At 41.7% G+C, this 143830-nt stretch overlaps 4 protein-coding genes and 1 long non-coding RNA gene across 24 annotated transcripts; 3 read left to right on the forward strand and 2 right to left on the reverse strand.

Annotated features, from left to right (window-relative positions):
* Positions 1-4228: 4228 nt before the first annotated feature.
* IPMK (inositol polyphosphate multikinase) lies at positions 4229-42860 on the reverse strand. 2 transcript variants are annotated; one of them, XM_014893204.2, is made up of 6 exons: positions 42635-42860; positions 39111-39196; positions 25281-25377; positions 19377-19549; positions 10797-10878; positions 4229-9851 (listed from the first exon to the last, which is right to left on the reverse strand). In XM_014893204.2, exons 1-6 carry the CDS (start codon positions 42858-42860, stop codon positions 9217-9219), a joined length of 1299 nt encoding a protein of 432 aa, XP_014748690.2. In that variant the 3' UTR covers positions 4229-9216. The 2 variants fall into 2 exon arrangements, with proteins under 2 accessions (XP_014748690.2, XP_088024885.1); XM_088168759.1 differs by lacking the exon at positions 25281-25377 and having other exon boundaries at positions 42655-42860.
* On the forward strand, positions 42199-54547 carry LOC148222962 (uncharacterized). Of its 6 annotated transcripts, none has more exons than XR_015805074.1 (3): positions 43191-43353; positions 43434-43468; positions 49020-54547. It is a non-coding gene; the product is annotated as an uncharacterized LOC148222962 (long non-coding RNA). The 6 variants fall into 6 exon arrangements; XR_015805077.1 differs by having other exon boundaries at positions 43199-43353; positions 44949-54547; XR_015805076.1 differs by having other exon boundaries at positions 43199-43353; positions 43437-43468; positions 44949-54547.
* Positions 53554-72429, reverse strand: CISD1 (CDGSH iron sulfur domain 1). Of its 5 annotated transcripts, none has more exons than XM_088168771.1 (3): positions 71957-72081; positions 59654-59859; positions 53554-55710 (listed from the first exon to the last, which is right to left on the reverse strand). In XM_088168771.1, exons 1-3 carry the CDS (start codon positions 72000-72002, stop codon positions 55621-55623), a joined length of 342 nt encoding a protein of 113 aa, XP_088024897.1. In that variant the 5' UTR covers positions 72003-72081; the 3' UTR covers positions 53554-55620. The 5 variants fall into 5 exon arrangements, with proteins under 5 accessions (XP_088024897.1, XP_014748701.1, XP_088024898.1 ...); XM_014893215.2 differs by lacking the exon at positions 71957-72081 and adding an exon at positions 65437-65481; XM_088168772.1 differs by lacking the exon at positions 71957-72081 and adding an exon at positions 65276-65481.
* On the forward strand, positions 72228-88567 carry UBE2D1 (ubiquitin conjugating enzyme E2 D1). 8 transcript variants are annotated; one of them, XM_088168765.1, is made up of 9 exons: positions 72236-72358; positions 76401-76512; positions 80140-80203; positions 80289-80320; positions 82142-82237; positions 83322-83399; positions 83630-83735; positions 85945-86038; positions 87696-88567. In XM_088168765.1, the coding sequence occupies exons 2-9, from the start codon at positions 76498-76500 to the stop codon at positions 87739-87741; spliced, it is 531 nt and encodes a 176-aa protein (XP_088024891.1). In that variant the 5' UTR covers positions 72236-72358; positions 76401-76497; the 3' UTR covers positions 87742-88567. The 8 variants fall into 8 exon arrangements, with proteins under 8 accessions (XP_014748694.1, XP_014748697.1, XP_088024891.1 ...); XM_088168763.1 differs by having other exon boundaries at positions 72289-72358; positions 76477-76512; XM_088168766.1 differs by lacking the exon at positions 72236-72358 and adding an exon at positions 72735-72959.
* A 2134-nt stretch (positions 88568-90701) lies between these two features.
* TFAM (transcription factor A, mitochondrial) lies at positions 90702-99915 on the forward strand. Of its 3 annotated transcripts, XM_014893205.2 has the most exons (6): positions 90702-91185; positions 93666-93736; positions 95525-95674; positions 97033-97128; positions 97957-98013; positions 99004-99915. In XM_014893205.2, exons 1-6 carry the CDS (start codon positions 90906-90908, stop codon positions 99214-99216), a joined length of 867 nt encoding a protein of 288 aa, XP_014748691.1. In that variant the 5' UTR covers positions 90702-90905; the 3' UTR covers positions 99217-99915. The 3 variants fall into 3 exon arrangements, with proteins under 3 accessions (XP_014748691.1, XP_088024887.1, XP_088024888.1); XM_088168761.1 differs by lacking the exon at positions 97957-98013 and having other exon boundaries at positions 90851-91185; XM_088168762.1 differs by lacking the exon at positions 97033-97128 and having other exon boundaries at positions 90851-91185.
* Positions 99916-143830: the final 43915 nt, after the last annotated feature.

Consider the following 143830-nt stretch of genomic DNA (forward strand, 5'->3'; position numbering starts at 1 on the left):
CCAATTGGTCCCATCAACTCACAGTGCAAGTTCTCATAGAGAAAAACCTCTCTGAGTCTGCTCAGCCAGGTGTAACCAGCACACCTGCTGACTGCTCTAACACATAGCACAGCTGCTTTTGCACTGGTACCAGGCGAGGTGGAAGCCTTTAAAGTGAAAAAAGACTCAATAAAGAAGTGCAAATCAAGAGCGTACTCAGGACTTGTGTCTTTGCTATTTTCCTAGAGGCACACCAGCCTTTGAAAATCAAACAATTCATAATTTTACTTCTCCAGGCAGGTTTTAATAGTGTTAACACACTGGTGCTTCTGGTCATGCCCCAAGCAAGTGGACGTGAAAGCTGAGCTGTGACAAAGCCTGGCTGGTTATCAGCCTCCGGCAAGACATCACCATTCCAGGGGAGACTTGTAGCCTCCTTGCTCCAAATGTTGGGGTACCAATATTAAAAATGGACCCAAAAAGCTTTCAGGCAGGGTAAGAAGAAGCTGTGAGTTCCAGCTGATTAAATGCCAATGTGTGGTTCCAGTCAGTGGGCTGAATCCTGTAGGAGTCCTGAGTAAGGGGGGGGAGTGCTGCACTGGAGACTTGCCGTCTTCCTTCTCTGCATTAATCTGAAAAGGCCACTGAACAAAGATCTGTCTCCTTGAAAGGAGTGCATTTTACAAAACCTGAGAGCATCTCTCCTTCATGAGCAAGTGAATGCTAAGCTAGGGTCAAACTTAGAAACTGTCATTAGCATTAACATCATGTATGGCAGCTCCAAGATTTCAGAGATAGCTCGAGCTGAGCTGCTTGAAAACCTTCAGGTTGTTTCAGAAGAGTCTCACAGAGTGTGTGTGCTGTTGGGTTTTAATTAGACTGAAAAATCCAGCTATATGAGTTTTGATTAACTTTAAGGATAACTGTAATTTAATCAAAAGTTATGTGTGGGCCATCGGTTTGGTTTAATTTGTTAAACACTGCAGTGGAAAGAAAAGCTTGTCTGAACTGCCCAGCTTTCCTATGATAATTACAAGCACATTGTGTTAGGTTACAATGCAAGATATAACCAAAAGTATATATTCTATCACCATCTTCATAAGGTGTTAAAAACAGGTGAGGTAGCGTACTTTATCTCTTCCATGACACATCCCTGATAACTCCCTTGGAGAAGGATATCATCTGCTAATGGGCCATCTAGTCTCACTGCATGACTCATAAAATTACATCATCCCATTGTGAAATGCTCTGCCCAGGGGGAGGAACCAAACATTCCTTGCTGGATATAATCTAAGGTTTGGAACACCACAGGCAGCCTTACCTACTGGATTCCCAGAGGACAAGCTCACCACTGGACCTCCACAGGAAGACCAAGTCCTTCTACAGGATCACCACTTCAACAGAACCACATTTATCACTTCAACAGGATTGCAGCCACCATTTAATGGGATTGCTACCACCACCCTGACCAACAGGGTGTCAGGTTGTATCCTGACTCTGTCAGTTTAAGCCAGTGTTTTCTGCCTGTATTTTAATTTTCCTATTAAATTGTAATTCTGGCTTGGAATCTCCCACTGGTTTGCTTTCAAACTACTACACTCATAAAAATACATTGCTTTGATGCCTGGATTGATCTTTTTCCACTTCACTGCTGCCATCTTCCACATACAGATCACAAAACATTCTAACTGATAAAAGCAATTATGATATGTCTCTTAGATAATTTTTAAACAATGGTTTTAATACTGAAGTTCAGTAAAAGTCAGGTTTAAAAGAAATAAAAACAGCCAGCCTGAGGCCATCCTGTCTATTTACAAAAACAGGTATTGAGGAAGCCCAAGAGCATATCTTAGATGAGACACCAGCATTTGAGTATCAGAGTATTTGAAAACAAAAGGTTCATGTTGCCCAAACCCAAGTTGTCAGCATTTTATTTGTAGTTATTCCTGGTTTGTTTCGTTCTTTTGAGAAGTAATTTTGTAAAATCAGTACAAGGGCATGGTACCTATTTGACAGCTTCCCATCTGCTGGCCCAATTTATATCCACTGAAACTGCTAAAAATCAAGTTTTTATTGCCAGCCACATTGCAGTTTATATAGCTATGGAAAAATGGGCTGAATTCAGTTCCTCCTTATGCTTTATCAACCAAAAACTGTGTGCTGACACCAATCCTTTACTGCCATCTGGGGCAACAGGTGACTGGCTGCCCTTCAGATACACTGCACAACACACAGGTGGATTTATTTGCTCCGTTCAAGGTCAAAGGAAGTGTAAAGATGGCCAGAGGAAAATGTGTATATGGCAGGTATTTCACAGTTCTTATTCTAGATATTTATCCTCAAATCTTGTGCTGCTCTAAACCACAAACTACAGTTACATTCAGAGGAAGTCTACATTTGAGGATGGCAAGAAGGATGAAAAGTGTAAGCAAAAACAGCAGAGCAGCAACAGGAGATAAGAGAAATGTCTGATATTAAAGGTGAGACTTTTAAATTGCTCTCTAGACACTCCATTGTTCCATTCCATAAAGAAACTTCCCTGTCTGAGCATCCAGGGCCACTCTGACAGTCACTCTTCCAGCACCTGAACTTGATCAAGTCACAGCTGCACCCCACACTCACAGACTGAGTTCCCTTATGGGCTCGGACCCAGGTTTCCCATGGCAGAGTCTCAGACATTCAAATTCTTAAAATGATGTAATCTTGGTGCAATGACCAAATAACTAAATAACTCCAGCTGGTTCCTTCGAGGAGGGACCCCAAAAAAGGAACCCCTTGGCTTTTATCCCCTCATAGTCTGGCACAAAAGTCTGAGGTTCTCCACTCCTGTTGTGTCTCTGAGTGTCTGGTCCCCTGCCAAGGCCACAGGCTCCTGGGCCATTCATTATACAAAGGGTCAGCATGTCACAGGCTCTGGCCCCGGGCTCCCCCAGAGTTCAACCTGCAGCTCCACTGCAGCTGCCCTGACCTACCTGCAATGAATACATTCTTTCACACCCATTCCCCTCCCACAGCCCGTCTTTCCTCCACACAGAAGAGGCACTACTCTCCCTAAAAATGAGACAAATTGAGGAAGCCAAGAGAGCAGAAAATTAGTAATTTATGTGTCAGAAAGGTGGGACTGTAACATTTGGCATCTGCCAGGCATCAGTCACACTGTGCACAGAGGCAGTGGAACGCATACCCAAGAGCTATGCTAGCAGAGACTCAGGAATAGTGCTTTGCACTAAGAGAATAGTAGGTTTGGTTGTCACACAGGGCCATATCCCGATAGCCTGAACTCCGTGTCCATCTTGGATGGGATGTCCCTGTATGGGGGCTCTGTGCAGTTCCCCAGCTCCTTTCCACACCTCCCCACATGGCATTTTCTTAGTCTGAGGCAGTTCTCAGCTGCATCAGCTTCCTGACATATTTCACTGTGCAGTTGTTCAAACAAGCACGTGTGTGAAAGGAAGAACAGAGACAGTAACCCCCAGCCAGGCAATACCCCTGACAAGTGATTTAAGTAGGCAATGAAGGAGTGTGATTCCTTCTTCACTTTAAAACAACAAAGAAATGGGGATCTCTTTAGAAGACTCTTCAGTGCCTAACCACTATTAATTTTTTAAATTCAAAACACAAAAACAACTAGATCCTCACAATACTGTAGTTTTGCCAGTTACAGCCTCACTCCGTCATTTCTTCCAATTCTAGAGCATGGGAAGGAAGGCTGCACAGAGCCATGGGTACTTCAATACTTAATACTACTGAACACATTTAGAAAGCTTGTGGTAGACAAGCAAGACAACACATTATAAAAAAAAATTCCCAACAAAATCCCCCCCCTCCAAACCAAACCAACTTGAAAGTAAGGCACTAAGGCTGTTCTTGCATGCTTTCAGAATTTGGGATCTGATGTTGAATGCAAAAGGACTTGTAATCAACAACATATACAGTCTCCTGTGGTCCTGTTAAGGGTTTTCCAGGATGAGTTTAAAGGATTGTGGAATTTCTTTTTTTATGTTATATGTTATAGAGATGATTCTTGGATACTAAGCAGGTATTCCCAACAATGGCAATGGATGCTGTGACAAGAATATGATGGTAAAGCAAACCTGGAAAATCCAAGGGAAACCCATTATAGAGAGCACAGAAAAAAAGGAGAAATAAAGAAGGAAAGAAAGAAGGATTGATCAGCGCAAGTAATAGTCAAGTAAACTTTTTCTCAATAATCTTCTTGTATTTAAAAGAAACAAATTATACTTGCAAGTCACTTGCAGAAACTTTTAATAATTTGCCAAATATACAGCTATTAGAATGACCCTAAATATCACTAATAATTAAGTTACAAAAGTTGGTTGATAGCACAGTATAACGTTCTATAAAATAAACATGGGTAATATTAAATATATTTCCTGTGGCCCAAGAATATCAGAAAATAGCAAATGAAATTACAAACACATACTGATCAGAGGAGATTGAAGGGCAGCTTCAGACATCTGGATCAAAGAAACTGAGACTAGACTAGACACATTCATTCATCAACCATAATGAATGTAGAACTTTAAATCTCCAAAACGATTAACAACACAGCATCAGGTGCAATTTCACATGGTTTCATCTACGTTCCAGTACAGTTCCCAGGGGATTAAAGTGCCTTTGTGCACTGTAGATTCATTTAGTCAGGTGCAACACACATTGTATTTGCAAGTTACTTTCTCTTTTAAAAAGTGACCTATGAAATAAAATAACTACTTGAACCAATGTACATCATTCAAACTAAGGTGTTTTGAAGTACCTTTGTTCTTTGCTACTCAATGTCATGTAACAAATGAAGCTCCAAATCCACAAGGCCCATCTCCAGTAAATAAGACCAGAGTAAAAGATATTTATTGAAACATGTTTTCTGCGGTACAACCCTTAGTTTGCTTATTTTCCCCTTTCAAACATACTTGCCCATTGATGACAATTTTCTACTAGAGCTTGCATATACAGATTGCTATGAACATGAAAAACAGACATGATTTGGCCTGTGACTATGTGATGAATGCACTTCCCCAGATAACATCCTGTTTTAACCCAATGAATAAGCACAACACATTCTCTCACCTGAAGATCTGCAGCCTTTGGATCTTACCCATAGCCATTCTTACCCATAGCCATACTTCATGCTACAGAACGGACCCACTGTCCTCCTCAGGGTTCCTTAGAAACTCTCAATGCTCTCTGCTGTACTACCTCCTTAAACCCAAACTTCCACCTGACCTGCAGTAAGGGAAGGAAAACTCAACACAGTTCAGCTGTCATTCACCTTGCCCCCAAAACATCCTCTTCAACTCACGAGTAAAGAACTCAGACAAAGCCTACCATCAAATCATGCTGTCCACCAGCAGCCACTCCTGCTCTTTCAGGAGAGAGCGTACTTCCACAGTATTTGCGGCATCTTACGGTGTTTTTCAATAGCAGCACTTCAAGAGGAGTTATGGGGCATAAGCTTTTTAAGAAATACAAATTTCCATCATGATGGCACCTGTGGCCAGGGCACTCAGGAGGATACTACATGGAGGGAAAAAAAAAACCCTAAAGAAATTAGGAGGATAAACAACTAATCCTAACTTTAAACAGCAAGTGTGGATGTGAGTCTCCGCTCTTGCAGTGTCTTTGTACATTTGATTGTGCTACACATCATGAAGTGAGCAAGTCACTCCAATGATTTTAGGTTCATAATGTAAACATGACAGCACACCTGACATGGCCAGTGCAGGTGATGCCACTCCTTCACCACTGGTGCTGTTACACCTGACAAAGCCCATTTTAAACTGCACAATCCAGACCCAGAGCTCCTGACCTGCAGGTGAGGAAGTTTTACTGCGGTTCTAGATTTGTAGCATGTTAACATTACTTACAATATTACATGCACTGAAATATTTTAAGAATATACACACTCTGCTAAATTAATGAAAAATAGTGATTTCCTAATGTACTAAGTATTTTTTTAAAAAGTTCTCCATGAAACTGTGAGATTATGGAAAAGAACATTCTGGTTATGCATTACAGTAGAAAAAAAACAAAACAGTTTCATCAGAATCACAACTACATGTAAAGTCTCCAGTTCATAAAACAAATTAATTAAATTAAGTATCTCATAGTGGTATAGTACCTTCCAATGCAATTTATGTAACAAATTTCACCCATGTTAAAAAATACATTTATAAATGCTTTTCATAAAACTTTATACAACTCAAGTTCTCCTTAGGTAAGCCTAAGCACAGTTCTCACATCACCTAGGCAGAAAGGCTTCAGAAGCTTATATTCTCAGAGTCCATGAGTGACAATGCTGCATGAGTTCTTCCTTTTTGAGAGTCAGCTCTGCTAAATCCAACTCTTATTGCTTAAAATCATCAGTTTCCTCAGCAGGCCTAGCACCCCAGCTACACCACAGTAGCCTGGGGCATCGACCCTCTATTTTATAGGACATAAACACCTAAAAACCTTGTAACCATTCCTGTAGAGATTTCCATGTAATGGTTACCTGTCCTGTATACTTTGTCCAGAGAACAAAAGGCGCATTGCTGAGAGGGAGATCAATCATCGAGAGTACATCAGTTCAGTGACCCACTATCTCCCTCTTCATCTTCTGATTAATTACATATTCTGTTTAATGATTTCTGTGAATACATTTCCAACTGTAACTGAAAACAATTGGCTCAGACACAAGACACCAGAGACACTAAGTCTAAAATCTGCAAGAACAGTGTGAATATATGGCCTCTGCAGGCTAAAACTCACAGTTGGTACTATGCCCAAACATCTCCACAGCAAGCCTCATTTACACAATTTCCAATGAAAAATACTATTATTACTCAAGCTACATTTGAAATTATCAGAAATACATTCATAATAACTACTGGTACAAAAACCATGATCATTTTTTTTTATTTAAAATATTCTGACAGGTTGACAATATTCCAGGCATGTTATAAGTACTGTCATAGCCAACGAAACAATCAATACTTAAAGAGCATTCAAACACCAAGGACATGTATCTTAAAGCAGAGACAGGAGAGTGCATGGTACTAAGTGCATATTAATAATTTTCCAATATCTGACTTGAAGAAAATGCCTCATTTCTCTGGTACAAAATGGATTAAAATCAAGAAGAGATGAATTACAGAGGACAAAAATGAAGACATTTAAATGTTTTTGCCCATATTTTCCTATGAAATCTTGTAACTTTATCATACAAGGCCACTACCAGTCTGGACTACTCTAGCATTGACTATTTATGGGATGGAACAACAAAGCCATAACAGAGAAACCAGTGACAAAGCAAACAAAACCACGAACTCTTTCTAGAATATGGCTTAAATTAATTCACAGAGAGTTAGCAATATATTAACTATAAGGTGTGAGAGAAATACTAGGTAGGAAAAAAAGTTCCTCTCTTCCTGGTACTTTCCCCCTCAGACTTCACTGTATTTCACATAAAATTTTCAACACACTGGTCTCATCCTTCCTGCAAGCCCCTTTTTCCATACTTCCAAAACATCATGTTACTAAAAGGTTGGTTTCAGTCTTCAATGCATTGGCCAATATGAGCTCTAAAGTTTAAACCATGTAATTCTACATGCAGTAATACCCTGTTTCTCCCAATTAACCCAAGTTCTGAAATACAGCTAAAAATTAAGCTTAATTTAAAACAGCATATTTGCTTGAAAAACTATTAATCTCTTTGTCATGTAGAAAACAGATATCCAATGAAGAACTTGTCAAGATGTGTACACAGCTGAGTGCATAGTGCAGAACATCAGACAGAGAGAGCAGCAAGGCCACAGGGTCACTAAGTCCACATGAAAAAGATGTATGTTTCCAATGACCAAACATTTGCGTCCTGGAAATGCTTTAAACATTAAAATCTTGCTCTAGGGATGGCAATACTTCTCCATTCCCACTTTTCATATAGCTCACTGTAGTATGCATGGCAGCACAGCCACCTACACAACATACAGAAGAGAAGACACCAAAGTTGCTTTGGATACACCATCCTGATCTCAAGCATTCCATACAAAAGTTGCATTTTTCTTCTGAAAAGGAAGGAAATGGGACAGCTTTCAAATTACACAGCTTGCCTGTGTGTCATTAAAGAAACCTGCAGTGTCAGCAGCCCAGGACGGGAGAGCCACAGCTCCACTGGCACAAGCGGTGGCACAGCTAGTGGTTCCAAGGCTGAACAATCTCGCAGAAGGCTCTTCCACCTGTCTTGCTTGTGGTTCCAGTCAGTGCTCCCCAGCAGCTGAAGCATCAAATGCTTACTGCAAAAATGCAAGTGGCTTACAGCCAGCAGAGCTCTGTACACTTGCCCAAAACACTTGTTTCCCCATTCTACTAGTTAGCTTTTTAAAACAATGTCATTGGAGAAGGGCCATGAGAACAACAGTGAGACATTTTCCTTAATCATAGCATCAGACACTCCATTAACAGACTGACATAATCTCCTAAACCAAATTAGTTTTCCTGGAACATCTTGCATTTGCCTTCTTTCAGTCATTCTTCAGAACAAACAGTTTCTCTAGAAGTTGTGCAGTTTAAGCCCGTTATTATGGTATTGTACTCCAGCATTTTCTTAGCACCTCAACACAAATTACATGGTAGCTCATCTGTGGTGAACATTGGCTACAGACATTCACAAAGGGAGAAGGGCTCAACAGAACAACAGTATTGTCTCGTGACGTGAAAAAGCACTTTGGGATGCACTGGCTTCAGGTGAGACTGTTCACTCAGAATGGGATTTCAATCCAAGCAGAGTTACTCCAGTTATTCAAATACAGTAAACACAAAGGCAGTACTGAGGCCATCAATCCTCCACCTTACAAGTTTCAGTCTATTTTATAAACTTCTCTTAATGGAGATGTGGCTCAGTGTCAAGGCTAAATGGGCAAAAATGTCGTCTATGCTAAAGTCATTAGAGGAATTAAGATAATCCTTGCTTCTGGTTGGCTTAAGCCAACAACATACATTTCATTCTATTATTTATCTGTCCTGCTTTATCTCAAGTATCTTCATCTTTTCACACTTCCTAATTAACTATCAATATTTTTCCTGAGTGAAATTATAAAAAGTTAAACCCTTCTACCAAAAGTACAAAGACAAATAAAATATAGAACAATACAAACCCAGTTATACAGCATTACAAGTGCAGAAATTCTTCATGTTGTTGCTCTTTATCATTGGCCCCCAATAAAAAACATAGCAAAAAAATTAGTTATCCAAAATATTTTGCAGTACTGTGATTAGATTCTTCAGACCATAAATATAGCCCTCATCCTTTGTGTTGCTAGGAAACACATGAGCAAAATCGATCATTCGAACTTCAACGTTTGCACTTTCCTTGGTCTCTGCTGGCATGTGATAGAAAACTTTCTCCAGTTGGGGTAGAACATTTCCATTCAGGTGCTCCTGTGTAATGCATGTGCTGGTTTTCCATGCATTGTCTTTCTCTATGTTTTCAACTTTTAGTGAGAGCTGACTGTGGTGCCTCTTCGAGCATGCCTTTTTGTGAAGTGCATAAAATTTAGACAAGTCTTTACTTACAGAGGCTTCAATTTTTCCGTTCTCTGTAGATTTTAATACATGAATATTATTATTATATTCCAATACATCTCCACCTGATAACAGGCCTTTGGGTACTCTTCTCTTCTCTGCCAAGGTGACATCACTCAACCGCATGGTTGTCACTTGATGTGAACCTTCATAGACAAAGAGCAAGGAGCTTGCATAGAAGTTGAGTTGCGTCTGGCCCTCAAACCACTCCAGAATCTTTTCAACCTTCTGAATACTGGCAGCTACCACATCTTTTCTCAAGCAGTACCCACTGTGGAAAAACTTTGAGATGCCTGCAAGAAATACAGACATACTGGGATTATTTTCAAATTTGAACAGAAAACTAACAATTTTGTTTTTCTTTTGGGATGAGAAGAGTTCTTATTTGAAGGAACAGACACCATTCAAGTAGTTTCTGTTCAGGCAATTATAACTAAACCCAAAGTGAACCGAAGAACTCTGAGACCTTCAGTCACGTCACCTGCTGTGTAATACTACAGCTTGGGCTGTATGTAAAAGTAAATGTATCAAGCACACAGTAAATGAACATGATTCCTGCTCCCAGGTCAGCTGTGTCTGTGTCAAGTGTCTAGACAGTTTTGGGCAGCAACCCATTAAATTCTCTATGCACAAAGAGGCTCAAGCAGCTTGTTATTATGAGTGTGTTTATGTGTGTACCTTCTCTTGCTGGGAGACATATGAGCAGGTATCAACTAATAACTAGCTTGCAATAATTATCACCAAACAGCCCCATGATGTCAGCATTTTTATTACATATGGATTGACTTCAACTGATAAAGTCCTTTGAACTGAAAGGTGCTTTTGTAGTAGCTTTCTAATAGAAAATAGATATTCACAGGGGACAACTAGAGAAAAGAAAATGTATTTATAATAAAAACATGTCATACTTTTAGAATACTTTTCTATTTCATTATAGTTTCAAAGCTGCAAAGAAGTTGAATTCTAGAATTATCTCCACCTTATTAGTAGTAAAAGAGATGTGAGGAGGAAATTCCTATAGTCTGCACTGCTGTTACAGCCAACTGCACACTTAATTTCAGATTGACAGGCAGCTCAAATACTACAGGGAACAGCCAAAGACCCATCTGACATGAGGTCAAAAAACAACTTTTAAAACAGGAATACCCAGACTACTTTTTCCATACGATTGTATAATAAGTATTTAAATGAAAAAATCCAAGCACACCAAGTTCTGACACCCCAATTCCCTTACTTACCGTCCTTCACTGTTTCCTTGGTCAAGCTCCTTCCATAGTGCTGGTTTTGCGTCTCATAGCTGTCCGAAGACACGTGGTACACCTGAAAGAGGTAAGGAGGGGGCTCCCTACGTATTTTGAACCACCAGTACTTCTGCAGAGCAAGAGACACCTCACCGACAGGCCTCAAAACATTTAGCCCTCACAGTTTTTAAGTTTCTTGCAGTGCCCAGCAGTGCACTGTAGTGCTCTCCATAACTCTCCCTTCAGCCCTTGGGCTCCAAGCTACAGCTTTCCTGTGCTAGGGAAATCCTGGTGGTGACAAAAAGCAATGTACTCATTACAGGGGACTCTTATAAGGCTTTGCAAATCACAACTGAGACCTGAAACTATCAGACTCCTATCTGTTACTGCAGCTGTTAAATCAGTAAGACAACAAAGCAAAAATTTCCATGCAATTATTTTGAGTTCTTAGAACTATAAAACTGTTAAGCATAAGAGCAAAACAGTACTGTATGTGACCACCAAGGCTCAGCTCTGTAAGACATATCTGCAACTGTCAGCACAAATGAGGCTGCACTAAATAAATGGCAGCAGCCAAGCAAAAGCTGGTTCCAGCATCAACAGCAGTCCTTCAGCTCTCATCTGAAAGGAAGGCAACTCACATGAGTACAGTTTTTTCCATATCAGGAATTGTACAAGCTTAAGAACTTAATTCAAAACTGCTTCACACATAGAGATATTTTCTCTCACACTAAAATATTTCCATAGTAGAAAGGTGAAAGGCAGCAAGGGCCAAGTGTAATTTGTAAGAGTGTAGACAATTTTTATTTGCAGAAATTATGGTGTTACCAAGCAGGCAGTTGTCTCTGGCAGGAACTTGGTGCTTGGCACTTGTTCAGACCACCCATCCCTGTGGCATCCACCCCCATCCACTGCCCTGCTCTCCCTTCACTGCTATAAACAGAGAAGATCCCACTGAAAGAGTCAGGGCACACTGCTGAGGTGCCCGCTCTTCATCCCTCCTCTGGGGCCTTATTCTTGCTGAAGCCAACCAATAAATTCCACAACAGTGAAACAGCAGCAATAAAAAGGAATGGTACAGGAACATTAAATAAAGAAAAGAGAATTCCCTGTTTTCATTACGGCCCATCACCCCAAATGTCTCTCCCCCATCCAAACAACAATAAATGCAGTATGATTACACAGATCCTCACCTCCTATTTTGCAAAGCAACTGGGAAGAACAGTCTCAAATAGCTCTTATTTTGACAAAAAGATAGAAGTAATTAACTCATTGCTCGAGGAACTTAAATCACAGTGTGTAGAAACTGATTAAGTTATGAACTGAAGGCTCAGTAAACAGTTCTCATTATTCTAAAAAAATAAAGAGCTATAAGTCTAAACGTTTGAACTCAGTAGCAGACACACTTCACACTGCTATGATACTTGGAGAAACTGAAGCCTATGAAATACGTCTATGAAATGAAGAAGACCATAGCAGAGATAAGTTATACTAAAACTGCATCTGACAACTGTGATTTTGGTTTCATAAGAACAGTTATTTTTCTCCACTTAGTTTTTGCTGGGTTTTTTTCCAAAGCACAGCATGAAGTACAGCATATGACACAGAAACCCAAAGATTACTTACGTAAACACTTGAGGTACCAAAGTAACCTTCAAAAACATACCAGAAGTTTCAAAACTTTTTAAAGAGCTACAAGTCAAAGGCAATTAAAGAAAGAATAATATTGCTTAGAAAGAGAACCAAGAGTCTAATGACTACATATAAGTTGTCACTAGCTGTGCCTTCATTTTAAGGATATTAAGCATTCTCCTGTAGTTGGACAAGGGGCAGCTTTCTGCAGACATCAGCACTGCAGCAGTACCTGACCAAATCATCTTGTTTACCAAAACCTTATCTCTTCCCATAAGAGCTACGTTTTTTTGTGACGTGGGCACTAGCTCAAACATGCTGATTAAGATCTGCAAGCTCATTTTGTTTTCCAAAGAAATTCTGAAGCAGAACATCAGACCCTGCGTTTCTAAACTAGGTTTCCCAATAAGCCACTCCACCTCTTCTCATAATTTGAACAAAACCATTCCCCAAATATTTTTCTATATAGCTTACAAACTGAGACAGATATGCATGCTACATTAACAGCACATTTTTAACTATACAAAACAGTCAGTGACAAAGCACCAAGTCCCAGACACACAGCATGAGTGTAATGTATATGTATAACAGCCTTGTGCAGTCAGAAGACCCCCTGTCAGCAAGAAGCTTGGCTGCAGCCAGTGGCATTAAAGGACAGCAGATCTGCATTATCACAAAAACCGTCTCTTACCACCACCTTGAGACTCTGCACAACTGCAGGAAGAGACTGGTTGAACACTCCTGGAAAACCCCACTCAAATACAGATACGTTACACCCTATTCTGAAAACAAGGGAGCTGAAAGCCAAGCTCAAACAGAAACAATCTTGGACCAGCCCTTGCTCCACCCTCACCCACGAATACACAGGGGTGGCTCTGCTGGAGGAGCAGGAGGCTAAAATCAACTTCCTATTTGACAAACTTCTTGCTCTGCCATGCTTTTGTTCACATGGTCACCACCAATCATCTGCTAGTAATCCTTCCCAAAATAATGTTTTGCCTTTGAACCAAGCTTTTTCTGTATCCCTGTTGTTGCAGCTGTCTGTACTAGCCCATTTCTGTGAGAACAACGACAGGTCAGATCTGTAACCTTAACGGCAGCCAAGAAACTATCAGACAGTAAATCTCATTTCTTATCCACCTGCCACAGCTTGTTATGTGGTTGCTCTGTATCCAATGGCAGGTTTCCTGTAGACTGCAAGACAAAGACAACTCTTTCTATGAGCTGCAAAACACTGCCTTCAAGAAACCTCCTGCTTCATAAGCCATTTTTATATAGTCTCACTATGCAAGATCAGAGCTGTTCTGGCTCTGCAAACCGAGGTGCAAAGGCTTCTTCCTTGTGCCTTCACATAGCTCCCACTTATTACATTAGTAGGTCGTGGTTGTAGACAGAGAAGACAGTATTCTCTGAGATCCATTTGACAAAAGCTCCTTTATTGTTCCCAGACCCGTCTAACATAGAGGGTTTGAATCTCCCGGATGTACACATGTGATTCGTTGGGGTCTTAACACACCCCTGATACATCTGCAATGAGGTAGCCAATGATACATCTGCACTTCGGGTTCAATGAATTGGCTGGGATCCTTTGTATGTGTTCAAATCCATCCTAAGTGATGCCCACTCAGTTAGCTTCCTGCACAAAGGGCTCTGGAATCCAGCAAGCTAACAGGTACAGCTTACAATTAGCTGTAGTAGTGACTCTGTATGGTCAGCACATAAAAAAATCCAGACTGTTGAGGGAAATTATCTTTACATGTTATAAGCCTGCACTTGGCTTTTGTCTCCCTGTGAGGTGTTCGGTCAGTGCTGCTCACACACCAAAACAGCTTTTTTTACATTTTTTCAATTACAGTTCCTTCTTTTTTGTACCCTTTTTTCCAGTTACAGTTCCTTCATCTGATGTTTCTGGACTGATGGAAACCTTAAATTAAAATAAGAAGTTGGTCCAGCACAATCTTTAAAAAAATCACAACTCTTGGAAGGTCTCAGCAAAGATACAGAGTTTGGAAATCTTACCTCTTCAGCTTTAGGACATTAAACTGAAGGCAAACAGGTATCAAATGTTATGTAATGTTAATTATGGTAATTCAGTACCAACATCCATGATAAGGCAGAAAAATGTACACACTCTGTTCAAATACTTACTGTGGCAACTCCCTGAATTCCAGAAAGTACAATTTAAATACATGTTAAGAACTATTTGAGGGAGATACTGCTGGGACAAATTAAAATCCCTATTCAGTAACTTGCAGAGCTCTTTCACATCTGCAATAAAATATCTGTTAATCCACATCACTGAAACTGGGAAAAACAATCCCAACCTATTTTGAGCAGGTCGTAGAACACTACAGAGCACCTGGAGAGAGAGGATTGACTTGGCAACATGCACGATACGGATCTGTGTGGCACTGACATTCCCATGGTACCTGGGAAGCAGCTTCCTGTGCAGCTCCCAATGCCCATCCCTGCTCCTTTGTTTGCCCCACGCAAGGGAAGTTTGGGATCTGCTGTCTTAAGCAAGGACATGGAGATTTGAGATACATGTTCTGATGCTGAGGCACTCAGACTTCACAGGGCCAAGGGCTGAGCTTCCTACCCCTCAGATTTTTTCTATAAATACACCTAACAGTCACATACAGGTAGGGGTGAGCAAGTGTTTAGACATTACACAGAAGTTTCTTTTTAGAACAAGGCACCTCTGCACTCCTGAGAGCATTTGAAGGTCAGTACCCAGCTACTACCAAAGCAGGAGCCACAAGCTGAAAGTGGGGGTAAGCAGGTAAGCAGGATAAGTTGGTAAACCCCAACTCATCTGGGCACATCCAACACCAGCATCTATCCCTCAGCTCTGCAGAGACCTTCCTGGTGTCAGGCCAAGACCTACACCCATGCCTGGGCACCTTCTGCCCGTACCCCACGACTGTCCCAGTATAAATACATGTTTCCTTCATGCTCAAGTAACCCAGGTGTCTCTGCAGGCCCTTCATCCTGCCATGGTGCAAGACTTTAAGAGTTTCAAGAAGCCTTATCTTTTCTTTTTCAAAAAGAAAGTAAAGCAAGGATTTGAAGAAAAAAATAATAAAGGGAGAATTTTGGTAAAAAACGCTCTGTTATTTGATAACTCTGCTTTATAGTAATGCTCTCTCATTACCAGTACTGCTGAAAGCATGCCCAGTTATTCAAATCCATTTATTAAAACATCTCATTTTCAAATTTTTACCTTGCTTTAACTTAAATTATTGTTGCTTGACTACAGGTGATAAAAATACACACATCCTTGCTTGCTGCTGCCTTGAAAATTCAGCACAGGAAGGATGCTTCCCTGCTCCCTTATTACCAAGACTGCCCATTTTGCTTCTTTTTTCCTCTCTTCTACTTTGATTGAGTGCTTCATATGACTAAGTGCACCCCCAAATGCTCTGACAGTACAGTTTTAGTCAAGTCCTTACATAAATAAGCTGTAGAATGAAATTATGTTGACATTTACTCAGTGAAAAAGCAAGCTATTAATCTCCTAAATAAAAGAAATGACAATGCTACAATTAAATCATGAATCATCTTAAAAATAGCTTAATACAGTAATTTTGGACTACCAGAACTTCCACAAAGCATCTCATTAGAATAAATTTCTTTTATGTAATAAAAGACCACCTGCTCCAGCTTGGAAGATTGGTTTTTTCAGGGCTTTAGGTTGGTTTCTTTGGGTTAGGATTTTATTTATTTACTTATCGTTTCATGGATTTTTTGGTTCATTTTCTTTTGGGTTTTGCTTTGCTTTGTCTTCTTGTTTTCTTAAACATCAAAGCTTGAATTAGACTTATAAATGCAAAAACCCCAGTTCTGGTAATTTTTTAGTGTAGAAGAATCTGAACACTAGATGCAAGATTTAATACTTTTATGACTTCCCTCCTAAATCTTGTTAGATCTTCCCTCCTAAATCTAATTTTCATAACTGAAAATTACCATAATACTAGAAGGAGTTCATAAAAACCTCATAAAATAGTCAGCTACAGTAAATCTGGAAATACCCTGCAGAATCACGTGCTGTAGATTAGAAAATGCTCTTGTAAAACCAGCTTTGGTTATTATACATTACTGCCTACATGTTCATAGGCACAAACAATAGAAGTGAATTATGGATTATACTGGTAAAATTACATAATGACCAGTTTGTGCTTTTAAAAAGTGTTTCAGAAATATTTTGGAGTAAGTGAGATTGCAATTGATGTCCTGGAAACAAAAGAAAATCTCCAGAATCTGGGAACTGTGGATTCCAAAAGGACTGTGAATCTGAAATGAGAGCACAGCCCACAGACTGTGCTTGTACTCAACAGCAATGCAGAATGCCCTGTATTTAACATTGCCCATGCTGCGAAGAGATTTCTTACCTGTTAATACATCTGCTACCGAAACCATATTACAATTTGTATTTTTACTATTGCAATAGTACCTGAGACTTCCAGCTTCTATATAAAGTTTAACTACTTTCATAACAAATCATGTCCACTCTGACACAATCCCAGAATGATCTGGTTTCAAAGTTTCAATCCCCTGCCATTGGCACATGTTTCACTAAAGTAGGTTGCTCCATCTCCTGTCCAACCTGGCCTTGAACACTTCCAGGGGCACCTGTTAGAGAAAGGAACTTCTCCACCAAGTACAGAATTGTGTTTTTAAACAATGTTATTAAAAAAATTGTGCTTTCTAAATGTGCTTCCATGCATTTATTCTGTCTATTCAGTGTGTTAAGCTAAACACAGGTCAAATGCCAGAATTGTGTACATAAATTGATGCTTAGCTAGACCAGAGATTCCTATTTTTAAGGACACACCATCCATATTTTATATATGAACTTCTATATATTATAAATTTTATATTTATTTATATTTATGTATTTTTAATATATATTTATATATTTTATATTATATATTATGAAGATGACTGCTTGTTTACCAATGCATAAGAAAAAGTTGTTTCGATAGCCTTTTGGGAAAAAATACCCTGTAAATAGATTTTGAGGTAAAAACCCCACTTATAACACTTTTTTGCTCGTATCTCTTCATGACAACTTATACTATGGGTGCTTTAGAAAAAGCGAAGCTACGTTTTCTATTTTTCCTGGCCCTCTCCTTCTTGGTCTTGTAAAAATTTACCATGCAAGCCCACCTCTCTGGTAAAAAAACATTCAATGGAGAGATTAAAACCAAACCCCTGTACTTCCTTGTTACATCATGTTTTGTCCAGTAAGCAGGAACAAGTTTCATCCACCATGTGAGCTGTTCTGGGCAGTACATATCCATGTAGTTAGTATGGCCAGAATGTTGCAAAAATAAAGCAAGCAGACAAGCCATAATCAAGAGGCAGAGAATATGCCTTGTGAATTCAGACTTTGCCAAGTGCTGTGTGAGGGCAGAAGGAACCTTCTCAATTCTCTTTGGAAAACAACTTCCAACACACAATTGGGTGCCAAAGGCAAAAATCCAAATCTCATCTAGTTACACTGAATGGAAAACTGCACTACTTGGGAGAATCATCATTATACATGCAGTCTGAATTAGGGAATTGAAAAAAAATCTGCAACCAGACAAAGACACAAATAAGTGAGAATGTTGGAAACAATAGTCACAAGCATACCAGAGAAGCAATCAATCACTGCTTTTGCACTGTCATGAAACAAAGGACATGAAGCATTGTTTCATAAATGAGATAAGAAAGGTTACATAATAACATCAGCCAAATCCAAAGCTATAATCTCTAACCTTCCTTTTCCATCCAAACTGTTTGGCTGTTTTTTGACTTAACTCCCACATTCTTGCTCATAGGCTTACGTAATTACTACCCATGACCACTACAATTTATATAGCGGCTTATCTCTAGGCAGAGTTAAGGGCTGGGAGGCTGGGCAGTTCTGCACAAAACATTACAGAGATATTAGAATTATCTTGAACAATAATGCATTGCAATCTGGCTGCTGTTGCTATTGAACAGCGAAGGGGAAGCTTATCAAAGTCTCCAGCCATTTAATGCACGTTGATGCAGAACTTGAGGAGCTCTGGCTTTTTGTGTGAGAAGAAAAACATAAACCTCACATCAAAAAGAAAACTATTCCTGTACCTGTCATTGCAGAAAAAACTACTTTTGAATTCCACCAGGAGCTCAGGAACACGTTTCTCTTACTGAGACACAGATGTTCCATACAGCTTTTCTTTACATTGAAGTTTTAAAGTAGCCAATACACGCATATTCACTCTTAGTATTTCTAAGAGCACTGAGCGTTAATAGAGATGTCTGCATGCCCAACTAACCTTCCCCTGACAGCTGCTCCTTGAGTGTGTAAATATCAAAAGACGTTTCCTTTTGATGGAAAGCTTTTTAAAACACAAAATATAAGCAGCTGTTCACAGCTATATGCATCACCTCTGAGAGCTTACTTACTCTTCCCTAAGAGAAAGAAAAATTATGTAAAATTGTTTTTATTTAAAAATAGAGTATCAAGATAAAAAATGAGGATTACAGCTCATTATTAAATTATTAGAGAGACTGGTTCAGTATGTAAATCTCTGATATCAGCCTGAAAGAAAACAAACACACAAAAAACCTCCTAATAATTTTAACTATCTGTTCTGGTGGTGAAGAATTAATTGGAACTATATTTAGTTTCAAATACCCAGGCCCTTTCTTGTATACATACAGAGTAGCCAGGTTGCAAATAGCTTGCTCTAATGGACACAGCCAAGTTAAATAATTGTTTTGAATCAGAGCAGTGCTTTGGAATAGATTTCACACAACACTTGATACTAGCACTACCAAGACATTCAGGTAACACAGTATTTATGTGAAACTCAAGACGATTGTTGTTTGCTAAGAAAACCAATTGCTGTACCTGGTGTGGTACAAGAGGCCTGAGCATAAACTGAAAATGAAGACAAAACAAGTTCTTACCCTCATTCCAAGAACCAAAAAGCCAATCTCTTCCATCAATGGATACTTGCTGACCTGCTGCTGTATCTTCTCTGCTGAAGCATAAGGATCGTAACTTTTCTGACCTATTTTTACATCCATTATGCAGGGCTTATTAAACTTACGGGTCACATCTTCCAGTTTTAGGTATGTATCTGTCAAAAAAATCAAAACTTTTGTTAACAGTGGTCAAAGCAAAATCATTACATAGCTTCTGATGAGCACCTGAGGAGGAATGTGAACAGTTTAAGGCTTAACATCACATTAATTCTTTCAGAGTCAAATTTGTCTCTGAAGGCAGACTAAATCATGGTCACTGACACCCACAAATTCTATTGCTATGAAAATCTAAATGCTTTCTTGTTTAAAAAATTGTATACAATTAACATGAGTTAACCTAGTATTCAAATTCAAAATATTGCCCAGATAAAATCCATTAATAGCTCTTATTAAGTCATTAACGTATCACAAAGAACATTTCTAACCACATACAAATGGAGGGTTTTGCAGCTGTGTGGCTGGTTTTGCAATTCAGATGGTCTCTTGTGTCATTTTAAAAATGAAGCAAACATTTCAGTCCTAGCCTTCAGGGGCTGAAGTGCAGCTCATTTTGCTTCTTTTTATCCCACTCCCATCTGCACTCATTTCTCACTGCACACTTTTTGGAGAAAAGGCTCTTGAAAGCCTAAGCTGCTTTCATCCATTTCTAACAGTTCTTTTGGGAGGGTGGCTGGACCAAGAAACCCCAAAAGTACTTTGGAGTGCCTCAAGATTTAAAGGAGTACCTAAAACCTGACTAAAATGATCATTACCAGCATGACCCCCACACTCTCTATCAGAACACAACAAGGATATGGACTTCAGTACCCGCCCAAGTCCCAGACAACTCTGCTTGAGAGACACCCGTATCCAACTCCAGTCCTTGCCAGGACATGGCATAATCAAGGCAACACACAGCCTCAACACCAGTCTCATTCTTTATATGTTCTTTGTAAATCCACCTGTCACCAGGCACAAACTTCAAATCTGGTTTTCTTTCCAGTACAGCTTATTCCTTAGATGGATTTCTTTGGCTTTATTGCAGTCCAAATACAAAAAAAATGTGTATTATACCCCATTCCTGCAGCATGATCTAAAATGGGATTGTGAGAGAAAGCAAAACTAGTTCAAGTTTAAAAAGAGAAACAAAGTGCCTTGTTTGAAATCTTTATAGACAGATAACAAACCAGTCTGAATCAAGATAAAATGAACAAGCAACATTTTATTTACACTTAGATATAAACACTTTCTTACAGAAAAGAAATGAAAGGGACTTTTACTACTTCAAGTCCTACTGAGAGCTTCAGTTTTCACACTATCATGATCAAATGTCCTAATTTCTCACAAAGTATGAATGTATTAACTTAAACAGGTTTGATTTAATCCTATTTAGACGCCCGCTTTCTGTATGAATGAAACTAGGCATCTTGTAAATGTAGCCATTTTCAGGAAAACATGCCAAACCAATACACTAATCAAAAAAAACCAAAAAAACAAAACTACTCTTCCACTAACTCACTTCACCAGCTTTCAATGTCTTTTGGGCTACAGGATCAATCTAGCTACAGCAAAAAGAGTTTTGTTATAGGCTAGCTCACCCACTAACTACAACTGCAGGAATAAACCCAAGTTAAAATAATTCACAGTTAACTTTGAGAAGCCCTAGGCAGCCAACATACTTGATATTTGCTCACTGAATATCCCCAAAGGAGAAGCAGGACAAATACTTTCCCTACCAGGGAGCATACTCTGTATCAACTCAACTACAGGTGCTACTTTTAGTTGTCAAAGTTGTTATACAGAGGTCTAATACAGTCAGATATTAGCACAGCTTTTGTAGGACATCGAGAAACCACTACCAATACCTGGGGAAGTCCATAAAATCTGTTAACTATCTCTTATTAAGCCAAAAATTGTAAAAGTCAAAGTGTCATCCTTCTGACTCTTTTTGCATGTTACAGAAATCACTGCAAATCAACAGATCTGTGTCATCACTCTAAAACAATGCAGAAAATAACTAAATAAAGTTCAAGGTTTTCAGTACATAGCTCTCAAAAGCAAAGAGCCACAAGTTTACATGGGAAGTGAGGAAAGACAGTAAATGCAAAAAAATCTCAGAAAAGAACTGCAGTCCTTCACCACCAATTTCCAACATGCTTTGGAGCATGCTGTGAGCACTCCAGAATCAAACTGTTATAAATAAAAAAGTAATACAAATTGTTTAGATGCAATGTTTTAATCAGATCTAAAATAAGTAGTATAAAACATCTATTTCCATAGGTACCCATGGGTCTCTGTTGTCTCTATTGCACCTGTCTAATTCCAGCTTTTTAACCATACAGCACCAATATTCAGCTCCTCCCAAATTCTTAAAAGTCCTAAATATCTGTCACTTCGTTGTTCCCTGTCCTGCTTGAGATTTCTTAAACTAGACTATCTTACCAACCTCCTAAAAATGTAACAATAACTATTTTTTTTAATTAAGCATTACATTACCTTTGTAGATAACGCCAATCCTGGGAAACACTAATTATTTGGCAAAGCCTATAAATTATCCAGAAATTTTTCATCTTTCTCACATTTCTTGGAATTAAATCTTTCTTGTTAGCTAATCACTAGCTCAGAATCAGGCCTGTTATTAATACACCTCTCTCTTCTCACAAAGCTGTCTGGAGTTGTTGGGAGAGCAATGCCACACAGATAAAGCACCATTCCAAGTTACTTTTTCTCATTATTGCTTCAAACAAATTGATCAATAGTTTACACTCAATTTTTATTGGCACTGTTTGATGCTTATTTGCACTGTATTCAATAGTTTAATGAAACAGCTACTAAACCCACAATATTGGTACATACATAATAACCTTCACTTCCAGCAGTTACCCCTGTGATACCTCCAAGCACTGAGACTAAGACAAACAAAGTTAAGCCTCAGATAGGAATCAACTGTTCTCCATTTTCAAGTCTGTTACTGCAAGTCTCTGAAGCTTTGACCATAAGTGTCCTTCTCAAGGGCATTAGTGAGTCTGCACCTCAGCCCAGGTAACTGGTGCACTCTTCCCTTGGTTAAACAGAAACCTGCAGGTTTTTCAAGCAATTCAGACTTTTAAAATTATTATGTAGTGCCCTGCTAATCCAGTGTGATTCAGGAAATTATGCATTTGCCATCTAAAACTAGATTAAATTAGCAACTCCCATGGAGAGAGTAATTAATAAAGACTTTTATATTAAAATTTGCATTGCTAGATAGTCTTGATCATACATTTCAAGAATTTAAATAAATCATTCATCAGAGACTTGCCCTGCCCTTTTCTATTTACAGGATGGCAGGGAGGTGTGGCTTGACATATTATTTACATATTTTTTACAGTCCCAAAGGAGAAAAACCAAAAGTCCACCTAAATTCAGGAAGTATCCATGGCATGAACCACTGCAGACTTCAGCACAGACATGCCAGTGCATACAGTCCTCACTGAAGACAGAAGAGAAAATCACTTGAGGCATCTGATTCCTCTTCATAACTTAGGAGACATCTCTCAAAACATAGGAATAAGCACAGAAGAGCCTCAACTGCCCACAGCAACAAAGGAAGAAAAGAAAGGTTTGAAGCTTATATAGGTTAGGTGTATCTATCCTGTTCTCAGGTTAGGCAACAAAATTAGATAACAGTATGAAATGAGCAACAGTGAGGTTACTTTAAAAAGTACAGGCAACAACTAGGCAGCCACACTCAGAAAACTCAGCAGCAGATGGCCTCTACATCTTTTTAACAACTTTTCCACCGCTTTGTGAATAAACTCCAAATACCCACAATGCCAGTGAATTTAAATTTCAAATCCAACCCACTTTAGATGAGCTTAGGAAAACAGCATCCCACCTCTACGTCCATTTCCTTTGCAGTAGTACTGGGTATGTGATTTCAGTGGAACGGAAGTTATTTTACAAACTGTATTGATACTGGGAGTCCATCTTTTCTGTCACATTTCCTATATTCTCATTTACACTTCACACATTTCACCCCTGTCAGCTAGCAATTTCGTCTACTCACCTATTTTTTTAGTATAGAATGCTGATGCTTCTCCCTAAATATTTTTCTAAGGAAATAAATTATGTTCTTCACCTTACAAACTGCAGTTTCTGCTTACCTGTCACATGGAAATTCATGGAGATGGTCACAAATCAAGTTGAGAGTGGACTAAGTTTTGTTTTTTGTAGAAGTCACCTATCACCAATTAAGTAGTGATAGGAAATTACTGGATTCACTACTACTGGGTTATACGGAGCTGTGATCCCAGAGCCTGCAGAGCAGTGATTGCCAAGGGAAAGGTCAGGCTTCCAATGTCAAGACTGCAACAAACCTACAAATATATCTTCAATCTACATTTAAGAACAAGATACACATACACTCTGTTAAGCTCGATCATCTCCAGCATCTTTGATGCCTATCAAGACTATACAAAGCTCATTAATACTACAGATAATGGAGTTGGCAGTGCAGTGTTTTGGCTGAACTGTTGCCACAGCTTTGTATGAAGAGGACCCATGATAGAGCACAGCCTTTTCAAGAAGCAAAACAAACAAAATTAAAAGTTTCTCCTCCTTTAAACAGTTATTCCTACTGTCTATGTCTGAATGACTGGCAGCAACCTTCCAAAATCCAGCCCCATGGTGCACAGTGTTTTTGAATCCCCAAAGCAAATGAGTAATGTGTCGAATGTGTAATGTGTCGAATGTGTAATGTGTCTCTTGGTTAGACCACATATTTTCACATCTTAAGATCATACTGCAAACAGAAAAAATTATTTGCAATTGAGAGGGAACATTAAGTGAACTCTGTGACACATTAAATTGTGAGGGACGGAAAAAGGTAACTCTTGTAGAGCTATTTGAGTTAGTGCCAAACAGGAAAGCATGAAGGTAAATCTGAGCTAAGAAACTGCTGGTACTACCAAAATCTTCCTTTCATTTTTTTCCTGTAGATATTACACCATATCTTTGGATACTGTCTTACTACTTCTTTGGAAAACAAGTCTATCAAGTGACAGCATAAGCAGAAGAAGACAAAGTTATTTTAAAGGAGCATGACATCTCGTTTGGTGCCCACGTATTCAAAAAGACTCCACAGCATCCCTTTGTTTCTGTGTGTTCCAGAAGCTCCATTTCCCCAGTGTAAATTAGGAAAGTCCCCAGAAGAAAAAATAGTTTCTAATACAACAATATCTATTTTCTCTTGAAGCGACAATCTTCCAATTGTTATACCAAAATACCCTTTTCTTCCTGACTCTTAATGTTATACAAACAGAAATTTTAAGACGCTAGATCTTTATTCAAACAAGTAACAGAGGATGGCAAGTGGAACTCCCCACCATGGTACCTGATGAAATAAGTGCTTTGGGTGGTTAGGTACAGTGATGGGATCCAATCTCTGGAGAAACAGCAGCAGATTCTAGTTTGAATGCTCCCTCAGCCCCAGAGTATGCATCTTTCCTTTCTTCCACACCCACAAGGCTTCTTGCCTTGATTGCCTGGCTGGATATAACCATTCAACCAGCTCACTCCTTGACCACGACCCCACCCAGAGTAGAAGCTCTGGGGCAAGGTGCATCAGGCACAGCTACTCAGGAAACCTTTGCTGCACAAACAGCCACACCCCATCTTTCCTGAGAGGAAGACTCTAAAGACCTAATCCAGCCACAAGACTGAAAACTGGAACAAATTATTAGATGGAATGTCAGTGGGTTCCAAAACAAGTCCAATAAAACCCTAAGGAGCTCACAACTGCCAAAAACTAGTTTTCAGGAAATGTTTCCAGGAGGTTTGGATTAAGAGATAAAATTAGAACAGTACCATTTGGTGCAGTAGGTGGTGACCAGACACCAAAGTATTTTGGCAGATATTCCCGCAGCTCCAGAAGAATGCTGTCACAACAGTCAGAGTCATAGACCTGAAATAAAATAGGGAGGGTTGGAGAGACCATTATTTTAAACATCCATTTTTACTGGTGAGGGAGTGAACAAGTAACTGCGTGGTATTTGGTAGCCGGCTGGGGCTTCCAAACTTCCAACTTCCAATTGTCCTGTAATTGTACTTTCTTACAGACGTTTTTTCCTTAAGTCTAATATACTTACCTTATATTTTAAAAATATACAGAATGAAGATGATAATTATCACAGTCCAACATAAATGAGTAGCATCCTTTCTTTCAAATTTTAAAGTGGCAAGAATGCATCAACCCTAAGCACAACTTATGGCTTAACATGAATAAAAATCTAAACTGTAATGGTTAACTTCAAAGCCTAGCTATTGAAAAATGTGATCTCACATTTGCATTCCAGACTGTATAGGATTACTGCATCATATTATATATACAAATCTTTTATATCCGGTAAAGTACAGAAGCTCAGACTAGACAGCATTTTCTCATCTTCTCCAAGACAATTCATGCTTGTAGCTACATCCCACAGACTATGTGCAATTCAAATGTATTTCTTTTCATTTGCTTTAACACTTTCAACACTTTTTTCAACTTCTGTAGCAAAAACAGTGTTTGGAAATAGCAGCAGGCTTATATTCCTGAAGGAACAACTCTTTGCTTTGGATACTATCTGTTACGGAATTGCATAACTGTTACCAGTTTGCAGCATTGCTAAGAGGGTTTCAAAACCATTCCCTTGCCCAGATTCCCCTCATCCCACCAAAGATGTAGTTCCAGACATAGGGGATTGCCTACACCACGCTTCCACACACTTTGTAGACCGAATGATCTATATCCACACCAGTCAGGTTACAATGATTGTTATTACATTTAGGAACCATCTCATCCCACTCCCCATAGAGATCTCCCAGTTGTGCTGCCATTAGAGTGGTGTCCTTCCCCTCAGCCATACCATGGCCACACAGCAATACCCATGGATGCTGCACAGTGACTGAGGCAAGCTCGGTTCTGCTGTCACTGCAGTACAGCCAAAGCCCACTGCAAAGCTGGCAGCAAGGTAAAAAAAATGTCAGGTGTTAACAGCTCTGCAGACATGGCTCAGCTGATTGTGCCAGACCACATTTAACTACAGTGGGGGATACCTGGCAATAGCAACTACAAAGGGAAGGTAATGCAAAATATATGCCTGTAGTGTTGTTATGTTAATACAGCTAGGGAGAAAAAAAGAAATAGATCTGAAGTGTAGATGCGATTTTAGAGCATCGAGGCAAGCCTTGGCTATTCTCACCAGTGTCAGTAACTCCAGACAGTGCCTCACGCAGCAGCAGTGTTAAAATTAGTAAATGTGAGTTTGTCCTAAATTTAGGCCTCACTGCAAAAATCTCAAACTAAGTAAACTTAAATCACCAGCATGCTTCTAACAGAAGGAATCCTCCACAGCTAATGCAGGGCTTGCACCAGCCACAGTTCTGACACCCTCACTCTTAGTGGGCAGTTATCAAGAGCATGATACACCCATGCTGACTGTATGCTAAGGTATTGAATTTGACACATTCCTTTAACCAACTGATGGTATAGGCCCCATTTAAAAGATCCTAAGAGAAGGGACAGAATCCTGAAAGCTCAAACCACACAGCTGTGCGCGGTGTATTGCAAAACTCTAGGGTACACCCAACACCACACCCTCTGCCACTACTTTTGATATCTTAAGTATAGTGAAATTGCTGGGTGTGTATCTTTTAAGTCACAGTGTCACATCACAGGGCACTGATCTCTCTTCACATGTCATGGTTTGACAAGCTGGCCTGACCAATGAGGATGACACATAATTGTATGTCTAATTACCACTTTGACAGAAAAGTAATCTATAGAGAGCCTTCTAAAATACATTCAAGAGTAAATTTAAAAGAACATGTATTTTAAAGCTATTTGACTAGGAAACTTTAAATGTCAGTCTGAAGCATCACCTTTCTTTGTTGCCAGCTATCATAAACTGTCTCTAAAGGCAGCAGCACTACAGCCTTCAGTCTCAGGGTACACAGCCAGCTGCCAACATTAGGCAGGGAATTCACTACTGTGCGATTTGAGACCTTTTTTTAGCACTTAATACAGCTAAGTCATGCACTTAAATTAGCAAATGCAAGATTTAAAGATGCTAGGGCAACCTTAACTCCCTCTTCCATTGGGTATGTATGATATCACAGACTTTAATTACCTGAGCACACACTGCATTCCCCTCCGGACTCTTACATCAGCCAGTTACACCAGGCAAGTGCAAGGGTCAAAACACTGAGGTTGAAACAGCAGCTGTGATTTTAACAATTCATACCTGCTTGGTTCTACAATTCATACAGCCCTGGCTTTTTTTTTTTTTTTAAGTGGTACCATCATGGTTTGAGTTGTGTCCACAGAACCTGTTTCCACAAAAATGATTGGCATTGAGCCAGCTCTGCTTATATTCAAAATTTCATACCACAATAACTTCAGAAGTTAAATATTTGTGAGTATTGTTCCACTAAACGCTGTTATACCAAATTCCTTAATTTACCATCTAATATACAGCCACATTAAAGAGATTGCAATCATTTTCACTGAAATACATACATACAGAGTGTTTAAAACAAATAAGGATCTATTCCCACAATCTGATCACATAAATGGATTTTCAAGTAAAGATGGTACACACTTTTGACAAAGCCAAAAAAGTCAGGAAAAAAAACCAAATACATAGTAAGGAGTTGATCATCTTACCTTCCAAAAAATGAAGGCTGTGAAAATAAGCCTCAAAAATCTCACAAAGAGACACTTATTTGCTCATGTGTATCAACAAGTGAAACTCTAATAATGCCAAAAAACCAGCAGGTCTTATTTCATCCACTTTCACATTTTACATAGTCCAATTTAGGCTTGACCCTAGCAAGATTTGAAACTCCAGGCGTGGAAACATTTTTAGAAGAGACAAAGCAAACACTAACCCATTTTGAGGGTGTAGTAGAACTTCAAATCGTCAGCAGCCAAGAGAACTACCCAAAAGGCTGTGGTCAGGCACAACCACCAGCAGCAACACTAAACAAATACTATAGCTCTAAACAAATACTAGTACATAAGCAGCATATGCAGTAAGTTACTCCAAAACCGTTAAAAATAAGTTAGGTATAGATAGATCCTCCAGTCCTTCTTTCTTTCCAATAACAACTTACTACAGAGGCAAGGCAGTAAAGGATTTTGAGAAACATAAGCAGGCATTTGGCCATACCCCACCCCAAGTAAAAAAGGGTTCATAGGACAGCAAACTCCCATCTAATCTTTTGTTCCACAAGATTCCTGGGCAACTAAAGATTAACAACAAACCAAGTTTAAGTTGCTTACTCTACTCACACTTCCCTATAATTTCTGCAAGTCACCTTGCTGAGCATGGAGGAGGGTAGTGGACATATAAGAGTCTTCTTTGTTGTAAAATCAGAGATCATGTTTCATCACCAATCTCTTTCCTTAGAACTGAGCTTTCTCTTGCCCTTCAGCCTCTCCCATGTTCACAACTCACTAGCACAGTCAGGTATTATGTTCGGCTTCAACTGCATAAGAGCTGGAGTCTTCAAGGAACTTGAGAGCACTCTGAAGTCAAATACAATTCTTAGAAATACTCAGGAGAATGTAGGGGTTGTTACCCTCACAAATACCTATTAAGCAGCCTCTTAAATACATTATGAGACTTGAATGGTCAAAAAATACACGGCAAATTGCAAATCAAGGTCTCTACTCCATAATTTAATCAGAATTCAGTTCAGTTATGTCAACATGCATGTACAGCAAATTAGAGCAGAATTCACATTAGGTACTCTCCACTAGAGGCCAAAATAAAGAAAACAAACTAAAAAAATGGTTTAAGACATACTACTATTGGTCATCTGGTAAAGAACTTTCAATTTTAACACACTAAACATTTCTCACATTCTTATTTTTCCCTTCTTTGACAACACACTCAACAAAGCTGCAGAGATGCTGATCTGAAGTTGCCCATTGCAAAACTCAAGCTACCAGCAGGCACAGGGAAATACAGTGAATTTCAAGGCAGAAGGTCAAATACTACTCCCTAGCAAAAGTACAGTACAACCAGTTTTCTCATCTATCTTCATAACTACTGTATCAAAAGGCCGCTCTGTTACTGCAATTACTATGTGCTGCAACATGAAATATTGCTTGGGATTTTGAGGGAAGACACAGAGCTGGTCAGAAATCATCACCACATCCAAGCTCGCAGACCCAAAAGCGAGTTAGGCAAAGCCAGCAGCCAGAGTGTTTTAATACAAACTCTCTGCTCCAAGAATAATTTTTTTAAGCAGCTCCAACTATTCAAGCTTAAATTATCACTGAAATTACTGAAAGTGGAATGGTAGAACAATACAACAAAAGGGAAAAGTGGCTAGTATGACTATCCACTTTCTGAGAACATTTAGCCTTACCCTTTTTTCTTTCTCAGAAAGCAATCAGATCCCAGCTGGATATTTACACAGAGGAGTGGGAGAGAACAAGAGCTACACTTCAATAAGCAAAATTTAATTTTACATTTCAAAGAGACAGAAATGGGATCCAAATCCTGACAGACATATGGCTTCTTCCTAAGACTGCAAGAGGCAGTTGTTATTTGGAGCCATGACATGGCAACACTACTAGAACCAGTTATGACAATTCTGATGTACAGCAAATAGGAGGGGAAAAAAAGTATCCACTGGAAGCTGTCCATGCTGCGGGAGCCCACAGAAGGAATGTACTACAGCAACTATCATGATGGGGCAGACTGATGGTAGGTTCAGTCACTCAGAGACAGCACTACCACAGTCCTACACACATTTCCATGCCCTCCTCAGCAGCAGTGACAGCATACACCTGGTCCCACAGCATCCTGAGCACCTTAAACTGGCTCACAGTCCATGTGCCAGGCCAAGGCATTCCATTTTAGCTGCCCTTTACAGAATTGCAGAATCAAAGGATGTTAAGAGTTGGAAAGAACTCAAAGATGATGCAGTCCCAAACCCCCTGCCATAGGCAGGGACACCTTCCTCCAGATCAGGATGCTCAAGGCATTGTCCAACCTGTCCTTGAACACTGTCAGGTGTGGGAAAGCCACAACCTCCCTGGGCAACCTGTTCTTGATGCAGAGTGTGTCTCCAGTTACCTTGAGGCCTCTTGAGATACTGGAAGGTGCTGTGAGATCTCCACACAACCTTATCGTCTACAATCTGAACAGCCCCAGCTCTCTCAACCTGTCTTCACACGGAAGGTGTTCCAGTCCCCTGAGCAACTTCATAGCCTTCTCTGGACCTGATCCAACAGTTCCATGTCCTTCTTATGTTGGGGACACCAGAATTGTGTGCAGCACTCCAGGTAAGGAGAGAGCAGAGTAGAGGGGGAGAATTCCCTCCCTCAACCTGCTGGCCACTCTCCCTTGGATGCAATCTAGGATTCCATTGGCTTTCTGACCTGGGAGCACTCACTGCTAGTTCATGGCGAGTTTTTCAACAACCATCATCCCCAAGTCCTTCTTCCAGGGCTGCTCTCAATCCCTTTTCCATCCAAGTTGTCAGTGCCTGGGATTACCCTGACCCAGGGGCAGAACCCTGTACTTCTCTTTGTTGAGCTCCATGAGGTTTCTATTGGCCTACTTCTCAAGCCTGTCAAGGTCCCCAGGATGGTATCCCTTCCCTCAAGTATGGCATCAGCAACAATATTCTCATATTACAAGGCTGTTTGAGTTTTCTTAATCTGGAAACTAGAATTCTTTTTGGAGACTGAATTTATTTTGTTTTTCTTTCAAGTAGGCAACCTACACTTTCCTCAATCTCATTCTGTCAGCTCACCAACCATATCTTATTTTTAAATGAACTTACAATGAACAAAGTATTTTCTGTATAACACCAACACAAATTAATAAGTTGATCCATATTCTGAAGCATTCATACCTGAAATCTAAACAGTATTTAGATTTATTTAGTTTGCACAACCCTCCAGAACAGGAGCACTTTGCTAGGTCTTAATTCAATTTAACATACTGTGCACTTTATAACTATGCATTTTCACTTGATTTTCAATCAGATCTACTCTTGGTAAGGAATCTTCCTCAAAATCAGGCTGCTGAGAGAACCGGGGTTTTTTTTCCTGCTTATTTGCATAGAATATCGACTACTCAGTCTGTTCTTAACTCCACCCAGTAGTCCCACAATTGCATTAAATTGCAATAACGGCCTTTTACTGTCTCCCTTTTAAAAGGGTTTCTTAGATATATTAAAACGGCCTGTAGTTTATTCTGTGATACACAATCCTCAAAGAGCATGGGAAACACTCACCAGACCCTTTAGGTTAACTTTCTAGTGTGTGGTGTGTTTCTTCCAAACTTGTTTTTGCTGCAGAGTGCAAGAACCACAAAAATCTGCCATATTTTCCAAGTCCTACTGTCCAGTAATTTAATAGTGAAGTACAAAGAAGGAATTTATAGAACCGTAGCAGGAACTCAGCAGATTCTTCATGTCTCTTAGACAACTCCTCATGTGAAAAAAAGATCTGAATACCAGCAGTGTCAATATTTCACAACTTTGTCAAAAAGACATTTTCTTCTCATTAGTTAAGAATTACTATGTGCCCTTCTTTACATATACCCAGGCTCATGGTTTAGAGACAACTTCACATGCTGGTTTGCTCATTTCCCCAGCAAAACAGGATCCCTTCTAGACAATTCCTCAGCAGAGGAATAATGCCGAGGGCAGGAATGAACTGCATCAGAACATGCTCACTATGTTTGTCAAGAGGTAATTTGTACACTTCAGTACCAGTATCTCTGCTGTCAATGCGGCAGATCCAGACGTACCAGAATGAGGTACAGCCAAAGATCCTTTTGAGCTACAGCTCCAAGTACAGTAGTAATGAAAGGCAAGGGCAAGGCATTGCATCTCCAAAATAAGATGTTAAGAAAACCAGGCATCCTGTACTTTTGTCCATACAAGACTGAAAATCAAAATCTCAGCCAGAGACGTGATCACAGGATAAGGATATTTTAGTACAAAACAGCAGCACAATGGCCATCATCCACTCCTTTTTCAGCCAAGGATAATCATCTAAATCAAGAGTACAAAAGCACTTAACTGAGCTTACAAAATATGATAACTTATCCTGAAACAAGACATACTTTGCCTCCCCAGTCCCCTACCTTTCCTGTCAGTAGCAGAGAACAGTTTATGGAACACAGGCTGCCTTATCATGATTTATGCTATATAGGCTTAAAGGGAGCTGAACCTTATGAGTCAGTTCTTGCAAATGTGTGCAAATTCAGGCCAAAACCCATCTTTCAGACTGTTGGCTTCATTTTATGCCACGAAAAGGGGGAGAAATCACCACAAGTCTTCTGCACTGCCTGAAGCTGCTAGAATACTAATTAAAATTAGTAAGGAAAAAAGCAAGCATCAAGCAGGAATGAAAAGACATAGCCCAGGAGCTGCAGCAGGTTATTGAGAACAAAAAAAAATAAAAAGAGTAAGGAGAAGATTACTGTTAATGGTCCAAATGGGCACAATTCCTGAACATTTCTTCTCTGGAAGCACAAAGAACTGTGGCTTCAGAAATATTAACCTAACTGTGTTTCACTAACACATTATCCTCTGGTTACAAACTCAAAGACAGACTGTTAAAAAAGAGACAGCAAAAGTTGCACAAACAATATCCATTCTGCCTTATATCAAGCTGTAAAATAAGATAGTGAGTTCTTGAGGGAAAGCAAAACAAACACAGGTCATTGCCCTATGGAAGCTGCATTTCAATGCATCCAAGGAAGCTTCAGAACAATTGTGTAGGCAACCACAAAACCATTCCTTCCTAGGTTTCAAGTGCCTAACTCTCACCTAACCATTGTACATCTCTTTTACGTGTCACAACTATTTGTGTCTCTTATATCCTGGCTTTGTTTTCAGGATGCATAAGAAGAGTGAAAAACATTTTCTTCTATCTCCACTGGTAATAACTTCCTTGCATTCAGATTCCATGTCAGCAGGACTCAAACCCTGAACTTGGACTACTGTTACAGCAGTTAACAGAGCCATCACTAACTGGGCACGGGTAGAACATTTGTTAACCAGAAGAGTCAAGTGATTAGCTGAATTACCTTTTCACAATGCTGTGTGCGGGTTATCATCTCCCTTGGTTCACAAGCATTGGCCAGAAGTAGGAGGTTACTGGAGCTGAGCTGGGACTGGAAGAACCTTGCCCACCTCTTCAACCCAACTCCCCAAAAATCACCCTTGCACCTGGGACAGAACTGAGGATTTGAGTACGACTTCCATTACAATAGCCTTGGAAACCTTATACCATTGCAGCTATATTATTTGGAGTCATGACATGGCAACACCACTAGAACCAGCTATGACAATTCTAATATACAGCAAACAAAGAAAAAGAAAAAGGTATCCACTGGAAGTTGCTCATGCTGCAGGAGCTTTCTCAGGTCAGTTTTCAGCAGGCAGCAGGAGGAGGGAAAGTGTACTAGACAAGTGTTATACAGTCCCCCAAGTGTTATACAGTCACCACAGGAAAACTGAAGGGCAATACAAATAAAAGTCTACAGGAACATTTATTGATCTGTTAAGCATAAAATCCCAGTTTATCAGCTGCTCCAGCAGCAAACTTTAAACTTCAGTAGGCCGCGCTCAGAAAAGTTACACACAGTAACCAAGATGTTTATAACCGCCCTGAGTGAAAGCCAAGATCAGAAGTGAAAAGCGTAGCCATTTCAGAACATTTCATCAACCTTCTCGTGTTCTACTGAACATTAAGAAACACTCCATCTCTTCATGCTTAACACACAACTTGCAGGAAACCTATCTTTGTGCACAGTCACAAAGACAACAACTATAAATTTTCTCTTCCTCAGTTTTCATAGAGTCATAGAACGGTTTGGGTTGGAAGGGACCTTAAAGACCATCTTGCTCCATTCTCCTCATGGGCAGGGAGACCTTCCACTATCCCAGTTGCTCCAAGTCCTGTCCAACCTGGCCTTGAATACTTCCAAGGATGGGGCAGCCCCAGCTTCTCTGGACAATCTGTGCTAGGGTCTCACAACTCCCACAGGGAAGAATTTCCTCCCAATAGCTCATCTAACCGTACCCTCTGGCAGTGGGGAGCCGTTCCCCCTTGTCCTGTCCCTCAAGGCCCTTGTCCAAAGTCCCTCTCCAGACTCTCTTGAAGCCCTTTTAGGAACTGGAAGGGCTCTAAGCTCTCTCCAGAGCCTTTTCTCCTTCAGGCTGAAAAATCCCAATTCTCCCAGCCTTTCCTCATAGCAGAGGTGTTCCAGCCCTCTCATCACCTCACCAGAGGAGGCTTCCTCTAGACTCACTCAAAGAGGTCCATGTCCTTCCAGTGCAGGGATCCCAGAGCTGTAGGTAGCTCTGCAGATGAGGTTTCACCTGAGACGGACAGTGTCCCCTCCTTGCAGCCCAATCTCTCTTTTAGTGCCCGCAAAAGCAGCTGCCCTATTTAAGGCTTGACATTCCAGCATCCTCCCTCTCCTATAGGACAACAGTTTCTGCAATGCTACATTCTTGACATGACAAAGGAAATCCCTGTGCTGGAGAGCTCTGAAATGCAAAGACAGAGTTATGCTAGCATATGCTCTGGAGGACAGCCTGGCATGGCTGAGACAGGAGCTCCACACCCAGCTAACCAGCAGGTTACCTCATACAGTGGCTGTACTAACTTTTTCAAAGGATGCCATACTCACATTTTTCAACTCACCTAGTGCAACAGATCACCAGTAGGAGTGCTGATAGGTTTCCTCATTCTATCAACACTGCTGAACTAAATCAGAGCATTTCAGCATGGATAAATGAGCCCTGGCATAAATCAGGCTGAAGCCAAATCTCAAAACACACTGAGGATCAGGCCACTTCTGTGGATTTCTTAGCATGCTGGCATAGGCAGCCTATCATAAGCTCACACTGCCTTTTACCAATTTAGTCGCTCTAATTGAAAAGTCTGCATTTTCAAACAACACTATTTTCCTGTTCCCACATCACTGTATATTGCTCCCTCCTGAAACTTAAACGTAGTCCTTTGGAGTACCTCCACCTACACTTTCTCACAGAGCATCGCCATTACACAGAAACAACTGATCAGCAGCATAGATAGCCCTTAAATAAACACCACTCTTACACTTCAATTAGTTTAATTCTCTTGTTGCTCATACCTATTGAAAACAAAGTATTTTGTAGCTATTCAAGGTTAAAAACCTCTTATTTTTTTCACACAGATAAGGTTACCTGAATACCAAGTAAAACACTCCATGGTTATGCAGGCAATATTTGTAATGAGTTCATGCCCTCAGGTACAGAAAGGGAATTTGCAGAAACAAAATTTAAATGTTATTATTTTTATTAGATAATTACTCAGATTTACAGAACTCAATTAGCAAGTGGATATTACAGCTAGAATGTCACACTCCAACAAGAAGTTAAGCAGTGCAGAGTAAGCTATTAATAAACTAGCACAAACAGCTCATGTTTTATCATAGAAGGTATTCATTATAATCTTGTCATGGTCTGTTTTTCCCCTCCCTCATAACACATAGCAAGCCCCTTCCCTAGCAGTAGAGAATGAGACCTAGTGCTACAGTAGATAAGTTTGGTTTACTTGTTGAAATCATCTCTTACAAAAAATTACTGCTAATGGGAGTCAAACATATTATGAAGAAAACAGAAAGGTAACCTGACAGCAGCCTGAGTAGGAATTACTTCAGCAGTTTTCCAGATTTGACAGAGACCTGTGAAATTCTTCCAAATTTCAACTGCCACCTGCTTCTGAGCAAGTTTTGGATCACTTATTAGTATTTTGCAGTACATGTCTTGCTCGAGTTTCCATTCCAAAATGGAAGCCCATTTTGTTTGGGCTCTACTGGTAAGTATTTAGCATCATGCTCAGCAGAAAATAAGCCATCAATAACAAGGGAAAAAACTTCTGATTCACTGACACAGATTTTTACCTCTGTCATGTTCACACATCGAGATGCAAGCAAATCCAGCCAGTTTCAGAAGAGATTTTCTTGGTCCAAACAGAAGATAATATCTATCCGGGTATAACATTAAATATATCAGCGTTCTAGTCAAACTTGTCTCTTAATGCCTCATTATCATCTATCACGACACATTCCCTGCAGCCTTCAGCTCGCAAGCACTAGACTGCACACTGAAATTCCACTTCCCGGTTCTTGGAAGACACTTCTGCTTCAGATCTGTGATAGCTGCTCTCCAGCTGACTCATGCAGCTGAAACTGAGACATGCTGATCTTCCTGCTATCATAAACTACAGAGCTTCTCAGTTACTTCACATGGGGAGGCATGCTGCTCCAGAAGGAAAAATATCTCCCTTGCTTTTGACCCAGGTACTGGGGCATTAATTTTCATTCATGGTAATATAAAGTGGGATGCAAAGGGAGCAATAACTCACCTACCTACCGGCAAAACAGTTCTAAGCACATATGAAAAAACAGGAGCAGATTTTTTTTTTTAAAGTCACAATTAATCCACATATACTAATGGACAACCACCTGCTTTAATCTTACCAATCGACCAGCTGTTTTGCCCTGACAAAGTGAGAGCTTGGGACTCATCAGTCTTATTTCACTTGTTTCATTTCTGCACTGTTTCTCACCATCTCCTGTACATGGCCACCTTTCAAACAACTCCCTGTCTCAAGAAACAGTAAAATTATCCTTCCCTCAATCTCTGGAGGCTCATCAGCCTTCTCCAAGGTGACAATGTCTCTTTGATTATAGCCCACAAGATGGGCTGAACTCAGTCACCAAAGCAGGGCAGCCTTACTGTTGTTCCCATTGCTTGTCAGCTTAGTCATCTAAACTGCCAGAAGACTACCAAGATAAGGAAGTTTTGCCATCTTTTAAAGAGGTCAAATCAGTTCATAAATGTCCAAAAAAGCACCATCATGGTGCAAGGTAAATGGCAGGAATGGGAAGAAAGGTATTTCCCTTTTGGTAACAATGAGCTATCAGATCAGCTCAAGCTGCATAAGAAGCTGTACCCTGAACCTCCCAACCCAGAGCAATTATCATCCTATAACAACAATATGTAGTGCTTAGATGTCTATAGCCCACATCACACAGTTCTTGCCTGAGAGTAAACATGATAGCAGTTAATAATTGAAAAGCAACAAATCCCCAAGACCTTTCGCCTGTACTTTTACCAACACAACACACATGTATGTGGTCTCTCCTTCCCTTCTCCCACACACAACTAATCATGTCTACATCTTTCCCTTCCTCTGTTATTTTTCAAGAATTGCCCAATCCCTTTCCAAGACGACTTATAACCAAAAAAATTCAGTGTTGAAAGCAACCCAGCAAGGTCTTAGAAGACAGAATAGAAGCTTACTTCACATGTTACTAGCATTGAGATCTGACTTCTTCACAGCACAGTAACAAGCACACTAACATAGTAATCCCCTTCTCAAAGGCTTTGCCCAGGGTCTTGATCACAGTTTGTCACACAAGTCTAAGCTTAAACAGGCAAAATTACAAAGTCTATGATGTAAAGAGTTCATGTCCAAGCAACGCCTGAACTTACCCCTCTTACCTGCTGGCTTTAGGCAGGGACAGCATGGTACTGTCTTTGCCCAAGGATTTCACAGCACAGTAAGTAGCCTGGTGCTCAAAGGAGTCTATTCAAGCTTTCTCCTTCTACTCAAGTTACCACTCAGGCTGGACAGAGTATTTCTTAACCTTCTCTCAATAAGAGTCACAGAGAAACTCAGAAAAATATTTACATTTAACTGGCTCCTAGTAACTCAAGAGCTGCTGTTCTCTCCCATCATGAGAATTATCAAATAATGCTAGTATGCAAACACACTGTTCACTTAAAGCACCTTGCATTGTTTACATGAGACATTTTCATGAAATCTGCAAGGTCTTTTGGTAACTTAAATTAATACTCTTTTAGGGAAAAATAAACCAAACAACCAAAATCCAAGCCAAATACCAGAACAAGTAGAGGGTCTCAAGACTCCTCTTACACCAAGCGTGAAGATTTTGATAGTTCTTTGTACCTAATAAGCCATGGAAAGGCATGGCGCATCAATGTGACATATGAAAACCACATGACAGACTATCACTGGCAGGTAGGACACTGCAGGTTCTAGAAACTGTTCACAGGAAAGCAACAGCTTTCCTGGTCTGCACTTGTTAAAGTTACTGATAAAGCAAACTGAAGATGAGCAATAGGAAAATAGAACAATTCAAGTTAAAACAACTTGAGAGTTTTGATTTTTATTGACTTTTTAAAGGAGCTGAGTTTTAATGCAGTGAACAGAGCAATTAGCAGTAAACCAGGCTAGGAAGAAGCATAAAACATGCTAAATTTAGACGTAAGCAATTTTGAGAGACTTAGCTACGTGAGAAAGTTGGGATCAAACACAATCCTTTAAACATAGACAGGAGATTAACGCTTCTCAATAAAATCTTAGATTCTGTGGAAGTCTGATATCCTATGAACAAATAAGCAAGCTTAAATCCTGTGCATGAAGGCATGAGGACTGACACGCAAGGAGCAGAAAGTTCTAGAGAGCACATAGATACCATGGCAGGGTATTTAAGCTGCACTTTCCCAGCTGCAATGATAAGGATGTACTTCTACAGGAAGCACACCCCTCATTTCACCTGGAGCAAGTCAGCCTCTTCCACACTGAGGGATCCTCACCTTTTTGTAGAACTCTTGCTCCCTGGGACCACGAGGCGGTGGCTGCAACTGCTTCAGGACAGTTCCATCTGGATGCTGTAGTATGCCTAGAAGAGAAGCATTTCCTTCAGGGCTTAGTTTTAAGAGGTACAACTTTCTTTTTACCTTTTTTTTTTTTGTTGTTTTCCAGAAATAGTGATTTCACCATCAAGGATAGCCTATTGAAAAGCTGTACTGCTTCTTCCACTGCACACACAGTAGAGACAAAATTGTCAGGTCTTACATATAACCTTTAGCAAAGGTTTGCTTGCATTTCTCTTATTTCTACCCACTGAATAACTTCCTGGGTGTAGTTCTGCACAAGGCCTACATAGTACTAGGATTTGACATTAAAACTTCCAGCCCCCCAAACCTCCATCATTAACTAACAAAGATTACATAGACACTCCCTTTTTAAATAATTCATAAACTGTTTTCCAACAACGCCTAGATGTTAAAGGAATACCACATTTAATGCATTTCTCACTATTAGAACAGAAATAAATGTCCTGTGGATGTACATCTATACTAGTGGCACAGAAAGTGCCACTAGAAAGGGTCTTTACTACAAGAAGTAGCACCCCTACAGCACTCCAAGCTATCAGATGCTACTATTTGTATCACCCATAATTACAGTACAGAATTTCATCTCAGCCAGGCAACACCTTCATCAAGTCTGCACAAAAATCCCCTCCAAAATACCCTCATGAAACAGCCTTATGACTCTCCAGTCACCAGTATTTCTGAATACCTGCAGAAGAAATGCAACTGAGTATCTGAGGATGCTCAAGATATGGATGTAGGTAAGAATGGAGTGTGTTGCATCATGAGGTGCAAGGGAAAACAAAAAACCCACTTCTGGAAAAGAAATTTTCTGCTAGGATTAATTTCTAGCTTTTCATACAGCAATTTATTTTGCTTAGAACAATAGCAAAAATGTCAACTATATCCAAACAAGGTTCTGTTTTTAACTACCAAGCGAGAAAACAGAAAAATAAGCCAGGAGCTTTGCATCCCAAGGAGAGTTTGCAGTTATAAGAGCAATTGTGTTTTTCACCTCTTAAAAAACATTATCTATGAATGGGGTCTGGTGTGCAGTCTTGGAAACTAAAAAAATCTTTAGAGACCAAGATATTTACTTTAAAACAACCACCAGATTTAGAACAGTTGTTTCAATAGTTTGCTATGCCAAAGATTTGCTTTAAAAATTTGCATAAAACAGCTCTCACGTCATGTTTCTTGCTTGTTTCTGCCACACATGAAGACTACCACATTTTCCAGACACAGCAGCTTGTGTTCCTCCTCCCTGTACCCTTTTGCATGTGATGGAAACCACTCTGCAAAGTGCACCAACTACTTCAATGGCATGTGTTCTATACATGAATTGTTAAAAATCACATTAAAATAAAATAGTTTAAACATTAAAATGGGTTTTATAACACATGCTCCTCAAAAATCTGCATTTTGGCTTTGATAAGTAGACAATCTACAAGGTAAAAGAAAGACCAGGCAAAGATTCCTGGAAGGAGAATCCATACACTATTGGGTTGATACATATTACTTGAAGAGTTTATATTAAACTGATATCTAAAGTTCCCTCATTCTCTGCATTCTTGACAGACTAGAGCACTTACTGCACTACTCTGTCACTGTGACAGGGGCAGGCCTGAAAACTAGGGCCGTGTTTCAACATTCACCACGAAGATGTAAACTCCATAACCTTCTCTCTGATCTACAACAAAAAGCAGAGGTACCTCTACCTGCAGATCATACAATCATTTGGATGTTGGTCATGGGTTTGTTGTAGGCTTCCTGGGATTTTTCAGCACAGATAGGGAATAGGACGGTTTTAACATATGAAAAAGCAAATTAACATTTCTGAGGAATCAACAGAACTATGTTGAAAATAAAATCCTGAAATATCTCACAAACGTTTCTCTCTGGCTGTGGATGCAAAGCTTGTTACCATTCTGAAATGAGCAAGCAAGTCACTCTGAAGGAGAATGGCCCCTTCAACTACAGGATCCCACTCCAGCATTTTGCAGGTACAGGCACCAAACCATAGCCAGGTGCAGGAGGCTCTATAAGGTGACATATCCCACCAGCTTCTGTCTCTCTCCACCCACCTACGGAATTAAGCCACAACCCAAAGTCATTACTTGCTACACATGATTTATCTCGGGGAAGCACTACTGCATATAGCATTCAACAAAAGGGCAGTTACAATGCACAGAAACCTAATGTCTACACATGCATGCAGAGAGGCTGTGAGAGGCCTTTTTTGCAAGGCAGTAACAGTCACAGGAAACAAAGGGAAAAAGGAAGATTATTCAGGAGAAATTTTACAATGTACTTTTACTAAAAAAAAAAAAGTTAAAAATACTTTGGATACCTTCAAGTCCTCTGTCTGTTTGTATGTGGGAATAGAAGGGAAAATCAAGTTACAAAAATGAGAGTTGAGAGTACCAGAGCAGCTTTGGTCTTCAACATAAAACAATTTCCAAGATGAGATCATCAACCATAGTGATACCTCTGCAGAAAAGTCTTGGTCTTGCCCATGAGATGTAGTGGGGCTACCTTTACCTAATCCATTGTTGAGTGGCACCCAAAATATAGATGATCACCTGTGCTATTTGATCTAAGTAAAACTGATATGCCAAAGGTGAAGCTCTCCCTGAAGTGAGCCCTTTTTTGCATGATCCCACCTCATTCCGATGTATGAACACAGAACACATACACCTTCCAGGATCCAATGCACCTCCATCTACATTTTATTTCACCTCTGCAGCTGGGGCAAGGGACAAGAATTACTTTTCTGTGGAGATTATCAGCAGCAAGCCACAGCATGAAAACAGGCTGTAGATAAGACAAATTCACAGTGCCCTTAGTGCTGTAACTCCAGTCACTGACGATCAAAAAGGTTCTGAAGTTCAGCCCTTGTCAGGGGCAAAGAGAAGAATGACTTTTTTGTTGAGATTATCTGCAGCAAGGCAGACCATGGATGCAGGCTGTAGATAAGACAAACTCACAGTGTCATTAGTGATGTAATTTCATTCACTGACAGTTGACAGGGTTCTGTAATTCAGCCGTCGGCCTATTCAGCAGGGGCAGTTCCTACCATCAGGGTTCAAAGGAAATAGCTCCGGTCCCTTGGCACTGCTCAGGCCCCAGCACCAACTTTCCGCGCTGCTGCGGCACCTCTGGCGGTGTTGCGGTGGCCGGCGGACAGGTGCGGGCGGAGCCTGGCGGCGGGAGCTCGGGACACGGCAGCGGCGAGTCCTGCACTCGCCCCCCGACGCCGCTCCCGCCTGCACCGACCCTTGCCCCGCCAGCCACGGAGCTGCCCCTTCGCCGCCGGGGCATGAGGAAATCGAAGCCAAACCCAACCCGTCAAAGCTGGTCTGGGAGAATTCAGATAAACGGAAGGTAGGGTGGAGTGGGAAGAACCCCCTCACTAGTGACCCGACCAGGCCTGCCGCCCCCTCCCCGCGCCCGTCGCCGCTCACCGCCTTTATCCTTGCCGTACATGTGCCCAGCCACCTGGTGCGACAGCGGCACGCATCCGTTCAGCGCCCGCCGCCGGCCGCCCCCCGCCTCCGCGGGGCCAAGGGAGGCGCCTAGCACCGGCTGGGCCGCGGCCTCGGCCTCCTCCGTCTCGCCGCGCCCGCTGCCCGCGCAGCACCCGCGCCCGCCCTCGGAGCGCGCCGCTGGCCGCGGGGGCTCCGTGGCCATGTCCCGGGGATGGGGGGGGTTAAAGGCGGTGGGCAGGGGGGTGGCCGCGCTCTGGTAGCGGCTGTGGCCGGGCCTCAGCGGGCCCTGCAAAACAGGGCGAGGGCAGCAAGGGCCCACAACTCCATCACCCCACTCCGTGCCGTCCGCCCACCCCGCGGTGGGGCAAGCGACCGCCACCGCCCCGCCCCAGGCGTGGCTCCGCCTCCGCCGCCCGGCCCGCCCCGACTCGCAGCGGGACCGCCGCTGTGGTGACGGTGACGGTGGCCTTGGTGGCGCCCCGTGGGGCCCGGCCCCAGGAGAAGGCCTAGACGGGGAACGCCGATTCAGCGGATGCTCGAGAAGGTAGCAGGGCCCGGCGCAACCGCCGAACCGGCCCCGAGCCGCATAACGGCCGGAGACCCCAACTCCGCGGGCACCCAGCCCTTGCTCCCTCGCGAGAGCCGGCAGAACCGTGCGGTGGCGGGCAAGAGTCGTTCCCCTCTACTGTTTCTCGGTAACCTGAAATACCCCCGAATCCTCTTCGTTTTTAAATAAATCTACCGTTACGCCGAGGTTTGTTAATTTTCTCTCCAGTAGATCGGAGTGACTGCAAGCGAGACCCAGCCGAGGTATGCGAACAGTATGAACCTTTACAGTTTACAGAGACCCTTTAAAAAGCAGCCTGAACCAGAACCTTTCCACACTCTGTACGTGCGGGTCTTGCATTAGAGATGAGTGCACCTGGCCTAGCACCAGATTAAACTGCATAACGGATTAATCTCTAAATTGAATTTTACCTCCCCATGGACAGAGGAAGGTGTGCATGACCCTGCATTCACTCTCAGGACCCCAAAGCTTGCCTAGGAGACTTCATTAACCCTTCACTAGGGCTCATATCAGCTCTATTTAGCAGGCTGTAATTATTGCCTTTTCTTTCTGCTGTTTCTTTTCCTTATAAAATGAGCAGATCTCTGTGAGTATTAAATCTGCACTTTTGCTATGATACCTGCCGGTATCAAGTTCTGTTTTGCATTAGTAGGACACACAAACAGAAAAAAAAGAGGCTAGAGACAGGAAAATTTATTTTAGCAGATAGAGGTTGTTTTCCCAGGTTTTATAAAACGGCCTGATGCATATTCAAGCATTGGCAATGACGTCAGAGAGAAACCTCGATATGGTGAGCTTGGCTATTTACCACCTTTTCCCCATCCCATAGCTGGAAGACGTGGAGACGTGGCAGGTGGTTGGGAGAAGTGATGGCAATTTAGGGGATTTTCTGGGGAAATTAACCATATCAAAGGAGCAGGAAGGTCACAGGGAAAATTAAAACTTGAAGAGTGAGAGAAAGGAGCAAAACATAAATCTATTGAAACTAAGTTTCTTAGTTCATTGTTCATGGAAGAGTTTGTTTTACATACTTAATTGGATAATGTGGCACAAACAGGGGTTACAACTTCCTGAAGTAACAAGGCTTTGCAGAAAACATTTCTCTCTCCTTAAGATCCCCTTCTCATTAGTCATTACTGTCCAGCCCTAAAGATTAGAAGCTAGATGGGTGCAAAAGTAAGCTCCTATCTTCAGATACTCAATGATGAATTTTCCCAGGGGGGTGCTGGTACAGGAGAGAAATACCAAAGATTGGCCAACTCTTGCACGAGAATTAGTGAGGCATACAGTGAAAAAAAAAGCACAAGTGTGTGCGTCTGGCAGAGAGAAGGCTCCCAGTCTTAACAGCAATAGGTGCTGCAAGCTTTGGATGCCAACCTGAGCCTTGCAGAAAGATACTTCCCTCTGCAAAGATGTAAGGCACTTCAGCTAATCTGGGTCTAAATACAGAGAGAAAAACAGTGATGGCATTTCAAATTTGTCTAAGTGCCCATCTAACACTGCAATCTGCCTGACCTGAAAATCTCAAAGAAAGAATGGAATTAGAATACAAAAACCCTGGAATATAAAGATTATTCAAGCCCCTAGTCCTCAACAGATAGCTGCTAGATATTCTTGCAGCTAACAGAAGTGTGCCTGGAGGGTATTAAAATAAATATGAGAGCATGAGTAATTGGAATAAGCAAACACTGATTCTTTCCTTTCCCCTGACATTTGTTTTAGTCAGATTTATGCATATAGAAACCAAGTGACGTGAGACTATCCTCCATTCACTCAGTCCACCCTCACACTTCAGCACATGGAGTTCACTTGTCTTTCTGGGAACTTCTCCTAAAATGAAACAAGTGAAACAGAGAATAGCAGAAATGGCAAGTAATTCCTTTCTCTACTGTGTGATACTGTGAGAGATTGCACTGAAAACTGAACCTATCAGCAATATTCCCAAGGAAACTTCTCATCTCCAGACTGTGCAACTGCACTCCAAGAGAAAAGAGAAGAGGCTGTGAACAGCTCCTAAAGGAGGGGCATTTGTTTGAGAATCTCCTCCAACTCCCCCAACAAAATGCTTTTGGCAAAATTATACTTAATTCTGAATTACTCTTCCTCACTGTCACTGAAAATCAGTCTTACCTCATTCAGTCTGATGACAATGTCCAGACTAACAATGCCTAGAAAACACCAGGACTGTGTTTGTGCTGTGAGAGGATGTGTCATGGGCAGATTGCACAGTGGCGCCAAACTGGGCGACGATTACAAAAGAATCGCTTTCTGCTGAAATAAAGGCTTTTTTCAAACATGAAAGCTAGTTAATAACTAACCACAACATGCATAGTAGTTTAGTACAGGAAATAAGCTCTTATTTAAGTGGAAGTGCAGGAGGACGTTAGGTAAACAGTGGGGCTGGGTCTTTGCCAAAATATTGGTAATCTAGAAGTATGCCAACAGCAAACTCTGCTGGATTTTTCACTATACCTTCACATGGTTCACAACCACCTCTTCCACTTCTTCACCTTACCAAAAATACTGCTGTTTTGCCAGAGCAGTGCTTTCTGCACAAGGTCTGTGTGAGAGATGTGGATCCTGCTGCCCTCAGAGCCACTTCCTGCATCAGGCTGCCACATCTGCATAGCTCCTGCCAGCCCAACAGATTGCAACAGAGCCAGCCAGGACCATACATGTGGGCCTGAGAACAAATGTCCATCACCCAAACCAGTTATTTGCTGGACAGACAGAAGCATCTGCAGTGAGGCTTCTGCAGGCAGGGAGGCCTGTCCCACTCACACAATGCAAGGCAGACACTATCACAGCAGCAAGGAACTTCTAGCTGCATTGTAGCTTTTTTTTTTCTTGCCATTTCAAAGCAGAAGTGTTGCTGTATTGTCACCTCTTAAAATCACACAGGTCATTTAATTGTTAAATTCACAGAAGTTCTGTCCTGTTTTGTTCTTGTTAAGTGAAGGAAAATCTAAACTTACCCTTATCTGCTGCAACTGTAAAATTCAAGGGGGCCATCCTGCTTTCTTTCCCACCTATGGCCTTGTCACTAAGGCGTCATGTCCCACAATGATTAATATTTTACCTGACAAATAAATGCAAACTCTTTGACATTACTCTTGTCCCTGGCAACTGGTTCATTTGGATTTTCTAGAATGAAAACAAAGGGATGCTGTCAAAAGCCAACCTATACTCTCTGTGATAATGTGGTACATTTAAAAAATTACTGCAAGGTTAACTCATGGCAGTAGTGGATCTTCTGGATCTTCTGGATCTGATCTTCTACAATCAGAAACGCCACTGTAAATTTGGGGAGGTCTGTTCTGTATTAGAAAGATACAAGGACTATAAAAGTGAGAAACTCATTTCAACAGTTCTTCTTCAGAATCCTTGGATTTTGTTTTCTTCTTGGTGATCAATAAACAAACTAAGCCAAGTATTTGAAGGAAAAGTTCATTTTTAAACTGAGAGTAGGTTAAGGGCTGGGAGGCAAATGAAAGGGTTTTGATGGTGGAGAGGAGGCAGCAGTGAGTGTTTGCTGAGACAGGTTTTATTCAACATCTTCATTCACAACCTGAAGAAGGGAAAGCACACAAAATCACCAAGTCTACGGATATTCCTGACCTCCCTAGGCAGTCAAATGCCATGCCAATGACAACATCCTGTGGGATCTTGCAAAATTGAACAAAATGCATACTGTTGGCATTGGAGTTTCAGTATAGAAAAACAGAGGGTAACGCACATAGAGGAAAATAATCCAAACCAAAGCTCTTTGATGCTGATGATTGAACTGGACTTCATGGCCCAGGAAACAGGCCTGAAGTCGCTGAAGTCACTGTTAACAGTTGCCTGAGACCATCAGCCCAGTGTGCATCTACAGCCAAAAAAAGCCAACAAAACTTTTGGGAAGCAGCAGGAAGAGTGTTGAGGGAAAAACAAAAGTGTAATTTTGTTGCTCCGTGTACCTTCATCATGACATATACTGAGTTCAACTTCCATGCCTGGTCTTTCACAGAGAATAGGAACATACCATTAACTACCAATATGAAAGATGAAACCATGATTTGCAGAGAGCCTAAATAGCTGAAGCATGCTTTAGCTGCCTTCAGTCCTAGAAGACAGCAATGACAGATGTGTGTGATTTGACATCCTTAAGAAAGAAGCTGAGCTTCTATCTGAAACAGAAACTTTAGATCAAAGTCTTTGGTACCATCTCTTGATCTCATGGCTTACAGGCAGATACAGATCCTCTCTTTGTCCTTCTAAACAGGGATTTTTTCCAAGTACAGAGTTGTATCACTATCAGTGGTTGCTCAGTGTTTACAAATGCATGATGGCATTTGGATTTTGCCAGTCACATCCTAATGCTTTAGGATAAGCCCAGAACTCGATTTAAGGTGATTAGCATGCCAAGAGGTTTATTTAAAATGCCATTTGTATTTCCCTAGACGTGACTCAGATTGCCTTCACCTGCAGTAAAATTAAACACTTATTTATTGATTAAATCCACTGGCTTTAAAAAAGTCTGTTCTATTACATGGTATTCTATTGCCAAAATGTATTTGCAAAACAACAGTCACAACCCTTAAAAAGTAATTTAGCCTGCATAGCTGTTAGAGCCACAAATGAGATTGAAAGTACATACTGTTTGAAAAGAGCATCAAATTCAAGAATTACTCCAGTGGAAGTCTGGGCTGGCCATTTTTTGGTACCCAAATCTTGCGCAAGAGCCCTGGCAGTGAACAGACAGTGCATCTTGAACATGTCTTACCCATGTATGGTGATATCTTCCAGCTGTAGAAAAGTATTTGAGAAAAGTTATGCAGTGTGATCTTATAATTCATTTTGCTGCCTGTTGCCAGCTAACCTGACTGAACAGAGCAAACATTGCAGTTACTGAGCAGACCCTTGGATTACACGGATTTTTGAATGCTTTACACATTAAAGATGTAATCTCTGAGATACTCAGGAAGGTTTTTTTGCACAGGCTGCTCCTAGAGAGGAGAAGGCACCTTTTTTTGGTGTAAGTCTGCCACACATACAAAAACAGCCAAAGAAAATCGTAGTCTGCATGACAAAAAAGGATGCAGAGCAAAGTGGATTAAGGGCAGTGCAATGTCAAATAGGAAAGACGGATGATTGAGCCTTCAGCAGGGAAAAACATAACAGACATGATCTATCTGTGCTTATGTGAGACCTATGCCACTTCCTTCCTTTTCTGAAGGAAACTGAAGTTGCTTGAGAAGCCAGGTAAATCCCTTCTTACCACTCCAAACTGCATATGGGAAAGGTGGACTGTATCCTGCTTTGCTAGTCCTGTAAACCTGTTGATTTTACTGACTTCTGGGGGCATACCAGTAAATACTCCTTCTATTTATTACAACTGCACATCTAATTAAACAACTTACAAAGTGGAGTGTGAAGGAACAGGAAACTGCTAATGGGAACCACCGCACCAGTGCGTGTTCCTTTCTGTCCAGTACTGCAGGATTTCACAAACAATTGAGGAAGAAAAACCCCAGTAAGAGATGTCTGCTCAAACACATAACCCCTTCAACTCTGAGAAGCACAGCTTTGGCTAATAGAACCACCGCTTTATACTCTTTATGCTTAGGGTATATAATGAAATGCAACATACCATTGTGTTGTTTGATTTATCCCTTTTTGCTACCATGTAGTACTGTTACATGATAGTAAAGCTTCGCTAGCTTATGCTCTCCTCTCATCCACTACATTTTTTTTCTCCCTTTTCTTCTTCTTCTTTCTCTTCACAAATTTGTTTGTTTATTTTTATGTTAGTTTTTATTCAGCTGCTTTCTGCATTAGCCTCAGCATTACGCAGCTTGGAAATCATCCTGCCAAGAAATGCACTACACACCCCAACTCCTACAGAAAACAAGCATCAGAGAGCTTCAAGCAGCAGGCCCAGGTACCCGTTCCAAATTAATCATGGCTCTAGGAAAACAATTATGACAGTGCAAAACAAAGAAGCCATTCATCAATGCAGGAAAACCACAATAGAACAAGCCTGGATACAGAAGGCAATTGGGGGAACAGATATCTGACACTGCTGGACTGTTGGATCCCAGAAATCTGGAGGTTTTGAGCTTTCTGTGCTTTCAGGCAGACCCCCTGGAAAACACTGCTTTTAACCTGAGGCCTTGGAGACAGCTTCTAAATATAAGTGGTGAAGCAGAAATCACGAGTGTGTAGTGAATTAGAAGTGTGTGCTTTCACAGGGTGATGAGTTTTAAATTTGAGGTTTTTATAATATAGTAATAGGTATATGTTGGGGGTTGAATTGTTCCCTTTTCTTCCTGTGGAATTTTTCCCATTGTTATGCTAAGTATTTGTGGCTACACCTTAGTAGCAATAGTTTTCTCTCGCAGGGGGGTGGGGGATAGGGGGACACCGGAAAAGGAAAGGTGGGACAGGGGCCTGGGTTCTCTGGCTCTCGCTTCGCTCGTGGAGTGAAAGGAGGATGGCCCGTGCTCCGATCTAGCATCTTCCCCACCATCCCAGTGCCGAGAGCCACGTTCCCTGCCGTCGAACACCGCTCTGCTGCTCCCACTTCATCCTACTACCTCCGGACACACTGCCAAGCACCACGACCGACACCGTGAGGGGGGAGTCGCTCCTCCATCCCTCTCACCCCTGGGCCGCTGCTGCCATCACTCAGCCCTCTTCGACTGCGCGGGACCTGCCCTGCCCCCAGCACCAGTAACTGAGCACAGGGAAAGAGGGCCTTGGCCAAAAAAGGGAGTGGAACTGAGCTGTACTGTTCTGTTTTGTTGTCAATTTTTATAGCTGTTGTTGTTTCTGCTGTTTTGCCTTGTTAGATATCAGTAAAGAACTGTTATTCCTATCCCCATATCTTCTGCCTGAAAGCCTCTGATTTGAAACTATAATAATTAGAAGGGAGGGGGTTGCACTCTGCATCTCAGGAAAGGGGTTCTCGCCTTTCCTTGGCAAAATACCTGTCTTTCAAACCGAAACAGTATAGGACAGGATAGAGATTTTTGGGCATTGCCTCCTTCTTTGTTCATCTTTCTTCTTCCTTCTTCTTCATGGATTTCAGGTAGTAGTTTCTGGTTGGTCAGTTAGTGTCACTCTAAGGGTCATGGGAATGTAGTTATTGGGTCAAACATATAAATAATATAGGTGTTAATACTCTATTGGACTGTTTAGCCTTAAAAGACCTTGTAGCAGTTACCTCTGTAGCCATTTTCCTTGCTTCTAGCAAGGAGCTGGAAGTGCTGTTGAATTCTCTGTACTTTCTGATAAGATACAATAAGCAACCAAGCCCAAACATGAGAAAAACTGTTTCAACCGTGTTTCTGTTAATCCTGGCTCTAAGAAGAAGACAGACGAGACTGATAGACAAACCACTAATTAGGTGGTGCAAAGCCCCTGCACCACTGCCCACACTGGACTGAATATGTGTCAGCGCAGATCTACGTGAAATGTACTGTCTGAGCGGAAATAGCAATGGTAAACAATAAACTCAGCTTCCTGGCAGTGGTGTTGGGCATCCTCTCTGCCAACAGGCAAGGAGGAGGTTGTGCTTGTCCACCACTTCCATGGCCAGAGTGGCTAAGGAGAAGCCAGAATGTTCCTTTGCAAAACCAATGTTTAGTTTCATGCCTACATTCATATCCTTCCTCTTATTATAAAATGTTGACCTGTTTCTTGGAAGTGAGCAACTGTGATACAATAGTGACTCATGTTTCCATGTCTTTAGTTGCATTATATGGAAAGGAAAATCCAAGTCTAATTGCTACACAATTGCACGAGGTAAGTTTCACAGACCCCAACAGCTCCAGAACAAGGCCCAAGCAGCAACAATATGGTAATTTTAGCAGGCTCACTGTCAGGGAATTGGCAGTACAACTTCTGGACTCAATGTGCATGAGGATCTGGGCATGAAATGCTGCTGAGTCACTAACATATTTATGCAGCACTTCCAGTGTGCCTGGGCTCAGCCAGCCAACACTGCTGCTGCAACCCCCTAAAACTACAGCTGTGGAGAAAGCCCCCTAGACCAGTGCTCATGGACTGGTTTTCTGGCAGCAAGGGAGGGCCACAGAAAGTGGTTTCTTTGAGAAGCTACTAGAAGCATCCACCATGTCCGACAGAGCCAATCTCTGATGGCTCTGAAGATGGAAATGCTGCTGACCCAGAGAGGGTTGGTAATGCCTCTATGATGACCTATTTAAGAAGAAAATCAAAACAGTGCACGCACAGTTTGGTTTTTTTTCAGAGGTCGTGAGGCACCACCAACGGGGCCATCTCAGCGCAGTGCGCAACGTGCGGCTTCCACCGCCATCTCGGCGCAGCCTGCAGTGAGCCTTTCCTGCCTGGCCACCCCTAGCCAGCCATGCCGCCGACAGAAGGGCAGAGGCGGCAGCTTCCCCTTCCCAGTGCCCCACCTAAAGAATGGCGTTAAATAGCACCAGTGCTGCGGCAGCCGCCACTGCCTGGAAGGTGGCGGGAGGGCCGCACAGACAACGGCAAAAACATGGTGAATGACTCTCCGGCACAGAACCTAGACAAGATCAACCTCTCAGCGCAAACCTGCACCAATCTTTGAATTAGTGGAACATGTTGGCAATAGTACAGGCAACAGTTTTTCTTCTGAGGAGGAAGTGAGGACATGTAAGGGAGAAAAACATGGCGACACCAAGGTCAGTGGAAAAAGGGGGAGGAGATGCTCCAGGCACTAGAGCCAAGATTGCGCTGCAGGCGTGGTGAGGACTATGGTAAAGCAGGCTGTCCCCTTGCAGCCCATGAAGTCCATGGGGGATGCAGAGATCCACTCACAGCCTCTGGGAGAAGTGCTCACGCTGGAATGGGTGAACGCCAGAGAAAGATGTGATCCAGTGGGAGACCCGAATGGAGAGAGAGTACCCCTGCTTCCAGAGATAGAAAGAGGGCCCTTGCTTTCCAACTAGAGCAGCCTATTCTTAAGAAGACTGCACCCCATGGACAAGTGACCCACATCACAGCAGTTTTGGGAAAATTGTTTACCCGTGGGAGGGACTCATGTTGCAGCAGTTTTGGCAAGACTAATCTCATGAGCAGCAGAGACACACTAGAGAAATTCACAGAGAACTGGCTCCCGTGGGAGGTGCCCCACAGTGTAGCAGAGGAGATACTCCTTTCCATGAGTGAACAGATGTTCTCGAGTGAGGAACTGACCAAAACTCCCACGCCCTGTCTCCCTGCGCTGTCGATGGAAGGAGGGAGGGCCCGCGGGGAAAAAAGTGTTTTAAAGGCTTATTTTACTTCTCATTATCCTTCTCTCTGTTAATAATAAATTTACTTTATACCTTTACATTTGAACCTATTTTGCCCTTAAGAGTTGTTTTCTCCCAGTCTTCATCTCAACTCATGAGCCCTTCATTAATTTTTGAATTTTTCTTGCTAAGATCAAGAGAAGGTGAGTGATCGTCTTTCATGGACACCTGGCGTTTGCCCAGTGTCAAACCACGACACACGGCCGCTGTTTCCATCTGGTAGAGCAGCGTAGCTGCAGTGCTGGCCGCTGGCCTCCACTGTCTCCACAGCCTGCAGACTAAGAGTGCTTCAACGAAACCTGCAGGCAATACCTGTAACTTACAGCCTCACCTATTCAAGGATCCTGACTGTAGAAGCACTCAAATACCTGACATTCACACTATTTAGATGAATCACACTCAGTTACTCAAGAATCAGTACTTTAATTTCTTGACCTTCCCAAGAAACACTTGGCATGCTGAAAATAGCAATGAGGAGCAGAAATAGTTTTACTCTGTGGCAGGGATTTCTCTCCGCTTTAATTTTTGAAGGATTTGTATTAGGGTTTCAATCTGAGGTCAAAATTGCACATTTGCATCATTTCTTTATGGTTAAAACTGGTAGAAATGCAACCAATGCACTTCATACTCTGGAGATTATTTGAGGAAAGCACTGAAGAAAGACACTTAGGAAAATACTGCAACAGTCAAGCACTCCACCCATTAGAACGTTGTGACCTATTATGATACCAAGAGAAAAAAACGAAGTGTTCTCTGTGATGCTCACTGAGACTACTTGGTTAAGTTTGTTTCCTCAAATCCAAGACTCTCTTAACACATTTGAACAGCTTGCTTAAATAAGGTACAGTACAGGAATTGCATGTGCCTCTAATTAAGATTTGAACACTCAAATCAACATTCAGAAATGCAACACTTCTCCAAAACAAGTCACCAGGATGTAAATAAATCAACACAGACTCTACTTCTGCAACTCTGCTTCCCAGGAATAAAAACTTCCCACGGGGCCCATTTCCCTGACACCAAAACTCACAGAAATATTTTACTGGTGAACTCCACAAAATAGTTTTAATCAGGAGATTAATATGAAACCTCAGGACTACATTTCTCCGACCATTAACACTGAATTTCTATTCCTTCAGGAACGGCCAGGCTTTAATGTTGACAGGAAAAGGAATCTCAGAAGGAAAATCCACTCCAGACACAGGTTCATGACTACAACAGCACTGTACAGCACTACTGAAAGAGCATACTCATGAGAACACAGACTTTACAGCCTTGAGATTAAGATTACCTCAAATGTGTATTTGACAAAAATAAAGAAATATTCAGTGTCATATTCTAATAATACAGAAGTTATTTTGCTTTGGATAAAATGTATTTGATAATTTACTGTTAAAACAACTTTCCATATGCATTAGTACTCAGCAAAGTAAAAAAAAATCAAGTGTCTTTACACTCAAGACAGACAGAAAAGACAAACTGACACATTTGACAGCAACTTCTTTCAAGTAGAGGTCTCTTGGACCACAGTGCCCTTACTCCAACACTCCACCTTTCTCTACCTGTGCCTCCTTCTTTACATTTTATGCCTTCTGCCCAAATCCAGACCAGTTGGCCAAGACCTCAGCCTCTGAAAGCCGCACAGAGACTATGCAAAAAACATGTTTTAACCAGTTGTACCAACCACCCTTTAAAAAATAAAACAAATAGAACTTTTCCTGCTCTGATCATCTGAAGAATCCTTAACAATCCAGGCTAAAATGTGAGCTTCTTAACAAGGCCTTTCATGTAGTCCCGAGGTAGTTTCTGTCCCAGGACATTCAGAGCTCAATCTTATTAGGCCACAGTTACACTAATGGACTGGGTTTAGTACAAAATTGCCCCCTGCTGCCCCACTCTTTGGGTTTTGCTTTGTATTTACATGCGTGCTAATAAATCCAAGCTATTAAAGGAAACCAACATGACAGCCATTAATGCAACCATGCCAAACAAGAAGACAAGTGCCATGGGTAAGGAGGGTAAGATCTCTCTTTGTCTCATCCTTCCCTCCCTTCTTGTTTCTATTTGTTTTCAAAGCCTTTCTTCTTCCATGCCAGGGTTTTTTGGTAAAATCAGCTAAACCATATTAGCAGCTCAGGGAGGCAGGAGTTAAGACACACAGAGCCTAAGGCCACATAGTAAGAAAGGTATGCCTCCTCCCTTCTCAGCGGGAATAGTTTTCCAGAACCAGACGGTGCAATGATGAAGCAGATGGTGATGATGAGTGGGGTTTTAGTTTTTATTTTATCTTCTAGAATTAATCAGCATAGCCACCCCACAGAAGCATCCTGTGGTCTGAGAAGTTGGCTTCGCCCAACAGCAAAAACAACCCTGCCACCCCTTGCCCATTGCTCTTGGAGCATTTTGTGTCATTCCACTCGTCTATTAAGAAATCTTTCAGAAATAATTTCCCTAGTCCTACTCTAAAAACAGATCCACAGTTTGGATAGTATTTTCTTGATACCAAATGGAAATGGGGTCAAGTTTAAATGCTACTGTAAAATCGAAGGTAAAATTGCCCTCTAACCCCATTTTACTTTCAGCCTTTTCTGTTGTCTGTTCATAGCCAGCAATTTTAAATTTGTCCTTTTACAGACGCCATACAGCACAGTAGTCTAAAAGGACAAATGTGACACCTGCAGAAAATGCAGCATAATAGCAGATTAAGATGGCACTGTGATTTCTTCACTGCCACTGCCTTTTACATGGACATCTATCCAGCTCTGTGACTTTAGAACTCTCCAGGATTTTAGTATCTAACTTGAAATAATTTAATACCTATTTCTTGAGGAAATACATTCTATGCCTCATTTTAGTTTCACATTCAGTGAGAGGGTATACATGCTTTACAGGACAAAAAATTCAAACCATGACTACTTAGTAAATTATGCATTGTAGTGATTGAAAGACAACAAGCACCAGAGAAAATACATGCTGAAGCCTGATGTATATACTACATTGGGAAGTCTTCAGGCATATGACAAAGAATTTGTGAGTTTTTTCCCCCAATTACAAGAGAACAGAGGATTTGTCAGACATTGATTCTGTAACTTCTACTATCCACTCTACGCCTCCTTCCTCTTGATGATCAGAGGCCCAACATTGTCACCAGTTTCCTCGTTGTGCTTTGTGTGAGAGCCGTCACACAGTGGGAACTGAAAAAGAAAGAATAAACACATGTAAAGTACATCCAGAGTCAGAACTAAGAACCTAGGCTGAAAGTTTATTAGGCATCTTCTCATTAAATCCACTGAAACCACAGACCACAACTTTTATGCAGCATCTCAGGTCTCCCTGAGTTTTGGTTGAACACAAACATTATCCTCATTAGTGCAGAGCAGGCAAGAGGCTTGTTCTAAAAAAGCAGCCACCAAACTCCACTCTCTTTGGTACTCCTGCCTCAGGTGACTGGAACAAAACTACAGCCTGAGCAGACCTTCAGCTGTAACCTACCTGGAGTATCTTACTCTCGACCTTGCCCCACGCTTCCTCAGTGCTGCCCTTAAGAGCAACATCAGTTAAAAGTAATTTGAAGAAATATCTGTTCTATTAAAAAACCCCACCCCAGAACAGGCTGGTCAGAGCAAGAATTACAGGGACTCCTTTAGCCAGCTCTAATTTTGTTTGTTTAGAAGTAATGGGACTCAAAACTGGACATTGCTCAGCTTTTGCCTTTGCAACAGTACTGTTCTCTTGCAGTACCGTCACAGTCAGTATTCAACATTCTACTGATCTCAATGTTCCTACTTCGGTCACAGCCTTTGAAGAACATTAGTACCCTACCACCCATGCTTAGTTAGAATAAAAGATTTCAAAGTAGTGCACAAAACCAATATAATGAAACAATACACAGACCTTTAAAAATAATGCCACCTTGTCTGTAGGGTAGTATTGAGAGGGGAAGGAGAGAGATGAGGTTTCTTCTGGCTTTTCACAGTAATGAAATGTCAAAACCTAAGCTAAAAATGGCATGTAATATTTCTGAATGAAGAAACCTTGAATTCCGAGAATGCTCATGTAAGCTGATTCATTGAGAAATTTTCTCATGCCATCAGTCACTTATGACTCAAAGAACAAGTAGTTACAGATGCTTGGACAAAATCTGAGCAAACAGGAATGTATGTTTCTGGGACACTGATCAGCTTTCAACAGCAGATGTTCCTGGGCCGGTTATTTTTTCATGCAACACCACAGTTCACTGGTCTTCACGGACACAATGACACAGCTTCCATCAGACATTAAAATCTCACGAGCTCCAAGGAGACAACCCAAAGTCCAGCTACAGCAACATCATCACTTCAAGTTTTCAGGCAATAAAAATGGTGGGATTCCTAGGTTCAGATAGCATCCAAACATCTTTAACAGCTACCAACGGTGACTGCTCTGCATTCATCCCACTGGTCAGCTGGTCTGAAAACACTGACTCCCAGAGGCTGGTACACTAGACTCGAGCTTCTCAGGGAAAAACTCCAAACCAAACACCACTTTCCCAAAGCACCCACTTGGTCACCTTGAAGACCAGATACTGCATAGAAGGATATTGGGGCCTGACACAATGTGTTAATCCCTGATTAAAAATAAAGCAGGCTAGCAGCAATAGTGGCCAAAACCCCAGGGGAATTGTACAGTGATCTGGACAGCTCAGCTGATTTCCCTTGCCACTGAACAAATTTGGACTCTCTATCACTATTTCTGCTGATAGTATTCCTCAACCCACAACCTGGGGACTAATACTTCTCTGGAAGACAGAGAGGCTGCGGATCATTATAAAAAGACAGCAAATTTATTTCCCACTCTTCTGACTCACACCTAAAAATGAAGACAAGAAAACAAGTGTTCTAACTTTAACTACAGTTTAAAGACAAAACTCTTGCCTCTACAATGCTAAGTTTGAGCACTGGGTTTTTTCTCTAAACTGGACATTTACAAAGTGCCTGCAGAGCACAACACTGAATAGAAAAGGATCATTTAAGAACCACCCATTTACTGTTAACAGATAATTACATGCCAAGACAAACTTATTTCAAGATACCTCGTGTATTTTTTTAAAACACATACATTCCACAAAGACTTTGGCCAGCACAAAAGCTTTTTAAGTATACTATTTCAGGAAAAAAAAAAACAACCAAACAAAATCAACTTCTCTTTTCTCAAAAGTTACTGTAAAATACTCTGGTATAGTCCAACTGTTTTGTTATTCCGTGTTGAGGAGGAACACCACATGGGGTCAGCTGTAAGTGCATGCACACCATTACTGCAACAGAAACATCCTGTGGTTCCTAATGGTACTGGTTCTACCAACAGCCTCATGCCTCAGGTGAGCCTGAATCTCAAGAGAAGTGCACAGAGTGACACAAAAAGACATTTCTTCTAGCCTTTATATGCACCTATTTAACAAAAACATGGCAGGTGCTTAACGCATTTGAAGTAACTGTAATTTCCTGCATTGAAAGCATGCACATTCTCCATTTTGACACCATATAATTTACAAATTTAAACAGTTTGAGAAATGTAAGAGCCAGATAATGCTAGCATGTAGGAATTAAGTATTTTATTACTGTTTGGCTCTCAAGGCAAGTGGAAAGCAACAAAACTGGAAACTACAATCTTTGAAGTGGAACACATTGACTAAAATACTTATCATTAAGCAGCAGTAAAAGGAAACAAATACCTTCCAAACTTTCCATTTACCTCCTAAATGCCTTTACAAAACTTTTCAGATCAGAATTCTAAGAATGCACTCATTATAGCCTCATCTGCTTTCTAACACAATAGGGCAATATGCTCCTAAACTAACAATATCCCTTAAACATATGCCAAAACATACTTCTTAAGGTTTTTATTTCACATGAAAGAAAGGGTAATAACAAACAACAGCAAACAATTGGCAGAAGCTGCAATGCAACCAGCAGAATCAGATGCTATCTTCCATTTCTATTTAGAAGACTGAATAGGAAGCACAAAGCACAAACACCAGGGTTCAAGTATGGTTTTTTCAATTCAGACTCCGGACAGAATAAAGAAGACAAGGCCACTTCCACAGGACTATTTCAGCATCAAATCATAATGCTGTTTAATCCTTAGCAGTGTTACACTGTAAAACTGAATTCAAGTACAAATGTGTAAGCTCCTGAGTTACCTGCAGGATAATGAAGTCAGATCTGGCAACAGTAAGAAGCCAAAGTTACAGCATCTGGAAATTGCTGAGTTTGGCCTGAGACCAATGTCTAACACTTGAGAACTTGAGTATTCACCTTCCAGGAGAGAGAGCTAAATTTCAAAGTAGTTATCTGGCTCCGAAGGTCTGTATTATTTTAGTCTCCACACACTGGCACCTCCTAAAAAAGCTTTTAAACGTGCACCAGTGGTAAATGGATATGATTAATCATGCAATCTGCTTTCTCTCATTACAAATCCCAGAACTACCATTATAGATGACGTATATATATCTCAGCTACATTAGATGTCACACATCTCCAAGATCAGATTTAAATCTGAGGTACTGTTATTGAAAGGCTCGGTTATCACTAATTTAAGACAATTGAAGCAACCCAACTTCAAATGCAAGCAAGCTGGACCAATATTTAGGCCAGATTTTTAATTGCACGAAAATAGAAGCTTAAAGTATGCCACTGTGATTGCACTGGCATACACTATGTACTACTAGTAAGGTACTTTCTAAGCTTCCAACTTTCTCCAAAAAGAGGTGTTTCAGATCCTCACAGACGGTGTTTCCTGAGCTCCTACTGCCAACAAGTCAACAGTTTTGGATAAGCCTCAGTATTAGCACAGGTAGCACAAAAAATGGTATCTGTCATTCATGATCATGCTCCAGACAGTTGCTCTCTTCAAGAGATCTACTTCAGAGCTACAGAAACATTTTGTCCACTATTAGCACTGATCTGCAGACTTCACTCTGAGCATCAGCACAAATTAGCGTAGTTCTACAGATTAGAATATTGCTACATCTCAGTGCAGAACAGTTTAGGTGAAAAGAGGTTAGTTTGCTCTAAATAAAGGAGTATTAAAATAGTTTTTCTGAAAGATGCATGTACATCAACAACAGAACAGCACTGGATCCATTCATCCTTCTCTTACCTTCTTAGATCTCCAACAACGACAGTACACAGCCTTGTCTCCCAGATCTTCCATATCAAAGGCATGGACTACTTTGGGGTTATCCTTCTGGATATGGGGATTCACCATTGCTTTACAGCATTTGTCCTTAGAGAGAAATTTTTTGTAAGCTAGATATCCAACAGCAGCTGCTCCAGCAGCTAAGGAGACTGCAGCAATCCATTCAGCTAGAATAAAAGAAGAAAAAACAAGAGACTGTTATGGTTTGACCACAACATTTTATTAAAACTACTCAGCAGTAAATGTTTTCATGCTTGCAGCAACACCTCCTTACTTTCCAACACATCTTTTTGTTCTGTAGTAGTAACTCTCTACTTTAGAAAAGTATTTTCCTTTGACAGTCCCCTAGTTAATACGCTCTTTTCTATTGATCAGAGTTCTACTTCACCAAAGTCCTTTCTAGACTTGGCAGAGTTTTCATGGTTGTGTTTTGTTTTTACACTTCTATTTAGCAAACTCCGATATTAACATCAGTAGTCCATTGTTTCAAAGTTCAGCATATTAAACCAGGTGTAAGTACATCCTGTAGCAGCAAAACAACTGTGTTGTTTGTTTCAGTTGCAAGAAAGTCACTAAAGAACAGTCAGCATCAACAACCCAAAAAAAGGTTTCTCTCCCCAAAGGTATGTGCACTGAGTAGCTTTTAATAAAATCCATCTTGTAACTAAAAAACCTAAAAGCAGTTGTTTGGCAACGGGAAAATTATTAAATATACTACCACCATTAACAAAAGTCATCTTAGATTAAATCCCTACTATGGTATAGAAGAAAGAACAAGGATCCAAAAAGATTATATTCAAGAATAATAGCACACATTTATTTTAACTACATTACGTCCTGAATCTCTGCAAGACAACATTCATTAAAAAAAATCCTCCTGCCACCACTTCTCATTCTCACTTTTCCTCCCTTTATTTACCGATACAATTTTTGCAGTCTTTCTTAGTACAATGTCCATTCCTGCAAGAAGTTTTCTATTTTTTTGTGGCTCTACTGTTTTCTCTCTGCTTCATGTAAATATGCTGGACTTTGGCTCAAAGGTTCAGGTTGCAGCACCAGGTCCGGTTGTTTCCTCTCAGAGTAACAAATGGCTGCTCTTTCTTTGCTTTTATCCACCACTTCTACATACGCATGTACTGCAAGTTCTGTTTACAGACAAATAAACAGGAATTTAAGTTTTAGCACATTTACAGAACTTAATAAAATTACAACAGTCTCCAGTTGGGAATTTCTATACTGTCCTATATTTTAACTGGATTTGTAAGATGCCAAGCCAGATGATATCTGTGGAGCAAGAGGCATCACTACGTCCAAGTCTAGGAAGAAACAAAAACCTTTGTTAGCTCTTGCTACTTTCCACGACCAACTGACTTACTGTATTTCCACTATGAGCTTGGACCAAAAGTATCAAGGTTTTCTGTCCCTGTCTCACAAACTTTCCTATAATCTGTATCAGGCCCTTTTCTCAGCGAAAACACTGTGCTAGCTCATAGGCACCACACTGATCCACTGTGTCTGGCTGTAGCAATTTGTGGAATTAGTTGTCTGTACAGTGTCTGTAAGATCAGGGAAGGCAGGCATTCTTTTAGAGTCTTACTAAAGGAGTAAAAGATGCAGAAATCCCTTAGAATTCATTTTCTTAATAAATGACACAGAAGAGACCAACATACACTGAGACCCACCCCCCGCTAATGAGTGACAAACCCTTCCTGTAATAGTAAGGTGATATTAAGATACAGAAAATCATCTTTAACAGGGAAGAATTTAGGGCAGGCATGTTTCCCTGCTCTCCAGTTCCTTAAAACAATAAAAGCATCAGAGACCATGTTTTGAATGCTGTGTTTTATACCCATCCAGTGAGTTCTCACCCTTTATTCCCCAGAGTAATGCATTAATTTTAATAAAGAAGGAAATTAAATTTTAAAAAGGGTTCTATGAAAATCTGCTTTAATTTAGCACAACAGCCCAAACTAATCAAAAGAATAGCTACAGTTTAAATCCAAGACAGCAGCTCTCCCAAGAAAAGCCACTGCAGTACCCCTGCCCTGTCTCACTCGAGCAGGCCTGGGAACACCTCCAGGGAGGAGGTGCTCAGCAAGCTCAGAGACCTGCTGAGTCTGACAACTTTGAAGTGACCTCTGACGAAATGCAGCTACAACCGCAAAACCAAGCGACAGCTCATTCTGTGGCTTTTGGGGAAGCAGCAATTGCAAGGATTGCCCAAGCTGCTACCAATGCACTATCAATGGTCCAAATCTTCACCTACATTTTAAGTGATAAGGGGACAGGGGGACCATATCCATTCCCTTATAAAATCTGAGAAAAACTGACTTTAATGAAGACCACAGATGGTTCCTGTAACTAAAGTAACCTTTAAGATACTGCACCTTAAGGAAGCTGATCTTTACTTGCATCTATCCAAAAGTTCAATACAACTTGGCAAACAAGAAGAGGAAAAAAATTGGTAATGTTTCTGTGACTCACTACGTGCAATGAAGTCTGTACTAAAATCCAGCAGCACATTCAGAAGAGTTGTTTTGCACATCTGCATCCAGCCCAGATCCCTCTGACATCCCTTGGGCCAACTCCTATAACTGTGCACATCAGATCCAGCTCAGCAGGCAGAGATCATGAATTAAATAGTCATCTCATCTTGCAGCGATCCTTTACCTCTTCTCCCAAGGGCCAGAGTCATCCTTCACACACACAGGCAAGTTGTATATATAACAACAGCTTCAGGTATTTTTTTCTTATAATAGAGGAATATCTTTTCTGTATTACCTTTTTTTATCACTTCCCTGGAGTGACTTTGCTTTTCCCCTTTCAGGATGGAAAATTGTATCAACCAATAATGCAATAAATCCAAACATTTAACACAGTCTTATACTTTACATTCTAGAATTGCCTTAATAAATACAATGAAAATTCAGAAGAAATATTTGCACTTTTTCAATACACTCCCTGTTAAATCATCCTACAGGGTTTCAGAGGTATTAGGTTTTGTCTTGTTTCACACATAGATCTGGAAAAGCTGAAACACCCATTTAATCTTTCTAAGTTAACCAAAAAATGCACCTGGAAGAACGCTTTTATTTTTAAATAATCTGAACTGTTTCAAAAGACCTCTGGTGCCAATTCAACAGTTTGCTGCCAAACTCTTAAGGTCATACATGAGGCATCTGTTAACAGAGTGACACTGATGTGGAGTGTCAAGGGGGTTTTATTCTTAAAATAAAAAGCAGCAGGAGGAACTTTTAAGTTATTATTAAAGAACTCCAAATTCTGCTATAAAACCAAATCAAAGTGTTACAAGACAAGACAAAACAGGCCTATGTAACACGGCAGAAAAAAATGGTTTTCTGTTGTTAGCACTAAGCAATGGAAAAAAGTTTGGCTAAAACTCCAGAAAAATTAACACACAAAGGAGAGAAGAGATGACAAGAGAGACAAAAAGAAGGAAACAAATTCAAAGAATGAAGTCCCAGGAGAGCAGGCAGAGCACAGAAGTAAACAAAAAAAATCAGAGATGAGAATGGCAATGAGACACTGATAGGGATATATTCTCCTCTGTAGTCTTTGGACATATCCTAATGAAAGATTTAGATCAAAATTTCTCCTCTCTTCTTTCTCTAAACATCTAGACCATTGCTCTGGATGTTTCCAAATCTACACTACAGAGGGAGTTTTTGGATCTGCTACAGCTTCGAGAGACTTTATCCACAGCAAAACACACATTTAACATCTGCACTGAAAAGTGGACTAAGAAAGTGAAGTGGTCTTGCCTACACCAAGATTCTTTTAAGTACCCAGATCAATTTACATTCTAGCAACTATCAACATTATGAGGGAGAGCTACACCCTGACAAAATTAGTCCAAGATCATCCTAAGAGGCTATATTCAAGTTACCTCTGCTGCTTAGAAAATGTTTAAATTTTAAAACTTATGTTATTCAAAAGCTACAGAGTAATAACGCCAGACATGAAAAACTGTATTTTATGTCTCCAGAAGTGCTTGTAACTTTCGAGCATTTTTCTCCTCATTTTATTGCCAATGAAGAGACTATTACTGTGCAAGATTGTTTATGACAGTCCAGTAGTGTCACTGCCCACAACAAAAAGAATGCTGGAGAAATACATGTCACTCACTTGAGATGACTCAGTGAAGAATCATCCAGGATAACTGGATGCACAAAAAGCCTAACAGGAAAAGCCAAGCAGTGCAGCCGACAAAATCACTTCTACCACTCCACACCATCCACAAAAAATGAGATTATGACTGGCAGGTTTAATTTAACTGAAGACATATAGTAAAGAGGTCATTTGAGGTAAAAAGATCTTTGGATTTCACCAATAAGCAGTAAAAGACAAGTCACCGTGATCAGATCTGTGGTTGGTCACAGCTCTCAAGACAAAAACCATTAGCTGTGTTACTGCCTTCCGAAGGGCACACATGCACAGAAGCAATTAACTCCACCACTGCTACCACGAATTAAATCTCACAAAAATATGCTAAGTTTCTGGCATCTAGTTTTCAGTAGAGAATAAATGATTTTCAAAATTCATCAGCATGAGACACATGCCAGCTGGAGGGAGAACTGTAACCTGCCAATCACAAGGCACTGATCAAGTTTAATCTCTTCAGAAATCACAAAAACCGCATGCTATCTCCTAAAAGGAGCACCCTCCAGACTGGTCCCATCAGTTGCTCCTATGCTTTCCTTAGATAATGAGGATATTTTCGGTTTGTTTAGGATAATATTCTTCTCCCATCGCCACTAAGTTTTTCTGCTTAATTCCTACTGTCTAGGAACTGTTCTAATTCTTGCAAGATGATAAACGACAGCAAGCTGCCGTTGGGAACACAATCTGGATGCAAGTTATTACCAAGTCATCCTCAGGGCTCTGATTATTTTAATAAGCATAGTCTTCCATTACTGTAGCCCATTTTAGACTCATGTCTTTGTCACCATCCTCTGTACCAGCGGCCTCCAGCCTCCTCCACCCCTAAAAAAACCAAACCATCTGCCTGCTAACTTAAGGACAAACCATGAGTAGCTTTGCAAGTGGAAACCAGTCCTGCACGTGAAGCTCATTTTTTAGAGAAAATTAGGTAATTCAGCTCTCTATTCTATCCTCCACCCAGCCCAACTCTTTCATCCTGTCCGGTTGTGCAACAGCATTCAAAACACACAACGCTATCTCAGGCACGATTCAAGTCAATCATTACACAGCACAAATGTCACCGTAACCTCCGCTGTACAGAATCGAGCATTGAGAGCCAGACAAAACCTCTGAAATTTACAGGTTTTCACGCAATTTTCACTCAAACGGGTGGAAAGACAAAAATAAAACAGCTGTGTCCGAAACGGGCTATCCCCACTACAGGCAAAAGCCGGCGGGCGGCCGAAGCACCTGCAAGGCCCCGGCGGGGAGCTCGGCGGCCTCGAGCCCTCGCACAGCAGTGGGGCGGGACGGGGGAAAGGGGAACCCCTCAGGCCGAGCCACCACACCGCGTTCCCCGCTTGCTGACCGCAGTAGAGGTTTTATTGATGAGCGGATCCCACCGGTCGCTTCCAGACCCACCGCATCCCGCGGGGACGGTGAGGGGGGACGCCGCCATCTTGTCCTAGGGGTCCGGCGGGGCACGAGGGACGCCCCCTATCCTGCCCGCGCGCGGTCCCATACCCCTAACCCTGCCTTGCCCCTACGATCAGCTCTCAAGTCGAACTCCCCGCCAGCCATACCCCTCACGGCGCTGTTCTGTCCCAGCCCCATCGCTCCCGCTCCCACTCCGCACCGCGCACGCGCCACGGCCCAAGATGGCCGCGGGGCCGCCCCTTAAAGGCCTCTCTCCAAGACAAAGAGTTAAGGGTAGACGTGGAGGTTACGGGATATTCCAGATGGTACTGCGGAGGGGCGTCACTGAACCGACACGCGGCACAGAGCTCTCAGGGAAGCCTCTGCAGCTGTAAAATGGTTGTTAGCCACCGCTGTGCAGACACTAGCTTGGCGCGGCCCCGCCGTTCTCTTCTCCTTGCGGTGCTGTCAGTCCCCAACAACTCTGCAAAACGCTTAGGACAGATCGCTGTATGAGCCTTCTCCTGTGTAGTTGTGGAAAGATGAAGCTGAAAAGTGATATCCTCCAAGTGACAGTCACCTCGATCCTCATAAGCTTGGGTATTGATGTGAGAATTACCATTCTTTACCTTAAAAAAGTATTATGGAAATTCTATACCTGATTAAGGACTCGCTACTCTGAGACCTCGTTTATGGCTGGACTTGATAGGAAAGATGTGTGCTTATGACTTTACGAATATGGGTGAGGGTATGGATGTTAGTATCTTTGAAATACGTCTTAATGTCTCTACCAACTCTAAGCCGCAGGTTTGTTACAGAGCCCACACAGTTTGACTCCTGAAACAGACAAATGGGTCAGCACAAGCCTGAGTTTCTGAGCTTTGGGGGAAAAATTACCTATTCCAGGGAGGAATATGTGGTAGGCGGTTCGGGAAGGCTGCGCCTTCCTAGTACCTCAGCCGATGGGTGTGATAATTGATAAAAGATTCGTGTTAATCACAAAAGCATTGGGGTTTGTATAAACCAAAATACTAAGCTCTGAAGTGAAGCATGGACACTAGATAAAGGAAATTATATGATAAAATCATTCTGTTTAAAATCACCTTGTTATGTTATATTGTGTTGTATTATGTTACATTATGTTATATTATGTTATGTTTTCCAAATAAGTTGTATCGGCTACCAGCTTGCAAAAGCAGACTTCCCAATAGCCCCTCCTGCCTTTGTCTGATCAATCCTGCTTATCTCAAGGACCAGACTCCCAGAACTTCTCTGGTGGTTATCTACAGGGACCAGATGGCTATCTGTGACTGATTATCGCCCGGAGGCTTTGTGAATTTGTGTAAGGGTGTTTATTCAACCACCACTGCTTATGACAACAAAAACCCCAAAATTATTGATTATAACAAGAAACCACAGTATAAGAAGAGGCTGCAAACCAAGGTTCGGTGGGGAGTGGAGTGGGCGGTGAGTCCTCATGTTCCCCAGTGTGCTGCTTGCTCTTTCTATATCAAATAAAACAATCTAAATTTTGCTGAATATCGAGACTTTTGTCTCTCATTTATAACAACAGGGAAAGGCAGACGGCAACATACAGCCAGGAGTTCAGGATAAAAGGAGGCTGAGGCCTCCAAAACCTTGAGAGAGAAAACCCTGTGTGTATGTGCCCCCGTGGACTCTTCCTTTATTCGAATAAAGTCGCAGGATTTCTCTGTCTCCTTTACGGACCCTGGCTTTTCATAGCATCGTTTTTCCGCACAAGATGGGCACTTCTCTGGATCTTTCCACCATCTGGGAATGGCACACTACAAGGGGAGCTGGAGGTGCACCTCACTTAGTTTCAGTGATTAGCTCACTTCAACACTGGCAGACACTAGCCAATTTATTGGGTTCCCGAGACTGTCCGGGAGACAGATGAGTGACGGACAGAGAAATTCCATGAAGAGTCCACAGGAAAGGACCACTGAAAATCTCACCGGTGAGTTCAGTGGGATTTTCAGGGAGTGGAACGTGGCAGAACGCCCAGAGGGGGCAGTAAAAGGAAGTCAAGAAAAGGTCTCAATCACAGGGATGACGATCTCGAAATATCTCTGAAGGCTCCTTTGGGAGAATGTTGAGATGGTTTGCACATTTTCCCAGAGGTAGTAAACGACGTGGACGCCCAGAGAGAGCAGTAAGGGAAAGTCGAGAAGCCGTCTCAGCAACAGGGGACTGATGGTGTTGGTTTGGGAAAGGATTGGTTAAAGGAGAGTGTGGAGGAATATGTTTAAGGCAAATAGTAATGGGAGACAATGTGATAAGGAAAGAAAAGAGAAACAGTGAGGATATTCGCCACTGTTACAAGTACATATTATATTATTGGCTTTTCGCAAATACTGCGAAAAAAAATGAATGCTATATGTATAATATGGGGAAACTCTGCTGAATGAATATAGTTTCTTTTAGTTCTGCTATTAACAAAACTGAGAAATAGTAGTGTGATAAATACATTTTTTGGACTATAACATGGTGATGTAAAAAGCTTTTGTTCATGAAACTAACTCAGAGAATGGTAAAAAGATAATCAGGAAATTCTTCCCATTCTTGGATTATCCTATCTGGATGATGACAGAGGTGATGAACACCAAAACTCCGGTAAAAGGATTAATTGATCTCCATTATCAGGGAAGGCACTGGCAATAAGGAGCCACAAGGAAAAAAAAAAAAAAAAGTAAAAATGTTGATTTACTGTTTGGGGGGGTAATTTTGATTTATGCATTAAGGCCTATGAATATGCAACAGGTTGATGCATTTAACGAAGTGCTCTCTGAGTTAAGGTGTGCTCTTGACGGAATACCAAGCACCGGCCGTTTTGCTTTATTGCCTCTTGTATTTTTTTTTTTTTTTTTTTTTAATCTACCAGGAAACTGAACCCCGTTTTTCACAGCCGTCTTATCTGCAAAATCTGCAACCTAATACAGGGCCGGCTGCAGGTCCTTTGTATTCCGGGCTTTCACGATAAGGAAAACAGGGAGGTATTGTTCCTACACGCCCCACCCTTCCTCGGGTCATTATGAAGCCAGGATGGAGGATCTGGGTTTGTCCACTTACTATTCAGGATTTAGGGGGATTTCTCTATGGTGGGTGGCGAGAGCACGTGTGAAAGCGCAGGACTGGCGGCACGGGCTGGGGCTATGGGATAGCCGTGGTCTCAGCGCCGGGCGGTGTCTGATGACGTCACCCCGCGGGCAGGGGCTGCAGTGGCTCCCCGCCCCTATGAAGATGCGGGATGTCTTGTCGGTCTTTCCGTCCCTCTTATACTGCCGGCTATACCTGCCCGCCGAGCTGCGCCAGCTCCTGGTGTTTTAAAGAGTTTGTGGTGCTGGGAGACCGGCCCGGGGACCTGGACAGGTCTGCTGCTGGGTGCATCTGGACAATGCGGCAGGACAGGGACGGGCTTTGGTGTACGGTGTAAACACAATCTGTCACCAAAGCCTGGCCTGATATTAGAGCGGATTTTGTTTGGGTCAGTGGAGACACGAGTGATTTTGCAGAAAGTTCGCCTAGATAGATAGAAGAAGGGATGAGGAAAAGGTAAAGGTAGCATTAGAAATGGATTGTTAAGGGTATTAGTCTCCTGTTCCACTAGGGGCTCACCCCACTGGAGCTCTTGATAACGTGCAGAGTGGGTCTGAACTGAGAAGTGTGTTTCCTGGTAGACACGGGTGCCTCAGCCTGCTTGGAATTTTATGCCAAAGTGGAGACAATGGTCCAAATGTTCTTTTGGTTATTCAGGAAGTAAGTGGGAAAGATGAACACGTGCATTTTATTCAACCACTATTGGTGAATATGGGGGATGGGTTTGAAATGCATAAGTTTGTTTGTTCCTAGTTATGTCTGTGGCTTGCTAGTGAAAGGAATAAGATGAATGTGTCTTTACAAACAGACCGTGGGAATCTGCTTGCAAATAGGACTAGGAACTCACAAATAAGGAAGTAACTAAAGAAACTATTACTTCTAGAAAATGTTACTAATCAACACAGACTGTTGCTCAGACAAGCCTGTGTTAAATTCCTGAACCTAGAGAAAAAGAACAAAGACTTCATAGAATTACGAATAGGTTTCTTTCTTTCTTTCTTTCATATAATAAAAGAGGGAGCGCATGTTAAAGTCGGGCATAGAGTAGGTGATTCGGGAAGTCTGTACCTTCCAAATACCTCAGCCAATGGGGAAAAGGAAGAGGCTGATGCGGCCAGGAACTTAGAATAAAAAGGAGGCTGCGTCCCCCAACAACTTGAGAGTTGTTAGGAAATGCCCATAGGCTCTCCCTTTTTTATAAAGTTACAGGACTCCTCTGTCTGCTCTTTGACATAAACCTCTGACATTCTGGATGACTTTTCCTGACACTAGGAAGGATTTGATGACTGAGTTGGGTTAGTGTTGTGAGGGGTGATGGGGAGGTTAGCGCTTTTGTGACACTGTGTAAATTATCTGATAAAGCTTATGCTAAAGTGAACCCAGAAATGTGGGCACTCCCAGGGAAATATGGAAAACTGAATATAGAGCCTCTCCAAGTGACTGAAGGAACCAGGACAAGTGGTGTCTAAAAAGCAACACACTATTTTAAGGGAGGGATGGAAGGGATTGCAGACTTGCTGAGTAGCTATTAATGGCAGGTCTTTTGGAGCCATGTATGTTTCCCCATAACACTCCTATCCTGCCAGTTATGAAATCAGATGGAACCTATAGAGTATGTCAGGAAAATTAATCCACAAACACCAGAGGTTTATGTCCAAAAAGGAGACAGAGGAGTCCTTTTTGCTTTATTCGAATAAAGGGAGAGGCCATGAGACATTCCCCTGGGATCTCTCAAACTTTCAGAGGACGAAACCTCCTTTTATCCTGTTTTCCCAGCCGCATTTCCCTCTCTCTTTCCCCATTGGCTGAGGTACTTGAGAGGCACAGACTTCCCGGAACGCCTGATACCTGAAATTCCCCTCTAATGTATAACCCTCTCTTTTAATTTTTAATTCTTATAGAATTCATAGTTTTCCCCCGTTGCTTCTTTCATTTTTCGATATCCAATTTCATTTATCAGCATTTTGTTTGTAAAGGCAAATAACTTTTTCCATTCATCAATCAGTGGAATCCATCCCATTGTTTCTTTTATCTCTCAGTGCTAGTCTTATCTACAAGCAGATCCACAGCTCGTTTGTAAAGAGAAATTCGACATTCCTCTCAAGTAGGTGCCGGACCTGAGAATAACAAATGAGATTATTAAACCCAGGCACTCCATGGTCCCAGATCCTTATACCATCTTGAACCAGGTTCCCTCCTCACACTACTACTATTCAGTATTTCATTTAAAAGATGCTTTCTGGGCATGCCCACTTACAGAGCACAGTAAACAGTATTTTGCCTTTGAGTCGGAACAAGAGGAAGAAGGGAAAATAGTGAAGACCTGGATGGTCCTTCCATGGGGATACACGGAAGCACTGGTCTTATTTGGGCAAGATATTAGAAGAATTTACTCCATCCCCAGGAATTAGATTATTGCACCATGTGAATGACTTCCTCCTGTTTCTGGGAGAAAGGGAAGAAGTGGTAGGGGAAGCCACGGTGAAATTGTTTTTTTGGCTAGAGTGGGACTTGGAGTATCTGAAGGCAGGGCACAGGTGATGAGAGAAAGGTTGAATGTTTGGGGCATATTTTGACTGAAGATTTGTGGTGTGTTGGCCCAGAGGGGGGTCCAGAGAATCTTGGAGGTGCTGTTGCCCAGAACTGAAGGGGAGCTATGACAATTTTTAGGATTAATAGGGTATTGCAGGACCTGGATTAAGGATTTTTTATTCTATGACTTTTTAAACTAAGATAGCCCTAATGTTGTGGTACGACCCCAGCAAGATAGCAAAACTGTAGCTAGTCTCCAAAGAGAAATCGGAATTGCATGTGGATGTTAAACAAGGCTGTTCCAAAGGAATTCTAGTGCTAAAATTTTTCACCCGTTAGCGAGGAATGGCCCCTTTGTTTGCTCTAATGGTAACTGAGGCTCTGTTGTCTGCAGAATTGTGCAACCGCAGCTTTCATGGTAACCAGTGGCAAGATTTTAAAGACTGGCTTCAAGTTCTAAATAGATGATGAGCACCAGATTGTTAAATATTGAGCCAAAAGCATGTTATGAAAAGCCAGGTTCTGTAAAGGAGACAGAGAAGTCCTGCGACTTTATTCTCTCTCAAGGTTTTGGAGGCCACAGCCTCCTTTTATCCTGAACTCCTGGCTGCATGTTGCCTTCTACCTTTCCCCATCGGCTGACGTACTAGGAAGATGCAGCCTTCCCGAACCGCCTACCACGTATTCCCCCCTTGAATAGGTAATTTTCCCCCAAAGCTCAGAAACTCAGGCTTGTGCTGACCCATTTGTCTGTTTCAGGAGTCAAACTGTGTGGGTTCTGTAAAAAACCTGCGGCTTGAAGTTGGTAGAGACATTAAGAATTAAGTATTTCAAAGATACTAACATCCATACCCTCACACATGGACACTGTTTTTTCATAACGTAATTTTTCCGCACAGACTCGATCTTAGCGTTCTCTTTCAACTTTAATGATTCTATGGCATATTCGACAGACTTTTCAACCACATCATGAATATGACACACTTTTTCCTTGTATGCAGTTTTGAAGCTCCACACGGTTACTTTCCTTTTCCTTACCTCTCCACGTGCCAGCGGAGGCCTTGACTTTCATCCCCTTGTTCATTAGACACAGACACTCCCAGTTTGTCACTCAGCCCCGCGGATCCTGAAGGGCGGGACAGGACCGGCCCGGCCGAGACTTCCGCATCCACGCACTGCTGCCCGATAGGAGGCGCGCGCCGCCCCGCCCGCGGACTGCGCTTCCCGGCGAGCCCCGCACGCGGCCGCAGCTCCGCAGACGCAGTAGGACACAGGGCACGGCGATTGCGTACCCGCCCCTCCCGCTTCCCCAGCGCGCGCGCCGGCCCGGCCCGGCCCGGCCCGGCCCGGCCCGCCCCAAGCGCGCTCTCACTCCGCGCTCCAGCTGCCGACTTCGCACTTCCGCCTCGTGTTCCCATGGCGCTGAAGCGGATACAAAAAGTGAGTGGGCCCGAGCCGTGGGAGGGAGCAGAAAGGGATAGTCGCTGGAGCTACCCCTCTGTTGCCGGGGTTTGAGGCGGCGGCCGGACCGGGCTCAGCATGAGGTGTCGCGGCAGCCGGTGCCGTTCGCTTTCTTTGCCAGGATTCGTCCTTCCCTCGCCGGCAGCCGGCCAAGAAGAGTGGATGTGACTTGAAGGGGGCACTCTTGTGGGCCGCCTCACGGTTTCGGGACTCTTGAAGGCCCCGCACTCGGAGTCGGTGCTTTAACGTGGTGTTTGTGGACTAGCCGCAATGCTCCGAGCGGCGTGCGGGTCGGGGAAAGCTGAGGTGCAGGGACAATATCAGTCGCCCAAACGTTTGCGCTGCCGTTGTGCATACCTGGTCTGCACTGTGCTCAGGCTGTTGCCTGGGTGAAGAAGTGCTGTCAGCATAGTTCTTGGTGTGAACTTCGAACGTATCCCGGTTGTAGTGTTTTGGGCTGATACTTGTAAATGGCCTGGTTCAAGCTGTGAATTCCTAGTTTCCTTTTGTTTGGCAAGGCTTAGCTGATTGTTGTGCAGTACAGACAGGGTATCGCTGCCAGCACGGGAGAGGAGTTAAGGTAAATGCTTTGGCCGTGGAACAGAATCCGTGGTGTTTGGTTGCTGTTGATGTGTCATGTTTAGGCGGCATTAGTGCCATCCTGATTATGTGGCGGTGCTATTATTTCTTGTGTAAGATTCCCTTTTGCTGTCAGAAGCCATTGGTATTGCAGAAGTTGGATTCTATAGTGACTGACTAATCCCAGATAGATTTGGTATACCCTACGGTAGGTACCAACTTATTTGGGTGGATTTCTACCAGTAGCTGGTAGTCTTGTCTCATGCTGCAAAGCTTATGCCTTTACACGTAATGCAATTACAGGACAATATTGTTCCTTCATATCACACATTTGTTGTGAATGTTACATTCGACCATTATATCAAATATTAACAACTACAGTGGGTTTTTTTAGCAATAACTTTGTCGTGCTTCTACGTATTGTAAGAATGGTTTGCCTTTTGTGCCATTTTAATTTCCCACTTCTTCTTGAACATCTCTTTATCCTCATGTTTCAAGAAAAGGATTGTTCTGAATACTGTCTCTTTCCAATTCTTGTTCAGCTTTTTTCTGCTAAGGTAAACAGACAGAGGGGAAAGTCTGGTAATCTAGTATTTTTGAGATGGAGTGGTGGTTTGTGGCTTTCCAAATGAGGCCCTGCTAGAATAGGATTATTTTCATACTTTTATCATGTGCCCCGCGTGGCTTTTCTTTCTGCTTTAGAGACGTTTGTACATATTGAAAAGCCACAATTTTCTTTAATGTGGTGTTTAAGAACTTTGATAGACATGGAATTGTGGTTAGACTTTTTATGTACTATCTTTCATTCTGTTAGCCTTATTAAATTCTGTTTCTACTCTTTCAAAACAAAGCAATGCTTTCCAATCTGCTGTGAGGTGCTATGAGATTTCCTCATTATACTATAACTTCTACCTGAAACATGAAGAGATACTGCGTAAAGGCCTCCAAGAAGAGTTGAGATTAAATTTGGAACTAGTTACCATTTGCTTCTAGTTTTCTGCAGAAATGACTACTGCAGGTTTTCTTTTTTTTTTTAACAACTACCCTCATCACTCTCTTCTGCCCTTGCAGGAGAAAAAAAAATTCTACCAGAGGTATTTGGTTAGCAGCCTATCTCTCGAGAAGTAGAAGAGGAAAGGGAATGGCAAGGACATAGGTTTGTTTCAAATAGAAAGTTAAAATGGAGAAATTTGAGAAGACAAACTATTTTAATGTCACTGTAATACATAACATTTTTCCTGAAAATCATGGAACTGGAAGTTTAATGGTAGATGAAATGTAGTTCTATGTTGGTGTGTTTATCTCATCTACTTTCCTGGTGTTTCAGATGGGTTGTAAAGGTTGATAGTTATGTTGTATCCCAAGGACAGAAAGGGATAAGATCTGGAGTAGAGGAAATGCTGTGGTTTCACAGAGTGCCTAGGAGAATTCTTCGGAGAGCAAAACTCTGTTAGCAAACACAGTGGTATTGCTTGGGAGCTCATCGTCTAGACATACTGTCTGAAGTTAAGCTTGGGTGGGTTTAGGAGAGTTCAGAATTGTGCTTAAACAAAGCTAAGGGATTTTGGTGGCAAGTTTCAGTGTTTGTTCGCAGTAATTTTGACAATTTGTTCAGTGTGACAACACCTATGAAGGAAGCAAAGCTATAGTAATTCAACCTGTTTGTAAGCATATTTTTTGTCATACTGGTTGTGACTCTGATTTCTAAATAATATTGCCATTGAGATCTGTGTCATTGCATCCTTCCTTCCGTTGAGGGACTCTGCAAAGGAGGATAGCATGTGGACTTCTAAAACTGTACCCTAGTCACAGAAAGACCTATTGTGCTTGGGAGCTTTCTTAAAAAATGGTCAACTGAGTAACCAGTGAAGAAGGTGATCACTGCACATGGAGGTAGGTTGATTTTAGTCCTGTAGAAGAACAGTGAGGACATGAAGCCCTACTCTGCAGGCAGAGCTGTCAGCAGTGCTTCCATGACAAACTCATCTCAGAGTTCCTCAGAGAGTTTAGGTCAGGGGATTCTTAGTCATCATAAGCTGAGGATCCTGTGTTCATTGTTTTGCCATTGTATGAGAGAGGCACTGAATTTCTACACTGTCAAAAAAGTTCGGTTAGACGAACTTCTGTGTGTGATGTTCCTTGCAACAGTGACAGAACAACACATTTTTGTGGGCATTGTAAATTCCAGATGTTGCAAATGATGAAAGCAAAACAAATAGTGTACGTTTTAGTTGAGAAGGAATATTGTGCAAAGAAGCCTTTATTCTTGCAACCTCTGGAAAGTGAGATACCATGACTTTTGTGAAAGGTGGAAAATAATTCAGGTTGTCATGTTCTGAAAAATAGGTGTAGGTCTCAGTTCTGCCCATCTGTCTTATGCAGAACCATTTTTCTGGAGTTCCTATACCAAATTCTTTGTTCGTCTATCTAATTTGCAGAGTTTGCCATCATGTTAGTTCTGTATCACAGCTGGGATTGTTTTCATCGTAAGTTCTGTACCTGGGTGCTCCTCCAGTGTTAGTGTGAAGTGGATGTACTTGTTAATGCTCAGACTGTCTTGTATATACTTTTGTTACAGGCTTTAAAAAATAGGACTTAAAGAGATTTTAGAAGACGTATTGAAACCAGAAAGGAGGAGATAGATTTGAGCACTGCTTTAAGAATAGCTATGGTTTTTATCTTATTGATACATAGTGCTTCATTGTTTTTCTCCTACAACTCAGTAAGAATAGAAGCATTCAAACATTTAGTTGTTTCAATGAACTATGTCTCTGTGGTTCAGTATGTGTTTCATATATGCGAAGGCTAACAGGATATACTAACTTGAAAAGTTATGTTGAAAATAACTTTTGTAATTGTAAATTGACTCAAATAAAAATCATTGATATTTGTGGTTTAGATTTTGACTTTAAACCTGCAGTCTTTAGATGGTAATCGACATAACAAGTAAAGTTCTTTGACTCTAATATATAATGTTTGAATTTGCTTTCAAAACCTTAGCTGTGATACTACATATTTTAGCATCATTTTTTTGCATTAAAACAATGCATGGAAATAGAATATTTATTACTGATTAACCATTATAGCAATAAATCTTATTATAAATATGTGCTTTATATTTACCAAATTTGTGAAGAACCAGAGAATTCTTTAACTAGTCTTAAGTATTTTCACTGTGGGGTTTTATGCACCATTTATAAATGGTTCCAAGGAGCAGGTATGCATGGAATTGGTAGGAAATTAGTCTGTGGTCTACAATGCATTTTGTGCAAGAAATTAAGAACACAATTGACAAATATAAATCTCTATTTTAAATAATGGTGTGGAGAAAGGTTGTGGTTTTGTGTTGTTTGGAGAATGAAAATAGGTTTTAGTGATGCTGTCTGCAGTTTATTTTGGTCTTCAGATAATCTGCAATCTTTTTTTCTGAATTTTTTTTTAGACTGAAAAAAGACATGTTTAGAACTTCTATGCTGAGAACATTTATTACCTTGTCCTTTACAATGTTGTTCCTATAGCTTCTTGGGACAGAAGCCTGGATGCTAATCAAGCATGTAAGTGTTAAATTGGCCTTGCAGCCTTCATACTTTTATGAAATACATTCTGTGTTATTCTTTGACCGTGGGTATTAGTCTGCACATTCAGAAATACCTCAGTTTATAGCTTACCACAACCTCTTTTTTACAATTGTTAAACTTGAATTTTTGCTTCATGCAGTCTACAGGGCTGTTCAGGAGTGTGTGTGCAAGGGAAGTTGATAATTTGGGGGTTTTGCCCATTTCCAGTAGTATGTTAACCATTAGTATTGTGTTCTACCCTGAGATGTTTTGTATGAGAGGAATAGAAGATTTATTTCTACCACTGTCTCCAGCTTAGGTATTTTTCTCCATACATGTTTATCTTGGCTGTGCTGGAATAGTGTGGCATGTGTTGGAGTTCTTAAGAGATGCTTTTATACTGTCACGTTCACCAGTGTTTGAAATAACTCATACTTCTGATGCATCTGTTGCAGACAGAATTTTGAGTTTTTGTATTCTCATTAAAGATGTTGCACCAGTGTACACTGTAATTTATAGTGATGACTCTCTTTTGAAAATGAAACTGCACTGCTTTGAACTATAGATCCTGTTTGCCAGCTTATGTACGTCTTACACCAGCATTTTCTATACCAGTGACTAAAAGTATTCATGCAGACCCCTGAAGTGACCAGACCTGCGTTATGCAGCTACATGGTAATAATCCACAAAGCTTGGACAAAGCTGCTGTAACCAATTGACTTAAAATTACAGGGGAATCTCTAGTGTTGACTGTGTAGTACCTCTCGTGCCGTTATCTTACACTTCTCGACGAGGTTTCAGCACATTAAGTTTTATGTATCTTCAGCCTTGTCCCTTAACAAAGCAAAGTTTTGGCCTTCTTCTAAAGAGCATCTATGCTTTATATAAAGAATTCTTGTATTCAACATCTCATTCTTTCGTGAATATGTAAAGTCATGAAGATTTTCTACATGTATTTAGAGGATCCTCACTTCTGTTCTTCAGTGTTCAATTCTGGGCACTGTCAGGTCAATCTGGTTCAGGGACATACGAGTATCTCCTTGCCCCATTTCAAAAGGTGTAGGAAAGCTGGAAACCTAAATCTTACAGCTCTTCAGATATTTTTGCTTTGAACCTAAAGCTTAAACAGCATATTCAACAATATAAATCTGAATAGTTCTTCATTTTTATTACAGTTTGATCTGAATTTCTGTATGTAAAGATTCAAACTGTTCATACTGTTGTATCATGTTACCATTTGTATTTTTAAACCACGTTAGCTTCACATATGGATGCAAAATGCGGCTTGAATTTGCTCTACTGATTTTGAACTTTGATCTGGTTTTATGTTTCATAGCTGCAGAAGCTCTCTGAATGTATTTGTGAACGTTGCTCTCATTTGGTGAAGTTGATTGAAGAGGACCTTTTCTTTGTTGTTAGGAAATATTAATAACAGGAGTTTTTAGTTATGGATCTTACCAATGTATGATTTAAAATATTTGCTGGGTTTTTAAAATAATGAACAGATGTCAGTGCCTTTTAGCCCGAACAAATTGAAATGTATACACGAGGAGCATTCCCCAGTTCTGTTAATTCTTAAGTACATGTGTACATGTGAAAGAAAACAAATATGCGTGGTTTTGGGGTATGTCAAGATCTTGATGAATACATCTAGCAACGAAAGCACTGTTACAGATTTGTGACTCTAAGTGGGTGCCTGGTAGTTCCTATATGCATATGGAATGTTTGCATATACTTTAGAGCCTTTCTGAAAAGTTTAAGCTACATATTTTTCCAGTTATTACCTTGAATTTAGTAGTCAATAATGACTTATAAAATGCATGATTGTTAGTTTGAGTTCTCTGTTTCGGCACTGTAGTGTAGCTGTTTGGTTTTGGTTGGGTTGTTTTAGTGCGTGTACAAGACTTAATCTTCTCTTGTTAGGTTAGATCTTGAGTTGCAAATTAGAGAAGACAGTGCCTGTAACAGCTCTGCTGCTGGTCATGTTTGTCTGTAGTGACAGCTAGAAACTTGAGATTTGTTGAATCCCTGTGTTTACAGGCAGTGGTTTGGCTTTGCGTAAATAGCTGGTTCTCTAAATCGCTCCTTAATGAAATTTGAATCCTCCGATTAAAATGGAAACTGCACTTCTAAAGTGCCTTTATTAGTTAAAGTCTAAGAGTGTTGTTTCTGGATCAGCATACTGTGTCACTAACAGAATAAAATTAAAGTGGAGAGAAGTAATGCCAGTTGAAAACCTGAGCTATTTCAGTATAGGAAAAGGTGTCTCTTGTTTTAAATCACAAGGATTGTGAGAAGTGACTTCAGAGCAGTAGTAAGATACACTGCAGTGCTTTTCTTTGATTTCAGGGCCAAGAGTCGACCTATAAGTCTGGCTGAATTTACGTGTCAGGTCCATGGTAAATTGAGTTGAAATATTTACTGGACGTTGTAAATGGAAAAACATATCATAGCAGTTGAGAAGTGCAGATTTTTAACCCTTCAAATTATGTGTAAGGCTTAATCACACTAAGTACACCAATTCTACACTTGAGTTAAGCTTAGCTCCAATTTAAATATTGATTTTTTTTTTTTTTTTTTAAAGTAGTTGCCTTGACTAATGTATTTTAAGCAGAAATGTTTCCAGTGTTACTCCTTAAGGTAAACTCACAGATCTGCTTATGTCTATTGTCAAAATGTGCATGTTTCGAATAAGGAATTGAGTTACTTACAGACTGTGATTTAACACACATCTTTTAACGTACGAAGTACTTGCATGTAGTCATTAAAGTTCCTACAGCACAGTTTCTATCAGCCTAGAATTGGAAAAAGTTGTTTGTCCTTAGTACAGTAAAAGTTCAGACATCAAAAGGAGTATATTGAATTAAATGAGGAAAATGAACTAACGTTACTGCCTGTCTTGTTTTCTGTTTGAAATCGTGATGATAAATCAGATGAAAAACTGAGCTGGTTCTGTAAAAATCACATAATAATTTTAAATCATTTGGGACTGTGTGGACTCCTGCAAGAGAAATCAGTTGACCAACAAAAGCTCTTCTGAGTGCTTAAGTTTCAACTTGGGAGGTTTTTAGTAGTCATGAAAAACAAAAGTATGCAGGGAATTGAATCAGGGTACAATAAATAAGGTGTAGAGCTAATATTTTTCCTTTCGTTTCCAGTTTAGTTAGGACCCTTTATATTATGTTCATACATCATCTCCAGGCAGTCTCTAAAGATTTTATGAGCCAGTTAGCTCAGCTGATGTCCATAGACTAGGACAATATGGAAACTTTTGTAAAATTGAAAGCTAAGGGAACATCGGATTAGCACCTAACTAAATTAAACTGTGAGTTTACAGACTAATCAATAAACCTTTTTATTTTTTTTCTCTTTCAAGTATATTGAACTTACTGTGAACTCGGTTGCAACTCTTATATTCTTTCAGGTATTAATTTCTAGCACAGTGTTAGCTGCAGATTTTCTGGCAAAAAACTCAGTTTCAATTTCAATTGTTGATTGTTTTATAGAAGACCATAATAAATGCCCACGGGTTTAATAAAATTGCTTTGTGTTCCTGCTTTTGAAGGGATGATGCCAAGTGGTATGGATTTTCATGTCTTTCAAATATTTCTGTATTTCTTGCAGGAACTAAGTGATCTGCAGCGAGATCCACCAGCCCACTGTTCTGCTGGACCTGTTGGAGATGACTGTAAGCTCTTCCTAGTGCATTCAGTACATTTCAGTTCTAAAAAGGCTTAGAAAATATCTAATTGTTGTATCTTTTTGCCTTTCAGTGTTTCATTGGCAAGCAACTATTATGGGACCTGTAAGTATAAGAATCATGCCCCTTAAAATGTAAGACCTTGCTTCTCTTTTTGTTACAGAAGGACTCATTTGGGTTTCTGTAAACACAACAGCCACATGCAGCTGTGCAGTGTATAGCTTAAAACTTTCGGGTTTTATTGTCGTTCTTAGTAGTCTGTACTAGTTGCTTTCTGTAATTCCTCAAAAATCTCTCTTCTTCATGAAGTTAGAGGTGCTTAATTAGCCAGCTGTGGTGTCTGAGTTGGTGATGTGGGCTACAAAGCAAAGAGCTTGCTTTTTGTAGATGGTCAGATCAATTCTGGAAGATTCATCCATCTGAAAGGAGGAAGAGCAGGTGAAATCTAATATTTAAGTTTGTAACTGTAAACAAGAGTGGAGTTGCAGGGAGCTTTCAGATGGAGCTTATTTGATAGCTGTGATGTGACTCTGGCAAAAGCATATGGCTTTTGCAAACTGCAGGGCAGCAGTGGGGTGCTTTTGTTGGTTTTTGTGCAAGGAAGGAGCTTTCCTTGAGTTGAAGAAATTATGACTCTTGTGAAGGTAATGACATAAGAAATAACAAAAAAGCTTAAAACCAGAAGGTTTTGAAGGAAAACTGAGAAGAATTTTAGCAAGAAAAATAATAAAGAACAACATGAACTGAGGGAAGGTGTGCTTGTTAATATCCTGGTAAAAAGTTGTATTTCTAGTGTTTTCCTTTTGGATTTAATAATTTGAAAAGAAGAGTCTCTAGTTTGGAGAGTGAGCAGAGTCACTGTATGAGATGAAATTTTGAGATAATACTTAACCCATTAAGATGCAGCATTAAATCGTAGAGAAGTAGAAATGAATCTCAAATTCTCAAATTTAAGAGTAATTTTCAGCACAGTTATTCTGAAGCAGCAGTCTCTAATTTACTGGTGGTGTGCTGGAGTCTGTTGTCCAACATGTCCATGGCAACTGTTTTCTGTAGTACACTAATGTTTTTGCCCTTTTGCTTGAACAACAAGCATGTTAGTATGTTCTTCCACATACCAAGGCCTTCTGACTCTTGCCCTCTTGCACTACCAAAGGGTGAATGGCAAAGTGGTGATGAAGAGTTAACAAAAGTGCTGGTTATGTAGTGATTGCCACCAATAATGTGTCTGTCCTGAATGACTCTGATGACATGAGTAAAGGAAATATTACAACATAAATTTTGGCTTAAATTCCATTTTCTTCTCCAGCTTGCAGTTCAACTTTCATATTCTATAGTGGAATATATTATTTTCTTTGCTTTAAGTTCCTCAAATGTCTCTAGTTAAGGATAAGAATGAGATCTCTTGCCAACCTTTTTTAGCCATATCTGAAGAGATATAGGAACAGAACACTTCAGATATTAATCCTTTGTCTTGATAACAAAAGAATTCAGGGATTAAATTTCTGTGTGTTTCCTGATGGCCCGAGGGAAGCATAGGACTAAAACCTACTTTCAGAATTCACTTTCTACGTGTGGAAGTAGGGTAACCTCTTCTGTCTATGGATATCATCAATTTGTTTTATATACCTTGCTTATAAAACATAGTGACTTCACTTTGCCTTCTTTTTGACACAGAACTTGCCTCATCTTCAGCTTATTTTAATTTTGAAAAATCCATTTAGTATGAAAGCAAGAGGTCCTTTCAAACCTAATTGGAAGTACAGTGGCAATCTGAGGTCCCCTAGTGCTGACTTAGCATGACAGTATATAGCCTGCCTTACCCTGCTGCCATCTCTGCACTTTGAGCATGTAAGGCAGCATAGCTTGATGCCTTAAGTTTTAAGTTTTTCTGTTCTGCTTGGGTGTGCTTTTCTGATGTTCTAGGGTGATGGAGACAAAACAGTCCTATTCCAGTTAAGAACTCAAGGACAATTTCTTCAAACTTCAGGCCCTAAGCATAAGCAATGTGGAAAGAGGAGGGTGAGTTCATGCAAATGAACCAAAACCTATAAAAATGTGAGATTTTGTGACCAAGCTCTCCTTTGCTTCCATCTTGGAGCCATCCAGGCAGGGGCCACGACTGTGGCACTGATACTACTAGGGTGTGGCCTTTTGTAGGCCTCTCAGTAAATACGCATTTTTTTCCCCTTAACTCTGTGTATAACCTGTCTTCCAGCTCCTCTAGGCATCAGCTTAGTAGACCATTTGTGGCGTTGCCTCTTACAGTCATACAGTCATCTACAAAATGGTTTATTTCCAAGGTAAAGGATTTACTTAAAAACAGTCTGCCTTTCCCTTCATAAGAAAACCCAAAAACTTGATCTTCAGCTTTGCTGCGACTGAGTTCCTACATGGTTGTTGTAAACTTACCATGTAATGAGAGTAGTTTTCTTCTTTCTCTTAACCAGAAATGGCAGAACTGCTCTCAATCACTTAGCATCAAGACTTTCCAGCTCACCTTTTTAGTTAATAAAAAATGAAAGTTCTTTAACAGATGACCTCAACAAAATAATTTCTGTCTATTAACTGTATGCAGCTTGTGCACATGTTGTCTAACAAAATGCATGTTCACAGATTGATACAGGTCATATAGATGTTTTGTGTTTTTAAACTCCCTGATATCATCATGATGAACTGAATTATGGTGGAAAATCCTCCTTTTTGCATCTGCAAAGAGAAACTACTTCTTAGGGTAAGTATTTATGTAGTTTAAGAATGGAGGGAGATCAGAGCAGCTGTGGTCTTGCATGGAGACAGGATTTGGAGGACCTGCTCTGGTTTTTGTATTCCCTTCATGCAGTGAAACTATTGATCTCCCTCTCTTTTTCTCTCCAGAAGGACGGTTCTTTTGATAACTGTGTTGTGCTGCTGCAGTAGTAGCCACAGTTGGCTCTGCTGTAACTCTTCATGCCAGTGGGAGGGTTCAGTTCCCTCTGTGCTTTCCCACTTTATGTCCCATAGTCGGCTATGTACTGAGGAAAACATGGATTTTATCAAGGAGAAGGGAAGCTTCAAAGCAGCTGAAATATATTAATGTGTTTTATTTGTTTTATTTTTTTCTCAGCCTGATAGTGCATATCAAGGGGGAGTATTTTTTCTCACAGTACACTTTCCAACAGACTATCCTTTCAAACCACCAAAGGTAAGTCCTTTCTTTTAAGGAATGAAAGGTTTTTGGTCAAAGTTTATTCTTTGAGGCTTAATTTTGGAAGTTAAACCAGAAAGGTGAGCAAGGTGTTCATCATGGATGAAGCTAAGACTGTGAAAAAATTGTGTTGGCAGATCTGATACAACTGGAAAGAAAGGGATGATGTTAAGGATTCTAAATGTAATAACCCTAATCTGATGTTATTTGTGGTTTTTTTATTACAGATTGCTTTTACAACAAAAATATATCACCCAAACATAAACAGTAATGGGAGTATTTGTCTTGATATCTTGAGATCACAATGGTCACCAGCTCTGACTGTTTCTAAAGGTAAACTCACTGATTTGATAATGCATTTATGAAGCTGCATACAGTGCCATGGCACATTTTGTGTATTATTGCACTGTCTTAAAGGTTGCAGTGGGAACTCATTTATTCTGCATGTTTCAGAAGAGGCAAATTCCATTGGAATTCGTGTTATGATCCAAGGTCTTATGCAGTTTATTGGGAGTGTCATATTACAAAAAAAATTGTGCACAGCAAAGAAATGTTCTAAACCAAGATGGGTAAGATAATAATGTACAATCAGCCTGAAATGTGATAGAAGACTGAGCGTGCTGAATGGAGGACAAACTGATGAACAGGGCTTCAAAATCACAACATGGAAGTAAATGTAAAACCCTGATACTGACATTGTGTGAGCTTACATGATTGCCTGTTGATGATTCTTTGGGTTGCCTGAGCATCCTTGTGTGGACTAAGGTCTTAATTACACTTTATTTTAAAATAAGATCATTTATTCTGGTTTGCATTCCTTTGTAAGATGAATATTTTAAAATGTAGCTCCTTTCACAGTCATCAGTAAAAGATTTATTAAAATATTCTCATCCAGTAGTTAAACTTTCTCAAAATTTGAGTGCTGTAGAAATTTTGGAATATTGACTTAACAGTTAAGCAGTTCTTTTGTTGCAGGCATTTTGTTTCACTTCAAAAGCTGCTTAAAATGTGGTTGCTGTTGTTTCTCCTCACCCACCTTCAAAATGCTAAGGGACATAGTCATATTACAGAAATTTCTCATGTTACTCAAAAGGGCAAGCCGTATCACATCTTATGTACTTAGGAGCTCTCCAAGCTATGTGCATTGGGTGTACAAGCAAAGAAAAAACTGTGGGTCTTTGTCCAGTGGAAATTGCTCTGTGCAAGTCCAGTTGCTGTACCTCCTTGGTAAAACAACTCATGCTTACAGCCCTGTGCAGTAATCTCACAAGCCATATAAAATCTAAGTCTAATTCTGCTTTCTGAAGTCATTGCTAAGGACTTCAATTACTCTTATGTGTAATTGGTATAATTTTTCCACATTAATTAGTTGTTTTATAGCTATCCAAAATTTCTCTTGTTTCTAGTTATTAAGCACTTAAGTTTTATATTTGGCATCTACAACTGAATACTGATAAAATTTTTAGATCTTCAGCATTTTTCTATCTTTTTACTTGTTGAGCACTTATTTTGTTATAAAGTGGAGTGGTCTGCTGATCTCATGTTCAGATATTATGTGCTTTTAATCTGCTTACATATTATTTATTTCATAAACTAGAAAGTAGCTCAGTGACTCATGGAAGTTTCTCCTTTCTCGTCTTCATTTGACTGAATCAGAAGTTTACAGCATATTATAGTACCTCTGACCATGTGTGTGACCATGTATTCTAACCTGATTTTCTAATATTACTGGCACTTATAACAAAATAAGTCAGTATTGAAGTGGCTGAACTTTCTACTCCTGAAAATAGGTATGGACTCTTGAGTTGTTACTCAAGATAAAGCAGGGGGAAGAAAGATATTCTGCAGTTGATTCTTATGGTAGCATGAAGTTCCCTTTCACAACATATTTAGAATTATTTAACTGTGTACTCTTGTATGCATATTAGTTCTGGCCATAAAAATAGAAATTGCCTGAAAAGTATGGCCTGAAAATGATAGGGAAAAAAATTATATCTCCTTGGTTCAATACCAGGAAATTAATATGAAATTCTAAGTGAATACCTGTATTTAATGTTGATCAAGTATTTCCCAAAATGGAAGTCACACTTAAGTAAAATGTTCTCATGATTGAGATAATAACTGTCAGCACTGAAGTGGAAAAGGATATGCGAAAATAGAGTACAGCATGACAATGTAATATTAATATTAGTTACCTTAACTGCAGATGGAAAGCTTAGTTTGAGCAAATATCTATGTGTAATTGTGTAGTCTGTAGTTTGGCTAATGTTCCTAAGCTAGGATGTGGGAGAGAGAATCATTACAAAAGATACGGGTTCATGGTTGCAAATTCCCTAGGCTTGTATCAGGTGTTTACTTAGGCCCTAGGAAAATGATACTGTATAAACATTTCTAGACAGAACTGTTAAATGATAGCTTAATACTAATATGTGTTCTTTTTCCAGTACCCTACTACAACACTCCCTCAGTGTACTGGAATATATTAAAGGATTATAGAAATAAAGCAAACTAACTTGTTTAATCTAGTGTCTCTTTTATTTAGTTTTATTGTCCATATGCTCCTTACTTTGTGATCCTAATCCAGATGATCCTTTAGTACCAGATATTGCACAGATCTACAAGTCAGACAAGGAAAAGTGAGTATAACATACATAATTGTGTGTGTGGTACTTGCAGATGGCTATCTGCTATGCACCTTAAATATTAATTTTAGCAATTCTCTCTTCCTAGATTTCTATGGGATTAGCTCTTTAAATATTGAGAATAGCTATAGCAAGTAAAAAACTGTAGGCATGCACAACTGCTGGTAACTAATTTTTTTGTACTTAGTTTGTGTAACATCTTAGATTTACTGCATGACAAATTATTTTCCCAAATATGAGTTATTTGTCGCTACTTCAATCCTCTGGTTGTAAAACCTGTACCAGAAGAATTTTTGAATAACAGACTGAGTTGTTTGGTACCCATTTTTTAGTGTTGAGGCGTTGAAGACTTTTCAGTGTATACAGTCGCCTGTGGCTCATCACATGTCACAGATTCAGGAAGATTTGAGTATTGCTTTTATCTTGAGCAGTAGACAGCAAAGGAGTGATGTAGAAGTTACATGGACATCTGTGGTCCAGTATTTCTCTGCCTAGACTAAGAATTATTATAATGGCATTTTTCTCACAGGTCAATGCCTGGTATTGCAAATCATGTAACTTCTAAAGTGCTTGAATGCTGTAGCTCATTTTGCAAAGTAGATAGTGTTCGAGTTGAGGATGTGCAGCAGCTTCTCCCCATTTGTGGCTCAACTTTTTTCCACCCACCTACTTATTAGTGATTTCAGCTGTTGTGCCGCCTGTTTGTGAAGGAAGTAAATGAGGGATGGTTTTCTATCTCCAAATCTCAAAATTTAATAATTACTAGGGAAAGTGACAAAATATGTAGCCTTGACTACAGCTTTATCTTCTTATGATGATCACCTATTAATTTTTTTTTGTTTTATCTTGGATGTAGGAAATGAAAGATATGGCTGGTTCCTCCTGAGCATTTATCTATGAGTATTTTATTATAAGTTAAGATCCAAAGACTTGTATGGTAGCATATCCTTAAGAAGAAAACCAATTAGTATATAAGTTGCTATACTGATCTTAAGAAAAAGAGGTAAAAATTTGTCAACCTTTTTTCTCTGGATGACTCAAGAAAGTGAATCCAGTCTGAAGAGTAGAATGTAGCAAATGTAAAGACCAGAGCGGGAGCTATCAACTCTCTAAAGACATTTACCCTTAAGAGTATGGAATTATAAGATAATCAGATTCATACCAGAAGGAAAAGACCCAAGACTTAAAATCTTGTAAAAGATGCTTTTCAGAAAGTTTTCTTTTTGAGTTCTGAAATGCAGCTGACAGTGCAGAATGGAGAATAAAATCCCAGTTAATTATACTGAATTTTATGGCACTAAAATGTGTAAACTTTGTTAGACTCTTAAAAGCATATGCCTTTGGGAGTAATTGACAACAAATTCCTGTTAAGGTGCAAATAAAGGAACCAGTTGTGAAACACAAATGAACGATGCTATGCAATTTAATGCAAATCTGTGAAGTTTGGTTTGAGTCTGAATAGCTCTGATATGTGATCTTAGAAACTGAATGTGTAGTAGGTATATAATTCTTGGCTTTTAGACTGTTTTAGTGTTCTTTGACTCTGCTCAGAGGTGAAAAGCTCAATAACACCTATATTAAGTAAATATGTGGCCATTGCAATGTATCACTAACAGCTCTTCACTGTAATGCCTTCTTTCTGCACGTACAGATACAACAGACATGCGAGAGAATGGACTCAGAAATATGCAATGTAAATTTTTGAAGACATTTTCATATACCACAGAGTACTGTAAATTCTAGGTTTTTTCAAAATTAGAAGGAAATGGAGAACAGTTTATGGCTTCATTGTGACACCCCTTGAATTTTTTTTCACCCATGTAAGTGTGTTTCTGGAACAAGAGAGAACAAACTTCCAAAAATAAGCTTATGACTTTGATAAGAATATTTATCTTCTTTGTATGCTTTGCAGAAGACATTTATTATAGTTTCTGAGAGTTGGACACCTGCATCTTCAGACTACGAGATCTGTAATTCAGTTGTAAATCAATGAAATTGTTTTTGATGGAAAAAGTAGCTGTTTTCACGTGATGAATACTGTATGTGTGTCATTGAAGTATATTGTCTGTTTCATAAGTATGTTCAAGTTTCTTTTTGTTAGTTCTATTATATAATTTGTATTTTTTACTGTATAGACTATTTTATTTACCATGTAAGTCATTTCATTTTAGACTTGCTTGTGCACAGTATTGACAAGATACAACTGCTAATAGTGAAAATCATTGGACTATCTCATGCATTAGAATATTCTGAAGACTACAGACTTCTTAAAACATAAAATGGTCCTTGCACTGTAAATCTTTGTATGCTGGCTATGGAGAAACACTTGGTTTTGATTCTGTTGCATACCTGACTTAATTTTATCGCAATGTGAACTGATTGCACTGGTATGTAGAAAGATACATAACTTTTGTTGCTATTCACAATTGATTTTTGACGTGTGGGCAACATAATGCTCTCACAGACCTTTTACAAATCCAGATGTAGCCTTTTCCATATAAATAAAATACATTTTCTACTTTCTTTGTCTATTTTTGTATCTTAACTCATGCATATCTTTAAAGTACTTGTTCTAACATTCTAACAGAGAATTGCCAGTAGCACGTGTATGTTGTGGTAGACAGAATGTCCAACAAAGCCATGCATCATGTACTACTTAGAACTGGATTGCAGTCAATTTGTGCACTTGCTCTAGCCTAGTGGATTTAACGTACTATGCTGTTGTAGCCTGGATGGCTGCTAACATGGTCAATGGTAAAGAGGCAGGAAGGGCCTTTGTATGGGTTCAACAGAGATGTTTATTTCAGCCACACACGTGGATAGTCCGGGGTCAGAGGCAAAGGGAAACCTCGTGGTGAGGGTCCAGGTTCAAGTACATGGGTGTTTGGGGCGGGGGGAGGATCAGAGACCAATTACCATGGGACATGAGGGTGGCAAAAAGGTGGGGTTAGGGCATGGGAGCCAACAGGGAAACAGGGTGGGAGTGACCAAAAGACTGAGGGATAAGGACCAGGCACAGGACTGACCTAGGGAACAAACCAGGGATACATTGGCATTTGCTATGAGAGAAGCCTCTTCTGTCTCCCTAACTAGGGAATGCCTCTTTGGGTGTCCACACTATGCCCATTGTTGGATATAGGATTTCAAAATTGTTAATGCCATGCTACACCAATATTCATCTATGGAGGAGATAATCACAGGAGTCTGTTACGGTGGTGTATTTGCAATATCAAAATGTTACAGTCAACTCACACTTGAAAGTAATTTTTCTCCTCACACTTGAAAGTAACTTTTCCATTAATATGCACTTCAGTTGTTTCAGACTATGTATGTGGAAAACCAGTAGTGCTGGAGAGGGGCAATCTGTTCTTAAAACATAAAAAGTAGAAAAACTCTTGATTTTTCTGCCATTCATTCTTCTTGCTTATTTGAAAATTTAAAAAAAAAGATGACAAAATGTTTGTATCTTGCACATGAAAGTAAAATTACTTTCAGTTGGGAAATTTGTCATCATAAAATGCATTTTTAAGATGGCAGATATATTTGATTTGGGTTTTGTTTGTTTGTTGTTGTTTTTTATTCAAATATGCATCAAACTGGAATGTGGACTATGGGGGGTAAGCATGCACAGTAGGAACTTTTATTCCTACCAGTGGAATATAAACTTCATGTTTACTGATTTACTGACCTTAAACTGGTCACATGGGAAAATGTAATTTCTGTGCTAGTTTTATCTGTGATGTAATGGTGACATTTGGAACAGCAGCTTGTAATAATCTTAAAATAGCCCTGTTCACTACATTTTGCAAGATGAATAAAAGGATTTTTTTTTTTTTTACTGAATGCTTCATTATACTTGAACTAGGGCAATGTAGCTAGGAAGGCAAAGACGTCATTTATACTTCTTGCTCAAATGATTGTAGAAAACTGACCATTGGAATGTGTTCACAGTTGGTTTTTTCCTAGGTAAAAATAGTGTTCTGTTTGTACTTAAATTTTTGGAATATCTGCAGTGAACTGTGAAATCGGAAATTTGACTTGGTTTCTTTTAGTTTATCCATTTGTGTTAGGGATGGTTTGAAAACTTTTATACTTTAATGTTTCTGCTTTGTGCCATGCATGGAATGACTTTCCACCACAGTGTGAAACCAGCAGGAGGATTGAAAACCAACAGCGAACACCCGTACGTAACACGTGTTAATCATATGTAAATATTAAAAAAGGAAATTGTTTTATGATCATGCTGGTTTAGAGGTGTGAAGTTAAGTCTTTGATTTTTGTGATAATCCTAGCAGTTCAGCCTTTCTGCTTTTGAAATTATCATAATGAAATGATAAATACATTATTTAAAACTTCAGTCAAGCTATGACGTGGCTGTGTTTAATCTGTGGAAACACCTCCATTACTGCACCTTCAGAGCTCCTCCGTTAATGCTTTTTATACAAATTCTGTTTCCAGGGCTGAAAAGTTTACTGTATTCTGTGCTCTTTACTACGATGGGGGGGGGACAGTACATCTTCCTTTTTCCCCGAGAACTGGTCGGAGTTGTGGCGTCTGCTATTTCAGACACAGCTGCGCCCAAAAGCTTGACATTGCGAAGGAAACAGCGAAGCCGCGGGGTTAGTTTTTGGCCATACCTCATCACCAGATAGTTACTTAGTCCCCAGTTGGTTTCTGATCTCTGTTACAGTTTCTGCCTGCGGGCGCACACACTAAACCCGCCCGCCAGCGGTTCGGAACCTCGTGTGCCCGGGGGGCCGGGGCCGTAGGGGTCACCTTGTCGCGGTTGCCCTGGAACCGCCCCTCTCGCCGCTCTCCCAGGGTGCTACGCGCCTTTCGCGCGCAGGCGCGGCGCATCAGGATGGCGGTAGCTGCGGCCTTGCTGGGCCGGGCCGCGGGCTTGGGCCTGGTCACGGCCACGGGCGGGCGGCGGCTCCTCCTCCGGTGTGGGACGGGAGCGGGGCTGCGCGAGCGGGGAACGGGGACCCTCCTCGACGGTACTGTTGTGTGTAGGGCCGGAGGTGCGGCGGAACAGTGCCTGTCTCGGGGGATTAGTTCGGATCAGCGCCCGAAGCGGCCCCTCACTGCCTATCTTCGTTTTGTGATAGACAACCGTCCGGCTTTTAGGGAGAAGAATCCAGGTACGAGGTTTGAGGGGAGGTGGGCCCACGGTTGGCACTGTTGGGCGCCGGGGCTCCGATACCTTCGCCCCCCAGAGCCGGGCCACGGCCTGCGCCCCCCAGAGTGGAGTGAGCCAGGAAGCCTAAACAACCCGTGCCTTTGTAAAACCGAACTTCAGGAACGATCTAAAAGACGTGATCTCAGAGACCCAACCCGTATGTGTATCCGTACCATTTCCCAAGTTAATCCAGCATGGCCATACTCATTGCCTGCACGTGCCTGCTTGGTCTTCCGTGCTTCATAAGTCAAAAAAATGAACGCGTATGTAACTTTAAAAATGCTTGATGAAATACCTCACCTAGGTAATACATGATAACAATGATTTACGATTCTCAATTATTTTTGGACTCTATTATTTGAAGTCAGTTTTGCTGATATTATGAGCCGTGTACGATTTTATTTTAAGGCTTAGTAATTAAAAAATTTCAGGTACTGGATTGCATCATTGTATATGAGAGAAAAAGTAAGTGTATTTAGAGGAAAATGGTTTTCTGTGAATGTTTGATTTACTGTTAGAAACTTCACTTACAGGCAATGCAGTGACTCTTGCCGGAGAGCTGCAGACTAGAAAGATATGCTCGTTTTGAAAGACTATTGAAGGTGTTATAAATGAGAGACAAAAGTCTCGATATTCAGCAAAATTTAGATTGTTTTATTTGATATAGAAAGAGCAAGCAGCACGCTGGGGAACATGAGGACTCACCGCCCACTCCACTCCCCACCGAACCTTGGTTTGCAGCCTCTTCTTATACTGTGGTTTCTTGTTATAATCAATAATTTTGGGGTTTTTGTTGTCATAAGCAGTGGTGGTTGAATAAACATCCTTACACAAATTCACAAAGCCTCCGGGCGATAATCAGTCACAGATAGCCATCTGGTCCTTGTAGATAACCACCAGAGAAGTTCTGGGAGTCTGGTCCTTGAGATAAGCAGGATTGATCAGACAAAGGCAGGAGGGGCTATTGGGAAGTCTGCTTTTGCAAGCTGGTAGCCGATACAACTTATTTGGAAAACATAACATAATATAACATAATGTAACATAATACAACACAATATAACATAACAAGGTGATTTTAAACAGAATGATTTTATCATATAATTTCCTTTATCTAGTGTCCATGCTTCACTTCAGAGCTTAGTATTTTGGTTTATACAAACCCCAATGCTTTTGTGATTAACACGAATCTTTTATCAATTATCACAAAGGTTAAAATGTTTAAAGAATTATGGTCATATTGGGCAAATGCTGAGGAAGATTTAAGTAGGAAAATCCATTTGATACTCTGTTTAGCTTACCAGTTCAGGAGTTGCACACTCATAGGTTGGTGACTGAACTATCAGAGTATATTGTAGATACATACCACACCAGTGTTTTCTACATTTCCAAAATTTGAATAATCTATAAGTAAACATACTGGATCTTATATACAAATTGAGAGTTTGGGTTTTTCTTGTTCCAAGAGAGGTAGTGGTCAAAAATAACTCAATTATTTATTCTATTTTATCAATTGTCAAAGCATCATGTTTTCAAAGGTTTTAAGGTTGATCTACTTGCAGTAAAAGTTTCCAGTTGCCTTGCTTTTCCAGAATTTGGAAAGTTAGGTCACTGAGAAGAGTTTAGTTATGTTTTTCCACTATTGAGGTAGCTGAGCTTTATGTCTAGGGGGAAGAAGCAGCTCATCTGTTTTTTCTTTTATTGTGAAGTAGAGGGGAAGCCTGGAAAGGATTTTTCAAGAAAAGAAAACCTTATATCCTCTTTGTTCCACACTTGGGTTTGTTTGGAGTTTGCTTCGGGCTTTTTTGTGGTTAGTTGGTTGGTTGGTTGGTTTTTAATTATTCTTTTCCCCTTCGCAAATTCAAGTCTGGCTGGAGGCCTTGTCAAATCACCCTGGTGCAAGAGCCAGTCAGCTGAAAACCAAAGTAAAGTCACTAATTTTGTTCGTTCGAGAAGGAAATTGCTTTTTTAACTTCGTTTGGATATTATTGTAAGTAAAGGATAATAAAATCAAAGTATATGAAGTGGTTATACTTGAGTGAAGAATTCAGCAGACTCTTTTTGCTAAAAAACTTAGAATTGGAAATTTTACTTCTGGTGTCTTCCCTGCTCCCCCCTCCAAATCAGACTATCTTGCATTGTATAGGAAAGATCCAGCTCAAAAATCAAAAAACATGAAATTGTTGTGGAGTAATAATAGCTGCCTTGAAATGGTGCTTCAGTTTATAACTACATGTTGTGTTCCAGGTGAGCAGTGACTCTTTCCCATCCTCTAAATATTGTATTGCCCTTTAACTGCTACAGCGAGTTAGTTTTATGAAAGGACAAAATGCATTTGTACAGGAAGATGATACCTGTGACAACTATCCTTGGGAAAAATTGAAGAAGCTTACTAAAGACACAGTATTGATCTTTATTTCTGGGCTTTCTCATTTTGATGTACAGAAGCGAGCAACCTGGAACTGATTAAAATATTAGCAGGTGCGTGGAAGGAGTTACCAGCATCACAGAAGCAGGTAAGGTTGTATCCTTTCCGTGAGTACTTTCAGCTCTACAGGTGGTGGGGTTTTATTTGGTTTGGTGTTTTGTGGTTTTCTTTATTTAGTCTAGTGGATTTTTTTGTTGGTTGGTTTTTAAAGGGCTTGAAAAAACATGTCAAAACAGTTGGGAGAATTGGGAGCTTTGAATAACTCAAGAGAAGAGTGTTGGGGTGACGCTGGCTGAATGCCAGGTGCCCACCAAAGCCACTCTCAGCTGCTCTCCTCAGCTGGGCAGGGGAGAGTAAATACAGCAAAACATTTGTGGGTTGGAATAAAGCTGGGAGAGGTCCCTCACCAGTTACTGTCAGGGCAGAATAAACTTCACTTGGGGAAATGAATTTATTGCCAATGAAATCAGAGTAGGATATCCTAAGATGCATTTCCCCCTATTCTCCCTTCTTTCCCAGCTCAACATCACTCCCAGTTTCTCTACTTCCTCCTGACAGCAATGCAGGAGCACAGGGAATGGGGGTTGAGGTCAGTCCATCATGTGTTGGACTGACCTCAGCTGCTCCTTCCTGTTCAGTGGGAGAATTTGAGGTCCCTCCGCCAGTGGACAATCCTCCATGAACTGCTCACAATGTGAGTTTTTCCCATGGGCTGCAGTTCTTCAGGAACTGCTCCCGCATGTGTCCCTTTCCATGGGCTGCTGTCCTTCAGGAACAGGCTGGTCTATTGTGGGTCCACCACAGGGTCATAGCCCCTTTTATCCATCTCCCTGCTCCAGTGTAGTCTGCACCATGGGCTGCACCCCAGGCTGAAGGGGAACCTCAGCTCTCATGCTTGGAGCATCTCCTGCCTCTCCTTCTCTGACCTTAGGATCAGTAAATATCTTTTTCTGACATGGTCTCCCTCCTTTCTCTGGCTGAAGTTGTGCAGTTTTCTTTTTCACTGCCTTAACTCTGTTATCCCTGAGGTGCCACCGCCATCGGTGATGGCCAGTAGCAGGTGCTTCTTGGAGCTGGCTGGCCTAGGCTCCCTCAGGCTTCTCATAGGAACCATCCCTGTACCCCCTTCGCCACCAAAATATGGCCATGCAAACCCAATACAGGAAGATACTTTCTACTTATACTTGCACTTGTACTTTTACATGACCTTGGCTTTAATAGTTTTAATCTGTTGCCAGAGAAATGACACAGCTCTCACTCCATGCAACTGTGGGGCTGCAAACCGATTCTTTCTCCTTTTTGAATGGCAGTATTGCATTACACGTATAATACAAATTTTGTAAAGTTGTTCCTCTCTCGTGTATAAGCTAGGTGAAACCTCAGTTAATTTTGATGAAAGGACCAACTTCTTTTTCTTCATATAAATTTCTTTAAGAGTCATCAAATTAAGTCATAAATAGTGAAGTTTCTCTGAGTAACAGTTTCAAGTGATAATGTAAAGCAAATCTAGGACTTGCTGATCATTGCTGAATTTAAAAGCCATTTATAGCAAAGTAATGGTTGTTCCTCCTTGACTGCAGTTAGCAATTAGAGGCAGTTAGGAACTAAATTCCGTTTTCTAAAGGAGATATCTTTGTTGAGTAGAATTGAGGTGCTCTTACATCCCTTCTGGACTTCTCACTCTCTGTACCTTTCCCTTCGTGTCTCTGAAATGTAGAACAGGGAATCAAACAGATGAAAATCTGATGTTCTGGTGTAAGTTTTTCAGTCTGTCATTTTTCTGCTCATAGGTAAGAAGAGTTGCCTTGTCTAATGGTCAAGTGCTTCTGACTGTAAGCATCTGGCTTAAGTTTAAGGTTGGTGGTTTGTGCTGTAGGTTTATGAGGAAGCAAGAAAGACAGACTGGAAAAGATATGGAGAGCAGATGGCTGCTTATAAAGCCCAACTGACTCCAGCCCAGGCTGCAGCTTTGAAAGAGGAAAGGAGAAAACAGCTGGCAAAGAGAAGATCAATCAGGGCAAAAAGAGTAAGTATTTTGAAGGTCCGGTTTCTTTTCACTCAAGGAACCTGAAGTCTTTTTGTCTAGTATACAAAGCAGAGTTGAAACATGTTTTAGAAATACAAAAGCAACTCAGAATAGAAGAAATCACACAACAGACACAAACCCCTCAAAATGCCATGGACTAAAGTAATTACTGGTGTTGGCAACTATTTTAGTGGCTTTCCTGTGCTTGAAGAACAGAACTAGCATGGATCTTCGTGCTTAGAGGTAGCTTCTCTATGCTTTTTTTCCTCCCTATTTCTAGAGCTACCAAGGAAAGGATAGGCACTAGAAGATATTTGTACCAGCAACGCTTTCTTTGGATGGGAAGACATTCAGAAATGGCTTTTCACAAAGACCTTGTATCTATTACCTCATTAGGCCCTACAAGATAGCAACTGTTTGAAGTAGCCTTTTTTCCTTCCTTTTTTGAGCTCTGCCACTGTATAGCTGCTGCTGTGACATCTGTTTGTGCCCTTTACTAGCATATACATAAGGACCATCTTCCCTACTCTATTTTGGCTGGTTTATGTATAAATCCTTAGAGACAGAACCATCTGTAATGGTACAATATTATGGCTTGGAAAAATCAAAAGGTTTACATATTGCTTATTTATTTCTGTGAATTAAACTGTGACATTGCTGTAATTGGCAAAAGCAAAACTAATTGTGTTTAAAAGACTTCTACTTAGAGGAAGTTTCTAATCTTAATGATTCTGATGATCATTTTTAGAGTATGGCACCACAAGGAATTCAATTGGCATATTTCATACCTAAGCAGATGTTAATGTACAGCACCTAGGCTCCACTGGGAATGTCAGGAGCGGAGAAAACAGAAAGTATAATTGCATCTATAACTCGCTATACTTTCATTCTCTAGCCATCATTCCTGTAGACAAAGTGTTCTGATAGCAGAAACACAGTTCTCTTCCACCTTCTCACCTCCCACAGATACGTGTCTGCCCTCTTCTCTGCATGCAGGCAGTATTTCACAGCAGAAACTGAAGCCTTACTGAAGAATAATAGAAAACCTGTCATCGTGACTTTCTTACAGAGTTGAATTTAGTAGCACTCTTTGGTTTCTGGAAGACTTAGCTGGAGTAAGAATCAGTTTTAAACGCTTTTTCAACAACTTGTGAAAACTCAAGTTGTTAGCTTTTTGTAGTTTAACATTAGTCTTGAAAAGCACTAAGAACATCTTGACATACAGTCCAGTTTACAGAATAAAACACCAAAGAAAGAATCTGTGTTAGATTTTTGCATAAAATAGAAAGATAAATGACGAGTTTAGTTTTGGAACAAATGCATGCTTGGTAGATGAAATAATCTTGTCGTTTTTAAAGGAATTGAATCTACTTGGAAAACCTAAAAGAGCTCGTAGCGGCTTTAACATTTTCCTGTCAGAAAATTTTCAAGAAAGTGAGGGAACTTCACCTGTGGTAAGCCAGAAAAGATTAATTTTCTAAAATATATCCATTATAGTCAGAAAAACCTAGTATAGATTCTGTCATTTTCAAAGATACTGTTCAGTAGTTCACGATCTGGATGCCGCACTTAGGTTATTTTTTTTTAAGCTGTGGCAATCTGACTATACTGCTAGCCTGTATAAAGTGCTGTGTGGGTATACAGACTTAAAACGTTTGTGATATTTTTTACACTTCAATGTTACTGACTTTTATCAGTTCCTTTTGTAAGGAGAGTATTATTCTTCCCTTTGTTTTGATGTAGAAATACAGTTTTTCAAAGAGTTGTGGTGGTGTGCTCCTATTCTGGCAGTAGCAGTTTATTTTAACTCCTGTAGTTCAGTTGGTGTTACGGAAATACAAGAGTTCCGTAGCAAACTCACAAGTTCTGCACTAAACTGTGCTTTGGGGTGATGCAGGTTACGCTGGTGGATTATAGCACTTGTAGTGCTGGAGACCCACCCTGTGCCTCGTGTTCCTTACCCTACACATTTAGTCAGTAAGTCGGTATAGTGGATATAGTTTGTTCCTCAGTTTTCCATGTACAAAGCAGGTTTCTCCAGTTAGCTAAGGCCCACGCTGTAAATATGGCTCAGATGATTCCCAGAAGCTTGTTTTGACCTATATAGTTGATTATTTCATTACATTAAAAGGGCAAATAAGGGGAAGCAAGCTTTTGTGACTTTGTGGTTTTTTGTATTGGTTTATGCTTGATGTTCACTCATGCAGTATTCATCTGTACCTCCCTGAAGTCAGTCTACTCCTAGAATAACTCTCATGTGTTGCATGTTCTGTATCCCCCAGGCAAAACTGAAGAAACTATTTGATACATGGCAAAAACTGTCTACTTCCCAAAAGCAGGTATGTCAGAGAATTTGGATGAGGCTCTGATATAATCAGAATTAAAAACTTGAGTCAAAATTGATACATTTGTACGAAATCTTGAACTGGGTTGCTCAAATTAATACTGAAGAAAATACTACAAGATCCTCATGCATCTTGAAAAAGATTGTCATTGCCTTTATTCTGGTAGTGACCATTTAATTCATAGTGTTGTTGAAATGTGAGTCACTGGGATAGGATGGAAGTTTAGTGTGCCTTAAAGCAGATGCTAAGCAACACCTAGAGAAGAAGGTGGAATAATATGCAACAATTTGATTTTTTTCTAATAATCTATAATATCTTTAAACAGCAGCATAAGAATTTGCTGCTCATGAAAAGATTCTTACAAGGGAAAGTAACAGAAATCTACAAGTGATGTGCACAGGGTAATTTATTAACTTTGCTTGTCTGGGGGATCATTTTCTGCCAGCTTTCTCACTGTATTGAACTACAAACTTGTAGATGAGCTAATCAAAAGTGGAGGGGTGCTGTACTAAAATCTAAATTAAACCTTGACATTTTCAGATATTTTGTACCCTACTGTCCTTCCTCCTGAATGTCTTTCTTCCAGGTGGTTTTTACTGTGTGCTTAGGACACACCCTAAGTTCATGCTCTTACTGTAGAAAAATAACTTGAAATAATTCTACAGCAATATCTATTCTTGTGCCTCATGTAATCTAACTGTCAGACCACTGCTCAAATAAAAAGCCTTAACTGTTAGTAGCACTACTGAATAAATTTTCTCTTTGGGAATGGCCAACTGTTGACATAACTGCAATTTAGTGCTAAAGCTTTGTATTTCTCTACAAGTTTTTTTGGTTTGTTTTTTTTTTTTTTCAATTAACTGGGGCAAAAGCAAATGCGTGGGCTGCTCACTACACAGGTGTTGTTCTAAGTCACCTTTCTGTCATGGCAGTTTCCCAGAAAAAGCCCCTTCTGTAACATCATGATGCCTTATTTTCTTTCAGCCATACTTGCAGCTTGCTGAAGATGATAAGGTTAGGTATGAGAATGAAATGAAATCGTGGGAAGCTAAAATGATTGAACTGGGACGTGAAGACCTGGTGCGTTCTAAAAAGCAAAGACTAAAAAAGAAACCTGCTGAAGCTACAAAACAAGCTGAAACAGCCAAAGCTTCCTCAGCTAGAAACAAGGCAAAATTAAAAAAATCCGAAGAATAAAAAATCCTCTTTGGTTGTCTTATTTCTGCTGTGTTAATGCTGCAGTCAGCATTAGCAGTGAAATTTGGAAAACCCATGAAGGGCCCTCTGGAAAGGTGATGAGGTAAGAGAGGAGTTACTCTCTCTCAGAACTGACTGAAATAATCATTGCAGGTATAGCTTGAACTGTAGAACAGCAATTGATTAATCAAGCTGTGAATACTGATACCCACTGACATCAGCAGAGCTCTCCAGTAATGATAGATAATATCCAGCTTTTATAAGGTATTTTTAATGAAAAAATAAAAAGTATTCTTTCTTTATGGAAGAAAGAATATTCTGCAATGTTGCCATCTAAATTCTGTAAATAAGAGCTGAAATTTGAGTTAACACTGCTGTGTTTCATTCCCTCCATGTTATTGCGAGTGAGATGTTCTACATTTCAACAACAAGCACAAGAAGCATAAAATAGTACCTTTTATTTTATGCATCTGTCTTTTTGTACCTGTTAAACTGTATATGCCACTTAGGTTGCGTTTAAAGACCACATGAGTTTTTTATGAATGTAACTTTACTGGACTTTTATTTCATGGTTTTGTTTGGATACATACAAACATTTTTGTCTTGCTGTTGTCACATTTGGGACGACCTAGAAGGAAAAGAAAAAATGTGAACTGTTTGGACTTTGAGTTTTGATGTAATAAATACAGGTATTTTGAAGAGGTGGTTGGTTTCTTTTCTGGGGTTTCTTCGTCTTAGTTAAGTCTCATAGCTGTTCTGAGGTATCTATTTTTAGAATGCAGACCAGTGTTTTCCAGTGTTTGGTGGATCTCATCTGTTCCGGGTGACCCACAAAATAATCATGGAATTCTAGACAGGCTTGGGTTGGAAGGGTCCTTCAAGATCACGATTCCCACATCCCTCCCGTGGGAAGGGATGCCACTCACTAAATCAGGTTGCTCAGTGCCTCATCCAACCTGGGCTTAGACTCTGAAAAAGGGCATTTTCCTCAAACCCTTTGTGTTAGATCTGGCTCTCAGTGTCCTGGGGTTGCTGCAGAAATAAATTGGAAGCAGTTATAGACAAGCTCTGACTGCCAGTGCAAACCACCTCGAGATAATCGTTTAGTGCACATAGAATCACAGAATATCTTGAGCTGAAGGACCCATCAAGACCATGAAGTCAAACTCCTGGCCCTGTACAGGACACCCCAGGAATTCCCCCTGTGCCTGAGAGTGTTGTCCAAACACTTCTTGAATACCGATAGTCTTGGTACTGTGACCACTGCCCTGGGAAGCATGTTCAGTGCCTAACCACCCTTTGGGATAAGAATCTTTTGCTGATACCTAACTTAATCCTCCCTGACACAGCTATAGCCAGTCCCTTGGGCCTTGTTACTGGTTGAAAGAGTGAAGATATCAGTACCTGCCCCTCCAATGCCCCTCAAGAGGATGTTGAAGACCTCAATGAAGTCTCCCCTTAAATCTCCAGTTTTCCAGGCTGAATGAACTGAATGACTCAGATGTGCTGAGGCCTGAGCATCAGGCCTCAACCAGAGTTGAGTTGACTTACAAGATGAAACCTGGCCATTATGTAACTGACACTGTCAGTATTATTTAGCTAAAAATAGATGACCAAGTGTGCTGGGGTTTAACACCAAACTGGCTGCTTTAGAGACATTCACATAACCTTGTATAGTTATCTGCAAGAAATTTTATCATTTTAAGACATTTTCACAACTGACATAAATAGGCTTGTAGGATATTTTACAGGAAACCCTCCCACTAGGCTCTGGCCAAGCCCTGAACCCTGCTGGATGAGAAGTATGCCATCAGACCCAGGTGCTTCTGCACTAAAAATATAATCAGGTCACTTTGGCTTACTGATTTGGGCCTATAAATTCATCACTTTCAGGGTGAATTTGGAGACCTCACCTACGGGTGGGCACACTGCACAGGATTTCCCAGTTGCTGGGAAGAGTTCTCCAGGTCCTCGCTGCGAAATAGGGATCCCCAGAGAACATGATCTCTGAAGGATGGTGGAGTATTTGGGCAATTGGTAATTTATCTTTCTTAATCACTCTTCTTTCCTTTCTCTTGTATAGTAATGATTAAGTACAATACCTTGCTAATTTTTCCTTGTTACTAAAGCTGGGTGTGCTATTTTATTCAGTGTATAATTTTACTTTTAAGTTGCCTTAATATTCATAGTAAAATAAGACCGTTCTTTCCATTGGTGTCTGTGTCCTTTAAATCACTCCTGTAAATTGGCAAAACACTCAGCCTCTCCTCATAAGGCTTCCCTTGCCTATCCTTCACCATCCTTGTGGCCCTCCTTTCGATGCTGTCTGATAGATTAATGTCTCTTTTTGTCTTGTGGTGTCCAAAACTGCCCCCAGGACTCGAGGTGAGGCCATGCCAGTGCAGAGGAGAACAGGACAATCATCCCTATGGAGGAGAAGGTTCAGCCTGTTGACTTACTGCGAAAATTATGCTGTAGTCTTCTCTGACATCCCTTCCCACTAGAACTGTAATTGCATTGTTTTCTTTGAGGAATGGGAAAAAGTAAAGATGTTGCAATTGTAGGTTTCATTCGGTGTTCTGGCTCCTAAGGGATGCTTAGAAGTCTGTCCCTAGTGAACTCTTGCTGATACATGCCTTCCTGAGCTATGCTTTTCAATATTTTTCCTAGATGATGCATGTATAATGTTATACAATACTGTGTGTTGTGTTGTAACACACAAAGCACAATAAGGCAGCAAATACATCATTCTAAAATTCCTTAAGTTCACAGTTGACATGGTTTAGGAGTCATACATTATACTTCAGCGTACCCACAAAAAGCCGCACGCTGCTCACTCCTCCCCCTCCCTGTGGTGACTGGAGAGGACAATTGGAGGCACAAAAGGCAAGGATCTTAGGTTGAAGTAAGAACGATTTACTGGAAACAGCAATGAGATAAGGAACAGTAATAGCAACAATATTAATAGCAGAAGTGTACAAAAGAGAGAGTGGTTCACATGCAAAATGTGACCAGAGAGTCAGACCAGAGAGTCTGACCAGATTGCAGCTACACCACTGCTAGCACTCCCTCCTGCTTAGAACTGTTGCCACCTAAACTGTTCCCTCCGGCTTGGCAGGAGCACCATGCTTACTCAAACAGAAAGGAACCCTTTCTCCTCAGAAGAGACTCCATTCCCCCTGCCCTCAACAATGACAACAGGTGGTCTCAAATAACCTCTGGGTTCTGGCCATGCCCCTCTCAGCTGCTGCAAAAAATTACCCCTGTCAGTCCTGTTCCTGAGAGTCAAGAGGTTGGCTACACAGATTGAGGGCAAAATCCTGTCTTGCAATGGACAATGCAATACTTTTGAATGTGTGTTATCCTATCGGTTTAGATTTTGTAGTCTGGATTGACATAAAGACAGTAGATATTCTTCAGTACAGGTCATGTGTTGTCCTTTGCTGCTGACAGGCAGCCTAAGGCACATCAACTCTGTTTCACCATTTGTGCTACTACTTGACTTTCTTCCTGTAGGCTACAATACTCTCTTTATTCATTAATGACTTTTTCTAATTTTAGTGACATCCCTAATCTTTCTTGCTAGTCCAGCAAGCCCTAATCATGGGATGAAAGCACTCACATGCAGGTGAATTTAGTGCCAAATTCTACCAGAGGGCTGGAATGCTGAAGATAGATAGTTCTAACCTGTTCAGGTAGTATTAATGCACCTGGAGTACACTTGTCATTCCTCATTGAGGGTAATTCTTTAAATGTTCCTCCTCCACATATCCAGTACTGCTCAGGTAGTTCTGTAATTTAGGGAATATAATCCTCAATATATGAGTCATGGATGTGCTTGTTTTAAAACTCAGCAGGGAAATTAAGGCTACTTGAGCCACCCCCTTTCAACGCTGGAGGAGAAAATACTGAGATATAAATTTGAATCAAAATTTACTGAAGAAATTGCAGTAAACACAATGATATTAATAGAAGATTATACAAAAGAGACAATGGTTTGTACACAAAAACGCACCCCAAAGACAGCAGCAAAAGGAGCTCTGTGTTGCCCAGGTTACACAGCAGGGCTATTCCCAGGGGTTATCCTACTACTGGCCATCACGTGGCCCCCCAGCAACAAAGGAAAGATGGTGGAGGACTCTTACAGTGACCGTTTCCCTCCCTCTAGCCCAGGAAAAAAGAGAAACTAAAAAAAGCCAGTGGAAATAAGGAACCATACCTCCACTGTGCTGGGTGATGCAGTCCAGGTAGCTGCAACTGTGAAACAACTGTAAGATGGCTTGCAAAGTGGTGACTCCTGAGCTGGATTGCAGCTGTGGTGGGTTCCTGGCAGGCTTTTCTCTCTGCTGTAGCAGTGAGGGTGGTGGTGGTGCTTGTTGTAACTCAATGTTTTTTCCCTAAAACCCCCCTTTAAGGTTTATCTCATGGTATAGACCCTTCTCCTCCCCTTTTCCCTCCGACTTCTCCTGGTTGGCCAGAAGCCAACCCCTCCCCCTGCCCGAGGTTTGAATACTCGCGTGTTTCCTGTATTTGCTCTCTTTTTCCCCTGGATAACCTCCAGAATAAGTCTTGGAATATATCCCTAGAAGAAGAGCCTCTTTTTTCTTTTACTGTGTCCATGCAGAAATCCAAGGACCCTCTCCTGAAACTGAGCTAAACCCAGGAGCGGGAGGAGGGCCAAGGATTTTTCTGCAGGGTCTGGCAGGCTCTCTGGGTTGGCAGTGGCAGCCAACAGTTGCTGAACAGCAGCTCCTGGACTGGATTGTAACCATGGTGGGATTCCAGATGGTCCTTCTCTCTGCTGCAGCAGCAGTGGTGGTGGTGCCAGCAGGTTCTCTCTCCCTGGAAAGGCAGTGTCTGAGAGTTGCCCAAGAGTGTGGCAAACCTTCTGCTTCTGGCCCCCCTCATTTTCTCTTCTGAAATTATGACCCCCCCCAGTGATTATATGGGTGATATCAAACATTCAGCACTGAACCTCCATGGACTTGCTTTGTAACCATAATATTATCCTCCCATCCATAATATGCCCAGATATATACCTCTCAACATATATCATATTCTTGCCTTGCCTACCCATCCATTGCCTCACATTACCTTGTATGCATTCCCTGTTTTGACTTGCCTGTCCCTTTGTTGCCTGGCCTTGCCTTGCAAAGTCCTTCCTATCCCTGTCTGGCCTACTCATCACTGGGCTTACCTTCCTGTGCTCAGCCTTACTTACAACTTCTGAGCCTTTTCTCACCTAACACTCCGGTTGCTTTCCTCTCACTGCTCTTGCCTTTCCTACTTTGACTTACTCACAATTGCCTACACTTGGTTTGCATTGCCTTGCCTGCATGGAAGACAAGGTAAAGCAAAGGAGTGGTAGGCAAGACAAACCAAAGAAGGGAGTGGTAGGCAGGGCAAGGAAGAGGTAAGCAAGGAAGGCAAAGCAAGTGTAGACTAGGAAAAACTAGGCAAGTTACTGAAGACAAGGCAAGGCCAAGTGACTCTAAGTGCCTTTCTGTGCAAAAGCAAAGGATATAGTCCCAATGTTGTTGGAGCAGATGTTAAAGTATCATGGGGAGGTATACTCCAGCAAGACGTTTCTGTTCTGGTCCCTTTGGTGTAGGAGCAATTGTTGGACATACTCGGTACTGGAGGTGTTACATAACTTTCTCTTGGTAATCTCCTGAAGGAGAATGGCAATGTTTTTTTCATGGGAAAGAAAGAATGTATGCCCAGTGTTGGAGGTTCAGATAAGAAGCTGCCTCATGGAGGTCAAGGGCAGCAGCAGCCTTCTGTCCTGACATAGTTGGTGTGCAAGCATTGGCTCCATTTACACAATTATCCATCTTTGGAAGGTAGTCTCCTGAAAGACTCAATTTGGCATGTGGTTTGCACTTGTCATAGACAGTCTCCAGAAATTCTGACAGCACACATCTTTTGGACAAAGTAAACAACTACGCTGAGTCTTGGTGTGCAGGAGATCTAGTACCCTGGGCAGGTAATGCCCAAGTCCTGGTGTTCCAGGACCTTTGTATGGGATCAGTCCCTGGATGTTTTATAATTTGGAGGAGGCGATGCCATTTCTTTTGAGATCAGCTTGTAGTTCCCATCTTTGGCAAAGAAACTAATTTTGGATGTGCACATTGGGTGGTCATAGTGAATTTACTAGCCTTTCCTAATGGGCAGTTCCATTGGTTAGAGCTGTTGAAATATTGCAGTGGGAATGCAAAAGCCAGGCTATTGAGCTTTTTGTCCTGGTACCTTTAGTGTGTGACCAGTCCCTTATCACGGCGGCAGGGCAGCGGAGCAGCAGCCTGGCACTGGCGGGACAGTGCCGGTGAGCACGGGGCGCGTGCTGGTGCCACGACCTTTCAGAGAAGCGTCTTTAGAAAGACATCCTGGTGGTAAGAGGCACATTCCCTCTCCCTGGAGGAGAGTGATTTCAGCTCTTTTGTGAGATCCCTGCTTCAGCCGATGGTGGAGGGAGGGACGGGAGCCACGTGTGGTGATCCGAGGAGGAGTTTACTCCTCCTCAAAGGGTCCAGGGACGAAATGGCTCTCAGGGGCAGAGGGATCGGGGTTGATGTAGGAGAGCCAGGGGTCGGGGTAGAACAACTAACGAATCATCTGAGGGCAGGGGTGGTACAAAGCGGGAAGGACCAATAGGTTGCAAACAGTTTACATGAAACAGGGAGGCATGCCAGGGGAAAACTTATTATAGCCACTATGAGGAGAAAATGCATAAGGGCATTCCCTCCATGTGGGAGAGGCAGGCTCTTTCTCTGCGGAGCTTTCAGTCTCCACAGTCCCTGATGATGTTGTGTTTGGATCCTGACTTTGTGTGACTGAAAAATTAAGATACTACAGAGAGCTCTGAAGCAAAGTGCCAATAGCAGGGTGTGTGCTGGTGGTTCAATTGGTGCCATTGAACTTGCAGCCACTAACAGCTTCCTCAGGTGGCACTTTTGTGAGCTCTGTATTTTGCAACTTGGCAATTTGGAACTGGTTTAATTTGGGTTTTTTGGAACTTAGTATTCCCGTATTTTGACACTGGGCTACTTTGGTATTTTGGAACTTTGTGTCTTCAAACTGGGTTATTTTGGTATTTCTGAAGTCTGTTATGGAATTTTGAAATCGGGTTACTTAGGTATTTCTGAATTTGGTATTTTTAAACTGGATTACTTTTTGTTTCTGAACTTGGTGTTCTACTATATTGAAAATGGGATACTTTGGTAATTCTACTGGGGCTTGGGACTTGGTATTCTAGTGTTTTGAAACTGTTACTTTGGTATTTTTGAACATGTTATTCTGGTATTTTGAAACTGGGTTACTTTGGTAATTTGAGACTTGGTATTCTACAACTTTGAAAATTAGTTACATTGTTATTTCCTAAATTGATATTTTGAAATTGAGTTACTTTGGTATTTCTGAAATTGCTGTTCCTGGAATTTGAAAATGGGTTACTTTGATATTTCTAGACTTTTTGATGTGGTGTGTTGAAACTGGGTAACTATGATGTTTCTGAACTTGGTAGTCTGACATTTTGAAACTGGGTTATTTTGGTGGTTTTGCACTGGTATTCTACTCTTTCGAGACTGGGTTATTTTGGTATTTTGGAACTTGGTATTCTATAATTTTGAAACTGGGTTATTTTGGTAATTTGGGACTTGGTATTCTATAACTTTGAAACTGGATGACTTCGGTATTTCTGGACTTGGTATTCTACTATTTTGAATCGGGTTACTTTGGTTATTTTCTAAATTGGTATTTTGAAGCTGGGTTACTTTGGTATTTCTGAAATTGCTGTTCTGGTAATTTGAAACTGGGTAACTGATTTTTTGAACTAGGTATTCTACTTCTTTGGAACTTGGTTAGTTTTCTATTTGTGAACTTGGTATTTAGAAACCGAGTTATTTTGATATTTCTGAAATTGCTGCTCTGGGAATATGAAAAAGGCTTCCTTTGGTATTTCTGAATTAATCGTTCTGGTGTTTTGAAACGGGTTACTTTGCTATTTTGGAAACTTTCTATTCTTGTAATTTGAAACTGGGTAATTTTGGTGTTCTGGTTTGGGGCAAATTTGGAAGGGAACTTCCAAAAGGGATGTTTCCATAAAGGGCAAAATTCAGCGGTCCTTCCCCCTACTTGTTCAGGAGATAAACCTCTGTTGTAATTCACTAGACGTATTGAAAATTGTAGGTTCCCTGAGCCCTGTAATGTCCTGTGGTCCTGTCCTCTCCCCTCTGGCCATGCTTAGTTGGCCGAGATCCAATTTCCTCCCGCCCCCTTACAGACTCTAGAAAAGACCTATGGCCCCTGACCTCGCTCTCTTTCGCTCCTGGAAGCCCACAAGAAATAAACCTCAGATTCTCCGCAGGGGGGATAGAGCCTCTTTTGTTATCTTTTACTCGTGTCCATGCAGGGGGACAGAGTCTTTTTCCTAGGATCTGAGCAAGTCTGGAACTAGGGGGAAGTCTCTCCAACTCCTGCAAACCTCCTTCAAAAAAAGTGAAAAAAACTTTATTTAACAAGCAAAGTACTCACAAACATGAAAACAATGAATAATATTAAGCAATGTCACCTTTCATTGTTCTGAAAAGATGGCAAATTCAGAGAGAGTCCTTTTTGTGAGGTATAACTCTGCTTGCTCAATCTCTTATCAGTCCCTCCTGTGCTGGAAAATGCCACGTCTCAGGCCCCGGTGGACCACAGAGGTGAGCTTCTGGTGTTTTTTCTGGGTTTTCGGTCCAGAGCAGGGCTGATCCAAGAAAAAGAAAAACCACAGTCCAGGTAACTTCACTGCCTCATCTAGCTAGAAAAAACTAACTAAGAACAAAAGAGAGCTCTATCTCTCTCTCTGTCCGTGCTGCAGACAACACGGTCCGTGAGAAAGAATGCAGGGGAGCAAGTGCAGTTTCTCATAACAAACTCCACGCTTCTTCTCCCCTCCTACACTCTTTGAACCAGTCTTAAAGGCACAGAATTCAATATCCAGCATAAGTAGAACAGACAATTGGGGATACGTACATCATGAAGTCACTCTAGGACGTTTGGTATTTCCGGACTTGCAGTTCTGTTTTGAAACTGGGCTAGTCAGGTGTTTCTGGTCTTTGTGTTCTGCTATTTTGAAACTGGGATATTTTGGCATTTCCGAACTTGGCAATTTGAAACTGGGTTACTTTGGTACTTCTGAAGCTGCTGTTCAGGTATTTTGAAACTTGTTTTCTTTGTTATATTTGAACTTGGTATTTTGAAACTGAGTTACTTTGGTATTTTGGAACTTGCTGTTTCTGTGTTATGAAACTGGATTACTTTGGATTATTTTGGAACTGATATTCTACTATTTTGAAACTGGATTTCTTTGATATTTTGCAGCATGGCAATTTGAAACAGGAGGTTACTTTGGTATTTTGGAACACAGTATTTAGAAACTGGATTTCTTTGGTCTTTTGGAACTTGGTATTCTGATATTTTAAAACTGAGACTTTGGAACCTGGTTTTCTAATATTTTGAAATTTTGTTTTCTATTATTTTGAAACTAGGTATTCTGACATTTTGGAACCTAGTGTTTTACCTCGGTGTGTTTGTAGGCTGGGGGGGGGTTGTGTTTTTGTAGGCTTTTTTTTTTTTTTTTTTTTGTCTTTGCTAACATAAGCTTTTAGTACTTTTGTAATCTGGGGGTTTGGTATTTTGTAACCTGACCTTGGCAGGGGCCTGGGGCATCCTAGTTGACTCTCTTGGCTTCATTTGCCTTCTTTCACTACTATTAACCAGGCACAGAAACTGTTATATTGCAAACTATACAATAAGACACTTCCTGAAACAGAAATAAGTTCCAGATGCATCAAAGCCTTCCACCACACTTAGAAACCCTTCAGCAAAGTTGGAAAGTCGAAGTTGGAAAAGCAAAGATGACATCTGGTGACCTGGAACTCCAGAAGACTGAGGTAAAGATGGGCAACAAGCAGACAGCCATCAGCTTCCACTGCTTCTCACTCCAGCTGCTACTGCAAGTGCAGCTTCCCTGGAATTTGGTGGAGATTTGGTATTGGGGCATGGGTAGAAGCACCCTGAAATGCATCTGCATATAAACACTTAAAATGCTGAAAAAGGGAGAGCTTCCTTCAACCAAACCCCATAAAATGAGGGGGGGGGGGGGTGTTGGGATGTTTACATCCACTTAAACCAATACAATGGCAAATAAATGGCTTCTCTCCTTTAATTTAATCCTCTAAAATATTGGGAAAAGAGGGGTTTCCTCACTTTAAAGTTCTCAGATGATGGGAAAAAGGGGATTTTTCAACTGGGCTTCCCCCTCAATTTAAACCATAGGATGATGAAAATGGGGGAGTTACCCTCAATTCAAGCCCATAAAATGGCATCATCAAGATTTCCCCCTTCTATTTAAATAATGGTAAATAATGGAAAATGGGGGGTTCCCTGTCAATCAATACCCTAACAGCATGGAAAAATCAGAGTTTCCTTCAAGAGATACCATTACAATCACAGGGGAAGGGAATTCCCCCTCAATTTGAACACAGACAATTATGGAAAATGAAGTTTTTCCCCTCAGTTTAAACCTCTTTTCTCCTAATAACTTTTCTGGGGGCACTGTGTAGGGACTGGGGGCTTTGAGGGGGGATTGGCAAGATGAAACGGGAAAGCTGAAATTTTTCCCCTGAGACCCCATATGTTACCCCACTGTCACAGCCCCGGAGGTGGGGGGTGTTTTCCTTTGCAACAACCTCACTGGCTTTACCGGGTTACAGTGTGGCTTATAATAATAATAACAGGATGGATATGATGATGTGCCTGAGATATCCTTTTAATCCACTGTAACCACGTGGTCCGAGAGGCAGCATCGAAAGTCCAGGGGGAGATGTCGAGTTAACAATACATAGGGATACCTGAGGGCAAGGGTCCAATCACAAATAAGAACTACGGACATGTTTGGGCCTGCCTTTACTTGTCCTTGGTCCCATGGTTTTAGTTTACAGCCTTTGCATCTGCAGGGCAGAGGCCAGACCTAATGTCTAAGGCCCAGCCTCTCAACAGCCTGCTTTCCAGGGTTTTAAATTCATGCCCTCTGTATAAGGAACTTGGGTTAAATCCTGATCTATCTTAGCCATATCAGCTACCACACCCCATCTGTTCAGGTTCTGCCCCTTGGCATGAGTGCTTTTCCCTCAGCATTTTCTTGGAGCAATGCTCCATGCCCAAGTACATTCAGCTGCTCTTCAGCCCCTGCTGGATGTTCCAAACACTGCTCCTGGAGGGACATTTGGGATGCACCCATTGGCCCCTCTTGACTAGCAGGTCTGTGCAGGTGTGCCTAGGTAACCCTCTGGAAGGTTCTTTAGGAACACATGGAGCTTCCAAAGAGCAAGGAGAATTGTTGGTTTGTAGACTGCAGTAGGTACCATGCTGCCAGATGACTGGTCTCACACCATAGCAGTCACTTGCCAGAAGAGTGATGTCAGCCATGAGTGCTGCATTATTAAACATTATTGGAAGACAGAGGGAAGCTGTGCAGCAGAGGCTGGTTCTCTACATTACCCTAGGTCATGCTCTTGGACTTTGCCCTTCTCCCCGCCACAGCCAGTCAGACCACTGAAAACTTCTCCCTAAGGAAACAGCAGTTCCTCCCTGTGCGTACAGAGGCTGGCAGGACTGATGTGTGGTGTGAGGCTATGAGGAAGCATCAAATAACTTCCCTCCACTTCCCCAGCAGAGGTCCAAGGGCAACATCTTTCCCTATGCCTGCTCAATCCTTGTTCTCTACCCTAGCTTGAAGAGCCCACTGCTCATTTCAGATAGACCATAAATCAGCTTCCCAAGGAATCCAACAAAAATACCAGAGCTTCCCATCCAATCATGTACCCTGCCACAGACCACTTACACACTGCTGGCTTTTCATCCTGCCTTAAATTCTTCTGGAATTCTCAATGGTGGACATTGACTTTGCTTCTCGCTTTGCCCCCTGCATGGCCATGCTTTGGAATCTAATTCTGCTTTCATTTGAGAGTGTATCCACAGTCTGATGCCACTCATCTTTCATGGCAAATGGCTTTTTTCTGTCATGACAGATCTAATTAGCAGACAATATTTTAAGAATTAGCCTTAGCATTACAGTCAAGCTACTGGTTATACAGCATTGGCAGCACAGACAGGATAACAGAGAAAGCAATCCATGGGAAAATCCTCAGCTTTTTAAGAAAAATCAAGCTTCTTGACTCAGTTCTAGGTGCAGCCTAAAATAAAACCAGCAATTGCCACATCTAGTTGACCATGTAGTACAGTATTTCAGCTGGGAAGGTCATTCCTGAAGGAATACTTACATTCTATAGACGAAAATCTTTTCCTATCCTGTGAGTCCTAGAAGGACCTCAATGCTCACACTTGTCAGCCTTCAAGTGGCACTATAACATTCTCCTTTCAAACCTTTTGATTCAGAACATGAACCAAAGTAACCAAGAAGAGGTTAACCAGTACTCAAGTACTTAATTTGATGAGCATTAATCCCCAGCAGTTTTTGCTGACCACTCTTCCGATTTGAAGCTGGAATCAAGGAGGGAAACAGATCAGGTGGAGGCTTAGGAAAACATCTCTCATGGTGAGCAGACTGCTAGGCTCCCAAGGGAAATTATTCAAATCCTGTACTTGACTCACTGAAAACTGGAGCCAGTACAGGAAAATTTAGTGGAGTCAACAAGTCCTCCCCCACAGGGGGAGAGCAGACAATTGGAAACACCTGAGGTCACTCTATTTCCAGTTTTGTTTGTTCCAGTGGTTTACAGAGGAAATTACTTACACAGCACAGAACAGGTAAGGCAGAAAATTAACAGTTGCTACCAAACAGGCCAGAGTGAGTCAACCCCACCAATACAGCTCAATACCACAGCCTTTGGGCCCTGGGCTGCTGGGACTGCACTCAGGTGAGGTGAGGAGTAGCTTCTAACAAGAATCAGCATGTGTGCATCTACAGGAAAACCCATAGTCCATGGAGCAGCCAGGACAACACAGGACCACAAGGTTACAATAGCCACCTTGGTGGCCTTTAGCCTTGGCTGGTTAAATCTCCAAGCTCAAACACTTCAGACAGAAGTTGTTTGACAATAAATTTATACATCACATAATGAGAGCATGATGTTTATGTGTTCTCAGGCAAATTCTTCTAGTTACTTACTAAGTGTGAAACTTCAAAAAAATCTAATAGTCCAGGAAACCACCCCAGTACCTCTGTACTGCTGGTTTGGTTGTTGTTTCAGAGCCATTTGCTTCAGAAACAGCCTTACCTGAGCTGGAGTGAGGATTCATTCCTTGATTAATGTCAGCCTCTGGTGCTTTCTTTAGGGGACTGCTGCTAAACACTAGCCCAGACAGCTCATTAGTTTCTTCACAAATCCCAGCACACACAAGATAACTCGAACACACCATTCATGCACCAGAAACCTGCCCTGGGTTCTGCATTCAACACACTGGCAAATAAACACAAGGAAAAAACAACCTTCTGAGCCTGCCTGGATGTCTGGAAGGCAGCAACTGCCCCTGCAAGGACACCTGCCAGTTAACAGAGACTTGGCAGATGAGCTGGGAGATCTGTTACTACTATCATTGAAGCAGAGAGCCTGCTAAAACAAGGTATTTGCATCATGAAGAATTCAGATTTCAAGAATATTTACAGCCTTAGTAAATAAACAGACTGTTATAGTTTAGGTTTGCTGATTTTGATGCAGTTTGCCTTCGCCCACTCATGCTAGGGCAGCCCCTCTAGCTCCAAGGCAAGCCTGCACCCAGAGTGGCCCTTTCCCAGGATTCTGGAAACCCAGGATAAGGGTAGAGCCAGAAGCCCTCGCTGTGGTTACACCTTTCTGAGAGGCGGCAAAGACTGCAGGAGAGTCCTTTTGTAATTTCAGGGACAAGTTTATTGGAGAGGAGGAACCACAAAAGGCAGGGATCTGAGGGTTGCAGGAACTTAAATAGGGGCCCTCCCCTATGGGCGGGTACAACAAAATGTCCAATTACAGCAACTGTGGGGCGTAACATGAGGCAGGATCACAGGTACAATAAACCAATGAGGGGAAACATAGGCGGGAATCACAAAGTAACTGCAAAACCATATGCTGAGGAGGGGATGATTAACACGGAACATTCTGGAAGAATAGGAGGGGCTAAGGGGGATTGACAACCGAGTAGGCTGGGACTAGGGTGACAAGCAGGGAAGAATCTGGAAATAGAGGAGGGATTTGGGGATGATGGACAAGGCAGAGGTGGGAATGAGGACGGTCCAAAACACATCAAACCGGGGGTGTAACATAGTAATAAACCATTATAGAAGTGAGTACAACCAAGTTAACACAAGATAAAACAACGCACCGTAACAAATTTTAATGTACTAATTTTTTGTTGCGAGATAGAATTAGGAGTAAAAGCAAGGTAGACTTAAAAGTTAAAATGGTATGAAAGAAAAACTTTAATATTCCTTATGGAGGAAGGTGCTGACACTGTGTTACTAGATGATCCTGGGCTGACTTCTCTGATTCTAATCCTGGTAAATCCCCTAACTGAATTAATTTTTCACTCAGCTGTTCAATCAGGTTCCCTTACTCTGATAAGAGTAAGGGGATAAGGCAATCTTTCCATCCATTCAGAAGAGTGGTGCATATCCTGGGAGTTAAGGACTGGGCCATATAAAGCTCGGGAGACTCCATCATGACCAATTTTCATTCCTTCTTATTTAAACAGATTGCAAACTCATCTTAAAGTTGTTTATTCTTTGGCCACAGATAGCCAAGCAGCATCATTGGTATACTGACCTGAAAACCCTTCTGCAAGAACTGCAACCAACACAGCATAACTCTGCACACACATATCAGATGTAAGTCCCATAAACTTTTTAGGATGATATCCATCATCTAGTAACACAGTGTCAGCACCTTCCTCCATAAGGCACATTAGCCAGTTTTAAGGTTTCTCCCCTGGTCTTTGCTTGTATTTTTCCAGTAAAATGTCAACCTCCTCAGAGCTATAATCAGTTCATCTGTCCAGATAGCTGGTCCATTCCCACCAGTTACAAGCTTCTGTTTAAAGATAGAAGCTGCATGAGTACCTTCCTTTTTTATTTCTGATTCATTGTCAGTACAGCAATAAGCTTCATTAGCACAGAGAACACTCCCCCTTCAGTTAGGGGATTCACCAGGATTAGAATCAGAGAAATCAGCTCAGGATCAGGGTGTCTTGGTTTAAACAAACAGGTGTCTGCTGTCTCGGTTTGAAGGACAGGTATTTGCTAAGGAAAGGCGAGAACCCCTTCCCTGAGATGGAGAGTGAAACCCCCTCCCTTCCAATTATTATAGTTTGAAATCAGGGGCTTTCAGGCAGAAGATATGGGAGGTAGGAATAACAATTCTTTACTAATATATCTCACAAGGCAAACAAAAGAAAGAACCACAGCTATAAAAACTGACAACAAAACAGAACAGTATAGCTCAGTTCCAGTCCTTTTTTGGCCACAAGCTCCCTCTCCCTGCATTCAGTTACCAGTGCTGTGGTCAGGGCAGGTCCCGCACAGCTGAAGGGGGCTGGGTGATGGCAGCAGCGGCCCAGGGGTGAGAGGGATGGAGGAGCGACTCCCCCCTCACGGTGTGGGTCGTGGTGCTTGGCAGAGTGCCTGGAGGTAGTAGGATGAGGTGGCAAAGCAGCAGAGCGATGTCCAACAGCAGGGAATGTGGCTCCTGGTGTTGGGATGTTTGGGAGGATGCTAGGTAGGAGCCCTGGCCGTCTTCCTCCAACTCCACGAGTGAGCAAGAGAGTGGGAGCGAGAGCCCAGGCCCCTGTCCCACCTTTCCTTTTCCACTGTTCCCCCTGTTCCCACCCCCGTGCGAGAGAAACTGTTACTACTAAGGTGTAGCCACAAATACTTAGCATAACAATGGGAAAAATTCCATAGAAAGAAAAGGGAACAATTCAATCCCCAACATCTGCTAAGGAAGGCAGAAGCCTCTCTTGAAATGGAATATGTAAACCCCCTCCTGCCAAATTATTATGATTTTGAAATTAAGGATCTCTCAGGCAAAGATATGGGAATAGGAATAACAGTTCTTTACTAGGAAAATTAAAATAATAATAATAGTAAAAATAATAATAGTATAAACCAAACAGTAATTAAAAACAAAACAAAACAAAAACTGACATGTTGCCCTTGTGTTCAGCCTTCTGATTGTTGACAGATAATTTCTTGCAGTTTCTCACACTCTGTTCTTGTAAACAATGAATGTTTTGCATTCCTCTTTGGAGGAAGTGAGAACTGATGGACTGTTGATGGGACCTATGGGATCAGGAGCTATTATCCTCACTGTCCAATCCATGGTCACTGTGGGAATTCTATAAATAGACATGAACTGTAAATAAAGTGGTTCTTTTTCCTGCTTGATTCCTCGGAGTCACTGAGTGTGAGTGTCTTTCCTTCTGTGTCATTTGGTGACACTGACAGAGTCAGAATACAACCTGACAATCTGTTGGTCAGGATGTTGGTAGCAGTCTGATTAAATGGTGGCTGCAGTCCTCCTGGAGTAACAGATGTAGTTCTATTGAAAGCAATGATCCTGAAGAAGGGTGTCGTTTTCCTCTGAATGTCCAGTGGTGGTGAAGATGGGCTTGGTCTTCCTCTGGGAATCCAGTGGGAAAAGGCTGACTGTGGTGTTCCAAATCTCAGATTATATCCAGGTAGGAAATGCTTAGCTCCTCCTGCTGGGTAGGGCACCTCACAATGGGATGATGTAATTTTATCAGTCATGCAGTGGGACTCAATGGCCCATTAACAGAAGATACCTCCCTGAAGGGAGGATGGATCATGGAAAAGATAAAGAACACTGCCCCACTTGGTTTCAACAGATAGTGATAGAATACATACTTTTGGTTACATCTTGCATTGCAAACCAAGACACAGGGAAAACAGAAAAGCAGGAGAATCTAGAGGGGAATAACAAGGGGCAGCTGAGTGAATAGGTCCTCTTCTTTTGTTTACTCCTCAATCAAGGGGTAGACAAGAAAGATGGACAACCAGTACAAGCCTTACATAGTACAGTACAGAATTCCCACATCAAGAAAGTATGGAAGGTCATAATTTGTTCTGTCTGCACCAATTTATTAATGGACAGACATGAAGGAAGCTGTAGCTGAGGCAGAGGCACAAGTGACAAATGAATCGGGAATAGATCTATCCCTGTACTGGACTGCTGCGTGTAGCAACCAGACCCTCAGCCCTTTACTCCATATATTATTTGGTGGTTGTTATAGCTATTATATTATTGGCTTTTTGCAAGTATTAAAATGAATGCTATATGTATAATGTTGGAAAACTTTGCTGTATGAACATGTGCTATTAACAAAACTTAGAAATAGTAATGTGATAAATATATATATTTTTCTTGGACAACAGCATGGTGATTGTTGGGGGTTGAATGCTTCCCTTTTCTTTCTGTGGAATTTCTCCCATTGTTATGCTAAGTGGCTACACCTTAAGGTAATGTTCTCTTGCAGGGAGGTGGGTGGAGGGGGGGAGGACTGGAAAAAGGAAAGGTGGGACGGGGGTCGGGGGCGGGCTGGAAAGCCCTCTCGTTTGGCTCCTGGAGGGAGAGGACGCGCCGTGCTCGGATCTGGCATCTCCCCTGCCACCCCAGCACTGAGATCCACGCTCTCTGCCATTGGACATCGCTCTGCTGCTTTGCCACCTCACCCTACTACCTCCGGACACTGCTGAGCACCATGACCGACACCGTGACGGGGAGTCACTTTCCTCATCCCTCTCAACCCTGGGCCGCTGCCGCCATCACCCAGCTCTCTTCAACTGTGCGGGACCTGCCCTGCCCCCACAGCACTGGTAACTGAGCGCAGGGAGACAGCCTGTGGCCAAAAGGGACTGGAGCTGAGCTATACTGTTCTGTTCTGTTGTCAATTTTTATAGCTGTTGTTGTTTTCTGCCTTGTTAGATATCAGTAAAGAATTGTTATCCTTATCCCCACATCTCCTGCCTGAAGGCCTCTGATTTGGACCTAAAATAATTAAAAGGGAGGGGGTTGCATTCTGCACCTCGGGAAGGGGGCTCTTGCCTTTCCTTAGACCATACCTGTCTTTCAAACCAACTAAGAGACTAACTAAGTAACTAAGAGAATGGTAAAAAGATAATCAGGAAATTCTTCACATTCTTGGATTATCCTATCTGGATGAAAATGGTGGTGACGGACACCAGAACCCCAGGGAAGGAATTTATTGATCGTCCGTTATCAGGGAGTGCCAACAGGACGGAGCCAAAAGTAGAAATAAAAAATATTGATTTACAGGATGAGGGGAGGGGACAGGTTGGGGGACTCAAAGGAATGTTTCGAATAATGCATAAGGATCTATTAATATGCAACATGTCGATGCATTTAAAGAAGTGTTTTCTGAGTTAGTTTGTGCTCTTGGCTGAATGCCAAGCACCTGGCCATATTAACCCTTTGCTTTATTGTCTTTGTCTCCTATTTATCTTGTTATTAAAACTTTCAAAATTCACCAGGAAAATGTACCTCGTGGTTAAATACCAATAAGCAAGGAGTTCATGCTTTAGTTGATATGGGGATGGAGATCACCTCGTATCAACTAAAGCAATTAGTATCATTTATGGCAATCCAGGAAAAAAATATGGGAAGCTACTTCTCTCATAGAGAGATTAGGTGAACAACCTGTCGTGTGGAAGGTCATTAATTGAAATTGCAAATTGGATATTGGGACCCTCATATATATTCGCTTACAGTTGCTTCAATTGATGAATATATTTTAGGTATGGATGTTTTGCAGGATGGTACATTAGCAATAAATGGTACATATTGGGCTTTTAACCACATAGTAGCTACATGCCAGAGTTATCACTGTGCAACTCACACAACAAGAAGCAGAAATCCTCAGAGCCACAGAAACTGTAAATATAAAGCAATATAAAATTCCAGGAGGAGATGCAGAAATTCAAGCAGCTGCTAATGATTTGCTACAAGCAGGTTCATTACATGTTGCATATAGGTAAAAACCTTACAAAAGAAAGGCCTTATAAAATCAGACCTTGCTATTTCAGCTGAATTGACAGCAAACTGTTAACTTTCCATGAGAAAGAATCATAAGAATGATAATCAGTTTGCATAGCAATCTATTCTTGTAAGAAGGCATTTTGCATCTGTGAAAAATAGGAAGTCCATCCCGTGAGAATTCACAAAGAAAAAATGTAAACACCTATATAAAGAGAGAGCTTTAGCACATACGCACACAGACACCTTCTAACCAATTAATTGAGTGGCAAGAAGATTGCTAGCCAATTGGAGTTAAACACGATTACTTTGAAAACTGTATAAAAACGGGCTGTAGTATTAAAGTGGGGCTTTTTGCCGCTGAAACTTTGAAGTGTCTCGTCTCATTACTATCTATAAAGTGAGGTCTAGAGCAACAATTAAACACATTCTCCTTTTAATAGTCCTGTCTGGCCTGTAAAAAAGCCACATGAGAGCTGGCGAATCTACAGCTGGCTGTAGATTACAAGGCAGTGAACAAGAAAAACACTCCCCCATAACTGCTGCCATTCCTGAAGTTACTGTACTAGTACACCAAATTCAGACACATCCAGGAGCACGGCATGCTATACTTGATGTAGCTAACACATTTTTCATGATTCCTTTTCTCCTTATCGTTCAAGATCAGTTTGCATTTACTTAGGAAGGAAACAAACACACCTTTACATGTCTTCCCCAAGGCTATAAGCATAGTCCTACTTTTTCTCACCAAGCAATACACCACACTTTAGCACAACACACTGCACCAGCTGAAGTACAGGTTGTACAATACATTAATGACATTCTCATACAGGGATTGTATATGGAACAGGTGCAACAAGAACTAGATGCCATTATTGAATTATTGCAGCACTGTGGATGGACAGACAAGTCTAACAAAATACAAGGTCCAGCTCAAGAAGTTAGATATTTAGGCATCATCTGGACCCAGGGAGTTCAACAAGCTCCAGAAAAAGCTTTAACCAATATTCGAACATGGCCCACTCCAGAGGACAAAAAGGGAGTACAGCACTTTTTAATTGCTGTTGGGTACTGGTGGTCATATGTACCTGGTTTAGCTGTACTATTAATCCATTATAAAGAGTTACCTGAGAAAACACTCATTTTGAATGGGGGTCAGAAAAACAGGCCTCTTTTGATAAAATCTGAGCAGCCATTCAAGAACACATGGAGTTACATATCAGGACCAGTAACTACAGGTTACCCTGGGAAGGGATATGGCCCTGTTGAGTTTTGGCAGCTCCAAGATGATCAAAGGTGACCTAACAGGCACACAGAATAGATACACAGCATTTGCAAACGCCTTTGTTGGCAGTGTATTGGGCTCTCTTTAATACTGAAGCCCAAACTGTGGGTTAGGAAGTGGTGGTAGACACAGATGTATCAGTAGTCACCTGGGCTTTAGCTCCAGTAGCCACTCACAAAATAGGGCGTGCACAGGAGGCAACTACAGTAAAAAAAAGTGGTACATACAGGAAAGAGCAAAAACAGGGCCCAAGGGAATCCATAAACTACATGAGCTCATGAATAAAGGACACACAGAGCCTAATCAGGGAACATGACATGCACAATTATCAAATAGGCAGGTGGGGACAACCCTATGACCAGCTAACAGACATTCAGAAACAAACTGCATGGATTACTGACGGCAGTGCAGGGATTCCATGTGGCAAGCCAGGTCGGAGAGCTGCAGCACTCAATCCAGCTACAAAAACGTGATTGGTAGTTGAGGGGGAAGGAGGTAGCAGTCAGTTGACTAAATTAATTGCAGCTTGGCAAGCCACCGATGCAACACTACCCCATATTATTTGTTATCTGTACGGAGGTTCCTGGGCAGTAGCACAGGGGATTGTAAACTGACTAAGTAAATGGCATGCACAAAAACCGTGTGGGGAAAGAACTACTGGGTTCAGATATGGGATCTCTTACGAGAATGAGAAATGTGAGGATTCCATGTTAATGCTCACACTGCAGAAAAAGATGAAATAAAAAGGTGGAATGTGCAAGTAGTTCTGTTGGCCCATATAGGAAGGCTGGATACTGATCCACATCGAGCAGACACCATTCAACTGTACTATGGGACATCTGTAGAAATACAATCAGATAATGGATCACATTTCAAAAACCAGCATGTAAAAGCTTGGGCAGAGGACCGGGGAATAAATTGGGTTTGGCATTCACCATACCATCTACAATGGGCTGGCCAGGTTGAGTGTCTAAATGGAATGTTTAAACAACAATTAAGGCACCTGGGAGGCAACACATATTAAAAATGAGTCGACCATTTTTTTAAGGCAATATGGATATTAAATAACCATGTTGTGGCTGGAATACAAACCCCCTTGGTATGTATGAAGGGCCCAAGTATTGGTTCCTTGTCACATCAGTAACATACGCAAATGGTCAAACATACCAAGCCCAAGTAGAAAGTGGGTATCTCTCTGTTACACAGAAAACTACACTCACATTCCACCCAGCAGAAAAGCAATGGGTGAAAACAGACCTCATGATGAGAGCATCAGAGTATTTTTACATTTTGCTTTTTACTCTGGCTTTAGTAGCAAGTGTACTTATAGTATTAAATCCTGTACATCCACAGCTTAAGGAGCCATTAATTTTGGCCATTCAAAATACTCCTTCTTCTACTCCTATGCTCCCTAGTAGAATTCTAGGATAAATTTCCTTTTGGATTATGGTCTCCATATCCATTCAAGGTCCTACACAGCTCTACTTTTCAGGTGCCAAGCTATGGTGTCAACACTCCATGGAATTTGGTCCTATTGCCACTGAGGTGATAGCAGCAGAAACAAACCAGGCAGTTACTAGCACTATTCCAGGGGAACAGTACTGGTGCTGAGTGCCTGCTCAGCACTTACATTGGTGGGGAGCAGGAGAAAGGTGGGAGGTCTTCTGGTCTTCTGTTTATGTTTTAACAGGATACCTCCAACTCATACCACCTTGGAACAAAATGTCTGTGTGACCTCTGCTAAGGCAACAGGCCAAGGTATCTTATGCCTTAGCACTGCCGTGCCTCAGAAGCCATTCACAAGGTGTCTGATCAATGTCCCTCTCACCACTCATGAACTGTAACAGTTAAGAAACAGCACCCATGCCTCTGTGGCTTGTCTGGCTACTTCGGCAAGAATTGTCTCACCTAGGGAAATCCTCTGCTTTACCCTCACAGGAGTTACCAATTTCAGGCATCTTGATGCAGATGTACTACCTTTAAATTTGTCAGCACAAGGAATAGCCCCATAGCTTGGTGGGTTAATGCCACTTTAACGTGGTATCAAAATGCTTCACACTGGTGTAATTAAACTGCAGCATAACTAACCCTGAGTTTTAGTACACATATACAACTCCCACAAGGTATCTTCTCAGTCTGCAGAGTCTGAGCATGGGCCAGAGTGCTAATGGCAATTAAAGGTGGTCCACGTACTTCGGGAAAAGGAACCTTTTTATCTACAAATATAACAGTTGCAGTATGTATCCAAAGAAACCAAACTTACCACCATCATACTAGCAGAATACATGCTTTTTACCCCTAACTGCAGAGATACTGTTGAGTTCTGAAAGTTCTAAGATAATCACTGCTCTTCATTAGCTCATAGGTTTGAAAGGACACAAGACCTCACAAGCCTGAATAAACTTGGCTGTTGGTTAACAAAGTTTAGTAGTGCTAGCATAACTATATCTGACTTGTTAATTGATGTAGACAGTATTACACATACTATGCTACGAAACTGAGAAGCAATTGAATTTTTGCTTTTAGCACATGGACATGGATGGGAATATTTGGACAGCTTACGTTGTAGGAACTTAAGTGACCATTCCTGCTCTGCCCATGCACAGCTACAGAAATTACAGACATTTAATATCTTGTAGAAGACACTTGTTGGAATTCCTTTTACTAGATGGATATGGGCTGGAATTAGTTAAAAATATATTTTATGCCTTAAGTATTATTATTATATATTAATTGTGTATTATTTCTTGAGTTCCTTATTTAATATCACTAATTTGATCTCTAAGAGATAGCACGTTGTATCATATTGTTGTTCATACGGTTGAATATTGACATGTTCCAACCATGCACCATGTGGTAGCATGTGTAAGGGACTGAAGTTATGTCTAAGGCCCTGCTGTATTTGGGCTGCTGTTGTGCATGTCGACAAGATAATAAAGAACAGACAATGAAGAAAACCTTGCTGTTTAGTTGGTGGGTACTAAACCCTAAGAGAAACAAGATATTGTTCAACAAATAGGAGGTCAACCTGTGGAGGATGAACAACACGTAACGGAACTATTGTTGTCATGAGCCAGTGTGGCCCCATCTCATGCAGTGGCCATGCATGAGATGACACTGTAACGGGAAAAATTCCATTCCAGAGGAGGAGATATAAGGCTTGGTTCTGGACTGGAGGGGGTGAGGAGCACATGACGCACATGACTTCAATCCAGGGGATGCCCTGAAGGTCAACAGCCTACTCCAACTCCAAAAGCCTACTCCAACTGCCCCTCCTGCCTGAGCCCCATGCTCCATCTTCTTCTCCTCCTCAGTGGCTTTTCATAAATCAGGTATTGATATGTATTATATGCTACAGCAACTAATAAAATCAAACTTGCTCTGCAATCACAATTGTATCTTAGAGTTTTTTGCACATAGGCATCTTCCAAAACGTGTAACAGTGCCTTGTGCTCCTGAAACACTGAGGGTACGTGAAGACCTTGAGAGTCCTAGAAGGAGAAGTCAGGGCAAGGCAACCCTAGGAAAAGCCAGGAGAAAAGTGGTCTTGAATTCCAGGTGAGGGAGGAGTGAGTGTCACTTTCCTTCTCAGCTATGTGGAAGAGCACATGCTCTCAGTGTCACAGAGTCCTTAGCAAAACCAAACAGCAGTTCCACTTCAAACCACTAAATGTGTCAAGACAGAAAGCTTCCTCTGGCCTGCCCCCTTGCCTTTTCCTTGCAGTGTTTTGTCTTCAGAGCATGCACTGATTGCACTTCTCAACTGAGTGTATTGTCATGTTGCTGGAGTCCCATACGTCCATCTCCTTGCACAGAAAAAGTGCTTCTGTAGAAACATGCTGATGTTACATTCTTTCCTTCTCAGCTATTTGCACCATCACATTCTTTGTCCCGCTTGCAGTCTGAACTTAAACTAAGGACTTGCTGGCCATGTTCTGCAGGAACAGATGTACCAGCAGGAAACGATTGCACAGACCCTGTTATTTACCTAAGAAAATGTCCATTCACTGCACAATCAAATGACAGCTTTCTTCACTTTACATCCTGCAAACTTCACACCCACATCCACACACACATCCACCCTCTGGAGTTATGCACTTCCTTTCTTTCTCAGCTGAACTCACCCATCTCCCACCTTGAATTCTCTACCACTTTTCTCATGGCCTTGCCATGCATGGGCTGTTCCTCTTAGGACACCCACTGTGTTGCTTACATTGCCTTGCCTTTCCTATCCAACCTTGCATTTGCCTGTCATTCCTGACCATTCCTTTCCTTTGCCTTCCTCATCCATCTATGTCCTTCCCCTGTCTTCCTACCGATCCAGTGCTTTCCCCTGACTTGCTCACACATCCGCCTCCTCAACTTCCCTACTGCTCTAATCCTGGCCTTGTCATACCTGCAATGTTTTTCTTAGGACACCCATTGCCTTGTCTACCCTGCTGTCAGATTTCTCTACCTTGCCTTTCCTACACAGCCTTGTATTTTTCTTGCCTTTCCTGACTTTTCCTTTGTTTTGCCTTGCTTCCCCACACCTTGCATTTCCTTCCTCTCCACTCTGTAGCCTTCTCTTGGGCTTCCTTCCCTCCATTGCCTTGTATTGCCTTGCTCAACCATCCTCCACATGACTTTTCTTCCCATTTGTCCAGCTCCAGCCTTGCCTTTCCTTCTCCTCCTAGGACTCTCATTCATTGCCTTACCTATCACTCCCTTGCGTTGCCTTGCTCTTGAAACCAATCCTTGCCTTGCATTACCTTGCTCATCCGTCCCCCACCTGGAATTCAAAACCTCTTTGTTGTGATATTTTCTGGCCCGGCCCTGCTCCGCCTGCTCCTCCTAGGACTCCCAAGGTTCTCATCTATCTGTAGTGTTTCAGGAGCAGGTGAGAAGAAACCCAGGGGATGTTTCATGCAGCCAAGTCCATCTTTCTGGACAACTTTTGTCTGGGACCAGTGCTTTCCGTGTTTTAAATTTTGAACAGGCAATTAATATTTCACCCTTGGGCTCTAGAACCAGAATGACAGTTCTTTTGCATATGAAGGAAAGCACATAGCCCAAGTATTTTAGGTGCACATTAGAGGCAGACCATGCTCTGCTTGGCAAAACAGACTGTCCTGGCTGCTTTTGTATACCGGCAATCCTTCAAAGTACCTGTCACCTGCATTGCTTTGCCTCAGCAGCAGAACAGTTTCCTTGCCTTGCTCTGCCTAGCCTTGCCTTCCCTTGAATGCACATGCTCCACCCTTCTCCTGCCTAATGGTTTCCTCCAGGGCCTTGCCTTGTCTAGCCCTTCCTCTTTCTGTTTGGCCTACTCATCACTGGGCTTACCTTCCTATGGCCAGCCTTGCCTACAACTTTTGGGCCTTCTCTTGCCTAGCACTTCATTTGCTTTCTCCTCACTGCTCTGGCCTAGCCTACCTCTCTCTTGACTTGCCTACAACTGCCTACACTTGGTTTGCATAGCCTTGCCTGCATGGAAGGCAAGGTAAAGAGTGGTCAGCAAGGCAGAGCAAAGAGAGGAAGATGTAGACAAGGCAAGGCAGACATAAGCAGGAAGCAAAGCAAGATTTTTTTGACCTGGCCCCTTCTGTGTAGGAGCAACTGTTGGATGTACTCCGTACTGGCAATGGTATGCAACTTTGGCTGGGTAAGATCCTGAAGGAGAATGGAGATGTTTATTCATGGGAAGGTAAGCATGTAAGTCCAATATTGGAGGTGCATATAAAAAGCTGCCTCGTGGAGGTCAAGGGTAGCAGCAACTTTCCCTCCAGGCATATTGGTGTGGAAGCACTGGCTCAGTTTGAACAATTAAGGAGTTGTTATCCATCTTTGGAAGGTGATCTCCTGCAAGATTCAATTTGGCATGTGGCTTCCACTTCTAAGAGGTGGCCTTCTGATGTTCTGGCAGCACAGCTCTTTGGACAAGGTAAGCAGTGATGCTGACTCATGGCGTACAGGCGATCTGTTGTTCCAGGCAGGTAATGCACAAGGAACAGTGTTCTGGCACTTTTGTATGGGATCAGACCCTGGATGTTTTGTATTTTGCAGAAAAGGTTGCTGTTTCTTTTGAGAAGGATTTGTAGCTCCTCTTTTTGGCAAAGAAAGCAAGTTGGGATCCACACATAGGGTGCTCTTAGTGAATTTAGAGGCTTTTTCCAATAGACAGTTCTCTGGGTTAGAGCATTCAGTGGGAATGCAAACATCAAGTTGATAATCTTTTTGTCCTGGGACCTCTAGAGTGTGAGTACTCTCCAGTGCTGTTCTGTGTGGATCCTGAATCTGGGAGACTCAAGGCATAGAATGGTAGCTACAGCTGAGAAGGAAAGTGATGATAACAGGGTGTGATCTGATAAATCGATGGGTACACTTGAAGTTGTAGGCAGCAAGAGCTTTCTCAGCTGGCAGCTTTCTCAGTGAGCTCTGGTTTTGCCAGATGTTTTCAAGGCTGTGGCCAGACTCTGAGAGTGAAAAGCTTTGTTAGGGAAAAGAAGTTTGTGTTGCTCTTGGAGTGTGGTGCAAAGAAGGGTTTGCACTTGGAAGGGGAGGTTGGGGAAATCTTTTTGTCCTGTCATCAATGATTTGAGAGCCTGAACGTTTCGAATTTCGCTCTGTGTCCTTGGGAGGGTTTCAAGCTGGGCTAGGTAGGTTTCCTTCTTTTGCAAGTCGACAGCGCCATCGTGTGGTTGTTTTCATGAGCGCTAATGGCTCCCAGGAGAAAGCCAAGCACATTTCTGGCTCGGCCGCATTCGTCTGGGAGCAGTTCTTGAAAGAGTTCCGCTGAGGATTCGGGCTCTTGGACACAGAATGTGATCTTCGGGAAAAGAGAAGGAATTGTTTCATCATTGGCTTTGCACTTTATAGGCTGCAAAAGAAGGTTTTTCCAGCACGGTCACTTCCTGTTAAAACCTTTTCTGCACTCAACATGTGACACACATCCACTGAACTGCACCAAATTCCCTGGAGATACGCACTTGCCCTCAAGCTCTATGTACTGTCATACACTCTAACATTCAGCAACTACTCCAAATGAATAAGTTCCAGAGCAAAAAGCCATTTTTGGCCTTCATAGCCAAAACCGTAACTAGACAAACCACACTAGTCATTTGCACGTTCCTTCTCAACTATGCATAGATCATCCTCACATGCTCTCAAGTTGATAGAGTCCATCGTTACAGTGAAGTGAGTCCATCTGCAGTTCAGAGTGCTGCACCAGGACAAAAAGCATTTGCTGACCTTCCCTGTTCCCTGTAAAACCTGATTTCCAGTGCAATCACTTTCACACAGCTTCAGCACAGTCCACAGTCCAAGCAGCTATATCGCACAGAGAAGAAAGTGTCAGAATAGAAGACATTCCTAAGGCCGCCATTTCTTTTAGCATATTTAAGCTGTGCACAGCATATTTGGAAAACACACTTTCTTTCTAACATTTATGTCACATTTTTAAGTCCTGCAGTTCAGTTGCAAATGTCCAGCACCTGCCCGTGAAACAGGCTGTACAAATACAAGCAAATGTCGAGCTGCACTTACGCTTTCCCACAAATAACCCACATAAACTCCACACTGCTATCTGTGCTTCCCTTATCTATTGCATCTACTATCGTGGCATCTGGAAACCAAGAGGCGAGTGCAATTGTTTCCACAGACGACTAGAAGAGAAATAGATAGCAGAACAGATCTCGTTGAACTTACAATCAGATGACTGCTAAAAGGAATTCGGAAGGCAAATGAGGCAACCGCCTTCTTCTTGTAGCCTGTAACGTTGTGCACACAAGCATGGTATATTGTGGCTTTGTTCATCGCCTTTGGGAACGTATGGCACTTTCATTCCCGGGAGGCGAGGCTTGGTGAACCAGTTGCACAGAGCATTGTGCGGGCAGCGAAGCACTCGAGTGTACTGTTTCTGCAGAAACATGCTCTGATCTGGCATTTTCTTTCTTTCTTTGCACTACATATCACCACATCCAGCCTCTCCTGGAGTCTGAATCTAAAAGGAATGTATTTAGCAACACCATGCACAGAGAACTGGGCACGGACAAGAACAGTTTTACCCGGAGCTTACCCCCACACGAGGAAGCTTCTATTAGCATCATGTTCCAGGGGCAGACCTCTTTCCCTTCCGAAGTGGACAGTGCTCTCTGAATTCAGTTCTTCTCAGCTGGAACTACCAGCGCTCAAATTACAACCTCTAAAGGACCAAAGATGTGGAGAGATGTGTCGCACCCCAAAATGTACCAGGACAAAAACATATAATTCATTACACTTTCTTCCGCATCTTCTGGTGCTGCAAAGAAACTTGTGGACAATGAAATATTAATCCAGCAAGTGCTTCTGTCTTGGCATATTTCTAAGACTGACAGCTAGCTAGGAAGTTTGGACAATGTAAAACAGAAAGAGAGCATGAAACGTAGAGAATGTAGAGCACCAGAAAACATGTGGACAAGACCCTGCACGTGAATGCAGTACAGAGAAAAAAGAGTGGCAGAGCTCGAAGAGAGCTGCACAAACAGGAACCGTTGAATTTTCTAATTCCACCAACTATTGTGAATCTACAAGGCAAGAGTTTAGCAATAAACCTTTCCTTGACCCCATACTCCATGTTCACAAGCACGGAAGTCTCAGGCAATGTCACTGGATTTTGTAAGGCATGGCGCATTCATTGATGTAGGCGAATGAAAAAGAAGTGCTGCGGCAGAAGCAGTGCCATTGAGCGCTTCGCTGCCCGCACCCTCCTGTGTGCCCTCTGGCTGCTCCTCAGTGTCCAAAGTCCCTAGCGAGCTCGCACTCAGTGCAGTGCGCCAGGAGAGAGGTGTTTGCTCGGAAGGTTTCAAGCAAGGATTTCCTCACAGCAGCACACAAGCAGGCTGACAAGAAGGGGGAATGAAGAACATGACTCTGTTCTGGCACATTTTCTTGTGTGACACGTCTCTGCAGGTATTTGGTACTTGCGAGGCTGCATGTACTGTGAGGGCTGCTACTTGCAGCTGAGAAGGACCGTGGAGCTAGCAGCGAATTCAGAGAGCGCTGAGCACGTCGTCAAGGAAAGAGATCTGCTCCTGGAGGGTGCTGCTAATAGAAGGATAATGGCTTCAGAGGCAAGCTCTGGTTTAAGAAACTTCTCGTCCATACACAGTTCTCTGTGCAGGGTGTAGACGAAAAGCTCTCTTTGTCACTTGCCATCGAGAGAGAGGCAGACTGTTGCAAGGAGCGCTGAGAACAGACGTGCACGGCCGGGGCGTCTTTCGGAAGAAGCAGCATTTTCGGGTGCCTCGCTGCCTGGCTGTGTGTGACCAGTTAAGCGATTCACACCGGCGGGGAATGAAAGTGCAACGGTACATCCGCAAGAGCAATGAACGGAGCCGCACAAGCCCCGTGCTTGTGTGCACCACGTTACAGGCTACTAGGAGAGGAAGGTGGTTGACTCTCGCTTGCCTTCCCAAGTGCCCTTAGCAGTCGGAAGGAGCAAGCTGAAGCACTGCTGCTTGTGCTGCTCCTTGGTTCCCTTGCAGCCCGCTGTGCAAGCATTGGCGGTCACTTCTAGGCGCCGAGTTGCACACAGCACCACGGTAAGTGCCTCGGAGAAGGGAAATCCAGAGTGCAGCGAGGAGCTGGACGTGGCTTACGTGCAGTAAGGACAAGGTGAACCTAGGCACTGCCTCTTCAATCTGGCCGCCTCTGCTCTGGTAGCAACTTTTGCAACTCGGCAGAGGGAGCTGCGAGTATGTAGAACGGAGGGCAGCGAGACGCCGTGTGTTATGCGCCCTTTCAGGGCTGCTGCCAGGGGGCTACTTTAAGAACGCCTTCTTCTTCCTCGCGTCCTTCTCGCTTCGCTCTAGCTGCATGGAGTACAGCACAGCGAAGGTGTGAGGAAGGGCACTGCCCCAGCTTCTGCCCTGGCCTGCCTGTGCTGCTCCTTTAGCTGCACACCAGAACAATGGCATTTCTTACCCGCAAGGTAAAAAAGGCTTTAGTGTAGCCTTAGGAATGGCAAGTGCCTAGGCATTAAGTTGAGCGACCACGTATGAGGGAGTCTTTAGAGGCTTCCTCCCCTATGGCGCAGGTGTATTCTCATTCTCGTGCTGAACTGAAAAGTCCGGGCATGACAAGTCTGGCTTGCCTTGTGCAGAGACGAACACAAATGTGGGGCTATGATCCTCTGTGTTCGGAGCTCTGCATCCGGGTGTGTGGGCCGCCATGAGCCCGTAGCAGCCGACGAGGACAGTGTGGATTGTGGATGAGTCTGGGCTGGCCCCCCGCCCCCCCGTTGGTCTGACAGCGGCAGGAGTGGCGTCGGAGCGGCATCGCCTGAGGGCCCCATGGGGGGCGGGAAGAGAGCCGGGAGTGACTCCGAGCGACACCGGAAGCGATATCCGTAGGGCCCGGAAGGCCAGCGTTGCCATCGAGTTTGGCCGGTAGGAGGCGTCTAAGGTGCTTTGAAAGGTGGAGCTTCTTTGCTCTAGGACAGTCTGGGAGAGCTGAGGGTGTCCAATCTGGAGAACAGAAGGCTCCAGGGAGATCTTCGAGCCCCTTGCAGTGCCTGCTGGGGCTCCAAGATAGCTGGGGAGTGTTGTGAATGGTTTTCTATTTTTCCAATTAAACAAACAACAAAGATTAAAAGTAACAACAAATTTTTAATAGTAACAATTATAAATGAATACAATCAGAAGTATTAAAGATGATTACAAAAATTATTGAAACTAAATACCATCCAAGTAAAGTATTACAGTTGTATCATTTGGGATGGATAACATTTGAGAGTAAGTGTTTTAGTATAATTGAGGTTCGTATAAGGCATAAGCAAAACCGACCGGGGGTACGGGGAGGGGCCTGCCCTTCCTCTCGTACCAAAGCATTCGGGCTAACAATCCCAATTATATACTATAGGCTACAAACGTTTCTAGGAAGCTCCTCCTAGTTTCTATTCCTAAAATCTACGTAACTATACTGCACGGCGCATGCTCTACTAATGGGTTAGGGGGTCTCTTATCCTTTTGAGGGTCTTATTTCCGGTGAAGGCCCATCATCACCATCAGTGACCGAGGTGTGACCTGCAGGTAGCGCAGGCGCCCTGTGTGACTGAGCAGATGTTTTCCATAACATGACTCTAATTAAGTCCCATGCTTGGAATCATTCCATTTTTGCCCATTTCAAGGTTGAAGCTGTATTTCTAGATGCTGCTTATCAGACCTACGTCCTTCTACTATTCTTATCTGACTTTCTTCTAACCTTCTTCTTCGACTCCCAACATCTGGAAGATGTCTTTTGTCCTGTCTCACCCATCTCCCCCCCTTTCACTCTGTAACAATTGTCTTCTATTGATCTAAATACAATTTTGCTAATATAGTTACAATTTAATTAGCACGAATCACATTTATCACAGGAGGGACTTTGGAAAAGGGTCTGGACTCGCAGGACAAGGGGGAATAGCTTCAAACTGCCAGAGGGCTGGGATAGATGGGATATTGGAAAGGAATTCTTCCTTGGGTGGGTGCTGAGGCCTGGCACATGTTGCTCAAAGAGGCTGTGTAGGAGCCCCATGGCAGGAAGTGTCCAGGGCCAGGCTGGAGCAGACATGGAGCAACCTGGACTAGTGGAAAAGTGTCCCTGCCCGTGTCAGGATGTGGGAAGAAGATAATCTGTCTCTAAGGTCGCTTCCAGTCCAAACCATTCTGGGATTCTAGGATTCATGGAAGGCCCTTTTCCAAGTGAAGTGTTGTATCTCTTGGCTCCCAGCTTGTAGTTGCCAGTTCTTCTGGAAGCAGGCATGGCGAAGCAGCTGTGATGAGCCATGGGTTCTCAATAGGACGAGTGTGATATATTTGCAGAGAGGAAGGCTGCAGACAGATCTTCAAGGTCCAGGTAAAACAAGCAAAGGATTGAATAGAAGCCAAAGATTGGTTGTGTTAGTCAGTTTGCTGGCTGTTGAAATGGCCCCAGGTAATTTTCAACATTTCTAATTTGGATTTGTTTGAGTAAAAAATGAATGTGTTACCTCCAGCGTAGGCTCTCCAATGCATCTCCATGTGCTCCCATCTCTTTGTTGTATATTGGGTTCTATTAACTGAAGACAGAATCATAACACAGTAGTAAAACATTTAGAGGTGTAGTTAGCCAGCTTCAGGAGTTTTCAACTCAGCTGTTGACTTTTCTGGTAACTGTAGGCAAGGCAACACAATCCAGTTACTCCACTTTTCCTCTCTGAGGAAAAGATGATCTTTTTTTTTTTTTTCTCATTTTGAAAATAGCCTTGAATGAAGAGAGTTATGCACGTGGCATGTAGGATTCATTATTTTACCTTTCTCTTCTGCTGTCTTTCGCGTACTAGTCTTTTTAAAATTTTTTTGTCGCTGTTCTCCATTCAGTAGGTTTGAAAGAATTCTAATTGTTGAGATGATGGTTTTTTGAAGGCTCACTTAGCCCACCTTTTGGGTGAAGGAAAGAAGAAGACAAGGTCCTCTAGGAAGAGTAAAAAGCATACTTTCAAGAGACATTCAGAGATGTCTGCTGATGCCATGCAATTACCGTGTAATCAGCAGAAATGTGTTGGAAAAACACCCATCAGTGACTTCACAAGAAAGCCACACTCAAGACAGGTAAAGAACAGAAGCATAAAACCCCAAAGGTATGAAATGGACAGATTTTCATTGGGAATGAGCAACTCCTGAATTCTTGGTTCTAGAACTAGGGGCTTGTAATAAATAGACTGTCTCCTTGCCAAACGTAAACTTGGTGTCATGAACTGCTCACTGCCCGTTGAAGTGCAGGGCTAGTAGACTAATATTTGCCATGGCAGGCATATTGTATGGCTTTCCTATTAAAAAGAAATTGGTTTTGCTCATAGCAATCTAGATATGTACCCAGTCTGACACCTATTTTTTAGGCTATATTTCCAAGTAAATGGCTTCCATGATGATGCAGTAAGTTTATGTCATGAACAGGAATGAAGTGATTGCATGCATCCTTTTTTACCCTAAGCCAGCTGCTGAGTAATGAGACAGAGACTCTCACTGACGCCAAGGAGTGCCCGTGCTTTTGGGAAAAGCACTGGGCAGATAAAGCCTATTTCCACATTTCTTGCTAGCGTCTCCTTCAAAGTTCATGGGTTTGTGCATCTTTTAGAGCTGTTCTAGATGTTCTTTGTAGTTTACATGTACTAAATGTAGCAGGTATTGCTTTCATGCCGTCCTACTAGATTTGAAGTTGGGATCTACTCAGGCTTCAATGTCTCAGAAGAAGCAACGTCGATTCTTTGAATTCTACTCTTGAACGTGAGAATGCTACTTATGTAGTTAATGAATTAATTAAATCGAATTCACTTGAATGGAAAAATTGTCTTGTTCATGTAGATTTTAACTTGGGAAATTGATATTTGAGTTCTACTTTTCATTGTTGTTGCTTTTCTGTATTCTTTGATTGCACAGATAGCAGATGTACTGACCAAGTATTGTGTGAAACTGGAGGAAATGTCCTTCCTCTTGGCAGCTGATGTTCACAAGCTCATTAACGCTAAGGCCATGGTAAATGTTTTACCTGGGGCAAGATAGCAGTCTGAATATTCCTAGAATGTCTTTCTTTCCCCAGATGAAATTCATTTTTTCTGCCTATCAATCACTGAAATATAGAAGAAATTTCTACTTGGCAGGGTATTGGTTATCATTTGTGTTCTTTTCTCCCCTCATTTTCTGTAGAAGAGACAATTTTTGGTTTGTTTTTGCATGTTGTATGCTGCTTCTACTTCTGGTTTTGTTTTTTAATACACAGACTATAAATGGAGCACTGCTGGATAATGAGAGGGCAACTGCCAAGCTACTCTTGAATCGAATGAAATCAGAGCTTGAGAAAGAAAAATGGCATCAACTGAAATGGCAAGGGACTGGAAGCTCATGCAAAAGAAGTGTGGAGTTCAGAGTTTCAGGTCAGAAATTTGGCAGTCTTCTTTTGGACAATGAGCAACACCAAGAGGCTAGTGTTCACTTTTGGTTTCTGTTAAAGTAATACTTGATCATTTTTTCTTTCTACGTGATACCACGTATGATATCACATATATCATGTGATTCCATTTTACATATCTACTTTCCATCCTGCAGAGAATTTATGGCAAGTGAAGAAATACAGAATCCCCCAACTGTGAATATGGAAATGGAAAAGTTGATAAAGGAGCAGATGGTACTCAGTGAAGAGAGACTGAAGGTTTTGCAATATATCGGGTATGGCAAAAGAGGGTATAGCATAAAGGAAAACAATTGTTGCTGGAGTTAATGAAGGACTTGGCTACAAAATGCACTTTGCTTCCTGTCAATGTGTGATTGCTAAATGCAGCAGTAAGGCAGGGTCTACATCTATTTCTGTACAGCTCTTTTGAATGGAAAAAATGCATTCTTGATTTTCAGTGCCCCAGCTACACTTAATAGGTGGCGATCAGGCTCTAAAAATGGAGGAATGCAGAAGTAAATCTCGAAACATAGCAGAAATGGGCAAAGAGGGGTGGAGAGCTAGAACTTGGTGTTTTTGTCAAGGCATTTTTTTCTCCATGGCGTGGGATTTTATTTGCGGAATAAATGAAGAGAGGAGTCTGGATAGAAATCTAACGTTGCTACTTTTGAATATCCATCCTGAACACAAGACACATTGGTGTGGGTGCAATGCATTACGATCTTTACAGGGAGGTTTTTTACGGTGGATGTAGGAACCAGGTAGATGACAGTTAGTTCCTTATCGGGCAGTAAACAGTTGGCCTTGAACAACAACAATCTCAGGTTTATTTTCATTGCCAAGATGGCTGTAAATAAAAGAACGCCCAGTAGTATGGATATTCGGATTCATAATTTTGTATTTGAAGTACTGACTGGTTTGTATTTTAGGATACCTGACTCTTGTTTCCTGCTTTGATAGCACCCTGTTGCCTCCAACACGTGCCAAATCTGATGGAAACGAATGGTGCAGAACTCTGGAGAATTGAAACAAAAGTCTAGGTAGGTCGGGAAATCCTAAGAACAGTCTGGAATTCAAGCAATATTTTCTTTTCTCCTGGGCAACGATGAGGCAGACGGTTGCTTTGAGAGTGCATGTTTGCTCTATTCTTTGTTCCGTGTGTTGCCACATACCTTCTCAGTTGCTTGGAGGTGGCAGTAAGAGCCAAAGAAGCTGCCTGTGGCATGGCTTTCCTTTGGCCAGTACAAACACCTGTGCATGGGGAGATCTAGCAGGAACTGGCTCGGTTAGAATGAATCAGGGGGAAATCAAAAGTTAATTTTGACGTGGATCCCTTCTCAATCATACAAAAATACTCCTTTTTAACTCTTGGAGAAGAAGAGGGGAAGTATGAGAAGAAGAGGGGAAGTATTGGAGATACTTCCTTTCTCTGTGTCCTTGCAGCATGCCTTCCCGCTCTGTGTCTGCCTTCTCTTGCTCCAGAGCACATCCAGTTGGGATGTTTGTAGCCTGTATGGTAGCAAAGAAGTTGGTAGCGATTGTTAAGTACCTTGCTACTTTGAAGCATAATGATAAACAGCTGTGTATGAAAATGTCTTGATTTCTTTGGCTGGTAGTGTCTGGTGTCTGTAGGCACTGCTGGCATCTGTTCCGTGTGCTGAGATTCAGCACATGGCCTCTGTCATGTTTCCATGTCACACTGCACTGTGAAAGATGGGAATTTTGACTGTGGTCTGTTCAGTATCATTCAGACAGCCCTAATGTGGAGTGCGTGGAGAAAATGAGCATCCAGTATGAGCTGGTCGAGGGCAAATGTCAGGAGAAAGGGCAGATGTGCAAGTTGAGTGCCACAGCTTTTGGCTGTGATAGCCGTGGTCCAATGTGTCATTAGAGAGAGTAAAGATGCACCAGACAGTGAGATAACAAGTGGAATTCCTTTTTAACCTCCGCCTTACTCTGTTCAAAAAGTAAGCCATCCGTTTGGTTTCACAGTAGTAGTTGGTATTTGTGCTTGAAATGTGGAAAAGCCGTAACAAATGCCAGTAATGAAGGGAGTGCTGTCCTACATGAATGTGGAAGATGCAAGGAGCCTCAGCCCTTGTGCTAAATCTGTCTTATCTTGGGAAAGAAATTCCACCTCTGCCTCAATTTCTCCCTTTGTGTCCAACCAGATGGTATTGTTTAGTAATCTAATATGGCATGTAGGAGGCTGAATCTATCTCTGTCCATCACAAGAAAAGAAACACTACGTTTAGCCAGGCTCTCTGAAAGCCACACAGTATTTCTTCTGTGCATGTCAATAATTTGTTCTTCTTTTCCTTCAGATGACCCTGTTGGATGTGAACATTTGCACAGCAGAAGATGCTGAAGTTGTGCACTCCAACATGCTTCAGATGACTGAGAAACGAAAATGTAGGTTTGAAGAAGAAGTGGAGCACGTGGATGTACGTTTCTTTTATTTGATGACATATATCTTCATCACTCCTTGGGATTAGTCTGTTCTTCCTGTGCTCCCACCTGCAATGCCTTCTGCGTGGTAGGCTATTGATGTCACCTTAGAAAGAGGTCCATAGTGTGACAAAACACTCCAGAGAAACAGTTTGGTGTGGAAGAGTTTCATGTGGAAGTGTTCATAATTCTTGTGTTTATTATTTGTAACAGAAATAGATTGTATTTTTATGATCATTTCTATCTGAAATACATAGGATAGCGATGAATGACGTATGGCCCAGTCTGCTTAAGATCAGACTTCAGGAAGAGCTGGAAATGATCTCCCAAATGTCTTCCAATCTTTTCTATACATAAAAAAAGTCGGGCAGTTGTTTCTAAAGGGATAAATTATAGAATGTGATTTGGTGCTTTATGGTGCCAGAATAAACAGAAGTTTTGAGAATCCGCATTCTTACCAGTTTACTTGGAGACTGATTTTTTTTTACTCTCCAGATAGAAGACGCCATGTTGGATACCAGTCGTAAAATTCCAGGCAGCCTTTTATCATGTTACATATCCTCTTACTCATTCATTTCACCTTCCAGCAGTTTAGAAAGAACTTGTTCACTTGAATGTTTTTCTTTGGAGTGATTTGAAGGAGACGGCTAAATGGCCATAATCCAGGTAGAAACATAAAAACAAGGGTGTGCTATAAAGACAGGACTTCTTAATGCAAAGAGCCCTCTGAAATTCAAAATACCTGCTATAAAATTAAAAATGTAATCTTTGACTTTTAGATGGGAATTTCTCCTCTTCAGTTTCATTCTGTCAAGTGCATTTTTGCTAACTGCTTGATTCACGCTGAATGGACAGTCCTGTCTTATTGTTGGTATGGCAACAGCGATAGAGATCACTGCTGCTTTCTGTAGAAAGTGGCTGCAAGTTGCTATGACGAGATCTTGTGCAGGTCTAGAGTCTGATTGGATGTGAGGTTCTCATTGTTTCAGAACATCAACTTGGGGTGGCAGTGTCAGAGGTGTTCATTATCTAGGAAGATTTTCATAGGCGATGAGTTTTGCTGAGGTAGCTTTCTCTTCTGGGTGTAGAAGATATGTGCATAATTAACTTCCTTGAATCCTAAAGAGCTGGGGAGATTTTAGTATCTACGAAACCATTTTTACTAGCTTTTTTATGTGGCCTTAGATGATGAAAGTGATCTGGATACAATCTTAGAAAAAAGGCAAACGGTGAGCTGTGAGGAAGAGCTGAAGGAGTATTTGGAGAACACCCTTTCTTCTTGAGATCAACTTAGAACAAGGTATGAATTTGGTATGTTTTGTAAACTTAAAAGGTAGAGCATCTTTGAACATTGGTTGTACTACTTAGGCCTTGTTTTAATGCTGTTGTGTGAAGGTATGGAAAAAGAGTGCTTTTCACTTCATGTAAGAATATAGAATAATGCCCCTACTGAACAAGGTTAAGGCAAATAATGCCCACGGTTTAGGAATGGGACAAAGGAAGACTGCTATCATTCAAAAACCATAGCACATCAGTATTACTGTGCATACCATCACATCCATGCCTTATTCAGAAGGTAAAAGTAGTAGTGCAGATTCTTGGATCACCGGAATCAGAAGTTGGTCTGCACCATCATCTCTTCACTCATAGATTTGATCTCATTCAAAGTTCTAGGAACTCAGACGTTTAAGACAGCCAAGCACCGGCAACTTTAAAAACCATCTAAAAATGGGTACAATACCGCTCTCCTTCCTGAAGATCTTAGCAGCAGCTCTGAAGCCGTAGAGGAAGCAGCACTGTTCACACACCCAGGAGGTCTTTCCTACCTGCTCGATCAGAGGCACATTAGAAGAGCAGTATGGACCTGAGGGGCAGATGCACATACCTTCACACACCTCGCAGTGGGACTGTGGTTAGAGCTGGAGGTTTGATACTCTTCCTAATAATTTGAGCCGTTAAAACAAAGCCAGAGGTAACAGACCAAGTGAAAATACAATGCCAGGTTGCGGAAAGAGAATGTTACCTATCTGAACTCGTACAAAAATTCCCCATCATTCTCTTTGTTTAGGAGACCAAGCCAATGTCCGTGTAAATGAAAACAAGTGTGAATATTGATTTTTCTTGAATCAAGACTCAGCTTTATGTCCAAGTCAAAGGCAAATAAACCAGAAAGGCTCCGCTGAGCACAGTGCAGAACTAACATGGAAGACAGTCATTTGACCTCTTATGTAAGCAGTGTTGGTGTGGTTCCCCATCCAAAAGGAAGGATGTCAAATGCTTCTTTGGAAATATTTTAACTTCTCTGCGTTTCTTTCTTTGTAATGAACTAATCTCTAACAAGCCAGGACGTGATTGTGTTCAGTAGAAACAGATCAATGGCAACATTTAGCCTAAAGGTTTTATGAGATTGATCAGGAAGTTCGATTTAGATTTAAAGGCACTGTAGTCATATTTAATTTTATTTCTCTCCGCACTTGAGTCTCTTAAACAGGGACCTTCAATTGGACAGGAACGGGACACTGAAGCAAATTGTAATGGATGACGTAATGGCTTACCCAGAGCATTTTGTGGGAATTGATTTCTTCTAGGTATCCATCAGCCAGCATTTTAGTGTGAAGGGAATCTTCAAACAGGTAAAATAAAAATTCCCGTTGGTTTCAAACCTGACTGCTATATTAATTTTTCACTTTGGAGAAAATTTTCATGACCTTTAAAATTCAGACTGTATCAAGTATTGTTTCAGCCATTGAAGAAAGTGCTTTTGATGGAGATAGGAGAGGGAAACCAAAACATTTCTCAGAGCCACACTTTGAGCTCTGTCCTTGTTACAAACGGCACTTGAGCAAATGCATTTGCCTTTGGAACAGAAAACGACAAGGTAACAGGCTTATCATTACGGATTTGAGTGTTCCAGGTTCTTTAGATAGTAAGTGATCTATTCAAGATGATCTCTTCCTGAAATAGATCCATTTTGAGAAGGGATATGGATTTCTTAGAAGAAGGCAAATCCCTATGTTAAAACGGTGTGGTGGGTGTTTTTTGTTGTTGTTGTTTTGCAAGTTTTAGAACTTGCAAGGCACAATCGACTTCATAGTTCGAGATGCAGATAAGACCACGACATTCCAAACAGGTGTTTCTTTTTGGTTGTTTTTCAATCTGTCTATCTTTGGATTGTAACCAGTAGAACTGTGCTTGAACTGGAAAGAAGTAGCGGAGGTTTCAGAAGTGGAGCATGCGGTGGAACAGTAAGCTGAGAGCATTGTGCAAGGAGAGGAAAGAGGGGAAAATGGTAAGAGTTTCCTGAGTCGGAAGGGACCCCTAGGGATCGTCAAAGTCCAACTCCTGGCCCTGCACAGACACTCCAACAGTCCCACCCTCTGCATCCCTGAGAGCATTGGCCAAACGCTCCTGGATCTCTGGCAGCCTTGGGGCTGTGCCCATTGCCTGGAGAACCTATTCAGTGCCCGACCAGCCTCTGAGGAAAAAAACCTTTCCCTGATAGCCAGCCTAATCGTCCCCTGACACAGCTCCTGGCATTCCCTTGGCTCCTGTCCCTGGTCGCAGAGAGCAGAGAGCAAAGCTGTCCCTGTGCTGCCCTTGGGAGGAGCTGAGAGGTCCCAAGTGAGGTGTGAGCTCAGTGTCCTCTCTGCAGCTGAACCAAATGCCCTGAGCCACTCTTTGTATGGCTTTCCCTCCAGCCTCTTCGCTATCCCTGTGTCCCTCCTTTGGACATTTCTCCAATAGCCTGAGGTCTTTCTGACGCTGTGGCATCCAAAATTGCCCCCAGGGCTTGAAGAGAGCGCAGTCCCAGCCCAGAGCAGAGCGGGACAATCGCCTCTCTCGAGCGAGCGGTGCCAGAAGATAGGGACAGTTGTCAAAAAATCAGCTGGAGAAAGAAATCTAACAGAGAAACAGGTGATCTTGGCACAGGAAATGGAAGAAGCAGAGGAAGAAGAAGATGAGGAGAGGATTCCTTGTAAAAGTGAAGAAAATGAGCATGCAGAACAGGGACTAAGCATTATGCAGGTAAGTGAGCAAGAGAATAAGTTTGAAAGTGAAGGCAGTTTTGTCCAAAAGAAGGAGGAATAGGAAGTCTTTTTGCTGAGAATGAATAGAAAGTTTTTTTGCATTTAGTTTGTATACGAAGTGCACAGGGCTCTAGATCCTTTTGTGGGAAAATGGAGTGTGTAAAGTTGCCAATCATTTTGGAGCGAATTTGGAGGTTTTTGGGGTCCCAGGTGAATTTTGGGTTGAATTCTGGGGATTTGGGAGTGCCCAGGTGAATTGGGGGGGGTGGGGGGTGGGGGGGGGGCGGGGCGGGGCGGGGATTTGGGGAGATCCAGGTGAGTTTTGAGGGGTCCCAGGTTGATTTTGGGGAAGAATTTGTGGAATTTTGGGGGATCCCGGGTAGCGAGGTTTGGGGTGAATTTGTGGACTGTGGGGAGTCCCAGTTGAATTTTAGGGGGAATTTGTGGAATTCTAGGGATCTCAGGGGAATTTTGGGGTGAATTTGGTGAATTTTAGGGTATACGTGTGAATTTTAGGGTTCTCAGGTGAGTTTTGGGAATGCCAGGCGTATTTTGGGGTGAATTCTGTCGATTTTGGGGTATCCAGGTGAGCATTTGGAAGTCGTGGGAGAATTTTGGGATGAATTTGGGGGGATGCAGGTGGATTTTCCGGGGAATTTTGGTGATTTTTGGGAGTCCCAGATGGGTCTGGGAGTGAATTTGGTGGATTTGGGGGTATCTGGGAGGGTTTTGAGGGGGATTGGAGACATTTTGGAGTGAATTTGGGAGGTGTTGGGGGGACTGGGTCTTGGGGGTGATTTGAGGGGTTTTGGGGGTTGCAGGTGGGATTTTGGGGTGAAGCCCTGGGATTTGGGGGTCCCCCGTTAATTTTGGGGTGAATTTGTGGGCTTTTGGGAGTTGCCAGGTGAGTGCTGAGCGTCCCAGGGGGGACTTCGGGGTGAATTTTGGGGATTTGGGGTTTCCCAGGTGAATTTCTGAGGTGGAAAAGTTCAAAAAGGGTTTTTTTGAAAACAAGTTAAAGCCAGAAGGTTATTGAAAATTAATAGATGTGATGCAAGTAGGTAATATGCAGACAATACACAGCGAGACAAATCATGGGAAAAATACAGTGGTAACACATGAGTGTGTGAGGATGGGATCAGTATAGCTAAGGCTCAGTTGAAGCTGAATTTGGAAAAGCATGCCGAAACTAAGAATAATAAAGGCACCTATGGGTATTTCAGTGGGAAAAGGAAGATGAAAAGAAACCTATCACACCTCCCCTATTCCCCCCCCCCCCACCCCCATAAGCCAGACAGGACTAGTGACAACAGACAAGGAGAAGGCTGAGGTACTCAACAAGTGTTGGTCTCAATTTTTACTGCCAGTCACTATTTCCACATCTCTCAGGTTATTGGACTGGTGGACTTGATTCTAACCCATAGTAGCAGGTCAGCTTTCAGACCACTTGAGGAACCTGAGCATGCAAGACCATGGGACCCACCCAGAGGCATGTCAGGGCCCTGAGAGAACTGGCAGCTGTAGTTGCTAAGGTGCTTTCTCCATCATATTTGAGAAATCAAGGCAACCAGCTGAAGTCTCCAGACACTGTGTTGTATTGACTCCAGTCCTCTTGGTCTTTTTTGCAAATCTTAGAGCTCTGAGTCAATTTCTGCAGAGGATTCCCAATGCAGTTTCAAAAATGGAATCTTTGTTACTGGTCCTCATGTTGATCTTGGATATTTCCATTTTCTGCACTCCTTTATTTTCGAAACATTTGTAATGACTGAAAAGAAAGCTGAGACGAGGCATTATGCTCTTTCCAGTGATAGAAATGGACCAGTATTCTTTTCAGACAAATATAATTTTTGCTGTGTCTAAGCACATGTGCATACCTGTGTTTGATTTATGTGTCCAGGTTTTGGCAATGGGGCAGCCACAGGGCCGTCCTGTGACAATGGCCCAGGTGCTGCCCTGTCCCGCTTTCTTCCAACTGGCTCCACTTCAGGATGTCCTCCCTGCTGAGAGAAGAGGCTGGGTCAGCACCTTTAGAAATGTGACTTTCTGGGGTTTTTTTTGTTTTGTTTTGTTTTGTTATTTTTAAAGTTACTAAAAACCTTCACCCTGATTTTTTGTGTTGGGTTTGGGGTTTTTTTTTCAGTTTTGGGTGGGTTTTTTGGTGGGCTTTTTTGGGGGCTTTTTTTGTCTCTTTGGGGATTATTGGTTGGGGGGTTTTGTGTGTTTGTTTGGTCTGCTTTTTTTTTTTTGTTTGTTTGTTTGTTTTTTTATTACCGTTTTGTAGAGTTTTTTAAGCAAATTGATTGGAAAACTGAATAGTCCTCCACTATAGTCTCCTGGATTCACCTGAGACTCTTCCTAGGCATCTCCCTGATCCTTTTTGCAATGAGTCTCACATCATTCTCCTGAAGAAACTGTCTGCTTATGGTTTGCATGGGTGGGCTGTTTGCTGGGTGACAAACTGGGTGATGGCCAGGCCCACAGAGTGGTGGGAAATAGAGTTCATCCAGCTGGTCCCCAAGGCTCAGTCTTGGGCCCAGTCCTGTTTAATATCTTGCTCAGTGTTCTGGACAAGGGGATAGAGTACACGCCCAGGAAGTTCACAGATGATGCAAAGTTGGCTGGTAGTGTTTTTTTCTTCCGGAGGACAGCAGGCTCTGCTTCTTCTTCCTCCTGTTCTGAGGTCGCTGCTCCCTCTTCATCCCTCATTAAGTGTGCTGATTTTGTCACTTGGATGAGAAAACAAACAATTTTAGCAACAATACTAGTGGCAGGGTACAAGAAAGGAAGAGTTCACACGAATCCCCCCCCCCCCCCGCCCAACAACAGAAAATACCTGATGGCTCCTCTGCCCAGCTTACTGACTACACCGGAACCCATTGTCCCCCAAAGATACTCCCTTCTCCCTGCCCCCAGCCATGATGTGAGATGGAATAGAATAACTAAGATTAAGATTCTCCCTGTGGAACTCCATCATACTTCGATTCTGGGAAAAAAAATTTCTTGAAGTTCTATCATTTCAGATCATTTGAATTTGAATTTGCATACTAAAAAGTCTAGCCAGAAACTCATGACAATATTAATAGCCCATTCTAGAATGTCCGAGATGATAGACACTTCTTTCAAGAGAATGTGATACCTCACGTGACTTCTCCAGAATTTAAATGAACAGCGGGAGTAGTCTACAAGATTCTTGCTGCCATCTGGATTTCCTGGTATTTGGCTGGTCTATGTAAGCCAACCAGCTATTCAGCAGAGGGAATATTAGTGTGATACTTGATGGTATGTGAGATGGAACACAGTAATTTATGGCTTTTTGCATAGTGATGAAGCTGTAAAGAAAGCTCCGTAATGCTCAGACAAGGAGGCTGCTGGACTTCAAGCAGCAAAGGCCCAAAACGAACCAGTGAAAAGCTGTCATTGAAAAAAAAAAAAAAGCCAGGTGGGGAGCAAAGTGATACTTAAGGGCAGTTTACTGAAAGAGGGAATCTAGTGAAAAAAAAAAGTCCAAGAGTGAAGGAATAACAGAGAAAATGAAACTAAGGAAGGAAATCAATCTTAGCTAATCATTTCAGAAGCTAACAAGTTGTCATTGCAATGATGCATAAAGTGAGAAATAATAAATATGTCTGCGCCAAAATCTGAAATATGAACTTTATTGCATTCTGTCTTCCATGGAATCATACAACAGTGTGTGATAAAAGATCATCTAGTCCAACTTCCTTGCCAGGTAGATCTTACAGTAGATCAAATTGCTCAAGACTAGCCAAACTGATAAGGAGCACTCTCAATGATGGGGCATCCACAACTTCTCTGGAACACCCGTTTGAGTGTCTCACCAGCTTCATTGTAGAAAAGTTTTTCCTTTTAGCCAATCTAAACCT

Source organism: Sturnus vulgaris, chromosome 8, assembly GCF_052056855.1.
Source record: "Sturnus vulgaris isolate bStuVul1 chromosome 8, bStuVul1.hap1, whole genome shotgun sequence".
Taxonomy (NCBI): domain Eukaryota; kingdom Metazoa; phylum Chordata; class Aves; order Passeriformes; family Sturnidae; genus Sturnus; species Sturnus vulgaris.

Bases quoted from the DNA above. Each gene is read 5' to 3' on its own strand.
- IPMK (XM_014893204.2), bottom strand. From the start codon at position 42,860: ATGGCCACGGAGCCCCCGCGGCCAGCGGCGCGCTCCGAGGGCGGGCGC. The intron at 10,879-19,376 runs GTAAGAACTTGT...TACCTCTTTCAG, and splicing joins TTTTGGTTCTTGGAATGAGG to GTGTACCACGTGTCTTCGGA. The intron at 9,852-10,796 runs GTAAGTAAGGGA...TATTTCTTGCAG, and splicing joins CAAGGAAACAGTGAAGGACG to GCATCTCAAAGTTTTTCCAC.
- UBE2D1 (XM_088168763.1), top strand. From the start codon at position 72,335: ATGGCGCTGAAGCGGATACAAAAA. The intron at 76,513-80,139 runs GTAAGTGTTAAA...TATTTCTTGCAG, and splicing joins CCTGGATGCTAATCAAGCAT to GAACTAAGTGATCTGCAGCG. The intron at 80,321-82,141 runs GTAAGTATAAGA...CTGATGTTCTAG, and splicing joins AAGCAACTATTATGGGACCT to GGTGATGGAGACAAAACAGT.
- CISD1 (XM_088168769.1), bottom strand. From the start codon at position 72,336: ATGGGAACACGAGGCGGAAGTGCGAAGTCGGCAGCTGGAGCGCGGAGT. The intron at 70,504-71,956 runs GTAAGGAAAAGG...TGTTATTCTCAG, and splicing joins CTCCGCTGGCACGTGGAGAG to GTCCGGCACCTACTTGAGAG.
- TFAM (XM_014893205.2), top strand. From the start codon at position 90,906: ATGGCGGTAGCTGCGGCCTTGCTGGGCCGGGCCGCGGGCTTGGGCCTG. The intron at 91,186-93,665 runs GTACGAGGTTTG...TTTGATGTACAG, and splicing joins TTTTAGGGAGAAGAATCCAG to AAGCGAGCAACCTGGAACTG. The intron at 98,014-99,003 runs GTATGTCAGAGA...ATTTTCTTTCAG, and splicing joins TGTCTACTTCCCAAAAGCAG to CCATACTTGCAGCTTGCTGA.